The 144,179-nt window shown below is 42.3% G+C and overlaps 1 protein-coding gene across 3 annotated transcripts; it reads left to right on the forward strand.

Moving 5' to 3' along the window:
• The first annotated feature begins 3,124 nt into the window (after positions 1-3,124).
• Positions 3,125-120,255, forward strand: LOC115134976 (protein MTSS 2-like). Of its 3 annotated transcripts, none has more exons than XM_029669117.2 (14): positions 3,125-4,120; positions 23,653-23,714; positions 28,955-29,028; positions 59,228-59,312; positions 76,632-76,723; positions 76,834-76,908; positions 97,543-97,700; positions 100,782-100,889; positions 101,083-101,180; positions 106,999-107,095; positions 115,049-115,186; positions 116,507-116,639; positions 117,417-117,443; positions 118,560-120,255. In XM_029669117.2, the coding sequence occupies exons 1-14, from the start codon at positions 4,049-4,051 to the stop codon at positions 119,627-119,629; spliced, it is 2,289 nt and encodes a 762-aa protein (XP_029524977.1). In that variant the 5' UTR covers positions 3,125-4,048; the 3' UTR covers positions 119,630-120,255. The 3 variants fall into 3 exon arrangements, with proteins under 3 accessions (XP_029524977.1, XP_029525002.1, XP_029525012.1); XM_029669142.2 differs by having other exon boundaries at positions 115,061-115,186; XM_029669152.2 differs by lacking the exon at positions 117,417-117,443.
• Positions 120,256-144,179: the final 23,924 nt, after the last annotated feature.

A 144,179-nucleotide genomic window follows, 5' to 3' on the forward strand; every position in this document is an offset into this window, starting at 1 on the left:
TCGTGCTCTCTCTCATAGGGCGGGAGAGCGGGAAGTCTGCTGTTTTATGACGGTCGTAAATACCAAAACTCCCTTCCCTACTCTGCCAAGATGAACGTTAACAATCCCTTTGTAACCACAGAGAAAGACTTTGTATTACGGTACCTCAAAAGGTTTTCTAATGTAACGAATTTCTGTATTCCAACCAGTTGGAATGGTTCGTGGGAATTTAAACAATAATCATGGCCAACTTTTACTGTGTGGTGATATCATTAAATATGTTATAACGGAAACATTGTAATTTAAAGAGCTTTCACAATGTAATTATCAGATTTACATCTAAATGTTGTGGAACTACTTACAAATATGGCCTTCTAAACTAAATACTTGTTTAGATAAAAAGTTAACTGGTCAGTGGACACACCCTGTGAGTACAGACATTTACATTGGCGTCATGGAAACACCCTCTTTTCTACTCTAGTATAAAAGTTACTTCCACCAAAATGTACATTAGACCAGAAAATATGGAGCTTTCGCTACATGTTGAAATGGTTGGCAATACAAACTAGAGTCTAGATAACACCAGGACTAGGTCCCCACGTTGAAATGGCTAAGATATCTACAAACTAAAGAACAATTATTCAGGCTGCAGCTGTTTAAATACTTTAGTCTGGTAAACGCATCCGAACATTTCCGAATGCTACTCTGAAGTGTCCATTATAACAACTACGATGGACATTGATTTCTGGTGGACAGACCAGAGGCTTTCTGTTGTCTGACTACCCAGCAGACGGACTGGCAATTGCAGAGAGGGACAACCAAGACGTACACTCGTAAATATCTAAAATCCAAATGAGCGGTTGTTAGGGTGCTAAATGTCCATATTTATGATGAAGTATTCAACTGTATGTGGTGAATCCACTCTGAGTTTCCCGCTCTTGAGCTGTCCCACCCCTTTCCTTTGTCATATTGGCATAGCCCACTAGGGACTTTTCTATCATGTCAGTAACCAATGTATGACCATATGTGTTTATGTAAACTACCATTCAAAAGTTTAGGGTCACTTAGAAATGTCCTTGTTTTTTAAAGAAAAGCAAAAAAGTGTCCATTAAAATAACATTAAATCAGAATTACAGGGTAGACATTGTTAATGTTGTAAATTACTATTGTAGCTGGAAACAAAAAAAATACAAATGTATGGAACATCTATAGAGGCCCATTATCAGCAACCATCACTCCTGTGTTCAAATGGCATGTTAGCATATCTAAGTTGATAATTTTAAAAGTCTAATTGATCATTAGAAAACTATTTAGCAATTATGTTAGCACAGCTGAAAACTGTTGTACTGATTTAAAGAAGCAATAAAACTGGCCTTCTTTAGACTAGTTGAGTATCTGGAGCATCAGCATATGTGGGTTCGATTACAGGCTCAAAATAGCCAGAAACAAAGAACTTTCTTCTGAAACTCGTCAGTCTATTATTGTTCTGAGAAATGAAGGTTATTCCATGCGAGAAATTGCCAAGAAACTGAAGACCTCGTACAACGCTTCCTTCACATAACAGCGCAAACTGGCTCTAACCAGAATAGAAAGAGGAGTGGGAGGCCCCGGTGCACAACTGAGCAAGAGGACAAGTACATTAGTGTCTAGTTTGAGAAACAGATGCCTCACATGTCCTCAACTGACAGCTAAATAAGCTAAGGACCCTGGGATGAAACACATGCAACTGGATCCTATTCCACCTCAGGTGACTGAAAGATTTGGCATGGGTTCTCAAAGTTCAACACCTGCACCATCGAGAGCATCCTGACTGGTAGTGCTGGGCGGTATACCGTATTTTACTATATACCGGTATTTATGCAAGGCCCGGTTTGGGTTTTACTTTACCTTCTACAACGGTATTTAAATTTTTGGTTTGTTAAATGTGATGCACCTTGTAACATCCATTTTTATAGTTTACTCTGCTACTTGAGTCATCCCTCTCCGCTCTCCCTCTCTCCATGCCGCTTTCCACACAGACCTAATCCCACCCCATGTCACTCAAAGAGCACATTTGTTGTTGCTTGACCACGAGACACACATGGTCAATGCAACAATGTTGATGACAACGATATTTCCACTTTGATCTTAATATACATCCACAACAGTTCTATAATTACAATATTAGTTTGTGTTTCTTACATCTGCAAACAGCTAGTTTGTATTTTCTTAGCAAGTTGCCCTAAAACTTGTGAGACACTAATGCTAATTGCTAGTTAGCTGGCTTTGGTAAAAAAAAATCAGGCCTAGTATTTTTGCCCATTTTGTGGCAGTGTGGAAATTATCTCACATGAGTGCAGGAAATGCAGAGATTGATGGAATTGCAGGACATTTTTTTAGGTTGAAGTAGAATTGAAAAGGCTAAAACAATCCGAATGGAGAAAGACCCTTTGAAAGAATTTGGAATATATGTGTTGACACCCTAGGGTCACACACTACTCATTAAGCAAATTTAGAACTTTTATCAATCAAAAACATAAAACACCATCATACCGTCAAATTTGAAAAATAGCATATGATATTTTGGCCATATCGCCCAGCCCTACTGACTAGTTGCATCACTGCCTGGTATGGCAACTGCTAGGCCTCGACCGCAAGCCATATAAGACTCCTGAACAGCTAATCAAACGGCTACCTAGACTATTTGCATTTCTCCTCCTCCTTTTACACTGCCGCTGCTCTCTAGTGATTATCTATGCATAGTCACTTTAACTCTACCAACATATACATATTACCTCGACTAACCGGTACCCCTGTTTATAGCCTCACTACTGTTATTTTACTGCTGCTCTTACTATTTTTATTTCATGTTTTTTTACTTAACAATTATTTTTCTAAACTGCATTGTTGGTTAAGGGCTTGTAAAGTAAGCATGTCAGTGTAATGTCTGTATTCGGCACATGTGTCAAATACATTTGATTTGTTTTTCTCTCATTGACTTCTAACCCCAATTTCGCTAGCGTTCCCGGAGTCTCGCGAGGTTCGCCACTGGCTTTACAGACTGTGACGTCATCTTGTTCACCTTCATATAAGGACATTTAATTCATAGGTCATTTAAATGCATTTGTTTATTAGAATGTCATTGACCCCAACATTTCCCTACCTTTGCAGTTCATACGATGTCTGATAAACTCTGCATTGCGGTTAATTTTTTATTTTATTTCTTTGTAGAGAGATTAATGGCCTCATTGTGATGTTTTAATCACATTAGCATTTACATTGAATTAAAATAGCCATGTTCTTGTGATGCTTGTAAATCCGAATCATACTTGCTCCACCCAAGTACCAGGCGGATCTTGGGAAATATGTCATTTGGAGCGCGCACGGTGGTGGTAGCAACCTTCTTATTATAGCTCAATGGCAGAAACACACATCAGCAAACTCAAAGGATACGTGGATTCTCATTGAATAATTGTATGGCTCGTGGCTGGGTGAAAGCCCATGGTGACACACATTTACCAACAAACTGAAACCGCATAAGAGGACAGATGACTCGACACGAACATAATTATTTTCATGGGACACAGAGATATGCTTCTTTTTGTTTGTATTTGCTGACTACTGAATGAATCATTGATCACGGACTGCTAGTTAGCAGGTAGACATTCCGGAATTTCTGGCCAGCTGCATTGCCAAGGTCCTATAGGTATTTGGATTGGCTGTGGTTGTAACTATAACATACTAGGCTCGGATACAACAATCAGGTCAATTGGACGGATTCTCATTCTAGCTACATTCATCCATTCCATGTTTACTCGGAGGTGTATCAAATTGGCTGGCTAGTTAACGAGCTAGCTAGCCAAACACACCGAGTCGGGACGGGATTATAATATTCCACGTTGCTAGCTACTGTATTGTTTCCCTCCAGGAATTTGGATTTATTTTACTAGAACATTAACAGTACTTCGCTATAGATATCTTTGGGCCAATCCCTTTGAAACTTTACACCGAGATTTCCCTCAACAGCTATATTTATAAACGAATGAATTTAAAAGCTACTACAGCTAGCTAGTGTTGTTCGATTTGGAAAATGGATGCGGGTATTGAAAAGGAATGCAGCGCTCTGGGAGGGCTCTTCCAGATCACCATGAACGACATGAAGGTAAGATGCATTTACAATAAATACCTTTCTTAGTAGGTAGAACTCAACCCTTTCACATTTATCTTGTGAGAACCATCATTTATCAAGCATGCTATTAACGACGGTAACTAGAATTTGCCAAGTTGTCACGGCTCGTCTTCGTCACTATTTGGGTTGACAAAATGAATGGTGTACTTTGTAACAGGCTAACTATCTTTAGCACCTATGTGAAGCTAGCCACTAACGATTAGCCACAATAGTGGAATTTGCGGTTCGCATTTAAAATAAAAGTTCCCAATTTGAAAGGGAAGTAAACGGATACAAATAGTGTAATAGTGCCATATTTGGAGTAGATCATGTTAAACAAGTTTGTAACGTGATCTTTTAAAATGAAGACAATTGGTTAATTTGACACATTTTTAACTCGCACTGTGGATATATCGCACATATATATGGATTGTGGCTGAATGAAATAGGTTGGCTGAATGAAATAGGGTGTCAGTCTAATTTGACACCCTGTTAATGCTGAACAATTGGTGCTTTTACGATAGGTTCGTTTATTTAAAAAATAACGGATTTCGGTTTTGATGATATTGGAAGCTGTAACACAGAATAAAACAATTAGTAAAAGTACCGTGATAAGTCACTACCCATTAAAAAAGTGTCATGCACTTATTCAGAGCAATTTACAGGAACAATTGGGGTTAATTGCCTTGCTCAAGGGCACCGACTTACTTTTCACCTAGTCTGCTCAGGTATTAAAACCAGCGACCTTTGGTTACTGGCACAATGCTCGTAACCACTAGGCTACCTGCCTCCGGAAATATACTTGAAACGTTTCAATTGTATATATTGTATTTGTTTTATTTTATGACATTATTATTTAGAGCTGCTGTCTGACAATCACAATTTTAGTAGTTCTATAAAGTAAATAAGGTTTACTTTTTAATGACTTCTGAATACCAACTATCAATCGCTTAGATAATGTATTTTCAGCTAGAGATACAGTGGCAAGAAAGTATGTGAACCCTTTGGAATTACCTGGATTTCTGCTAACCCTTTTCATCTAGGAATTAAACTAATAACTGGATTTTTCTTGTCTATATTGAATACAAACAACCTGGTCATCAAATTTGATCTGATCTTCATCTGGTTTCACAACAATAGACCAAATTTCCATGCCTAAACTAATAACATTTTCACAAATTAAACTGAATGTATTTTTCTTTGTCTTTTAAAATTCCACCTAAACAAGTCTCTTGATTGCTATAGACCACCTTCTGCCCTCACTGATCATTGCCTTGATTGCCCCTCTTCAGATTTCATGCTGTTAGGTGACCTAAACTAATGGCCATCCGACAATCTAAGCTTGATGCCCTCAATCTCACACAAATGAAATAACCACCCATAGATATCATCTCATCACTGTCAAATGCTCACTGATCATTGCCTGCGTAAAAATAACCACCCAGCCAGCAGGCCTTTCTAATCGACCTGGCCCGGGTATCCTGGAAGGATATTGGCTATTCTTTGAAAGTGCTTTCCTCACCATCTTAAATAAGCATACCCCATTCAAAAATGTAGAACCAGGAACAGATATAGCCCTTGGTTCACTCCAGACCTGATTTACCCTTGACCAGCATAAAAACAACCCGTGGTGTACTGCATTAGCATCGAATACGCCCCGCGATAACGCTACCCCGGTCAACAACCCTGCACCCCCCCACAGCAACTTGCCCAAGCCTCCCTCATTTCTCCTTCACCCAAATCCAGATAGCTGATGTTTTGGAAGAGCTGCAAAATCTGGACCACTACAAATCATCTGGGCTAGACAATCTGGACCCTCTCTAAAATTATCAGCCGAAATTGTTGCATCCCCTATCACTAGCCTGTTCAACCTCTTTCGTATCGTCAGAGATCCCTAAAGATTGGAAAGCTGCCGCGGTCAACCCCCTCTTCAAAGGGGGAGACACTCTAGACCCAAACTGCTACATACCTATCTACCCTGCCTTTTTTAAGGTTTTCGAAAGCCAAGTTAACAAACAGATCACCGACCATCTCAAATCCCACCGTACCCTCTCCGCTATGCAATCTGGTTTCTGAGCTGGTCATGGCTGCATCTCGGCCACACTCAGGGTCCTAAATTATATCATAACCGCCATCGATAACAAACATTACTTTGCAGCCGTGTTCATCGACCTGGCCAAGGCTTTCGACCATGTCAATCACCTGGTTCACCAACTACTTCTTAGACACAGTTCAGTGTGTCAAATTGGAGGGTCTGTTGTCTGGACCTCTGACAGTCTCTATGGGGGTGCCACAGGGTTCAATCCTCAGGCCGACTCTTCTCTGTATACATCAATGATGTTGCACGTGCTGCTGGTTATTCTCTGATCCACCTCTATGCAGACGACACCATTCTGTATACTTCTGGCCCTTCTTTGGACAATGTGTCAACAACCCTCCAGACAAGCTTCAATGCCATACAACTCCTTCAGTGGCCTCCAACTGCTCTTAAATGCAAGTAATAAATAATAAATCCATGCTCTTCAACCGATCGCTGCCCGCTCGTCCAACATCACTACTCTGGATGGTTCTGACTTAAAATATGTGGACAACTACAAATACCTAGGTGTCTGGTTAGACTGTAAACTCTCCTTCCAGACTCACATTTAGCATCTCCAATCCAAATTGAAATCTAGAATCGGCTTCCTATTTCGCAACAAATCATCCTTCACTCATGCTGCCAAACATACCCTCGTAAAACTGACTATCCTGCCGGTCCTTGACTTCGGCGATGTCATTTACAAAATAGCCTCCAACACTCTAATCAGCAAATTGGATGCAGTCTATTACAGTGCCATCCATTTTGTCACCAAAGCCCCATATACCACACCACTGCGACCTGTATGTCCTCGTTGGCTGGCCCTCGCTTTATATTCATCGCCATGGCAACTGTGTCCTACATTTACATTTACATTTAAGTTATTTAGCAGACGCTCTTATCCAGAGCGACTTACAAATTGGTGCGTTCACCTTAAGACATCCAGTGGAACAGCCACTTCACAATAGTGCATCTAAATCTTTTAAGGGGGGTTAGAAGGATTACTTTATCCTATCCTAGGTATTCCTGAAAGAGGTGGGGTTTCAGGTGTCTCCGGAAGGTGGTGATTGACTCCGCTGTCCTGGCGTCGTGAGGGAGTTTGTTCCACCATTGGGGGGCCAGAGCAGCGAACAGTTTTGACTGGGCTGCGCGGGAACTGTACTTCCTCAGTGGTAGGGAGGCGAGCAGGCCAGAGGTGGATGAACGCAGTGCCCTTGTTTGGGTGTAGGGCCTGATCAGAGCCTGGAGGTACTGAGGTGCCGTTCCCCTCACAGTCCTGTTTGTGTTTGGTGGGACGTTGATGGAATGTTCTCCTAACCGTCAGAAAACTGGGCTCTAGGTCATCTAAGTTTTTGCTAGGTAAAGCCCCGCCTTATCTCAGCTCACTGGTCACCATAGCAGCACCCACCCGTAGCATGCGCTCCAGCAGGTATATTTCACTGGTCACCCCAAAGCCAATTCCTCCTTCGGCCGCCTTTCCTTCCAGTTCTCTGTTGCCAATGACTGGAACAAACTTCAAAAATCGCTGAAGCTGGAGACTCATATCTCCCTCACTAGCTTTAAGCACCAGCTGTCAGAGCAGCTCACAGATCACGGCACCTGTACATAGCCCGTCTGTAAATAGCCCAACTACCTCATCCCCATGCTGTTATTTTATTTATTTTGCTCCTTTGCACCCAAGTACAGTGGGGCAAAAAAGTATTTAGTCAGCCACCAATTGTGCAAGTTCTCCCACTTAAAAAGTTGAGAGGCCTGTAATTTTCATCATAGGTACACTTCAACTATGATGGACAAAATGAGGGAAAAAATCCAGAAAATCACATTGTAGGATTTTTTATGAATTTATTTGCAAATTATGGTGGAAAATAAACTTTTGTTTTTGACCAAATACTTATCTCAATACTTTGTTATATACCCTTTGTTGGCAATGACAGAGGTCAAACGTTTTCAGTAAGTCTTCACAAGGTTTTCACACACTGTTGCTGGTATTTTGGCCCATTCCTCCATGCAGATCTCTTCTAGAGCAGTGATGTTTTGGGGCTGTTGCTGGGCAACACAGACTTTCAACTCCCTCCAAAGATTTTCTATGGGGTTGAGATCTGGAGACTGGCTAGGCCACTCCAGGACCTTGAAATGCTTCTTACGGAGCCATTCCTTCGTTGCCCGGGTGGTGTGTTTGGGATCATTGTCATGCTGAAAGACCCAGCCACGTTTCATCTTCAATGCCCTTGCTGATGGAAGGAGGTTTTCACTCAAAATCTCACGATACATGGCCCCATTCATTCATTCCTTTACACGGATCAGTCGTCCTGGTCCCTTTGTAGAAAAACAGCCCCAAAGCATGATGTTTCTACCCCCATGCTTCACAGTAGGTATGGTGTTCTTTGGATGCGACTCAGCATTCTTTGTCCTCCAAACACGACGAGTTGAGTTTTTACCAAAAAGTTATATTTTGGTTTCATCTGACCATATGACATTCTCCCAATCTTCTTCTGGATCATTCAGATGCTCTCTAGCAAACTTCAGATGGGCCTGGACATGTACTGGCTTAAGCAGGGGGACACGTCTGACACTGCAGGATTTGAGTCCCTGACGGTGTAGTGTGTTACTGATGGTAGGCTTTGTTACTTTGGTCCCAGCTCTCTGCAAGTCATTCACTAGGTCCCACCGTGTGGTTCTGGGATTTTTGCTCACCGTTCTTGTGATCATTTTGACCCCACGGGGTGAGATCTTGCGTGGAGCCCCAGATCGAGGGAGATTATCAGTAGTCGTGTATGTCGTCCATTTCCTAATAATTGCTCCCACAGTTGATTTCTTCAAACCAAGCTGCTTACCTATTGCAGATTCAGTCTTCCCAGCCTTGCCCTATAAATAACACTCACAAAATTTGAGTTTGCTATTTACAAGAAGCATTGCCTGATGTGAACCAAAGTGCACATTTGTTGTTGTTTAACTGGGCAAATAACTCACTAGCAATACTTGCACATTTTTGGTCAGCAATGAAATGTAATGGTGTGTGCATCACCTGCGTGTGGGCCCTTGCTAGAGGAGAGACATTTGCGCACCAGGTAAAATAAACAGCCAATACAAAACATATTGGCTGGTTATCTAGCTAGTTAACAATTTAGCTGTTAGCATGCTTTAATGTCATGTCCAATGTCCTGAACTGCATTTTGGCAAATTACCCACACGCAGTTAATATGGTTGCACAGTTTGTAAAACCAATGCTGCATACTCGGGGTGGCAAGGTAGCCTAGTGGTTAGAGTGTTGGACTAGTAACCGGAAGGTTGCAAGTTCAAATCCCCGAGCTGACAAGGTACAAATCTGTCGTTCTGCCCCTGAACAGGAAGTTAACCCACTGTTCCTAGGCAGTCATTGAAAATAAGAATTTGTTCTTAAGTGACTTGCCTAGTTAAATAAAGGTAATATAAAACTCCAGTTGTAAAACCGTCTCTCAAGCGCTCAAAATTCTCTGCTCTTCAATACTGGCCTAATTGACAGTTACATTTTTTTTTTTTTTTTTTTTTAAATCTTAGACTAGTCTAATTGAAAAGTAACTCCTATACTGTCTAGATCTCCCCTGAACACTGAATATTTTTACAAATAGATATACATTATATAAACACCGTAGCCATTTGATCCCTAGTTCATTGAATGAGGGAATTATTTAATACACTTTTCCATGGCAAAAATTAAAACACGGGAGTGCTAGTGAGCAAGCCATGGGGTAGGTCACGTTTTTCTGAGCTCCTGCTGAAATTGCATTTATTTAATACTTTCTTTGCGCTTTCACCCGAAAACTAGGAATCACAGCCTTTGAATGACATGCTTTACTTTGTTAAACATTTGCAGGTATTGCACCATTTAAGCATTAAAATAAAAAGTTTAAGTTCAGCGGAGAACTGACAAAAGAGCACACTCTGCTCAAGTTCTTTAACAAGTGGAAGCAGCGGCTCCTCCCCTCTGCTCAGCGAAAAAATTAACACTGAGGATTTGCAGGCCGAGATTTTTGCTGCCCACAGAGTGGGCATTTCTTCTATGCTCAAGGAGGCGCTCAGTGACAACTTACATTTTATTAAGTCTGAGTTACAAGCAGTCAATGAACTCGCAAGCATCCAGCAATGTTTTGTACTGAACTGGATACAGTTAAGAAAACTGTCTCCGACATTGAACAAGGCTTGTCAACATGCTCAGACAACACGAACTACGCTTCAAACCACGGTTAAGAAGCTTGAAACTGAAGTATCTAGCCTTAAGGAACAATGCATATATTTACAAGGTTATATGTTATGATCCAATATCAGGATCATGGGGTAGTTGAGGACCCGGGCTCAAGTTCTCCTTCATCGGCCTCAAAGTTATTGAAGTTATTGAAGGAAGCGCTCAAATTGGATAAAGACGTCCTTGTGGACCGCTCACATCGGGGCTCTCATTGTGGCTAAACTACACTATCAGGATAGTATTGATATTCTTTGGCATGCAAGAGAATTTGGCCCACTTCGATGCAGCAGAACACATATGTTTATCTTCCAAGAATTTGCCCCCAGCGTTGCTCTTGACCGTGCCGCTATCAACGATGTCAAAGGTCTGCTCTGGACGGACCTCGGAATGGTGTTACTTTTCCTGCCCGGCTCCGTATAACACATCGGCACCGAGAAAGAGTTCCAAAACCCTCATAAGGCGATGGCCTTCATAAAGGCAAAGATTCTAGCGAGGTCGGATGAAATAAATGGCTGAATGTTCACCTATTTGACGATTAGGGTAATGGACAAATGTCTACCACTGCAGACTCACTTTTTTGTAGATACCACTGGTAATGCTATACAGTATCAGTTGATATTGTTAACATTAGTGCCTTAGATCTGGTGAGTCAAATTTCCTTTTGTTGTAACGTTTTATGTTATTACCATGAAGCTGCTTGTTTCTATTTAATGATGGTACCCGTATCCAGGGTATATGTAGCACAGTTCTATTATTAGTTTACCTAATTTCTTTAAAGACGTTGCTGTTAACTTAGTGGTATTGCTGTAAGGTGATTTATAAAATGTTTTATACTTTTAAAATGGCCTAGTTTTGGGTTGTAAATAAGTATTTATTATGCTCAACTTGTTTTATATACTTCACACTTTCAGCAGGGCTCTCTATTCGATACGTTTAGTGTTCCCTACTTCAAGCACATTGTTTGGATATCTTTGCGTGGGGATTATCGGTTACTTTGTTCTATTAGGTGACACAGGTGGGTTTTCTTTTTCATACCAGACTTGAGTATTGTTTCTATATTCTGCAACTTTTTTGTGTGCTATTTTTGGCATTTCTTTTAATTGATTAGTTATTGTAATCTGACATCTCCCTTTCCCACCTGACTTTATATGGCTAGGCCTAATATCATGAGAGGAACAGCTGGTTGCGCAGTCACTTTGCTAGCTGGAATGTTAAATCTTTAAGTCACACAGTAAAACGTAAAATGCTTCTTTCTCATTTAAATCACCTTAAAGTAGATATTGCCTTCAGGAGACACAGCTCCGCATTTTCGACCACTCTCGTTTAAAAGGATGTATCGGTCAATCATAATTTTAAAACTAGAGAAGCAGCCATTTCAATTAGTAAAAACATGTGTAGAGGCAGACTCAGCAGGCAGTTTCATTATTGTAGTAGGAAGACTGTTGGCTAACATTTATGCACCAAATTGGTTTCTGCAATCTCACAGCTAGGGTGTATTTCTTTTCTTTTTTTCCTTTTTTTTTCTTAACAGTTAAGACCTTCTCACGTATAGACTACTTTTTCCTAGACAATGGATTTCTGCCACTTCTCATGGAGTGTGATTTACCAAGCTATAGTAATTTAAGATCATTCTCCGCTTAAAATGAAACGGCTTATACCAAATACACAGCCTAATTATCGCCCTTGGTGGCACTACTCCTTTTTAGAAGAAACCTTTGCTTTTATCTCAAATTGAGCTATTTCTCGAGCTTAATCAAACCCCTGGAATGTCTCCTACAACAGTATGCGAACCAATGAAGGCTTATCTAAGGGGCCAAATTATTTTGTACAGCGCAAGATTAAGGAAGTGCGATATTCAGCGCCTAGGGGAACTTGCAAATAAAAATGTGGATATGGCATATTCATCCAAAGATTTACTAAAACAACTTTAGACACTAAAGACAGTTTGATCTTTCAAATCGACAAGCCAAAAATGTAATTAGTAAATCTCATTACAAAAATGATGAACATGGAGAGAAATCAGGGAAAATGCTAGCACACCAACTGCTTTAGACAACCGCAAATCAAATCATACCTGAGAACTGATGAGCTGGTTAACAAATGTATTGATCATTTAGACGTCAATTCATGATTTTATAACTTTTACTCAAAATTATACACTTTCAAATCCGCTGGTAATGCTACCTTACTTGACACCTTCTTTGATAACTTAGATATGACTACAGTTGAACCTGAGATTGCTGCTTAAATAGAAGAATAGTTCTTTGTTGAAGATATTGTGTTGGCAATTAAATGTATGCAGTGTGGTAAATCCCCTGGACTTGACGGATTTCCGACTTGACGGATTTGTTCAACTCTCTCTCCTTGCTTTCTGTATTTGAGAAATCATTCTCCTCAAACTCTACCCTCAACAATGAGACAAGCATGTATTTCACTTATTCTGAGAAAGGGGAAAAATCCTTGTGTGGTTCATATAGGCCAATTTCTTAACGGAGTTGCGACGTAAAGATACTTTCTAAGATGATTGCCTGCCATTTTGGGTCAGCCCTTCCCTCCATTATCTCTACAGATTTGAACTGGTTCCATTAAAAATTGTCATTTTTTTTTCAACATCAGACGTCTTTTTGTAATGTACTTCATAATCCCTCTTCATCTGACACTCCAGAGATATTATCACTTGATGCTGAGAAGGTGTTTGTTTGATCAGGTGGAGTGGGCTTATCTATTTTATACTCTAAAACATTTGGGATTCGGTCCCAATTTTATGTCCTGGATCAAAGTCCTTTATTCCTCCCCTATGGCTGCAGTGTGCACGCACACATAACCTTTCATCCTATTTCCAACTTCAACGTGGGACAAGACCGGGTATTCCTCTATCCCCTCAGCTGTTTTCCATTGCAATTTTACCTTTAGCCATGGCAATATGTAATAACACCACTATCAAAGGTATTCGAAGAGGGGGTTTAGAGCATAAAGTTTCACTCTATGCGGATGACATGCTATTATGTCTGACCCTTTAACTGGTCTTCAAAAGATCCAGGTTCTATTAAAGACATTTGGTAAAATATCTGGGTATAAGATTTATTTACAAAAAAGAGAATTGATGCTTATTAATCCTTGTGCAACCTTATTTTAGTCATGTGCCCTTCAGTGACTACACAAATATTTGGGTCCCTTTTATACTCCGTCTGAAACAGGATCTTGAACGCTGGGATTTACTTTCCCTTTCTTTGAGCGGAAGAATCAACACTTAATGTATGTATTACTTAAGTTTTTATACATTACAATGTATTCCTATCTTTCTGACAATCTTTTTTCTCATAGGTAAAAACAGATCTCCGTCTATCTGGGACAAGAAAAAGCCTCGGATAAATAAGAGCTTATTGCAGATATCTCGTCCCCAGGGTGGTCTAGCACTGCCGAACTTTCACTATTATTACTGGGCAGCTATTACTCATTCTATATTAGATGGCAGAAATCCCTGATGTTACAGGCCTGAAATGGTTGACCTTGGAGCTCTCATCCTGTGGCCCCACCTCCTTAGCTTCCTTGTTCAAGTCAACTTGCATTACCTGAGCCTTTTTCCAAATACACTAAAAACCCTATTGTAAAACACTCTAAAAATCTGGAAACAGTTTAGTCGATCGCTTGGTCTCGGTGAATTTAACTTCTGCCCCATTATTAGAGAACCATACCTTCTCTCCATCATTATTAGAACGGGCGTTTCATATCTGGTCTGGAAAAGGGATCTCCTCAATGAACGACTTGTACATTTTGATATGGATTTTGCATATTTTGAACGTTTCTTTAGTTACCTGCAATTGCGTAGTTTTGTATCTTCATACTCTAGTCACTTCCCATCACGCCTACGTACCTCCCTTCTAGATTCTATTTTTTTTTTTTTTACAGTGAACCCTTATATCAAATGGGGCATAAGCTTGATCTATACAAAAAATATATGCAACAATTTCAATGATTTTACTGACAAAGCTCATTATAAGGAAATTGGTCAATTTAAATTAAGTCATTAGGCCCAAATCTATGGATTGTACATGACTAGGAATACTTCCCTTTCCCACCTGGACATTTTATTTATTTATTTCACCTTTTATTTAACCAGGTAGGCAAGTTGAGAACAAGTTCTCATTTACAATTGCGACCTGGCCAAGATAAAGCAAAACAGTTCGACACATACAACAACACAGAGTTACACATGGAGTAAAACAAACATACAGTCAATAATACAGTAGAACCAAGTCTATGATGTGAGCAAATGAGGTGAGATAAGGGAGGTAAAGGGGAAAAAAGGCCATGGAGGCAAAGTAAATACAATATAGCAAGTAAAACACTGGAATGGTAGATTTGCAGTGGAAGAATGTGCAACGTAGAAATAAAAATAATGGGGTATAAAATAAATACAGTAAGGGAAAGAGGTAGTTTGGGCTAAATTATAGGTGGGCTGTGTACAGGTGCAGTAATCTGTGAGCTGATCTGACAGCTGGTGCTTAAAGCTAGTGAGGGAGATAAGTGTTTCCATTTTCAGAGATTTTTGTAGTTCGTTCCAGTCATTGGCAGCAGAGAACTGGAAGGAGAGGTGGCCAAAGAAAGAATTGGTTTTGGAGGTGACCAGAGATATACCTGCTGGAGCGCGTGCTACAGGTGGGTGATGCTATGGTGACCAGCGAGCTGAGATAAGGGAGGACTTTACCTTGTAGAGTCTTGTAGATGACATGGAGCCAGTGGGTTTGGCGACGAGTATGAAGCGAGGGCCAGCCAACGAGAGCGTACAGGTCGCAATGGTGGGTAGTAATATGGGGCTTTGGTGACAAAATGGATGGCACTGTGATAGACTGCATCCAATTTGTTGAGTAGGGTATTGGAGGCTATTTTGTAAATGACATCGCCGAAGTCGAGGATCGGTAGGATGGTCAGTTTTACAAGGGTATGTTTGGCAGCATGAGTGAAGGATGCTTTGTTGCGAAATAGGAAGCCAATTCTAGATTTAACTTTGGATTGGAGTTGTTTGATGTGGGTCTGGAAGGAGAGTTTACAGTCTAACCAGACACCTAGGTATTTGTAGTTGTCCACGTATTCTAAGTCAGAGCCGTCCAGAGTAGTGATGTTGGACAGGCGGGCAGGTGCAGGCAGCGATCGGTTGAAGAGCATGCATTTAGTTTTACTTGTATTTAAGAGCAATTGGAGACCACAGAAGGAGAGTTGTATGGCATTGAAGCTTGCCTGGAGGGTTGTCAACACAGTGTCCAAAGAAGGGCCAGACATAAGGAACACCTATATGTGAGTGCTGTTTGACTACAGCTGGTACCTACAGTACCAGACAAAAGTTTGGACAAGGGTTTTTCTTTTTACTATTTTCTGCATTGTAGAATAATAATATAGACAAACTATGAAATAACACATGGAGTAATGCATGTAGTAACCTGGTATATTTGTTTACCAATAGATGGCGGTACTGACTCAAGACGGGGGTTTGCGTTCCGCTAGCCGTTTCCTATGTCTGCCTATATAACTGTGATTTAAGAAAGCTTCAGGTAGCTTAAGCCAGGTACATTAGAGCTTGTTATTCTAAGTTCCAATTAAATAGTAAACCGTACTTGCCTGTCATGAGTCATCAATCTAAGTCTCTTAGGATACTACAATGTCGTGATCAAAAGTGTTAAACAAATCAATGTATTTGAGATTCTTCAAAGTAGCCTCCCTTTGCCTTGATAGCTTTGCACACTTTTGGGATTCTCTCAACCAGATTTATGCGCTAGTCACCTGGAATGCATTTAAATTAATAGGTGTACCTTAAGTTAATTTGTGGAATTTCTTTCCTTAATGTGTTTGAGTCAGTCAGTTTTGTGACAAGGTAGGGGTGGTATACAGAAGACAGCCCTATTTGGTAAAAGACCAAGTCCATATTATGGCAAGAACAGCTCAAATAATAAGAAGAGAAATGACAGCCCATTACTTTAAGACATGAAGGTCAGTCGATACGGACCCCCCCCCCCCTCTCTCTGCTACTCACTGTTCATTATCTATGCATAGTCCCTTTACCCCTACCTATATATACAAATTACCTCGACTAACCTGTACATGACTACCTGTTCCCCCTGTACATATCCCCTGTACTTTTTAAAAACTTTAGTTTATTTAGTAAATGTGTTTTCTTAACCAACAATGCAGTTGAAGGAAGAGTTGGGGGCTTGGAAGTAAGCATTTCAGGTGTTAGGTTCTGATTCTTAGTGTCAGTTTTTTTCATGAAAAAGCTATTTATGAAAGCTTAACCAAGTTTATTCATCCCAGAGGGTCAATACAGCTACATTAGACAAACACATTTAAACACAAGCACTGATATTTAACCCTTCCTCCTAGACTGAGTCTCCTCCTACACATCTGAACAAACATTGTATCTTTACAGGATAAACTTTTATGGTCTGTATCCCCTGACCTGATCTCAGCCCCCCCCCCCCATCACTAATCCAATGTGCTCTCCACTTATCAATGCCTGCCACATGATCGCTTCCCTGCACTCAATATTTCAATAGGACACCTGATATAATGTAAGCGTTATACATTACCCTCTCTCCCTCAGTGACATGAATAAGTATATTTCATATTCTCAGAAACCAACACAGGGTAAGTTGTATTTGGCGCATGTGACAAATGAAGTTAGACTTTGAATACAGATATGCATCGGTTGGTCACAGATGCCTTAAAAAAAAAGAAGAAAAAAAAGTAGGGTCGTGGATCAGAGAACCAGTCAGTATCTGGCATGACCACCATTTGCCTCATGCAGCGTGCCACAATCGATAACATGCAATGGCGTTTCTTTGTCTGCCCATACCATAACCCCACAGCCACCATGGGGCACTCTGTTCACAACGTTGACATCAGCAAACCACTCACCCACACAACGCCATACATGTGGTCTGCTGTTGTGAGGCTTATTGGATGTACTGACAAATTCTCTAAAATGACGCTGGAGGTGGGATATGGTATTGAAATTAACATTAAATTCTCTGGCAACGGACGGCTCTGGTGGACATTCCTGCAGTCAGCATGCCAATTTCACGCTCCCTCAACTTGAGATGTGTTGTGACAAAACTGCACATTTTAGTGGCATTTTATTGTTCCCAGCAAGAGGTTTACCTGAGTAATGATCATGCTGTTTAATCAGCTTCTTGATATGCCACACCTGTCAGGTGGATGGATTATCTTGGCAAAAAGTAAATGCTCACTAACAGGGATGTAAATACATTTGTGCACAATTTGAAATATGCCTTTTCTATGTATGGAACATTTCTGGGATCTTTTCGTTCAGCTCATGAAACACTTTACATGTTGAGATTTTTGTATAGTATAAATAAATACCTATAAATTACATGTATTGTCATTGTTTTCCAGCTGGCTAGCATGAGGCAGTTCAGTCTTCAGAGGCAATTATTTTGCTGGAGTCTGTGCAGTTTCTTACTTTCACTAGAGTAACACAGTTTTTCCATTTAAAAAAAGCTTGTCTTTCTGGTGCTCCTAAATTGTGTGCTGCTTACATTTTTTGTTTTTTTCCTCAAATTTAAGAAACAAGCTTCTGGCGTATCTTTTTTTGTAGGTCTGTTTTTAAGCGCAATCGATACAGATGTTATTTTTATTCCAGCTATTATAATAACAATAAATATCAACAGATATACACTGCTCAACAAAAATAAAGGGAACACTTAAACAACACAATGTAACTCCAAGTCAATCACACTTCTGTGAAATCAAACTGTCCACTTAGGAAGCAACACTGATTGACAATAAATTTCACATGCTGTTGTGCAAATGGAATAGACAACAGGTGGAAATTATAGGCAATTAGCAAGACACCCCCAATAAAGGAGTGGTTCTGCAGGTGGTGACTCCAGACCACTTCTCAGTTCCTATGCTTCCTGGCTGATGTTTTGGTCACTTTTGAATGCTGGTGGTGCTTTCACTCTAGTGGTAGCATGAGATGGAGTCTGCAACCCACACAAGTGGCTCAGGTAGTGCAGCTCATCCAGGATCGGACATCAATGCGAGCTGTGGCAAGAAGGTTTGCTGTGTCTGTCAGCATAGTGTCCAGAGCATGGAGGCGCTACCAGGAGACAGGCCAGTACATCAGGACGCTACCTCCGCCTTTGTGCAAGGATGAGCAGGAGGAGCACTGCCAGAGCCCTGCAAAATGACCTCCAGCAGGCCACAAATGTGCATGTGTCTGCTCAAACGGTCAAACAGACTCCATGAGGGTGGAATGAGGGCATGACGTCCACAGGTGGGGGTTGTGCTTACAGCCCAACACTGTGCAGGACGTTTGGCATTTGCCAGAGAACACCAAGATTGGCAAATTCGCCACTGGCTCTTCACAGATGAAAGCAGGTTCACACTGAGCACATGCGACAGTCTGGAGACGCCGTGGAGAACGTTCTGCTGCCTGCAACATCCTCCAGCATGACCGGTTTGGTGGTGGGTCAGTCATGGTGTGGGGTGGCATTTCTTTGGGGGGCCGCACAGCCCTCCATGTGCTCGTCAGAGGTAGCCTGACTGCCATTAGGTACCGAGATGAGATCCTCAGATCCTCCAGACCCCTTGTGAGACCATATGCTGGTGCGGTTGGCCTTTGGTTCCTCCTAATGCAAGACAATGCTAGACCTCATGTGGCTGGAGTGTCAGCAGTTCCTGCAAGAGGAAGGCATATAGTATTCTTATCGGCAGACTCAGTAGCCTCGGTTTTTCTGATGACTTCCTTGCCTGGTTCACCAACTACTTTGCAGACAGAGTTCACTGTGTCAAATCGGAGGGCATGCTGTCCGGTCCTCTGGCAGTCTCTATGGGGGTGCCACAGGGTTCAATTCTCGGGCCGACTCTTTTCTCTGTATATATCAATGATGTTGCTCTTGCTGCGGGCGATTCCCTGATCCACCTCTACGCAGACGACACCATACTTCCGGCCCGTCCTTGGACACTGTGCTATCTAACCTCCAAACGAGCTTCAATGCCATACAACACTCCTTCCGTGGCCTCCAACTGCTCTTAAACGCTAGTAAAACCAAATGCATGCTTTTCAACCATTCGCTCCCTGCACCCGCACGCCTGACTAGCATCACCACCCTGGATGGTTCCGACCTTGAATATGTGGAACTCTATAAGTACCTAGGTGTCTGGCTAGACTGTAAACTCTCCTTCCAGACTCATATCAAACATCTCCAATCGAAAATCAAATCTAGAGTTGGCTTTCTATTCCGCAACAAAGCCTCCTTCACTCACGCCGCCAAACTTACCCTAGTAAAACTGACTATCCTACCGATCCTCGACTTCAGCGATGTCATCTACAAAATTGCTTCCAACACTCTACTCAGCAAACTGGATGCAGTTTATCACAGTGCCATCCGTTTTGTCACTAAAGCACCTTATACCATCCACCACTGCGACCTGTATGCTCTAGTCGGCTGGCCCTCGCTACATATTCGTCGCCAGACCCACTGGCTCCAGGTCATCTACACGTCCATGCTAGGTAAAGCTCCGCCTTATGTCAGTTCACTTGTCACGATGGCAACACCCACCCGTAGCACGCGCTCCAGCAGGTGTATCTCACTGATCATCCCTAAAGCCAACACCTCATTTGGCCGCCTTTCGTTCCAGTTCTCTGCTGCCTGTGACTGGAACGAATTGCAAAAATCGCTGAAGTTGGAGACTGTCTCCCTCACCAACTTCAAACATATGCTATCTGAGCAGCTAACCGATCGCTGTACATAGTCTATCGGTAAATAGCCCACCCATTTTTACCTACCTCATCCCCATACTGTTTTTATTTATTTACTTTTCTGCTCTTTTGCACACTAATATCTCTACCTGTACATGACCATCTGATCCTTTATCACTCCAGTGTTAATCTGCAAAATTGTAATTATTCGCCTACCTCATGCCTTTTGCACACAATGTATATAGACTCTCTTTTTTTCTACTGTGTTATTGAATTGTTAATTGTTTACTCCATGTGTAACTCTGTGTTGTCTGTTCACACTGCTATGCTTTATCTTGGCCAGGTCGCAGTTGCAAATGAGAACTTGTTCTCAACTAGCCTACCTGGTTAAATAAAGGTGAAATAAAAAATATATATTTTTTTTTTTTGCTATGGACTGGCCCGTTCCCCAGACCTGAATCCAATTGAGCACATATGGGACATCATGTCTCGCTCCATCCACCAACAGACTGTCCAGGAGTTGGCGGATGCTTTAGTCCAGGTCAGGAGGAGATCCCTCAGGAGACCATCCGCCACCTCATCAGGAGCATGCCCAGGCGTTGTAGGGATGTCATACAGGCACGTGGCGGCCACACGCACTACTGAGCCTCATTTTGACTTGTTTTAAGGACATTACATCAAAGTTGGATCAGCCTGTAGTGTGGTTTTCCACTTTAATTTTGAGTGTGACTCCAAATCCAGACCTCCATGGGTTGATAAATTTGATTTCCATTGATAATTTTTGTGTGATTTTGTTATCAGCACATTCAACTATGTAAAGAAAAAAGTATTTAATAAGAATATTTCATTCATTCAGATCTAGGATGTGTTATTTTAGTGTTCCCTTTATTTTTTTGAGCACTGTATATCTGCCAGTGAATATTTCCACTCTAAAATCAGTATCGGATCCAAAAATGCCTTATCGTTCGGGCTCTACTAACGTTTGCTGCATAAACATATTCATTTTCCATTCTAAATAAAAAATCTGCAGCTGATGAAGCTCATGAGTTGGAGCTGACGTGTGATTGTGTAAATGATGTATAGGCATCAACCAACCCACTACCAGATTATGGGGGGCCAATGTTTCCTATGTTTTTGTTGTCCCCTCCGCATTGGTTATGAAATGACCATCACCCACTAATTGTAATCTTTGCAGATTTAAGTGTTTGAGCCAGTAATGTCTCAATATTTTTATAATTTACAAATCAGCTATGATATAACCAGTCGCGGACTTACCATTAGGTAAGGAGAGGCAATTGCCTCAGGCCTCTCACCAACAAGGGGCCTTGTGAGCAGGGCATAATTTACAAAAATAATACTAGGTATCATAAATATACCCCCTCCATCCACTGTGCGCCTGCGTTGCGTACACATTGTTGACAAAGGCATCCAAAAAAGTTAATTAATCCATACAGCCGACTACTATTCTAGAAAATATCATTTATTTTCATATTAATGTAATCAACGTTTTTCCTCATAATATTAACTGTCATTACTCACCCACAGACTGGTTCATAATAATGGTCCATTCCACCCTGACAGTTGGCATTCATTGTTTTTCACTCAACATGATTGGAAATGTGACTTTCATTTAAAATAAGCTGCAATAATGAGGTTTTTTCAGAGTGGGGCAGAGAAAATAAAGATTTAGTTGAACAAAGATGACCTATTTACTTTCCACACATACAGTTGAAGCCGGAGGTTTACATACACTTAGGTTGGAGTCATTAAAACTTGTTTTTCAACCACTCTACACATTTGTTGTTAAACTATAGTTTTGGCAAGTCAGTTAGGACATCTACTTTGTGCATGACATGTTTTCCAACAATTGTTTACAGACAGATTATTTCACTTATTCACTATCACAATTCCAGTGAGTCAGAAGTGTACATACACTAAGTTGACTGTGCCTTTAAACAACTTGGAAAATTCCAGAAAATGATTTCCATGGCTTTAGAAGCTTCTGATAGGCTAATTGACATAATTTGAGTCAATTGGAGGTGTACCTGTGGATGTATTTCAAGGCCTACATTCAAACTCGGTGCCGCTTTGCTTGACATTATGGAAAAATCAAAAGAAATCCGCCAAGACCTCTAAGAAAATTGTAGACCTCCAAGTCTGGTTCATCCTTGGGAGCAATTTCCAAACGCCTGAAGGTACCACGTTAATTTGTACAAACAATAGTACGCAAGTATAAACACCATGGGACCACGCAGCCGTCATACCGCTTAGGAAGAGGACGCATTCTGTCTCCTAGAGATGAATGTACTTTGGTGCAAAAAGTGCAAATCAATCCCCAGAACAACAGCAAAGGACTTTGTGAAGATGCTGGAGGAAACGGGTACAAAAGTATCTATATCCACAGTAAAATGAGTCCTATATCGACATCTGAAAGGCCGCTCAGCAAGGAAGATGCCACTGCTTCAAAACCGCCAGACTACGGTTTGCAACTGCACACGGGGACCAAGATCATACTTTTTAGAGAAATGTCCTCTGGTCTGATGAAACAAAAAAATAACTTTTTGGCCATAATGACCATTGTTATGTTTGAAGGAAAAGGGGGAGGCTTGCAAGCTGAAGAACACCATCCCAACCGTGAAGCACGGGTGCTTTGCTGCAGGAGGGACTGGTGCACTTCGCAAAATAGATGGCATCATAGGTAGGCAGATTATGTTGAAGCAACATCTCAAGACATCAGTCAGGAAGTTAAAGCTTGGTCGCAAATGGGTCTTCCAAATGGACAATGACCCCAAGCATACTTCCAAAGTTGTTGCAAAATGGCAACAACGTCAAGGTATTGGAGTGGCCATCACAAAGCCCTGACCTGAACATTTTCTATGTTTGGGCAGAATTGAAAAGCGTGTGAGAGCAAGGAGGCCTACTACAAACCTAACTCAGTTACACCAGCTCTGTCGGAAGGAAGGTGCCAAAATTCACCCAACTTGTGGAAGGCTACCCGAAATGTTTGACCCAAAGAATTTAAAGGCAATGCTACCAACTACTAATTGAGTGTATGTAAACGTCTGACCCATGGGGAATATGATGAAATAAATAAAAGCTAAAATAAATCACTCTTATTCTGACATTTCACATTCTTAAAATAAAGTGGTGATCCTAACTGACCTAAAACAGGGAATTTTTGCTAGGATTAAATGTCAGGAATTGTGAAACTGAGTTTATATGTATTTGGCTGAGGTATATGTAAACTTCCGACTTCAACTATAGGTGTCAAGCGTTCCACAGGGATGGAACAGGATGGAATACAGTAGTTGACTGCTCACTCTTTTTCCCAGTAACAGTCAATCTTCCCCACCTCCAATTAAAAATTACAGTAAATATGATTGATTTCAATAATCTAAGCAATTCTAATCTCATAGAATGTTATGGTTGCTATTTATATTACATGTTTTTTCTATTGATTCAATAATTTACTTAAGTAACCACCCGTTGTGTGTCTGTTTGCTTTGCAGGCTAGTTATCCAGCCTGGGAGGACTTTGTAACCAAAGGAGTTAAGCTGCAATCCCAGCTAAGGTAAGAGCTAACCCTGGCCTCTGCAACCCCTCTCAGTGAATATCCATTTATTAGCTAATAGGATCTGTGTGCATGTGTCAAATAAAAAGACAACAGAATAAGATTTTGAATTCTTCTTAGGCCTATATTATTTTAGTAAGGACTGATGAACACACACACCCAATTCATTTGAGTATTCGCCATAAACAAGTGTGTCAACGGCAGAGATGGGACCAAGTCACAATTTAGCAAGTCTTAAGTAATAATGGGCAAGTTCGAGAGGTCAAGTCAAAAGTTAAGTGTTTTATACCTATTTCAATGCAATTTTTAAATTCTGGTTATATTTTGGGTTTTCCTTGCAATTTGCCTACTAGTACAGTACATTGGCCTACATAATTAACTTTTTGAATCGTCATTACTAATAGAAAGGCCATGCAAATGATTTACAGCTAGTGTTTAGTGCAGCTACAGTTTGACTGACGTTGTGAAATCTCCAATTAGAATCAAGTGGTTTTTTTCTTCCCACCCTGCCTACTACATGCAGGTTGAGAGGTCTGTGGTTGGCTGAGAATAAACATGAATGGAAACACTTTCTCAGAGCACATATCTTAAAGCGACAAGCATTGAAAATATAGGACAATGCTCTATTTTTCCCCTTACCTTTCCGCACTTGCCGGTTCAGCGCCACTAGGCAGAACAGAATTTAACGGTAATTTCCTATATTACCCAATGTGATTTGCTGCTTTGAACAACAGCATTGTCATGAATCAAATCAAAGTTTATTGGTTGCATACACACATTTAACAGATGTTATTGCTGACGTAGCGAAATCCTTGTTCCTAGCTTGTGCAGTAATATCTAACAATAAACATCTAAAAGTAAAATAATGGAATTGGGATGTGTGTGTGATATAAACATGGTCAGTATGTGGATAGAATATTTAGTATATCTTTAGAATACTTAGGATAGTGTGTATATACAACACTTAAATAGGATGGCATTGACTAGAATACAGTATATACATATGGAATGAGTAAAACAGTATTTAAACATTAAAGTGAATGGTGTTCCTTTATTAGTGACCAGTAACTATGTACATAGGGTGCAGGGTTGAGTAACTGGGTGGTAGCCGGAGGGGGCTAAGAACCCTTGTTGTGGATCAGCATAGTAGAAGGGTTTTCTACATTCGCCACCTATGTGTGGCCCGTCAGGAAGTCCAGGACCCAGTTGCACAGGGCGGGGTTCAGACTCAGAGTCCTGAACTTAATGATGAGCTTGGAGGGTAATATGGTGTTGAAGGCTGAGCTGTAGTCAAGGAACAGCATTCTTACATAGCTATTCCTTGTGTCTAGATGGGATAGAGCAGTGTGATTGCATCATATGTGGATCTATTGGAATAGTATGCAAATTGAAATGGTTTGTCAGGTAAGGTGGAGGTGTTATGATCCTTAAATAGCCTCTCAAAGCACTTCATGATGACAGAAGTGAGTGCTACGGGGTGATAGTTATTTAGTTCAGTTACCTTTCGCTTTCTTGGGTAAAGGAGCAATGGTGGACATCTTGAAGCCAGGCTGTATTACATCCGGCCATGGTTGGGAGTCCCATAGGGTGGCACACAATAAGGCCCAGCATCGCCTGGGTTTGGCATATGTGGGAACTCCTTCAAGGCTTTTGGAAAAGCATTCCAGGTGAAGGCTAGTAATAGGGGTTTCAACCAAATGCATAGCTGGAGCCCTGAGCTGAGAATTGTATTTGGCACATCTTAGGTAACTTGTACTTTAGAAGATATTTTGCTGGCAAACATTAGTTGTGCTTTTCAAATGTGACTTGATCAACTCCCTTGTGTTGCTCAACTGTGGATAATCACATCCCATTTGCTCATTCTAAACAAACATATCACATGATTGGCTGGATATACAGTTGAAGTCGGAAGTTTACATACACCTTAGTCAAATGCATTTAAACTCAGTTTTTCACAATTCCTGACATTTAATCCTAGTACAAATTCCCTGTTAAGAATGTGAAATGTCAGAATAAGAGTGATTAATTTCAGCATTTATTTCTTTCCCAGTGGGTCAGAAGTTTACATACACTCAATTAGTATTTGGTAGTATTGCCTTTAAATTGTTTAACTTCTTGGTGACGGGGGCGGTAATTGAATAGCTTGGATAAATAAGGTGCCCAGAGTAAACTGCCTGCTACTCTGTCCCAGATGCTAATATATGCATAGTATTAGTAGTATTGGATAGACAACACTCTGAAGTTTCTAAAACTGTTTGAATGATGTCTGAGTATAACAGAACTCATATGGCAGGTGAAAACCTGAGACAAATCCAACCAGGAAGTGGGACATCTGAGGTTTTTAGTTTCATTTAAGTGATTGCCTATCCAATATGCTGTGTCTATGGGGCCAGATTTCACTTCTCAAGGCTTCCGGCAGATGTCAAGTCTTTAGAAAGTTGTTTGAGGCTTCTATTGTGGAAGGGTGTCGAATTTGAGCTGTTTCAACAAGTGGACTAGGCTGAGGCCAATCAGTTGTTTACTACGCGGTCGCGCTGTTCCTTTTTCCTCTAATGAATACGCTATTGTCCAGTTGGAATATTATTCAAATCAAATCAAATTTATTTATATAGCCCTTCGTACATCAGCTGATATCTCAAAGTGCTGTACAGAAACCCAGCCTAAAACCCCAAACAGCAAACAATGCAGGTGTAAAAGCACGGAAGATTTATTATAAAAAGACCCTAAGGATTGATTGTAAACATCGTTTGACATGTTTCTACAAACTGTAATGGAACTCTTTTGACTTATCGTCTGGATTTTGCGCTCGCACATTGTGCCTTTGGAATAGTGAACTAAACGCGTGAACAAAACTGAGGTATTTGGACATAAATATAGACGTAATCGAACAAAACAAACATTTCTTGTGGAAGTCCTGGGAGTGCATTCCGACGAAGATCAGCAAAGGTAAGTGAAGATTTATAATGCTATTTATGACTTTTGTTGACTCCACAATTTAGCGGGTAAATGGATGGCATGCTTTTGTGGCTGAACGCTGTTCTCAGATTATTGAATATTGTGCTTTTGCCGTAAAGCTTTTTTGAAATCTGACACAGCGGTTGCATTAAGAACAAGTTTCTTTAATTATATGTAAAACATGTATCTTTCATCAAAGTTTATGATGAGTATTTCTGTTATTTGATGTGGCTCTGCAATTTCTCTGGATCTTTTGGAGGCATTTCTGAGCATGGCGCCAATGTAAACTGAGGTTTTTGGATATAAATATGAACTTGATCGAACAAAACATACATGTATTGTTTAACATTGTGTCCTGGGAGTGTCATCTGATGAAGATCGTCAAAGGTTAGTGATTCATTTAATCTATATTTCTGCTTTTTGTGACACCACTCTCTGGTTGGAAAATGGCAGACCTAACATAATGATATGTTCTGCTTTCGCCTGTGGTTGGATTAACGAGAAGTGTATCTTTAAAATGGTGTAAAATACTTGTATGGTTGAGGAATTTGAATTATGAGATTTGTTGTTTTGAATTTGGCGCCCTGCAATTTCACTGGCTGTTGGCGAGGTGGGACGCTAGCTTCCCGAACGATCCCAGATAGGTTAACTTGGGTCAAATGTTTTGGGTAGCCTTCCACAAGCTTCCCACAATATGTTAGGTGAATTTTGGCCCATTCCTCCTGACAGAGCTGGTGTAACTGAGTCAGGTTTGTTGGCCTCCTTGTTCGCACATGCTTTTTCAGTTCTGCCCAAACATTTTCTATAAGATTGAGGTCAGGGCTTTGTGATGGCCACTCCAATACGTTGACTTTGTTGTCCTTAAGCCATTTTGCCACAGCTTTGGAAGTATGCTTGGGGTCATTGTCCTTTGGAAGACTCATTTTTGACCAAGCTTTAACTTCCTGACTGATGTCTTGATGTTGCTTCAATATATCCACATACTTTTCCTTTTTCATGTTGCCATCTATTTTGTGAAGTGCACCAGTCCCTCCTGCAGCAAAGCACCCCCACAACATGATGTGTATTTCTTGCTGATTTCTTGTCTATTGGACTTATTTTACTGTGGATAAAGATACTTTTGTACCTGTTTCCTCCAGCATCTTCACAAGGTCCTTTGCTGTTGTCCTGGGATTGATTTGACCTTTTTTGCACCAAAGTACGTTCATCTCTAGGAGACAAAGCGTCTCCTTCCTGAGTGGTATGACGGCTGCGTGGTCCCATGGTGTTTATACCTGCCTACTATTGTACAGATGAACATGGTACCTTCAGGCATTTGGAAATTGCTCCTAAGGATGAACCAGACTTGTGGAGGTTTACATTTATTTTTCTGATGTCTTGTCTGATTTCTTTTGATTTTCCCATGATGTCAAGCAAAGTAGCACTGACTTTGAAGGTAGGCCTTGAAATACATCCACAGGTACACCTCCAATTGACTCAAATGATGTCAATTAGCCTATTAGAAGCTTCTAAAGCCATGACATCATTTTCTGGAACTTTCCAAGGTGTTTAAAAGGCACAGTCAACTTAGTGTATGTACACTTCTGACCCACTGGAATTGTGGTATGGTGAATTATAAGTGAAATAATCTGTCTGTAAACAGTTGTTGGAAAAATGACTTGTGTCATGCACAAAGTAATGTCCTAACCGACTTGCCAAAACTGTAGTTTGTGAACAAGAAATTTGTGGAGTGGTTGAAAGATTTGTTTTAATGACTCCAACCTAAGTATGTAAACTTCTGACTTCAACTGTACTTTTTGCAAATATAAAATAATTGTACAGTATATTTAAAATGATACTGTTGGTATTTCAAAATATCCCAGTATACTGCCCAAGCAAACCCACGGGGAACACATCTCAGTTCAATGTCAATGTTATGAATGTCTAAATCCAGAAACTGAAATCTGAAGGGCAATAAGAAAATTCAGTAGGTCTAGGACATAGTCGTGTAGGTGTTTTCCTAAATGAGATTTGAGTCTTGTGATCGAAACGGTCACTGTCTCCCCAGTAGTGACAGACTTTCTTTGACTCTGTGATTTAGAAACAATATGCTTAAAAATGTTAGCTGGAATGATTGTAATCTGTATGCTCACGCAAACAGAGTGAACTGATTTCAAGCCTGATGATGCAATAACATATTCTTATCTGAAACCTGTCTAGGGTTTATTCTAAGGCTGGTTTTATTGTGTACACGAGTGGTTTAAATTGAATGTTTCTCCATTACTTTTTTTTGTTTTATCTTTCAGGGCAACCGTCATCGTCACGAGCTCTTTCCTGGATGCCTTTCAGAAGGTTGCAGATATGGCGACTGGAACAAGAGGTAAAGGCAAAGATGTGTATCTATTGTTCATCGCTTCTTTAAGCCACAGTAGGTGACATAGACAATTCTAGTTTGTGAAAGGGGAGTCAACTGTTGTCATGTGGCATGAATTGCTCTTTCAATATGGTGCAGAGTAGGTCAGTCGAATTGTATATATATTTTTTGCTCTATGGTACTTTAATAAGTATTTGTCTGCGGTTCTGTGTACATCTAAGAAGTACAACGGGGCTGTCGGATGAGCAACAGAGGATGGGCCCACACTTAAAACTGAGAACGCCCATAGGGCAGGAGATCTGAGGATTTGCAGGACTGTTTGGAATTTGTGTGTGCGCTTGTTTTCGGCTCATGTGCTTTCAGTTAAGAACATGGCTCTGAAGCACAATACAGTGTCGGTGTAGGTTATCTGTTGTGATACTGTGACCAAACTCCCCCCTCTCTCCCTAGCGATCAAGTGACACACAATCTATTATTAATGAAATTATCATTGCTGTTATACAACATGTGCAGAGCCCCCCCTCACATTTCACCATTGTTCTCTATGGATGGGGCCCAGGGATGCAAACTCGTAACCTTTCGGCGATATTCACCATTTTGATCTCAAAATAGGTCATCCACGTGAATCGTGGAAGGTATTCAGACCCCTTGACTTTTTCCACATTTTATGTTCCAGCCTTGTTCTAAAAAGGATTACAAGAAAAAAAATTATACATACTACATTAGGTTTTATACATTTTTGCAAACCTTATTTACTTAAGTATTGACAGGGGATGTGTGGGAAAGGGGGTGTGTGGGAAAGGGAGGGTGAGGTGGTGTGGGAGAGGGAGGAACAGAGGGAGTGTTTCATGTAGGCCTGGTGTGTTTTTACCTTACTGACACAATGGAAACACAGCTCATTATGCATTTCATATTCCTTACTACATTCCTCCTGCCCAATCACAGGTTGGATAAGAGGAAATAAATTTTAAAAATTCAGTAGCCTTTTCTATTATACAGTAATAAGCGTGAAATTAAATTCAATGTGTTGTATTGAGTACAGGTGTGAATACCAGGGACAGTTTTTTTTGTGCAGCACACGTGCAGAACATATAGAGAACAGAAGCAGGTGTCCTGGGGTGGGGAAAACCCTGTGGTATCACATCGTTAGTGACATTTGAGGCAACACAACTGAGCCAACGCATTAAGAAAAGACATTCCACAAATGAACTTTTAACAAGGCATTCCAGGTGAGAGAATTCCAAGAGTGTGCAAAGTTGTCATCAAGGTAAAGGGTGACTACTTTGAAGAATCTAAAATATACTGTATTTTGATACTTTTTTGGTTACTACAGGACTCCATATGTGTCGTTTCATAGTTCTGATGTATGTAAAAAATAAATAAACCCTTGAATGAGTAGGTGTGTCTGAACTTCTGACTGGTAGTGCATATACATTTAAAAACATATATTTTCCTTCCAACTGTTAGTTTCTTATTTTTCGAAGTAAATGACCTACGGGCTCTAGAGAAGCTTTAACCAAGTTGAATTCTTCCCGAAGGTTCTGTACAGCTGTAATCGGACAGCAAAACATTTCTCACTTCAGTTATATACATCCTATTTAAGACACTCCCCTTTCTCTCCAATCCTTAGTTTATGGCTGTACAGGAAGCTAATAAAGAGGGTAACAGGATAACAAACCTTTATTACTGCCTTAAGAGAACCTGTCCTGACCTCAACCCCTCCATCTAAACCATTGGGTTTTTCTTCAGAGAACCATTTCAACTTCTGACATAACCCAGTCTCTTTCATTTCCTATCTCAATGATCAAAGTTTAGCCGTTTCCAACACAACTCTAAAAATCCTATCAGTGACTTTTGGCTCCCTAAAATCTGTATCTGACCCATCCTATATCGGTTGGGGTCTACTACTGATTCCACTCAATCAACCGATATTGATCCTGCCTGACAAACGTAATAAAAGTGCAGTCGACTTTGGTATTTTGGACACACTAATTGCAGAATCCCCTCAGATAAAAATATCTCACACATGATATGTGTGAGAAACCTTGATGCATTTAATTTCTTGAGGATAACTGAATCAGTGCAGTCTCACGCATAAGCATTTTTGAAGACAACCTCAGATTGAATAAGCGTTTGAAGTTATAACACACAAACACCTGTTGTAATTTGTTGCCTCAAATAAATTAAACCTCTCACTCAGCCAATCTCTGATTTACATCATTTTCATTGTAAATTTTCATGTGACCTAGTTCCATGTGACCCAGTTCCCTTCATTTGTGAAGGTCTTCCCTCTGGGCAGAATGCCAGTCAGCCCAAAGGCCATTATTCATGTCTGTTACACAGCATGACAAACAGTGTGACGCCGAGACATCAACGCAACACTTTGATTTACCATGGAAATGCCTTTATCAGTCGGGCGGTGCACAATTGACCCAGCGTTGTCCGGGTTAGGGATTGGCTGGGGTAGGCTGTCAAGTAACTGACTTGCCTAGTTAAATAAATAAAAATCACTGGGCTGTTCTATAAAGGGAAAGCACTGCTCCGGTCACTTCGTTTCATGTACAATGGAAATCAAATGATTCAGGATAGCACTGTTATATTGAGTTCGGTATTTATGTAGATGCCTGCATAAAAGGTAAAACAAAGTCATGTGTAAAACTGTAACACAGGTAATGCAATGTGACAGTGTCTGGTATCACAGGTGTTGGTGGAGTCTGTTTTTAGTATGCATTTGTATTCTAAAGAGAGGAGTAGCTTAGTTAGTGTTATGCACTCGGTGGAAGCGGCACATTCCAAAGTGGGCGTGGGTGGAAGGGGAGAGTGGGGTTTCTTGTTGATGCACCTGTTTGGGAAGAGACTGGCCTGGCAGCTGACACCCCAGATCTTGCATCCCACTTCACTCACTCAGCTGTATAATGATGGATGGAGGGGGGGACCACAGATTATCTTCTCTGAGAGCCAGCTGTCCCCTCTGCCACAGCAGACACCACTGGACACTTTCCTGACTGTGTTTGAGTCGCTGTGTGTTTGTTTGCTGGTCGTGCTTGTGCGTGGTGACCCACAAAGCCTCACCTTCAGCTCTGACCCACTCCCCTGACCAATTTTTTTTGTCTGAATTTTTATATTCAGTACCAGTTTGGACACCTACTCATTCAAGGGTTTTTCTTTATTTTTAACTATTCTCTACATTTTAGAATAGTGAAGACATCAAAAATATGAAATAACACACATGGAGTCATGTAGTAACCAAAAAAGTGTTAAACAAATCTAATGTATTTTAGATTTTAGTAGCCACACTTTGCCTTGATGACTGCTTTGCACAAATAAATTAAACATTGGCATTCTCTCAACCAGCTTCACCTGGAATAATTTTCCAACAGTCTTGAATAAGTTCCCACATATGCTGAGCGCTTGTTGGCTGCTTTGCCTTCACTCTGCGGTCCAACTCATCCCAAACCATCTCAATTGGGTTGGGGGATTGAGGCCAGGTCTTCTGATGCAGCACTCCAATCTCCTTCTTGGTCAAATAACCCTTACACAACCTGGAGGTGTGTTGGGTCATTGTCCTGTTGAAAAACAAATGATAGTCCCACTAAGCAGAAACCAGATGGGATGATGTATTGCTGCAGAATGCTGTGGTAGCCATGCTGGTTAAGTGTGCCTTGAATTCTAAATAAATCACAGACAGTGTCACCAGCGAAGCACCCCCACACATTAACACCACCTTCTCCATGCTTCACGTTGGGAACCACACATGCGGAGATCATCCGTTCACCTACTCGGGGTCTCACAAAGACAATTTGGAGTCTTCTTATTGGTGTCCTTTTTAGTAGTGGTTTCATTGCAGCAAAGAGTTTTCACGCAGTCTCCTCTGAACAGTTGATTTTGAGATGTATGTTATTTGACCTGCAATTACTAAGGCTGGTAACTCTAGTGAAATAATCCTCTGTAGCAGACTCTGGGTCTTCCTTCCCTGTGGCATTCCTCCTGAGAGCCAGTTTCATCATAGCGCTTGATGGTTTTTGCAACTGCACTTGAATAAACTTTTCTTGAAACAAGTTCTTAAAATTTTTCGTATTGAATGACCTTCATGTCTTAAAGTAGTGAGGGACTGTTGTTTCTCTTTGCTTATTTGAACTGTTCTTGGCATAATATGGACTTGGTATTTTACCAAATAGGGATATCTTCTGTATACCATCCCTACCTTGTCACAACACAACTGATTGGCTCAAACACATTAAGAAATTCCAGAAATGAACTTTGAACAAGGCATATCTGTTAATTGAAATGCATTCCATGTCACTACTTCATGAAGCTGGTTGAGAGAATGCCAACAGTGTGCGAAGCTGTCAAGGCAAAGGGTGGCTACTTTGAAGATATAGTTTGATTTGTTAAACACTTTAATTTTGGTTACGACATGACTCCATGTGTGTTATTTCATAGTTTTGATGTCTTCACTTGTATTCCACAATGTAGAAAATAGTATAAAATGTAATCTTAACTGAGTTGCCTTAGTTAAATAAAGAACAAGTTCTTATTTACAATGACGGCCTACCCTGACCAAACCTGGACGACACTGGGCCAATTGTGCGCCGCCCTATGGGACTCCCAATGACGGCCAGATGTGATGCTGCCTGGATTCGAACCAGCGACTGCAGTGACACCTCTTGCACTGAGATGCAGTGCCATAGACCGCTGCGCCACTCGGAATGAGTAGGTGTGTCCAAACATTTGACTGGTACTGTACATGTTTTGATAGTGCAATCACTCTTTGTTTTTGTCTCTCGTTTAACCACATTGGTTACTCAAGCCTATGTACTTATGCATCATGACATTGATGATGTTTTCAATCTCACTTTGTGAAAGTACTGCATCACATTGTTACAATGTAGGCTTGTTTTTATCTATTTTTAAATTTTTTATTTAACCCATATTTTACCAGGTAAGTTGACTGAGAAAGCATTCTCATTTACAGCAACGACCCGGGGAATAGTTACAGGGGGGAGGGGGGATGAATGAGCCATTTGTAAGCTGGGGATGATTAGGTGGCATGAAGGTCAAATTGGGACTTTAGTCCGGACACCAGGGTTAACACCCCTACTCTTACGATAAGTGCCATACTATCTTTAGTGACCACAGTCAGGACACCTGTTTAACGTCCCATCCGAAATACAGCACCCTACACAGGGCAATGTCCCCAATCACTGCCCTGGGACTGACCAGGACCAACTTTGCTCAGCTTCAGAAGCAAGCCATCAGTGGTATGCAGGGTGGTATAACGTATACTCCCCAGTGCCTCATACGTTTAAAAACAATAAAAATGTGTCTGGAAAAAGGCAGTCCAACCTGTTATTCGCAACATGACTTGAGGACTAGGCTATATTTATCACTGGGAACATTTTGACTAAGTGTTTAGAGTTCCTGCGTCTGTTAAATATTCCTGTGGCACGTGTTTTTCTATAAGCAAACTTGCACTGCCACATGCCCCCTCCCCGCTCCCAGCATTGAGCTCATGGAAATCTGTTTAGAAAAGGGGAAATGTATACATTCTAAACAAAGGAAAGGAGAGAGGGGGAGATGTCTGTGTATCTGAATGGGAGGAGTGTGGTGGGAGCACAGACCTCTGTCTCCTTAGTGGTGATGACAGCACATGTCCAAACAGTTTTTGATTTCGCTGCACATTTCCCTCTTGAGAGCTACAGGGAAATTTGTTTTGGGTTATTAGGAATTCCCCAAGTTGCCAGTCCATTCCTCAGTACTACTCCATCAATAACTAGTATTTTGGCTTCCCCAAGTTTCTATGCTAGGTTTCGACAGTGCGGGCTTCTCGTCTTACCCTTGCGTGATCAGTTGACTAGTGACACACTAACAATGTAACAGTATTGCACTCAGGGGAAACACGTCTTATAAAAATTGAGCTGGCTGTATAAAATGTGCATTGCTCCTTTTTGACCTTATTCTGTGGTTGCAGAGTGTTTGTCTCAGAACATATAAATGTTTAGATTGCTCTATTTTTACCTGGTGGTTTAGAATCATTTGTGAAATCTGTTAATGTAAGAGGCTCAATATTATGCTGTTGTCAACAGCATGATCTGACTAATCTGTGGATCCTCATGACTGGTTACCATGAGGGTGTATTTTTTTTATTTTTTAAATGTGTTGTATGAGGCAGACTCTTTCTCCAGTGCATCAAAGAAACATCACAAGACTCGCAACAGCGATCCACAAGACAAGGGAGGTTCTGTCCGAGCTACTAATTCAAACCGAATCAGCTGAAAAATGTAGTGATCTACAGTTTTAGACTTGAAGCAGCATAGTATGATTTGAAGTTAATGAAAGAAGGAAAAGCTAAAACATGAAGAGCATTGTTGGATTGTTCTGACCCAAAATAAGTGTGTGAATAGAGTTAATAATTGTATGGAGGGCTGTCCCCCAGGATATATTCTACTTTTACCTTCGATGGAATCTTAACTAGTCAAAGCACTGAGACCTGTCTGGAACACAGCACAACACAGTCCAGTTGTCCACCGCCACAGCAGACCGCTGCGAGGAGGGGGCGTCTGAGTATACTGAGTAGGTGTGAACAGAGCCCCACTCTTGTGCTGAGAGACACTGAGTGCTTTTGTGCAGTGGTGAGATGTGGGCACCAGTTATTCTGGGATGTGTTTAAGAGCGAGACAGAACACTGCTTGGTTTGCCCACCAACCCACACAGAACACCAGTCATGTTGTTAATGTGTGAAAGTGCTGGTGAGAATTTGGTATTGGTTGGACAAGGAGGCTACTGGTGAACTACATGGCTTTTACCTTTATTTAACTAGGCAAGTCAGTTAAGAACAAAGTTATTTTCAATGATGGCCTAGGAACAAGGTGTTAACTGCCTTGTTCAGGGGCAGAACGACAGATTTTTACCTTGTCAGCTCGGGGATTCAATCTAGCAACCTTTCGGGTTTTAGTCCAGCGCTCTAACCACTAGGCTACCTGCCGCCCCAGTGTGCCACAAAGGTTATCAACAAATTGGGATTCATTTCGTAATACATTTTGTGACATTGTCCTCCCACGTTGGCTGTGCCAGTTTTATCTCCAGATTCAAAGGTGTCTAGCTAGGCAGCTACTTATGAACAGAGCAGAAGTTAATTACATGTGTTTTACAAGGTTTCCATTGAATAATGCTCTCCAGCTATACCGGCAGTTGCACCACCAGAGACTTATCAAACTGAAGATGGCTCACAGGGGTGGGGTGGAATAAATGAGGTCGGACCTGTTTTTTTTGTGAGTCTGGTCAATTTGAATTTGATCCATTTGAAACCACTTTGCATTGGAGTGGTCCAGGAAAAGTTGGGTCATGTTTCTGCAGGCATTGGCCCCATCTGGAGCATGAGCTCACAGCTTGTATCTACTATTGTGGCCTGTGCCTAAACAGCACTGCGTGACGCACGCAAGGAGTCCCTTTGGTACAAAAACAACCACAACCATCAAACACTCGTCCACCATCAGAGGAGGATTTTACAACTGCTCAAGCCTGGCCTCTCAGCGGTGTGCTGTTTTGGCGGGTTGCTGTATACCACATTTGCATGGAAGGCTCGATTTCACTGTTGGTGTCAAATAAAACCAATGACATTTTAAAAATAAAAGTATTCTTTAAAAAGGAACATTTTAAATGTATTCTGTTTATTATAACTTCATAAAACACTACAAACACAGGTGAATTGCAGGACTTAGTCTGTTAAATATGGAAGGAGTAAGTTGTTCCTATTAGGGGAAGTCGGGGTGACTATAATGAGGAAGTTGCATCACCTTTTCCAGAGGCCTATATTCAGCCTGATCTAGTTTTGCACACAGCAGGAGCTTCCACAGCCCCTCTAATCTGATGCCGACAGCTTATTTTTTAGCTTGCTAATGTGGTTGCAAAGGGTTATTTCCACCGTCCGACGCTTTTGCCCATTTACTGCTTATCACTTATTAACCATTTATTCACATGACTTTATAGGGCTGGTAATTGCCAGGGACCTCACTATACGATCTTACAATGCTTTGGTGCCTATATGTTTTGTGATTCTCACAATTATCATGATTCTATATGTATTGCGATTATATACTGCTTACAGAGGGACAAGAGAAATATGAGAAGTTTTAATCAGTCATGATAAGTGCTGAAAACAAATTGGCTCATTATTTAGAAATATGGAGAACAAGCTAGGAAGGGAAAATATTGGTACAAATAATATTGCGATATTGTAAAAACGATACATATCATCCAAAAATAATATCCCAATTTGCAACTTTTTTTTCATCACTTAGTTTACTTTAATACAATATTTCAGATGTTTCAGTTGAAGTCGGAAGTTTACATACACTTAGGTTAGTCATTAACTCGTTTTTCAACCACTCCACAAATTTCTTGTTAACAAACTATAGGTTTGGCAAGTCGTTTAGGACATTACTTTGCGCATGACACAAGTCATTTTTCCAACAATTGTTTACAGATTATTTCACTTATAATTCACCATATCACAATTCCAGTGGGTCAGAAGTGTACATACACTAAGTTGACTGCCTTTTTAAACAGCTTGGAAAATTCCAGAGAATTATGTCATGGCTTTAGAAGTTTCTGATAGGCTAATTGACATCATTTGAGTCAATTGGAGGTGTACCTGTGAATGTATTTCAAGGTCTACCTTCAAACTCAGTGCCTCTTGTAGACCTCCAAGTCTGGTTCCTCCTTGGGAGCAATTTCCAAGTGCCTGAAGGTATCACGTTCATCTGTACAAACAATAGTACGCACGTATAAACACCATGGGACCACGCAGCCGTCATACTGCTCAGGAAGAGACGCGTTCTGTCTTCTAGAGATGAACGTACTTTGGTGCAAAAAGGTCAAATCAATCACAGAACAACAACAAAGGAACTTGTGAAAATGCTGGAGGAAACGGGTACAAAAGTATTTATATCCACAGTAAAATGAGTCCTTTATCGACATAACCTGAAAGGCCGCTTTTTGGAGAAATGTCCTCTGATCTGATGAAACAAAAATAGAACTGTTTGGCTATAATGACTATCGTTAGGAGGAAAAAGGGGGAGGCTTGTAAGCCGAAGAACACCATCCTAACCGTGAAGCACGAGGGTGGCAGCATCATGTTGTGGGGGTGCTTTGCTGCAGGAGGGACTGGTGCACTTCACAAAATAGATGGCATCATGAGGTAGAAAAGTATGTGGATATATTGAAGCAACATCAAGACGTCAGTCAGGAAGTTAAAGCTTGGTCACAAATGGGTCTTCCAAATGGACAATGACCCCAAGCATACTTCCAAAGTTGTGGCAAAATGGTTTAACCAGTTGCGACGAGCAAACCCGTATCCGGGAGTGTAATCATAGCCTCAAGTGCATTAGCATAACGCAACTTTTCCTATTCATGAAAATCGCAAATGAAATGAAATAAATATATTCAAACACAAGCTTAGCCTTTTGTTAACACTGTCATTTCAGATTTGCAAAATATGCGTTACAGCCAACGCCAGACAAGCATTTGTGTAAGTTTATCATGGCATAATGCTTTGCTAGGCTCTGCTGGCAGCAGGCAACATTTTCACGAAAATAAGAAAAGCAACCAAATTAAATCATTTACCTTTGAAGAACTTTGGATGCTTTCATTCAGGAGACTCCCAGTTAGATAGCAAATGTTCCTTTTTTCCAAAAATATTATTTTTGTAGGCGCAAAAGCTCCCGTTTCTTCACCATGCTTGGCTGAGAAATCGACCGAAAAATGCTACAACTAAAACGCCAAACTTTTTTCAAAATTAGCTACATAATATCGACAAACACGGCAAACGTTGTTTAGGATCCATCCTCAAGGTGTTTTTAACAAATATATTCAATAATATATCCGTCGAGGCAGTTGGTTTCTCATAAGAAGCGATTGGAAAAATGGCTACCTCAGTATTTTACGCAACGTTTTCTGCGGGAGACACCATGTGACCACATGCCATATATGGTCCGTTACAGCCATTCTTCAAGGGAAATGCCTATAAAGATGTCACAATGCTGTAGACACCTTGGGGAAAACGTGGAAAACATAAGCTCATTCGTAGCTCATTCACAGCCATATATAAGGAGTCATTGGCATGAGGCAGTTTCAAAAAAATGCGGCACTTCCTGGTTGGATCTTTATCTGGGTTTCGCCTGTAACATCAGTTCTGTGGCACTCAGACAATATCTTTGCAGTTTTGGAAACGTCAGTGTGTCTTCTTTCCAAAGCTGTCAATTATATGCATAGTCAAGCATCTTTTCGTGACAAATTATCTTGTTTAAAACGGGAATGTTTTTCATCCAAAATCCATGTTTTTATATCCAGTACCTTCAGAAAGTATTCAAAACCCTTGAATTATTCCACATTTTGTTGTTACAGCCATCTACACACAATACCCCATATTGACAAAGTGAAAACCTGTTTTCAGACATTTTTGCACCTTTTATTGAAATACAGAAATATCTAATTGGTTAAGGATAACAAAGTCAAGATATTGGAGTGGCCATCACAAAGCCCTGACCTCAATCCCATAGAAAATTTGTGGCTGTGCTCGATTTTATACACCTGTCAGAAACGGGTGTGGCTGAAATGGACAAATCCACTCATTTGAATGGTTGTCCACATACTTCTGACTATGTAGTGTAGATGTGTACCCACGCAGGAGAAAATGCAATTCCACTTTAAAAAAATACAATTCGCTTTTTTTACCGACATGAATTTTGTATGAAAAAGAAAGGAACAGTTTGAGGGGAAAATACGGTTGGAGCTTTCCTTGGAATAAGTTGATTACTTGAACATACCCTGTTTTATTTGGAACCTTTCACATCTTACGTAAATGGGTGAGATGGTGCATTACGGCCAGGAGATTGTTCTCCTGAGTCATGTCCTAGACCACATGCACTCAAGTGACCTTACGTTTTTAAAAGAGGCAAAAAAATAATAATATCTACATAAAATGACTGCGGGAGACTTTTAGTGATTTCAAATGAAGGCACAAAAGGTCTCGATCGAAACAACATTAAAATAACTCAAGCAGAATTCTGCATGAATTTTGGCATATTTTCTTATGTTCTAGTGATTTTCAAATCCACTTTATCTTATTGTCCAGCAGCCAAAGGCATAATCGTTGTCCTGTTAGTAACCCATGCTAGTTTGTGTGTCTTTAAAATATCCTTTCAAAATAGAGGGAATATTTACTCTCTGTCACATTAAACCGCTCGCGCCTGCGGTGCGCTTTTGAGAATTGTTTTCCTGCTAATTGCATTTTGGAACATTCACACGTAGCCTACAGCCATGTGCCCATTGTTGAGTTTATAATGAAGAAATAAAACTATGAAAATGTTAAGCTGAATGGGCTCGTCTGTTGCATCAGCCTCATTTAGCTTTTTTACATTTTATTTATTTGCAGTGGTTGTCATCCCAGAACTGTCCCAGAGTCCGTTTTGAAACTCCCTTTATTTTCGAGCCCTGGAGGGAATTATTTTATATAGACAAGTATTTGGTTGTAATTGTAGTGCTGCAATATTTTATAGACTATTATTTTGAGACATGCTTGACTATGTAGGGAATAGGGAGGAGCCATTTGGGACTCACCTCTGTTTTTATCCCTCAATCCATATCAGCCCAGCCCCTTATCACTGTTAATACCTCAGGGAACAATTGAGATTTTTTTTAAATGGAGGACACGTCAAGCACAAAAGTCAGTAAAAACCTACTGTTCATTTTTGTCTGTATGACTTGAGTGTTATGGTTCAAAAACGGATTTTTACCATTTTTTTTTTAAGCCTGGCTGTGTTTTATATAACCACTCTAAAGTACCATAATTGTGTTTCCCAAACTAGGATTCAATATAGACAACCTTGGGAGTATTTGGTTTCGCTAATGCAAGTCTTTTTTTGTAACGTATTTGTGTTTAATATATTTATGTAATATAAACATTTTTAAATTCCATAGTGAGTTAAGCTATATTGGGATATTTTAACTGGCGGGAAACATTTGCATGCAATCCCTAATCACTGTGTGCATTTGTCAGAAATACAGTGAATTGTGACCCGAAGGTAATACATGTATATTAATGGTCTATGGAGAGGCTTATTTAAGAAATGTCAGGGCTATTAAATTTGACTCACAGAATATGCATCTGGGAGTGAATGAAGAATGACACAGAACCTGGCCCACGACTTCTTATTTGATCACAGTTCACACTGACTGGAACAAGAGGTGCCTCGCTCTTAAAGCTTGACTGGCAGATCTGAATAGAAAATTATTCATTTAATTGTCTAATTGCAGGACTGATAAAGGGTCTTGTATAACTATTTGCGTCTCAGTATTAAACCATTTTAAGAGTCCAATGTAGCTTTAAATACTGCTAAAAGTTACATGAACCCTTAACATTTCAAATGCAACACATCTCTCATTGCAGTATCTTTATTCTCCACCACCACTCTGAATTTAGACACAGGACCTGACATGTCTGGGCTGTGCTGCAGGTACCATTCCTATGCTATTGTGCAGCGTGACTCAGGTGTGAGTGGTGTAGCCTATCCCCTCCCCAACTGCTCCAAGTGCAGGGCTACACCCATCGTGCCCCAGGGCTTGTCTGACTGAGTAATGTTGATGTATGCCAGTTGGATGAAGTGCTTAGCTTCCCCCCCAATAACAAGGCTTGGCCATCCACCTCACTGCCTAGGTCCTAGGTGTTAGGACATGTGCAACCTTTATGAAGGGATCAGCGTCTCTTTCTCCATCTTTCCTCTCGTTAACTATGCACTCATCACCTGTTGCCAGGTTGCAGTCAAAGCATTACTTTACCAACCTGTTCCGTCCTGCGCTGTTTTCCTGCCCCCACAGTTGCAGACACACCCAAACCAGGCCTCCCCTAATCCAGCACCAAACCCTTGTGGTTTACACTCGACTCCTCCCCCTTTTGGAAGAGGGGGCTGGCTCCAATTTCACCCACCCTGTTGTGTTGTGGGGCTATTGTGAGAGAAACCTCCCGTTGCCAAGCTCTGTATCCCATACTGTGTATTTTTCCATGTGTTTTGCAGACAGTCGCAACATTGGGAATTAGTTAAGTTGTCACTTCAAATGCTTTCATACACCATCTGGAGGGCATTTCTTGGACATGTGCTCATTCCTTTCTCACTACAGCCCCAATGTTAAAGAAGGGTGTTGTCGACTTGGTGTCTGTCTGCCAACTTGCACTACACTAGAGCAAGTATGCCACAATGTACATTATGACAGAGTTTTCCCCATCGAACTCATCAGAGGCCCGCTACCAAGGACTGAAAGCATTTGGCCGATGTAAGATATTTAACCCTCGCAAGGCTGCTGGCTCAGACGGCATCCCTAGCCGTGTCCTCAGAGCATGCGCAGACCAGCTGGCTGTTGTGTTTATGGGCATATTCAATCTCTTTCTATCTGTCTGCTGTCCCTACATGCTTCAAGATGTCCACCTATGTTCCTGTATCCAAGAAAGCAAAGGTAACTGAACTAAATGACTCTCACTCACTCCCTTCTGTCATCATGAAGTGCTTTGAGAGACTCGTCAAGGATCATATCACCTCTACCTTACCTGACACCCTAGACCCACTCCAATTTGTTTTTTTATTTTACCTTTTATTTAACTAGGCAAGTCATTTAAGAACAAATTCTTATTTTCAATGACTGCCTAGGAACAGTGGGTTAACTGCCTGTTCAGGGGCAGAATGACAGATTTGTACCTTGTCAGCTCTGGGATTTGAACTTGCAACCTTCTGGTAACTAGTCCAACGCTCTAACCACTAGGCTACCCTGCCGCCCCAATAGAACCACCCCAATAGAACGCCATCTCAATGCACATTGTGCTATCCCATCTGGACAAGGGGAATACCTTTGTAAGAATGCTGTTCATTCCATAGCTCTGCAGTCACCACCATATTATCCCCCAAGCTCACCATAAGCTTGAGGCCCTGGGTCTGTACCCCAACCTGTGCAACTGGGTCCTGGACTTACTGACGGGCCACCCCAGGTGGTGAAGGTAGGGAAGAACACCTCCACTTCGCTAATCCTCGACCCTGGGGCCCCACAAGCGTGCGTGCCCAGCCCCCTCCTGTACTCCCTGTTCACCCATGACTGCATGGCCACGCACGCCTCCAACTCAATCATTAGATTACAGACACAAGTGGTAGGCTTGATTACCAACAATGATGTGAGGGCTCTGGGAGTGTGGTGCCAGGAAAATATCCTCAACGTCAACAAAACAGGAGATGATCGTGGACTTCAGGAAACAGCAGAGGGAGCAGCACCCCACTATCCACATCAACAGGACAGTAGTGTAGAATGTGGAAAGCTTCAAGTTCCTCGGCATACACATCATTGACAAACTGAAATGGTCCACCCACACAGTGTAGTGAAGGCGCAACAGCGCCTCTTCAACCTCAGGAGGCTGAAGATATTTAGCTTGTCACCTAAAACCCTCACACACTTTTACAGATGAGAGCATGCTGTCGGGCTGTATCACTGCCTGGTATTGCACCGCCTGCAACCGCAAGGCTCTCCAGAGGGTGGTGCGGTCTGCCCAACGCATCACCGGGGACAAACTACCTGACCTCCAGGACACCTACAGCACCCGGTGTCACAGGAAGGCCAAAAATATCAAGGACAACAACCACCGAGCCACTGCCTGTTCACCCCGTTATCATCCAGAAGGTGAGGTCAGTACAGGTGCATCAAAGCTGGGACCAAGAGACTGGAAAAACAGCTTCTATCTCAAAGCCATCAGACTGTTAATTAGCCATCACTAGCACAGAGAGGTTGCTGCCTATATACAGTTGAAGTCGGAAGTTTACATACACCTTAGCCAAATACATTGAAACTCAGTTTTTCACAATTCCTGACATTTAATCCTGGTAAAAAAAATACCCTGTTTTAGGTCTGTTGGGATCACCACTTTATTTTAAGAATGTAAAATGTCAGAATAATAGTAGAGTGATTTTATTTGAGCTTTTATTTCTTTCATCACATTCCCAGTGGGTCAGAAGTTTACATACACTCAATTAGTATTTGGTAGCATTGCCTTAAACAATTTAAACTTGGGTCAAATGTTTCAGGTAGCATTCCACAAGCTTCCCACAATGAATTGGGTGAATTTTAGCCAATTCCACCTGACAGAGCTGGTGTAACTGAGTCAGGTTTGTAGGCCTCCTTGGTCGCACATGCCTTCCAATACCTTGACTTTGTTGTCCTTAAGCCATTTTTCCACAACTTTGGAAGTATGCTTGGGGTCATTGTCCATTTGGAAGACCCATTTGCGGCCAAGCTTTAACTTCCTGACTGTTGCTTCAATATAGCCACATAATTGTCCTGTCCTGTTCTTCACGCTTGGGATGATGGTCTTTGGCTTGCAAGCCTCCCCCTTCGTCCTCCAAACATAACAATGGTCATTATGGCCAAACAGTTGTATTTTTGTTTCATCATACCAGAGGACATTTCTCCAAAAAGTATGATCTTTGTCCCCATGTGCAGTTGCAAACCGTAGTCTTTTATTTTTATGGGGGTTTTAGAGAAGTGGCTTATTCCTTGCTGAGCGGCCTTTCAGGTTATATCGATATTGGACTCGTTTTACTGTGGATATAGATACTTTTGTACCTGTTTCCTCAATCTTCACAAGGTCCTTTGCTGTTGTTCAGGGATTTATTTAACCTTTTCGTACCAAAATACAGAACACGTCTCTTTACTGAGCGGTATGGCGGCTGTCCCATGGTGTTTTTACTTGCGTACTATTGTTTGTACAGATAAACGTTGTACCTTCAGGCGTTTGGAAATTGCTCCCAAGGATGAACCAGACTTGTGGAGGTCTACAAAAAAAAAATTCTGAGGTCTTGGCAGATTTCTTTTCATTTTCCCATGATGTCAATTCAAGAGGCACTGAGTTTGAAGGTAGGCCTTGAAATACATCCACAGGTACACCTCCAATTGACTCAAATGTTGTCAACTAGCCTATGAGAAGCTTCTAAAGTCATGACATCATTTTCTGGAATTTTCCAAGCTGTTTAACCTCTCTGGTACAAGTGGGACGCTAGCATCCCACCTCGACAACAGCCAGTGAAATTGCAGGGCGCCAAATTCAAAACATCAGAAATCCCATAATTAAAATTCCTCAAACATACAGGTATTATCCACCATAGAGAAATAGAGAAAATGAATCACTAACCTTTGATCTTCATCAAATGGCACTCACATGTATTGTGTAACATGAATTCCTATGTTTTTTTTGATAAAGTTTATATTTCTATCCAAAAATCTCAGTTTACACTGGAGCGTTATGGTCAGAAATGCATCGTCTCAAACAAACAAAGTGCAGAGAGTCACATCAAATAACAGTAATACTCATCATAAACTTTGATAAACGATACAAGTGTTAAGCATGGAATTATAGATCAACTTCTCCTTAATGCAACCGCTGAGCCAGATTTCAAAAATGCTTTCCGGCGAAAGCACACTTTGCGATTGTTAGGTCAGCTCCTAGACACAGCAACCCATACAGCCATTTTCCAAGCAAGGAGAGGATTCAAAGTCAGAAATAGCATTAAAATGAATCACTTACCTTTGATCTTCATCTGGTGGCACTCCCAGGTCTCCATAATAGACAAGTGTTCGATAATGTCCCTCTTTATGACCAAAAAACTCCTTTTCGTTCGTGCGTTTTGTCCAGTAATCCGAATGTAGAAGGCGTGTGCACTAATTCCAGACAAAGTTTTTAAAAATAACTAAGTTAGTAGAAACATGCCAAACGATGTTTAAAATCAATCCTCCGGTTGTTTTTGTCATAAATAATCAATATTTCAACTGGACAAAAGCTTCGTCAATAGGAAAGGAGAAACAAAAAAGGCGTGTTCACAATCAGACTCATGGTGGAAATTTCCACAGGCCACTGATTGAGAGTGCTGTACCTCCCTCATTTTTCAGAGTAAAAGCCTGAAACAATGCCTAAAGACTGGTCACATGTTGAGGAAGCCATAGAGCTTGTGAACTCAGTCTTTGTATGGTGGATAGGCTTTCAATGGAAAAACGGCCTTTCAAAATAATAGTACTTCCTGGTTGGATTTTCCTCGGGTTTTCGCCTGCCATATCAGTTCTGTTATACTCAGACATTATTTTTAACTCCAAATCTATTAATTATATGCATATCCTATCTTCTGGGCCTGAGTAGCAGGCCGTTTTAATTTGGGCACGCTTTTCATCCAAAATTCTGAATGCTGTCCCCTACCCTAGTGAAGCTAAAGGCAGTCAACTCAGTGTATTTACACTTCTGACCAACTGGAATTATGATACAGTGAAATAATCTGTCTGTAAACAATTGTTTGAAAAATTCCTTGTCATGCACAAAGTAGATGTCCTAACCGACTTGCCAAAACTATAGTTTGTAACAAGAAATTTGTGGAGTGGTTGAAAAACGAGTTAATGACTAACCTAAGTGTATGTAAACTTTCAACTTCAACTATATGTAGACTTGAAATCACTGACCACTTTAATAAATGGAACACTAGTCACTGTAATAATGTTTACATATTTTGCATTACTCGTGTGTATATATTCTATTCTACAATGCCTCTCTGACATTGTTAGTCCATTATTTATGTTCTTAATTCCATTCCTTTACTTAGATTTGTGTCTATTGGGTATTTGTTGTGAAATTGTCAGATATTACTTGTTAGATATTATTGCACTGGCGGAGCTAGAAACACATATTTCACTACACCTGCAAAAACTGCTAAACACTTGTATGTGACCAATAAAATTTGATTTGAGAGGCTTTTCAAACAAAGCTCAAACAAAGGGATCAAACGGACAAAGTTACACAAATTAGTGTAAGGATGTGAATCATTTGTGTATAATAAACCTGATGAAATCCAATGTCACCGTTTTAGATAAGTCATGCATTGAGAATTTCCACATGATTCAAAAGCACATTTCGATGTTGAGCTAAAGGATGCTGATGGTATAAGAACATATGGTGTTGTACGGTCCCAACAGCAGGCTGTCTGTTTATCCATCGCTTTCTACGGGTAGGCCGATGCACCACTACATTAGAACTAAACTAGAGGAAGAAGGAAGAACATGAACTATTGGAATTGTCTGTTAGCACAAGATGTGTGCGACGATACACTGACTGATATTACTGACACTGTAGTACCTGAGTCTGCTACCTAGCTTAGTCAGTGTTTTAGTGTGCGCGTCACTCCCTACCCACCAGGCTAGCCTCTGCTCATCCTCAAACTTCAAACCCACACCAGGTGTATTTAACAATTAAGGCATTTTTAAGTGTCAAATTCAAATGTTTGTTTCTCAGTAGGTAATTTGCATCCTCTTATTCTCTAGTACTGCGGTCTGAGGACTGAGTGCTCCCACACAATTGAGTTGTACATCTGTGCGATAGACAAATCCTTATCACGATAAATTGACTGAATTATCACTAACAATAAATATATATGTTAATGTACACCTCCATTTACTTTGTAGTATTATCCTTAAAAGTACTAACTATTAATTGGAATGTCGTAGCTATCAATTGTCCTGTTAGAAATCGCCTATATTTGCAGATTTACATTTAAATTTCACATTTCTCTAGTGTAGGCTACTTATTGTAATTATCAAGATCTGTCAAATGTCCTCTATAAGTGGCTGGTTCTGTCTTCACAATCATTTCCGTTTTATCGGCTCAGCTCTAGTAACATGTTTCCGAGTGCAAAGCATTTCGGCCAAGTGCGAAATGAACCTGTGAACTGCACTGTCACATTCGCACATACTTAGTTAATGAATGGGACACTGTTCACCCCACCGGAAACACACACACATGGGCATTTAGAGACCGTAGACTTGATGTGCAGAGAATGGGATGAGGCATTTGTTGGCCTATCTGTGTTTTGTTCTTGTTTTGCACCCCTCACTGTTTTGGGTAAAATGTCAGCATCGAATGTAGGCAGTTTGAAGTCCAGTGGCATCTCTGTTTAGGTTATTGCAGAAGTCTGTCTGTTTCTGGTCTTCATTCAGTTGGTTCCTTAACCCTGAGTGAACTTTTTACCTCAGCACTGTCCTACCAGCCAAAACAAACAGACGTTTTGACTGCAGCACTGGTTTGTCAAAACGTCTGCTTCTCTCCTCAAACAAGTGTCTTTTGTCATGCACGTCCTCAGTTTGATGGTGCCGGATTACCTTGATGTGATTTCACAGAGCAAACTGTTTTCCCCAGCAATTAACTCGTTTGCTTATGTTGTGCCGATGCCCAGGTTCACTCACAGACTTCTGTAAGAAATCCAATGTGATCTCCCAGACTTGAATAAAACACACTGAAGACCAGGGAATACTTAAGTGACTGTAGCAATACTGTCTCCCTCTGCTGGTGTTGATTTCTCTCAGAGCACTGCTCCTTTTTTCCCCAGGAGAGTTTCACATTAAACAAACTATCAATGTCCTATAAAGTGCCACCTGTGGCAAACTGCTTTGCTATAATGCTATGGGTATTACCATTTGTCGACCAAAGCTGCAACGCATGGTCTTAGGAGGATTTGAATGATAAGTAGGCCTGGTCAAAAAAAAGCGTTCACATTTGCGCTTGTTACAGGTTTTGGTTTTTAGACCTGTGTTGGTTGCCATCTCATTCGTGGTAAGGTGTTTCACCTGTGCTGGCCCGGGTGCTATTTAAGTTGCTGGCCCAATGCTCCAGTTGTCTTGATAGATGAGGAGGGTTAAAACCTTTAGTTGGTGCTCCCTATTTTTAGTTCTAGACAAACAATCCTTTATGTGATTTTTGTTTTGCTCCAAGTTTTTGGTTTGCCTCCTGTCTTTAAGTTTGTTTTTCTTTTGTTTACCTCTTAGGGGCTCCCGAGAGACACTCATGGGTGTGTCAACTGAATGTCGACAAGCAACAACTACTAGAACGTAAAAAGACACCCCCATGATTGTATTTTTAGGTTCTAGTAGTTGTTGCTAGTCGACATTCAGTTGACACCCCCATGAGTGTATTTCGGGAGCCCCTCCTAAAACCCCACCTGGTTTGTTTGTTGGTCAGTGACTCTTTGTTAGTTCCCGCTTCTGTTTGAGCAACATTTTTGGTTTTCCTGCTGGGGAACGTAACACGCTACTTTATCATACTGTTTGTCTGACGTAACAAATATCTCACGTTCATGTGCACCCATTTTAACCTTTGCAACTGTTACCAGCCTGCCTTGTTGTGAAAGTTAGCGTGGGTAAACTAAACAGGGTCTGTGTGGTTCTCATAATCCATACCTCTCTGATGGGGGTGGCCAGTGGAGGCTGTGTGGAGGGCTACTAATTGCCTTAGTGAGCCAGCAAGAGGCCCAGGTGATCCAGCATTAGCAGGGATTAGTTGAGATGACTGGGACACATTCATACAGAGGACTATACACACCCCCAGGAAAAATTGCCCTTTTTTTTAATTGTTAAAAAAATATATTCTGACAAGACTACTTGTACTAAGATATTCTATGGCCATGTTTTGGAACGACGTAGAGTAAGACATTTGTGAATATTCTATAGCAATATAGAGTGGAAAAACTGCAGTGCGTTTGGAAAATGTAATGGACACTGCGCTAAATAAAACCTAATAAAAACACCGGTCTTGTCCTGGAGTCTACGCAGACTAGTACGCCATAGCTAATCAGAGCTACAGTAGGCCTATATGCAAATAAGACATTCGCCACACGGGCCTGCCATCATTCACTTTTTACTGGACTGTGTGTTTCCAGGCAGTAGCAACCGTGTGACTTTAGATCATTAGAATGCATCTGCCAAAAGCCACAAAATGCACCTGAATGGATTTATGTAAATACCACTGGAGTCCTCTTACATTTGGGAACTTCACAGTAGTGATGGGCATTCCGGCTCTTTTCAGTGAGCCGGCTCGTACGGCTCAGCTCACCAAAAAGAGACTGCTCTTTTGGCTCCCAAACGGCACTTAAAAAAAAATATTTGTATTGTATTTTTTTCAAGTCAAACAGTTTGCAATAGTTTGACTATGGTTTGATTTAACACCATTCTAATTAAATTATTAAATGAAATCATACTCTACCTTAACCACAATGTATTTAAAAATGCTTTGGTTTGTTATGAAAAATATTTGCATTTAAATATAACTTTTAAATGTATATAAACAAAGTGCATATAAATGTAACAATTCAAAACTAATACAATCTGAACAACATAATAGAATATTGCACCATATCAAAGAAAAATAAATAACAATGTGCAAAACTGTAGCATTCCACTTAAAACGTTAGACTGGTCCCTCTCTTCTCTCCTTCATTGCCACGTTATAACCAGCAGCACACAGCAATGCTGACCATATTTTGCTTTTATGAGAGATTTGCATTCAGAAATGCAAGCTGCCTCACTTTCGAGTGGCTGGTGCGGTTTCTTCTCTCAGTAATTATTTGTCCCGTTTTCGAGAAGACCCTCAGAGGGAACGGATGTGGCCACTATGCAGAGTCTCCCTGACATGACTTTAGTAAGCCGTGGGTAGACAGAGGCCTTGTTCTTCCACCAGCTCAGAGGAGCTGCAGATCTTTGGAGGGACTAATAGGATCGGACCTCCATTTATAGCATCTACTGAGGGATTCCTTCATGCTGCATCCCCAGTTGCTCTCTCTTCAAACAGCATCCAAACAGCAGATGTTTGTGGCACTACTGCTGGTGCTTCTACTCCATCTGATCCCTCTTCTTCCTGGTGCCTGAGCCAGCTGACTGCTGGGGCTGTCCCTCCCTGCCTCTGAGTTTATTCTTCAAGAGCCTCATCAATCGCTCTGGCATCACTGAAGGCTAACTTCTTAAACCTGGGGTCAAGTGCAGCGGTTTCTGATAGCACGTGATTATATTCCATTCTGTGTAACTTCCTGTCCGTTGATGAACATAGGGTGTCCAACTCTGTCACATATCCTGTGGTTACATTTGCTTCTCTCTTGTCGGCTGGCTATGATTCGCTGCAGACCCTTGCACATGAGTATCATTTTTGAGGCTGTCGCATAGCTGAAAAGAGAGAACAGTAACTTATTAGTTCATGTTTTGTCTACTGATACTTCATTCTCATCACTGCTCATATACATACATAATACTGGATTAAATAATGATGTAGTAATAACTGCTTACTGTACCTCTCTCCACTGATCTCCACAGTGACATGCTCAAAGGGTTCTAGAACTGCACACCTCCACCACCACCTCCCATTCCTCTTGGGTCAGAGCATCAACAGGTGCATTGACAATGGCCAGGGTAGAGATGATGGCATCCTTTTGACTCAAGAAACAGCTTCAACATATACAATTTTGAATTCCACCTTGTAGTGCAGTCTTGTTTAGGCCTCAGCTCAGGCATCCCCATCTGGCGTTGTGTAGACTTGAGTTTTTCAGCACCTACTTTGCTCCTTTGGAAGTATTCCACAGCTGCTTTAACATGATCAAGTTGATTGTGTGGGCAAGACATGGATTGTGGGTCCATTTTAAAATTTTCGTGGCTTTGATTGTTAGCTGCATTGTCGCTAACACAACAGACCACTTTTCCATCTACTTGCCACTCAACAGTTCCTCTGCCAAGTTCTCTGAGGTGTCTGTCACTGAGCTCAAAGCAGTCCAGAAGACACCTAGACATAGAAAAATCTTCAATTAAGTGACATGTAAGAGATTCTACACTGTGCTCTAACATTGTCTACATTATTAACCTCTTGGAACTACCCATCCTGGATCCGGGAGAATTGTCATCAACTACACTAATTAGCATAGCGCAACGGTCAAAAATATCTCTAGAAAATGTTCATATTCATGAAATCACAAGTGAAATATTTTGAAACACAGCTTAGCCTTTTGTTAATCACCCTGTCATCTCAGATTTTGAAATTATGCTTTACAGCCAAAGCAAGACAAGTGTTTGTGTAACTTTATCGATAGCCTGGCATAGCATTATGTCCAGCTAGCAGCAGGAAGCTTGGTCACGAAAATCAGAAAAGCAATCAAATTAACCGTTTACCTTTGAGCTTCGGATGTTTTCACTCACGAGACTCCCAGTTAGACAGCAAATGTTCCTTTTGTTCCATAAAGATAATTTTTATACCCAAAATACCTCCGTTTGTTGGTCACGTTATGTTCAGAAATCCACCGGAAATAGCGGTCACATATCCGTAAATATCGACAAACATGGCAAACGTTTTTTATAATCAATCCTCAAGGTGTTTTTTCAAATATCTATTCGATAATATATCAACCGGGACAATTGGCTTTTCAGTAGGAGCGAGAGGAAAAATGACTACCTCTGTATTTTACGCAAGAATCACTCACAGCCCTCAGCTGCCCACTTACGCAATGTAGTCGTTTACGCTCATTCTTCAACATAAAGGCTTGAAACTACGTCAAAATGCTGTAGACACCATAGGGAATACGTAGAAAAAGGAATCTGGTTGATATCCCTTTCAATGGCCAATAGGGGTGAATAGGAACACAATAGTTTCAAAATAAGAGGCACTTCCTGATTGGATTTTCCTCAGGGTTTCGCCTGCAATATCAGTTCTGTTATACTCAGACAATATTTTGACAGTTTTGGAAACTTTAGAGTTTTCTATCCTAAGCTGTCAATTATATGCATATTCTAGCATCTGATCCTGAGAAATAGGCGGTTTACTTTGGGAACATTATTTTTCCAAAAATAAAAATAGTGCCCCCTAGTTTCAAGATGTTAATATGCATCCAAATGCTACTGTTTTCACAGCTGTCCTTCCTCTCCTCGGCTGCTAAGTGTGTGACTGTGAGTGTGTTGGCTCGGCCCTCCCTCACGCATCTTTGGTTCATTGTTTCGTTAATTCTACTCGTTTAAATCTTTTGATTATTCATATCTTTATATATATTTTTTTTAAATAGATATGCGAGCCGGCTCCCAAAGTGCACCTACTCCACAGTCCTATTGATCAAACAAACTCTCTCTCTGTTGCCTATGCACATCAACAGCTAATGCTAGCCAGACGAGGTAAAATCTAACTAGGGGACATTAGATAAACTCCTCTAACTTGTTCAGTCCCAACCCACGTTTTGACAACTGAATGGGATCGTGCCTGCCCACCCATTTGATCGATGCCAAAACCATTTGATTGACATCTGAGATATGCTGACTGTTCAACACAGCTAGTTAACGAAGCATTTCAAATGTCTTGCTAGCTAACCAAATGAAACGTGCATCTGTAGCCAAAAACAAATGACATCCCGCGGCAGCTAGCTAACGTTCTGCCCTGTGTTTTTAGCTTGCTAAATATAGAGCTAGCAACATAGATACTCTAGCCCAGGAGTGTCATATTGAAAAAAAACACAAGGAATTCGCAGGCCAGACAGCCTTTGTTTTTACAAAAATATTTGTGACTGTGACCCAATCTGGCCATTGTTTTAGAAAAATGACTCTAATGTTCACTTCTGTACATAGGATGCTGTGTATGTAGCATTAAAATATTAAAACAAAATAGATCATATTTGTCCATCCTTTGCTGCTATGCTTTGCAGGTGTGCATAATATGCTGCAACCCTAATCAAAAAGTATCCAAATAATTAAAAAACATGTTTTTTGTTGCACTAAATGGGTCACCGGTGTGGTTGAATGCAGCATTGCTGTATGGTGCACTCAACGTGTTGTAGTTGAGTAGCCAGCCTAGGCTACTGAGCAAATATTGCTGCAATAGGCCTACATGTTTCTCCTTTGCATGATGTTTTGTTTTTGGGTTATTCCTTGTAAAGCTATAAAAACCAAAGCCAGACTGCAACGTTTTAGTAGCCTAACTAGCAGTGGCATGTCTGTCCACTTTCCTTCCGTTGCGCGCTGTAAACGGGACACACGAAAGCAGTGCAAGTTAACCTCTAGCTTCGAGCAATCCCGTATCCGGGAGCGTAATCATAGCCTCAAGCTCATTAGCATAACGCAACGTTAACTATTCATGAAAATCGCAAATGAAATGAAATAAATATATTGGCTCACAAGCTTAGCCTTTTGTTAACAACACTGTCATCTCAGATTTTCAAAATATGCTTTTCAACCATAGCTACACAAGCATTTGTGTAAGAGTATTGATAGCTAGCATAGCATTAAGCCTAGCATTCAGCAGGCAACATTTTCACAAAAACAAGAAAAGCATTCAAATAAAATCATTTACCTTTGAAGAACTTTGGATGTTTTCAATGAGGAGACTCAGTTAGATAGCAAATGTTCAGTTTTTCCAAAAATATTATTTGTGTAGGAGAAATCGCTCTGTTTTGTTCATCACGTTTGGCTAAGAAAACCCCCCGAAAATTCAGTCATTACAACGCTGAACTTTTTTCCAAATTAACTCCATAATATCGACAGAAACATGGCAAACGTTGTTTAGAATCAATCCTCAAGGTGTTTTTCAACATATCTATTCGATGATAAATCATTCCTGGCAGTTTGGTTTCTCCTCTGAACCAAATGGAAAAATGCACGCAGCTGGAGATTACGCAATAATTTCGACGGAGGACACCATGCGGGCACCTGGTAAATGTAGTCTCTTATGGTCAATCTTCCAATGATATGCCTACAAATACGTCACAATGCTGCAGACACCTTGGGGAAACGACAGAAAGTGTAGGCTCATTCCTTGCGCATTCACAGCCATATAAGGAGACATTGGAACACAGCGCATTCAAAATCTGGGGTACTTCCTGTATGAAATTTCATCTTGGTTTCGCCTGTAGCATTAGTTCTGTGGGAACGTCAGAGGGTTTTCTTTCCAAAGCTGTCAATTATATGCACAGTCGAGCATCTTTTCGTGACAAAATATCTTGTTTAAAACGGGAAAGTTTTTTTATCCAAAAATTAAAAGAGCGCCCCCTAATGCATAACTGGTTAAGTTGAATTCACTGATGTGTGTGCATCAGGCTGCAATTTCATAAAGTAGATGACTCAACTGTTGACTCATTATGTGTGTCCTATTCCTTGTTTGACACGTGTGCTTGCCTATTAGCCATGTGCTATGACAGACTTGTGATTATTGCCCTTGCTAGTTTCATTGTATTGACATTCCCAGACTTTAAATAGTTGTTTGTTTTTGTTAAAAACATTGAGTCATTGAAACTGAAACCGTGCCATCCCTATTGGGTGGAGGCAGCAATGAACCAGGCCAGCCGTAAATGACCTGATAGCAATATATTTTGGACTACCAAGAAAATGTATTGGTGAATTATATTAATCATGCATTGAACAGCATCCATCTATTCTGCCAACAATGCCTTACTATACATCATGGAATGTTGAGTCAAATAGAACCTATTTTTAAAACTTCTTATGAAGTTGGTTTTGAAGCACAAACAGGGATTTTGATATTTTTGACTGATATTATGTTTCTGTTTCTTTCATATCTGCAAAGTAGTTAAAATGCTGTCCGTTCCCCTTTTAAAAGCTAATTCCAAATGTTTTGCATGTCAGCAATCAAGTTTTCAAAATGTATAGCTTTCAAAGTTCTATTTCTATGGACACAGTCCTGCCCAGGGGGTAGGGTGGAGGGAGGAATATCACCACTCGGGATTGTGGAGAATCGCTGTCCTCTTGCCTTGTCCCTCATCTCACTCACTCACACACACTGTTTTCCTCTATCACAGAAAGGGGTATTATCTTCTCTTCCAGCTTGGTGAGCTGGGCCGTCTCATAGGAAGTGCTCTGTATTCAGTGACATGATGCTACAATGGCCTATTTGTTAGAGGCACAGGGCAAGGGCTCTGGGGTTTAGGGCTGGGCTGGATAAGCCACACTGGGTCCTGTGTGATTTCTCTCGCTCTATACATCACAACAGCCCCCTGCAGGAATGGATCTGGTGTTGTGAAATGTTTGATATGCCATTTTACCCAATGTATTTTAAGTGCTGCAGTGGCCCGCTTCCAGACTTATCTAGCCTGCAACAGTTGGGTTAGCAGGACCACATTTTATTTGCAGGATCCATTTGTCTGATTTCTTCAATGGATATCTTAGATAATGATGTCCAGAAAGTCTAAGCTTGATATGACAAGCAATTGAAGTGAAAGTCTGTCACTCACTCAAGCCTTTTCTTTTTCTTTTATGTAGCTGTCAAAAAAACATATGGTTGATGGAGCTAATAGCTGGAGTCTATAACCTCCTAATGAGTAGTCTAGAGGGGGACCTGATGCTGCTGCAATGAAAACTGACAACAGGGTTGCTTGCTTTCATCATTAAACTGGACTCATCCTAATGATGCAAGGAAGACATACTAGGTCATAATTTGATGTTCATTTTGCAGTGTGACCATCTACAGTGCCTTGCGAAAGTTTTCGGCCCCCTTGAACTTTGCGACCTTTTGCCACATTTCAGGCTTCAAACATAAAGATATAAAACTGTATTTTTTTGTGAAGAATCAACAACAAGTGGGACACAATCATGAAGTGGAACGACATTTATTGGATATTTCAAACTTTTTTAACAAATCAAAAACTGAAAAATTGGGCGTGCAAAATTATTCAGCCCCCTTAAGTTAATACTTTGTAGCGCCACCTTTTGCTGCGATTACAGCTGTAAGTCGCTTGGTATGTCTCTATCAGTTTTGCACATCGAGAGACTGAATTTTTTCCCCATTCCTCCTTGCAAAACAGCTCGAGCTCAGTGAGGTTGGATGGAGAGCATTTGTGAACAGCAGTTTTCAGTTCTTTCCACAGATTCTCGATTGGATTCAGGTCTGGACTTTGACTTGGCCATTCTAACACCTGGATATGTTTATTTTTGAACTATTCCATTGTAGATTTTGCTTTATGTTTTGGATCATTGTCTTGTTGGAAGACAAATCTCCGTCCCAGTCTCAGGTCTTTTGCAGACTCCATCAGGTTTTCTTCCAGAATGGTCCTTTATTTGGCTCCATCCATCTTCCCATCAATTTTAACCATCTTCCCTGTCCCTGCTGAAGAAAAGCAGGCCCAAACCATGATGCTGCCACCACCATGTTTGACAGTGGGGATGGTGTGTTCAGGGTGATGAGCTGTGTTGCTTTTACGCCAAACATAACGTTTTGCATTGTTGCCAAAAAGTTCAATTTTGGTTTCATCTGACCAGAGCACCTTCTTTCACATGTTTGGTGTGTCTCCCAGGTGGCTTGTGGCAAACTTTAAACAACACTTTTTATGGATATCTTTAAGAAATGGCTTTCTTCTTGCCACTCTTCCATAAAGGCCAGATTTGTGCAATATACGACTGATTGTTGTCCTATGGACAGTCTCCCACCTCAGCTGTAGATCTCTGCAGTTCATCCAGAGTGATCATGGGCCTCTTGGCTGCATCTCTGATCAGTCTTCTCCTTGTATGAGCTGAAAGTTTAGAGGGACGGCCAGGTCTTGGTAGATTTGCAGAGGTCTGATACTCCTTCCATTTCAATATTATCGCTTGCACAGTGCTCCTTGGGATGTTTAAAGCTTGGGAAATCTTTTTGTATCCAAATCCGGCTTTAAACTTCTTCACAACAGTATCTCGGACCTGCCTGGTGTGTTCCTTGTTCTTCATGATGCTCTCTGCGCTTTTAACGGACATCTGAGACTATCACAGTGCAGGTGCATTTATACGGAGACTTGATTACACACAGGTGGATTGTATTTATCATCATTAGTCATTTAGGTCAACATTGGATCATTCAGAGATCCTCACTGAACTGCTGGAGAGAGTTTGCTGCACTGAAAGTAAAGGGGTTGAATAATTTTGCACGCCCAATTTTTCAGTTTTTGATTTGTTAAAAAAGTTTGAAATATCCAATAAATGTTGTTCCACTTCATGATTGTGTCCCACTTGTTGTTGATTCTTCACAAAAAAATACAGTTTTATATCTTTATGTTTGAAGCCTGAAATGTGGCAAAAGGTCGCAAAGTTCAAGGGGGCCGAATACTTTCGCAAGGCACTGTATATCTTAGCAGTGGTTTAAGGAAATATATTTTTGTTTGTCCCATAGGGCAGAATATACACTGAACAAAAATATAAAAGGTAACATGTAAAGTGTCGGTCCCATGTTTAATGAGCTGAAATAGAAGATCCTAGAAATGTTCCATAAGCACTAAAAGCTTATTTTTCTCAAATGTTGTGCACAATTTAGTTTTTCCCTGTTTAGTGAGCATTTCTCCTTTGCCAGGACTATCCATTCACCTGATGGGTGTGGAATATCAAGAAGCTGATTTAATTGGCATGATTATTACACAGGTGCACCTTGTGCTGGGGACACTGTAAGGCCACTCTAAAATGTGTAGTTTTGTCACACAACACAATGCCACAGATGTCTCAAATTTTGAGGTAGTGTGCAATTGGCAGAGCTGTTGCCAGAGAATTGAATGTTAATTTCTCTGCCACGGTCATTTTAGAGAATTTGGCAGTACGTCCAATCGGCCTAATAATTGTAGACTATATTGAACCCCACCAGCCCAGGATCTCCATATCCAGCTTCTTCACCTGCAGGATTGTGTCATGCGCAAAGTAGATGGCCTTACCGACTTGCCAAAACTACAGTTTGTTAACAAGAAATGTGTGTGGTGGTTGAAAAACGAGTTTATTGACTCCAACCTACGTGTATGTAAACTTACGACTTCAACTGTGTGTGTATATTTAGACACATTTTCAAGTAAAATTGTAGCTCTTTAGAGCCCTGACATTAACAAAGTATTTTTATACTCCTGCTACCATTCACTTTTCAGCTCTGTTTACAGTTAGATCCTACTACCAGTCACTTATAAACCCACCTAAATGTATAAACCCACCTCAACCATTCTGGTACCCCTTCACATTGAATAAGGTACAGGCATTGACCTGTATATACTTTCATTCTCGTGTTTCGAAATCGCGTCGTAGTTCCTGTGTGGTTTTTATGTTTTATTATCACAGTATCTTTTATTTTGATTATCATCATTGCTGCCTTGTTGGGAAAGATCTCTCACTGTACAGTTTTACACCTGTTGTATCCTGTGCACGCTGCAAATAAACGTTTGAAGCTTTTGTAAGACCATGATGGCATAGAAAAAGCTGTGGATTCTTCTTAAATGGGTTTATGTCATTTGAGTCCATGCTTAGCTTTCCTTGCTTCAACACACTTGTGATATGGCATTGTTGTTGTCAAGGTTTGTTAATAATTGATAGGTTTGTTGTCTTTTGTTCCATTGTTTTCCAGGGGCGACAAAAGAGATTGGCTCAGCCTTGACGAGAATGTGCATGAGGCACAGAAGCATAGAGTCCAAACTGAAGCTCTTCACCACGTAAGTGATGGAACTGTGAATCATGGTTTCTGGAAGACATTGATTGGGTATTACAACAGTCTTGTGGCAAAGCAAACCACCTCCAATGTCATTGTTTCCTATTTGTTTGAGATCTTTCATATTCGGTTAGTGCGTAATACTGCCATCTTTAACATTTCAGACCAAATCAAATTTTATTTGTCACATGCTTCGTAGACAAACAGCTGCAGACTAACAGTGAAATACTTATTTAAGTGTCACAGAATTTGTCACATGATCTCAGTATAAACAGTTGAAGTCGGGAAGTTTGCATACACTTAGGTTGGAGTCATTAACTCGTTTTTCAACCACTTCACAAATGTCTTGTTAACAAACTATAGTTTTGGCAAATCGATTTAGTGCATGACACAAGTCATTTTTACAAAAATTGTTTACAGACAATTTCACTTATTCACTGTATCACAATTCCAGTGGGTCAGAAGTGTACATTCACAAAGTTGACTGACTTTAAACAGCTTGGAAAATTCCAGAAAATGATGTCATGGCTTTAGAAGCTTCTGATAGGCTCATTGACATCATTTGAGTGAATTGGAGGTGTACCTGTGGATATATTTTGAGGCCTACCTTCAAATTCAGTGCCTCTTTGCTTGACATCATGGGAAAATCAAAGCAAATCAGCCAAGACCTCAGAAAAAAAATTGTAGACCACAAGTCTGGTTCATCCTTTGGAGCAATTTCCAAGTGCCTGAAGGTACCATGTTCATCTGTACAAACAATAGTACGCAAGTATAAACACCATGGGACCACGCAGCTGTCATACCGCTCAGGAAGGAGACGCTTTCGGTCTCCTAGAGATGAACGTGCTTTGGTGCGAAAAGGTCAAATCAATCCCAGAACAGCAAAGGACCTTGTGAAGATGCTGGAGGAAACGGGTACAAAAGTATCTATATCCACAGTAAAACAAGTCCTATATCGACATAACCTGAAATGCCGCTTAGCAAGGAAGACGCCACTGCTCCAAAACCGCCATAAAAAAGCCAGACCACGGTTTGCAACTGCACATGGGGACAAAGATATTACTTTTTGGAGAAATGTCCTCTGGTCTGATTAAACAAAAATAGAACTATTTGGCCATAATGACCATTGTTATGTTTGGTAGTCTTGCAAGCTGAAGAACACCATCCCAACTGTGACGCACGGTGGTGGCATCATGTTGTGGGGTGCTTTGCTGCAGGAGGGACTGGTGCACTTCACAAAATAGATGGCGTCATGAGGAAGGAAGATTATGTTGAAGCAACATCTCAAGATGTCAGTCAGGAAATTAAAGCTTGGTTGCAAATGGGTCTTCCAAATGGACAATGACCCCAAGCATACTTCCAAAGTTGTGGCAAATGGCTTAAGGACAACAAAGTCAAGGTATTGGGAGTGGCCATCACAAAGCCCTGACCTCAATCCCATAGAAAATATGTTTGTGCAGAACTGAAAAATTGTGTGCGAGCAAGGAAGCCTACACAGCTGACTCATTACACCAGCTCTGTCAGGAGGAATGGGCCATAATTCCCCCAACTTATTGTGGGAAGCTTGTGGAAGGCTACCTGAAACGTTTGACCTAAGTTAAACAATTTAAAGGCAATGCTACCAAATACTAATTGAGTGTATGTAAACTTTTGACCCACTGGGAATGTGATGAAAGAAATAAAAGCTGAAATAAATCATTCTCTCTACTATTATTTTGACATATCACATTCTTAAAATTAAGTGGTGATCCTAACTGACCTAAAACAGGGAATTTTTACTTGGATTAAATGTCGGGAATTGTGAAAGTGAGTTTAAATGTATTTGGCTAAGGTGTATGTAAAATTCCAACTTCAACTGTATACACCTGTTCTGAAATACCCCAGAATCTGCAACACCACTAAGCAAGGGGCACCACCAAGCAAGCGGCACCATGAAGACCAAGGAGCTCTCCAGACTGGTCTGGGACAAGGTTGTGGAGAAGTACAGGTCAGGGTTGGGTTATGAAAAAATACCAGAATCTTTGAACATCCCACTGAGCAGCATTATATCCATTAATTAAAAATGAAATAATATGGCAACACAACAAATGTGTCAAGAGGGCCGCCCACCAAAACTCACAGACCAGGCAAGGAGGGCATTAATCAGAGATGCAACAAAGAGACCAAAGATAACCCTGAAGGAGCTGCAATGCTCCACATGTGGGAGACTACCCAACCGTATGGAAAAAGGTATTCTGGTCAGATGAGACAAATGTATATTTTTGGCCATCGAGGAAAACGTTATGTCTGGAGCAAACCCAACACCTCATCACCCTGAGAACACCTTTCATCGGCAGAGACTGGGAAACTGGTCGGAATGGTGGATGGCTAAATACAGGAAAATTCTTGAGGGAAGCCTGTTTCATTCTTCGAGATTTGAGACTGGGACGGAGGTTTACTTTCCAGCAGGACAGTGACCCTAAGCATACTGCTAAAGCAACACTCGGGTGGTTTAGGGGAAACATTTAAATGTCTTGGAATGGCCTCGTCAAATCCCAGACATCAATCAAATTGAGAATCTGTGGTATGACTTAAAAATGGCTGTACACCAGTTTAACCCATCCGACTCGCTGGAGCAGTTTTGCCTTGAAGAATGGGCAAAAATCCCAGTTGCAAGATGTGCCAAGCTTATAGAGACACCCCAAGAGACATGCAGCTGTAATTGCTGCGAAAGGTGACTCTACAAAGTATTGACTTTGGGGGGGGGAATAGTTATGCACGCTCAAGTTTTGTCTTGTTTCTTGTTTGTTTCACAATAAAAAACATTTTTGCATCTTCAAAGTGGTAGGCATGTTGTGTAAATCAAATTATACAACCCCCCCCCCCCCCCCCCCAAAAACAATCTATTTTAATTTAAGGTTGTAAGGCAACAAAATAGGAAAAATTTAGAATATTTTTGCAAACCACTGTAGAAATAACATTACTTTATACAGTGCGTTCAGGAAGTATACAGAACCCTTACATTTTCCCACATTTTTACATTACAGCCTTATTTTCAACTGGATTCAATATTTTGTTTTCCTCATCAGTCTACACACAATACCCCATAATGACAAAGCAAAAACTGTTTTTTAGACATTTTGGCAAATGTATTAAAAATAGAAAACTGAAATATCACACTTATATGCAGTAATGAAGCCTGTGACTGATGTTCAGTAGTGAAATGTTTAGACACACCTACCCATCCAGGGTTTTTATTTTATTTTTTACTGTTTTCTACATTGTCGAATAATAGTGAAGACATCAACTATGGAATAATTTAGTATCCAAAAAAGTGTTAAACAAATCAAAATATATTTGAGATTCTTCAAAGTAGCCAACCTTTGCCTTGATGACAGCTTTGTACACTGTTGGCATTCTCTCAACCAGCTTCATGAGATAGTCACCTGCAATGCTTTTCAATTAACAGGTGCGCCTTGTTAAAAGTTCATCTGCGGAATTTCTTTCCTTCTTAATGCATTTGAGCCAATCAGTTGTGTTGTGACAAGGTAGGGGTGGTACACAATATAGCCCTATTTGGTTAAAGTCCATATTATGGCAAGAACAGCTCAAATAAGCAAAGAGAAACGACAGGCCATCATTTCTTTAAGACATGAAGGTCAGTCAGTCCGGAAAATGTCAAGAACTTTGAATGTTTCTCAAAGTGCAGTCGCATAAGCCATCCAGCGCTATGATGAAACTGGTTCTCTTGAGGACCGCCACATGCAAGGAAGACCCAGAGTTACCTCTGCTGCAGAGGATACGTTCATTAGTTAACTGCACCTCAGATTGCAGCCCAAATAAATGCTTCACAAAGTTCAAGTAACAGACACATCAACATCAACTGTTCAGAGGAGAATGCGTGATTCAGGCCTTCATGGTCGATTTGCTGCAAAGAAAGCACTACACAACTTATTATTATACACCAATAATAAGAAGAGACTTGCTTGGGCCAAGAAACACAAGCAATGGACATTAGACAGGTGGAAATCTGCCCTTTTGGTCTGATTAGTCCAAATTTGAGGCTCCAACTGTAGTGTCTTTGTGAGACGCAGTGTATGACAACGGATGATCTCTGCATGTGTGGTTCCCACCATGAAGCATGGAGGAGGTGGTGTGATGGTCTGGGGCTGCTTTGCTGGTGACACAAAAAAAAAATGTTTGAATTCAAGGCATAATTAACCAGCATGGCTACCACAGCATTCTGCAGCGATATGCCATCCGATCTGGTTTGGGCTTAGTCCCACTATCATTTGTTTTTCAACAGGACAATGACCCAAAACACACTTCCAGGCTGTGTAAGGGCTATTTGACCAAGGAGAGTGATGGAGTGCTACATCAGATGACCTGGCCTTCACAATCACCCAACCTCAAGCCAATTGAGGTGGTTTGGGATGAGTTGAACTGCAGAGAGAAGGAAAAGCAGCCAACAAGTGCTCAGCATGTGCGCAAACTCCTTCAAGACAGTTGGAAAAGCATTCCAGGTGGAGCTGGTTGAGAGAATGCCAAGAGTTTCAAAGACGTCAAGGCAAAGGATAGCTACTTTGTAGAAAAACAAAACAAAAACTGTATATTTTTTAAAGACTTTTTTGCTTACTACATGATTCCATATGTGTTATTTCATAGTTTTGATGTATTCACTATTATTCTATTAAATGTAGAAAATAGTAAAAATAAAGAAAAACCCTTGAATGAGGTGTGTCCAGACTTTTGACTGGTACTGTAAGTATTCAGACCCTTTATTCACAAAGATCTTTTGGCAGTGATTATATCCTCGAGTCTTCTTGGGTTGACGCTGCAATTTTGGCACATGAGTTTCTCCCATTGTTCTCTGCAGATCCTCTCAAGCGCTGTCAGGTTGGAGGTGGAGTGCTGCTGCGCAGCTATTTTCAGGTCCCTCCAGAGATGTTAGATCGGCTTCAAGTCCGGGCTCTGGCTGGGCCACTCATGGACATTCAGAGACTTGTCCCGAAGCCACTCCTGCGTTGTCTTGGCTGTGTGCTTATGGTCATTGTCATGTTGGAAGGTGAACTTTTGCCCCAGTCTGAGGATCTCTTTGTGCTTTGTGCCATTCATCTTTGCCTTCATCCTGACTTGTCTCCCAGTCCCTATCCCTGAAAAAAATCCCCACTGTATGATGCTGCCACCATCATGCTTCACAATAGGGATGGTGCCAAGTTTCCTCCAGACGTGACACTATGCATTCAGGCCAAAGAGCTCCATCTTGGTTTCATCAGACCAGAGAATCTTGTTTTTCATGGTCTGAGGTCTTTAGGTGCCTTTTGGAGAACTCCAAGTGGGCTGCCATGTGCCTTTTTTTACTGAGGAGTGACTTCTGTCTGGCCACCATAAAGGCCTGATTTGGTGTAGTTCTGCAGAGATGGTTGCCCTTCTGGAAGGTTCTCCCATCTCCACAGAGGAACTCTAGAGCTCTGTCTGAGTGACCATCACGTTCTTTGTCACCTCCCTGACCAAGGCCCTTCTCCCCCGATTGCTCAGTTTGGCTGGGTGGCCAAACAGAGTGTTGGTGGTTCCAAACTTCTTCCATTTAAGAATGATGGAGGCCACTGTTCTTTGAGACCTTCAATGCTGCTGAAATGTTTTGGTACCCTTTCCCAAATTTGTGCCTCAACACAATCCTGTCTTGGAGCGCTATGGACTATTTATTTGACCTCATGGCTTGGTGTTTGCTCTGACATGCACTGTCAACTGTGGGGCCTTATATAGACAGGTGTCTGCTTTTCCAAATCATGTCCAATCAAATGAATTTAGCACAGGTGGATTCCAATCAAATTGTAGAAACATCAAGGATGATCAGTGTGAACAGGATACACCTGAGCTCAATTTTGAGTCTCATAGCAAATTGTCTTAATACTATGTAAATAAGGTATTTCAATACATTTGAAAAAATGTCAACTTTTTTCACTTTGTCATTATGGGGTAATGTGTGTACATTGAGGGCTTTTTATTTAGTCCATTTTAGGATAATGCTGTAAAGTAACAAATTGTTGACAATGTCAAGAGGTCTAAATTCTTTCCGAATACACTGTACAGGGAGTACCAGTACCGAGTCGATGTGCAGGGGTATGCGGTAATTGAGGTAGCTACATTATATATGTACAGAAGTCTGTGGACACCCCTTCAAATTTGTGGATTTGGCTATTTCAGCTATACCTGTTACTTGTAGGTGTATAAAATCAAGCACACTGCCATGCAATCGCCATAGACAAACATTGGCAGTGGAATGGCCTTATGAAGAGCTCAGTGACTTTCAATGTGACACCATCATAGTATACCACATTTCCAACAAGTCAGTTTGTTAACTTTAAGTGCGGTTAATGTGAAGTGGAAACATCTAGGAGCAACAACGGCTCAGCCATGACATTGTAGGCAACACAAGCTCACAGAATGGGACTACGAGTGTGGAAGAGCGTAGCGTGTAAAAATGGTCTGTCCTCGGTTGCAACACTCACTACAGAGTTACCAAACTGCTTCTGGAAGCAACGTCAGCACAATAACTGTTTGTCGGTAGCTTCATGATAGGGGTTTCCGTGGCTGAGCAGCCCTACACAGCCTATGAACGCCATGTGCAAAGCTTGCCGCCATTGGACTCTGGAACAGTTGAAACACGTTCTCTAGAGTGATGAATCACGCTTCACCATCTGGCTGTCCAACGGACAATCTGGTATGGCAGATGCCAGGATGATGCTACGTGTCTGAATGCTTAGTGCCAAATGTAAAGTTTGGTGGAGGAGGAATTAATGATCTGGGGTTGTTTTTGATTTGATTAGATTTTATCATGGTTGGGGTTAGGCCCACTAGTACAGCATACAATGCCATTCTAGACGTTTCTGTGCTTCCAACTTTGTGGCAACAGTTAGGGGAAGGCCCTTCCTGTTTCAGCTTGACAATGCCCCTGTGCACAAAGTTCAGTCCATACAGAAATTATTTGTCTAGATTAGTGTGGAAGAACTTGACTGGCCTGCACAGAGCCCTGACCTCAACCCCATCGAACACCTTTGGGATGAATTGGAATTGCGACCGAGAGCCAGGTCTAATCGCCCAACTAATGCTCTTGTGGCTTAATGGAAGAAAATACCTTCCAACATCTAGTGGAACGCCTTCCCAGAAGAGTGCAGGCTGTTATATCAGCAAAGGGGGGACCAACTCCATATTAATGCCTATGGTTTTGGAATGAGATGTTCATCGAGCTGGTGTCCACTGACTTCTGATTATGTAGTGTATGTAGGTAAGGGTAAAGTGACTAGCAGCAGCGTTTATGGCAAGTGAGAAAGTGTGGCGTCAGTATGTGTGAGTGTGTGCGTGTGGTGGGGTTATTGTAAGTGTGTGGGTATGGTCCAGTGTGCGTGCAAAGTTATTGCAAGAGTTTGTGCAAAAAAGTGTCAATAAGGGTAGTGCGTGTAGCCATTTGATTATCTATTTAACAGTTTTATTTAGTAGTCTTATGGCTTGGGGGTAGAGGATGTTCAGGGTCCTGTTGGTGCATTGGTACCGCTTGCTGTGCTGTAGCAGAGAGAACAGTCTGCGACTTGGTTGGCTGGAGTCTTTGACAATTTTGGGGGGGGGGCGTTTCTCTGACACCACCTGGTATCGAGGTCCCGGATGGCAGGGAGCTTAGCCCCAGTGATGTACTAGACCGTACTCACCACACTCTGTATCGTCTTGCGTTCGGATGCCAAGCAGTTGCCATATCAAGCAGTGATTCAGCCAGTCAAGATGCTCTCGGTGGGGCAGCTGTAGATCTTTTTGAGGTCCCATGCTAAATCTTTTCAGCCTCCTGAGGGGGAATAGGCGTTGTTGTTCCCTCTTCATGACTGTGTTGGTGTGTTTAGACTATGATAGATTTTTTGTGATGTGGACACCGAGGAACTTGAGGCTCTCGACCAGCTCCACTGTTTCCTGTAGTCCAAAATCACCTCCACACTGCCAGGTCTCTCATTGTCGTCGGGGATCAGGCCATGACCATTGTGTCATCGGCAAACTTAATGACCACCTGGGCCGGCCCGTCAAGAAGTCCAGGATCCAGTTGCAGAGTGAGGTGTTCAATCCCAGGAACCTTAGCTTAGTGATGAGCTTCTGAGCACTGTTGAATTCTGAGCTGTAGGCAATGAACAGCATTCTCACATTCCCTTTTGTCCAAGTGGGAAAGGGAAGTCTGGAGTGCAATAGAGATTGCATGATCTGTTGGGGTTGTATGTGATTTGGAGTGGGTCCAGGATGATGGTGTTGATGTGAGCCATGACCAGCCTTTCAAAGCTTTTCATGGCTACAGATGTGAGTGCTACAGGGTGTTAGTCATTTAGACAGGTAACCTTGGGGTTCTTGGGCACAGAGACTATGGTGGTCTAATTGAAACATATATATTGGTAATACAGACTGGGTCAGGGAGAAGTTGAACATGTCAGTGAAGACACTCGCCAGCACATGCTCTGAGTTCACATCGTGATAATCCATCTGGCCTTGTGAATGTTTACCTGTTAAGGGCTTTCTCACCTCATCTACGGACAGGGTGATCACACCGTCATCCGGAACAGCTGGTTTTCTCACTCATGGTTCAGTGTTGCCTGGCTTGATGCAAGCATAGAAGGCATTTAGCTGGTCTGGTAGGCTCGTATCATTGGGCAGCTCGTGGCTGGTTTTCCCTTTGCCATAACTATCCGTGATAGTTTGCAAGCTTTGCCATAACCAACAAGCGTCAGTGCCATTGTTGTAGAATTCGACCTTAGTCCTGTATTACATGAAGGTGACAAACCATTCTCTGATAATGTTATATCACAGAATAATACTGTATATTTTTAGAATAACTTTTGGCAGCGATTACAGCTGTGAGTCTTTCTGGGTATGTCTCTAAGAGCTCTCCACACCTGGATTGTGCAACATTTACCCATTTTTATTATTTAAACATTTCTTCAAGCTCTGTCAAATTGGTTGTTGATCATTGCTCGATAACCATGTTCAGATCTTGCCATAGACAAGTAGATGCCAAGTAGATTTGTCAAAACTGTCCACTCAGGAACATTCACAATCTTATTTGTAAGCAATTATAGTGTAGATTTGTCCTTGTGTTTTACGTTATTGTCCTGCTGAAAGGTAATTTCATCTCCCAGTGTCTAGTGGAAAGCAGACTGAACCAGGTATTTCTTGTAGGATATTACCTGTGCTTAGCTCTATTGCGTTTCTTTTTTTATCCTGAAAAACTTCCCAGTCCTTAATGATTACAAGCATACCCATAACATGATTCAGCTACAACTATGCTTGAAAATATGGAGAGTGGTAATATATTGGATTTGCCCCAAACATAATACTCTGTATCTCAGTGCTTTGTTGAAAATAGGATGCATGTTTTGGAAGAGGGCTTCCTTTTCACTCTGTAAATTAGGTTAGTGTTGTGGAATTACAACAATGTTGTTAATCCATACTCAGTTTTGTGCTGTCACAAGCATTACACTGTTAACTGTTTTAAAGTCACCATTGGCCTTCATGGTGAAATCCCTGAGTGTTTTTTGTATTTATTTACTATTCCCATTTAGCTGCTGCCAAGGCAGCGACTACTCTTCCTGGGGTCCAGCACATTAAGGCAGTTCTATACAATAACAAATCTTGCATTACTTTTCATAACACTGTTCACAATACACCCTCGAGACCACTACACTACTATCACATATCTACATTACAAAATCCATGTGTAGAGTGCGTGTGCCTGTGTGTCGCCACAATCCCGCTGTTCCATAAGGTGTCTTTTTTTATTTGTTGTACTGATTCTACTGCTTGCATCAGATACCTGGTGTGGAATAGAGTTCCATGTAGTCATGGCTCTATGTAGTAATATGCACCTCCCATAGTTTGTTCTGGACTTGGGGAAGAGACCTCTGGTGGCATGTCTTGTGGGGTATTCATGGGTGTTTGAGCTTTGTGCTAGTAGTTTAAACAGCCAGTTCGGTGCGTTCAGCATGTCAATACGTCTTACAAAAACAAGTAATGATGAAGTCAATCTCTTCTCCACTTTGAGCCATGAGAAATTAAAATGCATATCATTGTTAGATCTCTGTGTACATTTAAGGGCCAGCTGTGCTGCCCTGACCTAAGTCCCTCTTTGTGGCACATGATCACACGACTGGACAGAAGTCCAGGTGCGACAAAATTAGGGCCTCTAGGACCTGCCGTGTTGATAGTGTTGTTAAAAAAGCAGAGTAGCACTTTATTATGGACAGACTTCTTCCTATCTTAGCTAGTGTTGCATCAACATGTTTTGACCATGACAGTTTACGATCCAGGGTAACTCCAAGCAGTTTAGTCACCTCAACTTGCCATGTCCACATTATTCATTACAAGAGTTGGTTGAGGTTTAGGGTTTAGTGAATGGTTTGTCCCAAATACGATGCTTTTAATTTAAATATTTAGGACTAACTAATTTCTTGCCTTCCATTCTGAAACTGACTGCAGTTCTTTAAGTGTTGCAGTAATTTCACTCGCTGTAGTAGCTGACTTATAAAGTGTTGGGTCATCCACATACATACACACGGCCTTTTATTCAAAGGCATGTCGTTACTAAAGATTGAAAAAAGTAAGGGGCCTAGAAAGCTGCTCTGGGGAATTCCTGATTTTTACCTGGATTATGTTTGAGAGGCTTCCATTAAAGAACCCCCTTTGTGTTCTGTTAGACCGGCAACTCCTTATCCACAATATAGCAGGGGGTGTAAAGCCATAACATATGTTTTTCCAGGAGCAGACTTTGGTCGATAATGTCAAAAGCCACACTGAAGTTTAAGAGATCCCACAATCTTTTTATCATCAATTTATAATTTCTGTAAGGGCCGTCCGTCCATGTTGATTGTCCTTCCCTATAAGCGTGCTGAAAGTCTGTCAGTTTGTTTACTTTGGTTGGCTATTTATGCCAGTAAAGGGGACTTTACTATTATTGGGTAGCGGAAGGACTTTTGCTTCCTCCAGGCCTGAGGGCACCCACTTTCTTGTAGGCTTAGATGGAAGATATGGCAAATAGGAGTGGCAATATTGTCTGCTGTTATCCTCAGTAATTTTCCATCCAAGTTGTCAGACCCTGGTGACTTGTCATTGTTGATATACAACAATAATTGTGACCCGATTTTAGGAAACTAGGCTTAAGTCATAACTTCACAGGAGAGCCGTTTGAGCATAAAACATTTTTTTTTTTTATCAAAATGCGTTTTCTTTTGTTGGCTGAAATGCCTTCTCGACCATGTGAAGTTTCATGTGCCTTATTAACAAACTTGTATGCCATCTGTAAATACGAATAAAATTGTTAAATTACAAGTCTTGTTGGTTAAGCAACAGAAAAAGGGAGCAACCTTCCCTATAGCCATGATTGGCTGAGATAATGAGTGGTTTGGACATGCCGAGAGAGGAGTTCGGATGGGTCTAACATGTTGAAGGCTTATGTCTATTTGCCAGGTCAGTCTGTGTTGGTAATCTTGTCGAACACAGCTTTTTTTTAATGCATTGTGTAGTGGAGCTGCGTAAGTGTTGCTCTCCACTTTCTGGAGGAGCAAGTTTTGAAATCAGTGGGTTTAGAGTATGATAGCTAAAGAGATGGAGAAAACACCTGTCTCCGGATTACATCTTCAAACTAAGGGCAACCGTGGTATGGCATTCCTGATATGGAGACGTGTCCATCATACATGATGATAGTCCAGCGTTAGCTAGCTACATTTTCAGATACTACACATTTCTATTTTGACAAAGTGGTTTCATTTCAAGCTAACATGTACTGTTAGCGAGCTAGCTGATGTTATTCTTTTCCCAGAGCCATTCGTTAGCTAACGTTAGGTGACGTGTGTGTGTATGTGATCTTAAATGTTGTTTACCTAGCTAGGTTCATTGTTTACCTAGCTAGCAAGCTATATGCCTTAAGTTGGCTTGTACTGTTAGCTAGCTTTTCTAGTTAGAGCCTAATGTTAGCTAGCTAACATTGAATCTGGTTGGTTAGTTCCCAGCACTGTCATTGTTGGCTCTGTTCGTTGTTTAACTAGCTAATGTTAGCTGGCTGGCTTGTTAGCTAATATTATGTGACCTGTGTACAATACCTGTTGAGTATGGCCGGTGTCCGTAAAAGTCTACAAAAAAGCGTAATGAAATTGTTGCCAACAGAGCTGGGTAGGCTGTTTTCATGCTATCCAGAGGTAAACAAATCATCGGCCAGAGCGTTAAGTGCACTTTGATACCTAAACAAGATGGTTGGGGCTAAAGCTTAGGGTGAGGGTGTGAACGATGCTGAATGGGTGTAGACAAAGAAGAGCTCTCCAGTAGGTACCAAAACATTCAAAAGGCCATTTTCTCAAAAGTGAGGTTACAAGTTTATCGACTTTCAAATAATTACTTTCCCATTGTTCCTCAAAAATGCAGTGTCTGATATACCATTTTGTGTCTCTGAGTCTCTACTTTTATCCAATGTAAAAATTTAAAAAAACACAATTTCACATTTTGCTACATAAGACCAAATCCAGGTGGTGAGTGTCAATTATTTCACCTCTTTCACAATCACTTTTCAGAATTCAAAATTACAATGCTAGTCTTTCATAATTTGGTCAGTTGTACGTGGATGTGTAGTGTCAGCGTTTGTTGCTAGCATGTCATGCCTAAATTTGCTGACCTTTCCAATTTAAATGTGTTAAAAATCTGTGGATTTTATGATGATGAATGAGCAATGATTCAATGAATGATTGAGTTGAGTTTGCCTTTTTGCCCAAAATTTCATTTAAGGTGCTCTAATGCTTTTTACTATCAGTCTGTGTCATTTATCTTTGTTTATGGTTTAGTTTCTTCTTGTTTTTATTCAGTTTCGTCACAGGATTTCTCAATTTTAAGTACGTATGCAAATCGGTTGTGTAGCCAGACTTATTTACTGTTCCTCTCAAAACCATACCACTTTTTAAATTCTACATCAATCCATGGAAATAAGCAGTTTCATTAATGTTAAGTGCAGTGTCTAGTTGCTCCTCATTACATACAACAGACCAGCAAATAATCTTTACATCATCAACATAAGAATCGCTACAAAACCTTTTGCATGACCTCTTATACCTTATATTAGGCCCAGCCTTTGGAACTTTGGTTTTCCTAGATATGGCTATTATATTGTGATCACTGCATACTATGGATTTGGATACTGCTTTACAACAGATTTCTGCAGCATTAGTAAAGATGTGATCAATACATTTCAGTCATGTGCTGTTTGTAAATACCCTGGTCGGTTGACTGATAACCTGAACCAGGTTGCAGGCACTGGTTACATTTTGAAGCTTTTTCTTGAGTGGGCAGCTTGAGGAAAGCAAGTCAATATTAAGGTCACCCCGAAAATATTCCCCTCTGTTGATATCGCATACATTATAATGCATTTCTCACACATTGTACAGATTCTGACTGTTAGCACTTGGTCTATAGCAGCTTCCCAGACAGAATGGGCTTTAGGTGAGGCAGGTGAACCTGTAGCCAAATTACTTCAACACTATTTAACATATCCTCTCTAAGCTTAACAGGAATGTGGCTCTGAATATAGATCGCAACACCGCTTTCTGTAGATGTTATAACCATCTATTGCTACCACTGTATTATCTAAGTGAGTTTTGGAGAGAGCCAGAATATGAATGTCATCTGTTACTAGCAAGTTATTGATTTCATGCATCTTGTTCAATGTGGGCTATTTTTTGCACTTTTCTGCAATGCTTGATTGTTTTTATTGCCTTACTGGGAAGCTTATCAGAAGAAGACATGACAGTGTTATGTTTATATATTTGTTATTTATTTTTGAGTTGATAGTGCAGCGATAGCTGCACACAGTGGACTTTCTACTAGGGCACACCACCTCAGTGCTAACAGTATAAATCTGGTTCATAGGCACATGCTTGTTGTATACAATAGCTGTAGGAATGACAAAGGCATTCAGGGGAGTTAGAGGGACATAAATTAGGTTACTTACATTGTGACTGCCAACGCCCATGGGATAATATACATTTGCTACAGCAGTATGACAATGCAGTGACACAATGGTAGGGATTATCTAAACTGGGCTATCTAATTCAGGAGCCAAGATTATTTTGAAATACTCCGTTATTCCTGTAGAGCATTTTCTGTTTCCAGAAGGTGTCAAAGTTTCCCATAGAAGTTATTCAAAAAGTGCTACAGTAATATTTTAGTCAGGTGTAAAATGCCAGTAGCCTGCTGAATCCTTCACACCTGCGGCCCAACGATGGTACCGGACCTGAAATAATTGGCCACTTTCTGGAATCTTTTCAGAGTTGTTCCGAGCTAGCCCTCTTAATGTTGTTTGACCCCACATGGACTACGACAGCGTCAGCTCCCGGCAGCTGTCACAGAACAGTCGGAAGCATCCCTGTAATGTCTTGTAGTCTTGCTCTAGGATAGCACAGGGTTTTTGCCCCGGGAATCAAGATGTTTCTTACCCTAGAGCTGCTGGTGCAATTGCTGAGGAAGTCCCGCCGTTCTTTCGCCTCCAGGGGTTTCATAAACCCCTTGATGACTGAAGGGCGGTGGGGCCCAATGGACCTGAGACAGCTCTAGTATCCATTGTGGATGAGGAATGTGCCGGAGTCTTAAGACAGCCTCACTGTCCTAATGAGGGGGTGAGCTCTGAAGATCTGAGATCCCGAGGTAGAAGCCACCAGAGATGGAGACAGAATAGAGGACAAAAGTGCAGGTACCCCTGGATCCGATCTCAAATCGAAAGCCCCCAGGGAAGAAGGCTCCGGAACCTCTGGATCCAGTGCGGTGAAGCTGTTTCTCATCTGTGTCCGGGCTTACCTTCACCGAGGAGGCCCCAGCTGTGTTCGACGTCCATGGCGAGAGACATATCTCTGGCTAGTTTGTAGGACCGAGAGCAGGAACTTCGACCAAGTCATCCAGGACAGGAGCATCCTATTAACTCCATTCTTCAAGGAAGGGAGGGATCCCTGCAGAGGCACGGTGGTGACACTTCCATCAGGCCAGAGCGGCGTCTGGCTACTGGGGTAGAAGAGAAAGGAAAAAGTAGGCGGGCGTAAATTCCCAGTAACTTGTGTAAGTTCGCTACTTTTTTGCTAAGAGTAGCTACTTCGCCCCTATAGTCCTCTGAAAGCAAACAGTTGCTACATTGAAAGTTCAGGCTTTCCACATTGTCCCTGAATAAAGCAAAATGAACACAACTCCTGCAGCGTTGAAAATGTTTGTTAGCATCCTCCGTTTGAGGCTATAGGCTAGCTAGCCTAGCTAAGCTAGCTGGGCTTCCTTGTCTCTCAACTTAGCCATGTAATTCTCTCTTGGACATCTAAAATGTCAGGCGAATAAAGCACTTCCTCTGGCAACTGAGTTAGGAAGGACGCCTGTATCTTTGTAGTAACTGGGTGTATTGATGCATACCATCCAGTGTAATTAACTTCACTGTGCTCAGAGATATTTAATGCCTGCTTTTTATTTATGTGTACTTTTTATATATTTTTTTATCTACCAATGGATGCCCTTCTTTGCGAGGCATTGGGAAAAACTCCCTGGTCTTTGTGGTTGAATCTGTGTTAGAAATTCACTGCTCAACTGAAGGGCTTTACATGTGTGGGGTACAGAGATGAGGTAGTCATTCAAAAGTTATGTTAAACACTATTGCAGATTTTTACTCCTGAACTTATTTAGGCTTGCCATAAGAAAGGGGTTCAATACTTATTGACTCAAAACATTTAATAAAAAAACTACACAATTCCGCTTTGAACATATGAAGATAGTGTGTGTGTGTGAGGGCCAGTGACGACATCTCATTTAAATCAATTTTAAACTCTGGCTGTAACACATTAAATTGAAAAAATCAGGGAGTGTGAATACTTTCTGAAGGCACTATATTGGGCATTCCTCCAGAAACCACAGCGCGCTGTCCCTTTCTAGGATTATAACCCTGGCTAACTCTGCAATTAAAGCCCAAGTGGATAACAGCAGGCTCGTCTCATGCTCCCCTTCTATCCTGAACCCAATTTCCCCTACATACTTCAGCCCCAGCAAATCCATTCAGGCTCTGCTTAGGGTCCCTTCTGTTGCTCTCAGTGCACTGATGTGACAGACAAATTAACATTTTTTCCAGCTCTAAATCACCCTGAGAATTGATTGTACTCCAGCCAGTGCTCTCTCGAAGCCTGAGACATGGCTATAATGGTACTTCGGCTGTGGATGGATGAGAGATTGGATTGTTGCTCTGGTACCGTTTGCACGGTACTAAGCCGGGCCAAGCTCTGCTGAGCTGGCCTGGTTACACATTAACCATAGTTGCTGGAACCATGCCCAGAATTGACAATGTGAAAATAAAATATCAGAGCCAGCAGAGTATGGTTCGGGTCAAGATGGTACTGTCAAAAGGGTGTGCCTATACGCTAGCCCAGGCTGCAGCCTACTTTCCCCCTCTTCTGAGCTGCTACTTTAGGATAATTTGCTAGCTTTTCTTTTTCACTCTTCATTTTTATTTTTTATTTTAACAAGGCTCACTACACCTGAAGTGAAAGTTTTGAACACTGTTGCAGATTTAGGTTTTGGTGTAAGTCCTGGCAGTGTCTCGTTCCATATGTTCTTATTTCTCCCTCTAATTTCCATCAGACATGGTTCATTGTCTTTATTTGAATGGATTACACAATGTCAACTCATTGACCGCCCAGCCTCAGTTGAAATTAACAAGGACTGACACCAAAATCCCAATGATCCCATTGACCTTACTGTACATAGGCCCAACCCAGATAGGGGCTCAGCTCTGAATAGGCCGTTAGACAGTAGAGGGAAGGAAAACGAACAGACTTCTGATTTAACCTATAAGATTTATTACTAAGATTTCTTATCGTCATCAGCTTGGCCTAGTTTTCACCCTGTGTGTTGGACGCAGTGATATGAAAGTGTTAACAGTGCCATCTCACAAGTTTAAACACATTGTGTGCTAACCTGTCATGGCTGATCAGCTCAGGCATCATGACATGGAGCTATGTCGGGAATGTGAAGATAGGAGTTCACCGCCTACCTGAGACTATGCTCAGTCTAATTGCTTTGCTTCCCAAGCTATGGTGTTTAATTTTGATGACCTGGTTTATCTAGTTTATGACCACCCGCCTATCAATAACAATTACGTAGACGGATCGGTCATCGACCTGAAAAAAGCTCCGCTTTGTTTCCATTGATAATTCAGAATTTGATGAAGTTGAATCGTATCAACCAGTCTGTAGAAGATTCCAGGTGAACCACTGTATTTTTCACTATAATGTAACGGCTGGTCTATTGGCTTCCACTGTAGGGCACTAACAGATACCCTGATCAACCCCCTGGAGCTGAAGATTGAGGAGTGGAAGAAGGTGGCCAGTCAGTTGGACAAGGACCATGCCAAAGGTAGGAGACCGTACATACACAAATAGGCATACATACATACAATTATGACAAGTCTGAGTTATCCGACTCAGTTCACTGAGACATAATCTCCTCATTGCTTCCCAATGCAGAATACAAGAAGGCCAGAGCAGACATAAAGAAGAAATCCTCAGATACAATCAAGCTGCAGAAGAAGGTTAAGAAAGGTAAGGGTGTCTGTTTCTAACTCTCTAAGTAATGTGTGATGTGACACTCTCTCCCAGATAAGAGAGAACACCCTTGGCAATGTGGCCTAAGTGTTTGGGCGGGGTGGGGGGGGTATTACACCTAAATAGAAAGTATGATTCTCAGCAGTGAGCAGTGGAATAGTCATTACCGAGGTTCAGGTTACCTTAACACAGCTTTGTGAAAGGAGACAATGTGGTTTGTCCACACCCGCAGCTGTTACCGTGCCCCTCTTCGCCAATCCATCTCACCACACCTTCAATGTTCCTCTTCCGTACATGGTATCGTTTCAGCCAGGTTATGGTTGTGTTGCTCTAGCTGAGGTCTCCGTAGTGAGAGGCTGTAAAGTTAAATACATTTTTCCCAGATGTAAAATTCTACGACAATAACAACAATCTTACCTGGTTAGTTAGTTCATTCCTCAAGTGTTGCTCTACAAGACCACACCATGACAACTGAGAAAGTTATTGGTATCGCAAAGCAGTACTAGCATATGAATATATGGATACCCAGGGCTCCAGACTGCGACCATTTATTCACATTTTATTAACCGTGTGACTTGGCTGTGCGAGTAAAGTTTGTATTGTTTGCATAGATACGAGCTGCACATTCTACAAGCTAATCTCACTCCAAACTTCAAAATATTTTTGGCTACTAAAACCATGATTTGGTCAAACTGTATTCTGGGGCCTTAGTGTCAAAAAGTGATGAAACTGTTACGTAGTGTATTAAAGCATCACATTTTGTAGTGCTTCTCTTTGTAATGTATTAATTGATATTAGAAGAGGTGCCCAAAACTGGCACGCACTCATTTTGCTTTTTACATTCTCCAATATGGCCGCCGATACTGAATCCGATTTTGGAATGGTGATATTACTGTTGAATTTGTTGCCATATACAATACAAATCTTGTGTATTTGTGACTAATGGACCAGTATTTATCAATGTACCATTATATTCCATAAGTAAACCTGCATAAAGTAGCAAAAATGGCCTTACAACACCAAACATCTACATGTAAACCATTCAAAAACATGTTTTTAACTACTACATGAATCACCTTAACAAATGGATTTTGAAAGGTTAAAAATATGTTATCAAGCTTAAAAAAATTTAAAATGGCAAAAGACCCTAGATGTTAGTGCCTTCAAAAAGTATTCATACCACTTGACTTATTCCACATTTTGTTGTGTTAAGGCCTGAATTCAAAATTGATTAAATTGATCCATCCTCAGTTTTCTCCTATCATAGCCATTAAACTCTGACTGTTTTAAAGTCACCATTGGCCTCATGGTGAAATCCCAGAGCGGTTTCCTTCCTCTCCGGCAACTGATTTTGGAAGGATGCCTGTATCTTTGTATTGTCTTGATACACCATCCAAAGTGTAAATAATTACTTCACCAAACTCAAAGGGATACTCAATTTCTGCTTTTTTTTGCCAATCTACCAGTAGAAACCATTTTTTACGAGGCGTTGGAAAACCTCCCTGGTCTTTGTGATTGAATCTGTGTTTGAAATTCACTGCTCAACTGAAGGACCTTACAGATATGTGTGGTGTACAGAGATGAGGTAGTCATTCAAAAATCATGTTTAACACTATTGCATACAGAGTGAGTCCATACCACTTGTGGGACTTGCTAAGCACATTTTTACTCCTGAACTTATTTAGGCTTTCCATAAGAAAGGTGTTGAAGACTTATTGACTCTTTCAACGTTTCAAAAAAGATTACACTTTGATTACATTTTTAATGCAGGCTGTAACACAACAACATGTGAGGGTGTGAATAGTTTCTGAAGGCGCGCACGGTACATTATCTTAGCTAATTTATTGAGAACATTGGTAATTTACAGAATTACTTTTAACTGGAGATGGTCATTCTAATATAGGTTTTTACAATATGCTACAACAAATTCTAGAACATTGTTCTTGAATTTGACAGACTAACGATTTTTGTCTATTGAACAAAGAACTAGAGATTTTGGGCTGTGTTGAAACATTAGTCTTTGGCACCCTGGCACTGTAAATGCTTAACCTGAGCACCAGTTGAAAAAGCTTTGCTTCAAGTCCTTAGGAAACTGTGCAATGTTTTTTTATGTATTGTTTCATACATTGTTAGCCCAGAAAACCTTAAGTGTTATTACATACAGCCGGGAAGAACTATTGGATGTCAGCACTTAGCAGCACTACGACTTTTCCAAAGCGATGCATACAAGGCCCTCCCCCGCCCTTCTTTTGGCAAATCTGACTGTGGATTGATGGCAGCATTTGCGCAAAACTGAAAGCACGTACCACCGCATTCATGGCAAGGCGACCGGAAACATGGCTGAATACTAACTGTGTAGTTATTCCCTCCGCAAGGCAATCAAACAAGCAATGTGTCAGTATAGAGACAAAGTGGAGATGCAATTCAACGGCTCAAACACAAGACATTTGTGGCAGGGTCTACAGACAATCACGGATTACGAAAAGAAAACCAGCCCTGTCGTGGACATCGACATCTTGCTCCCAGATTGTGTTGGCTGCCGCCACTTGATCTTGGAGGTTCTGAAGAATGTCTCCAGCACCCCTCTATCTGTGCGTATAAACTTTGATGGTCTGTCACACACACATGATCCATGGGGTCTGAAGTGACCTTCTCCAGTAAGAACAGTCCTCTGTCAAATTTCTTGCAGCACAGACATTCCTCTTCTGTTGGCGTGGCTGTACAGAACCCGCATGCATAGGTGCTCACTACCAGTCGGCGTCTGACTGTGGCTCCCCAGGTTCAGGAGCGGCGGTTGTAGCGGCCGCTGCTTGCTGGTCTCACAATTCTTATTCTCACTGTCTCAACTCTTCTTCAGTGTATACTCTTCTTGGAAAAAGCAGCCACTGTAATTATTTAGTAATCTCAGACAGACATTGCACAGTAACATAGCTCCCGTGACCCTGTAAAAACTAGTACCGCCAGCGTTTTGAAAAGCCTAACTTTGAGGGGTGGAACACAATTGGACAAGGAAGTAGGGCTCCCGTCAGGCTGTAGTCTTTACAAAGCCGTGGAAAATGAGTCAACCCAGATAGCCTGTAATGTCATGGCAGATAGAGCCATTAGACTTGTCTTAACGATGTTCCTAATGAACAAGGGCAATCATATCTACTCGCTGCTAGCGTGATGGTGCAATCGGCAAAACACACATGCCACAATAATTGCTACAAAACATGACTCGGTTCATTTTTAGATTGGACAGCAGGTTCAATCAACCGATGGCGACATCGGTTTAATTCTGCACAAATATTTAAAATACCGCTATGGTGCATAATTATGTCTGAAATACCTCACTCACAATTTGGGAGACTTGATTTGATTATTAGGATCCCCATTAGCCGATGGCAATGGCGACAGCTTGTGTTACTGGGGTCCGAAACATAATGAAAAAGACAGACAAAAGACTTTACCATTTACATTTCAAAAACATTAACGTGTGAGCGTGCATCAGTTACACATAAATGTCAGTACATACACTGTAAATATACTTTTTGTTTTCTTTTTTCTATTGTTATTGACTGTTTTGTTTTACTCCATGTGTAACTCTGTGTTGTTGTATGTGTTGAACTGCTGTGCTTTATCTTGGCCAGGTTGCAGTTGCAAATGAGAACTTGTTCTCAACTTTTCTACCTGGTTAAATAAAGTTGAAATAAAATAAGTAAATACACACAACCAGTAGGTCACATGGTGTTGCTTTATTAGGTTTATTTGGTTTGCTGTTCACTTGCTCTATATGAGATCGAAGGGAGTTCTATACACTCATGGCTCTGTATAATACTGTATGTTTCTTTGAATTTGTTCTGGACCTGGTGACTGTGAAAAGACCCCTGGTGGCATGTCTGGTAGGTAAATGTGTGTGTGTCAGTACTGTGTCAGTTGACTACGCAAACAATTTGGAATTTCCAAGAAATGAATGTTTCTTATAAAAACAAGAAGTAATGTGGTCTTTACTCAACTTAGCTAAGCGAGACTGGCATGCATAGTATTAATATTAGCCATCTGATGACAATAAAGAGAAAGTTGTGCGCTCTGTTCTGGACCAGCTGCAGCCTAACTAGGTCTGTCTTTGCAACACTTGACCATATGACTGGACAATAATCAAGATAAGATAAAAGGAGAGCCTGCAGGACTTGCTTTGTGTAGTATCAAAAAAAAACTTTGGTAGTGGAATGACTTTGGCTTCCCTCCAGGCCTGAGGACAAAGCCTTTCCTCTTGGCAAAGATTAAAGATATGACAGGAGTGGCTATAAAGTCAGCTACCATCCTCAGTAGCTTTCCATCTAAGTTGTCAATGCCAGGTGTCATTATTGATCAATAACAATTATTTTTCCACCTCTCCCACACTAACAAAATTACAACTTAATGTTTTTCTTTCATTATTTAAATGTTTTATGCATGAGTACAATGGCTCACTGTTCGTTGTTGGCATTTCTTGCCTAAATTTGCCAATTAAGTAATCGTTAAAATAATTGGCAACATCAAATGGTTTTGTGATGAATCAGCCATCTGATTTGATGAAAAGATGGAGGTGAATTTTTCTTTCTGCCCATAATTTAATTTCAAGTGCTCTGTTTTTCCATCATTCTTTCCATCATTGAACTTGGCTTCATATACAGTTTTTTCTTTTTGTTGAGTTTAGTCCCATAAATTCTCAATTTGCAGTAAGACAGCCTGTCAGATGTGCAGCCAGACTTATTAGCCACACTTCCAACCATAAAATGTTTCAATTCCTCAGTAATCCATGGAGCCTTAATAATTTTAAGTTGGTTTCTTAACAGGTGAATGCTTATCAATAATTGGAAGAAGCAATTTCATAAATTCATTTAGGCTTGGGGATAGAAGCTGTTCAGGAGCCTGTTGGTGTCAAACTTGATGTACCGCTTGCTGTGTTGAATCTGAGACAAGTCTATGGCTTGGGTAGAAGGGAGCTCAGCCACAGTTAATCACAGGGCTGTCCGCACCACCCTCTGTAGTGCCATGCGATCCAGGGCTGAGCTGTTGCCATACCAGGCAGTGTTGCAGCCAGTCCTAGTGGTACAGCTGTATTATTTTTTTAGGATGTAGGGGCCCATGCCAAACCTTTTCAACCTCCTGAGGGGGAAGAGGCGCTATCACACCTCCACGACTGTGTGTGGGGACCATTTTAAATGATTTGGAAAACAAGGAACTTGAAGCTCTCGTCCTGCTCCACTGCAGCTCCACTTGTAACCAAAAGGTTGCAAAATCGAATGCCGAGCTGACAAGGTAAAAATCTGTCGTTCTGCCCCTGAACAAGGCAGTTAACCCACTGTTCCCAGGCCGTCATTGAAAATAATATTTTTTTCTTATCAGGGACAGAATGACAGATTTTTACCTTGTCAGCTCATGGATTTGATCTTGCAACCTTTCCAGTCCAACGCTCTAACCACTAGGCTACCTGCTGTCTAAATGGATGGAGGTTCTGTGCCTTACTCTTAGATCATCATCTCCCAAGGGAGTTTGACTGTGTTACCTATTTCCCTCGTTACAAAACAGCAAAAGCACCTAGCATCACACTCTGACTGTCTTTCTCACTTGTCTGCTTCTCTAGCTTTGTCCTGTAGACAGGGGTGATCTGGATAGCATTGTGGTCAGAGTTGGAGATCGGTGGTTTAATACGGGTGGTGTAGGAGTCTGATGTTGACATAGCACTTGCCCAAAATATTCCTCATCCTGGTGTTGCCTTCAACGATTTGGCAGAAGCCTGGCAAGCACTCAAGGCTACACTGGTTGAGGTCTCCTAGTATTATGACTGGTGTGTCTGGGTGTTTTTGCTGGCAAGCATGGTTGAGGTCTCCCAGTATCATGCTTGCCAGCAAAAACACCCAGATGCACCAGTCATAATACTGGGAGACCTCAACCAGTGTAGCATTGAGTGCTTGCCAGCTCCCTGTTCATACTGACGTTGAGGGAGTGGTTGTTGTCCCAACACCACACTGACCACCTCCCTGTGGCTGAAGTATCATCGCCGATGATCAGTCGTTGTTGCGTCGTCAGCAAACTTGATGTTGGAGTCGTATTTTGCCAATCAGTCGTGGGTGAACAGGGAGTACAGGAGGGAGACTAAGCACACACCCCTGTAGGGTCCCTGTGTTAAGGGTCAGTGTGGTATAGGGGATGTTGCCTATCCTCACCACCTCGGGTCGGCCCGTCAGGAAGTCCAGGATCCAGTTACATAGGGAGGGGTTCAGTCCCAGGGTCCTAAGCTTTGTGACGAGCTTGGAGAGGAAAATATTGTTTAATGTTGATATGTAGTCAATGAACAGCATTATCACAGGTATTCTTCTTATCTAGTTGGTTGAGGGCAGTGTGGACTGCAATTGAGATTGTGTCGTCTCATGAATCTGTTGGGGCGGTATGCAAATTGAATTGGGTCTGGGATATTCAAGTTGATGTGGCATAACCAGCCTTTCAAAGAACTTCATGATTACAGATGTGAGTGCTACAGGGCGGTAGTCATTGTGGCAGGAAGCCTTAGTGTTCATGGGAACAGGAATGATGGTGGTCAGTTTAAGACATGGAGATTACAGACTGGGACAAGGAGTGGTTGAAAATAACTAAATATGCCTGCCATCTGTTCTGCGCATGCTCTGATTACACTATACCGTCTGGCCCCGTTGCCTCTTGCACCCAACTTCCGTGTTTCTCTACACAGTGGAATGTTGGAAACCCATTCCCAGTGTCATTTTATTTTCAAAAGCTTGCACTCCGAAAAGCCCAGCTCTGCCTCCCAAATGGCACCCCATTCCCTATGTAGTGCACTACGGCTCTGGTCAAAAGTAGTGCACTTCTGTATATGTGACCGACCACAGTGATTCAGTCTTATGTAGCAAAATTTGAAATGGTGTTTTTTACATTGGAAAAAAGCAGAGACACAGCTACAAAATGGTATATCATACACTGAATTTTTGAGTAACAATGGGAAAGTAATTCTGCTTTCCCATTGTTGTAATCTCAATTTTGAGAAAATGGCCTTTGAATGTTTTGGTACCTACTGGACAGCTCTTCTTTGTCTACACCCAATTCAGCATTGTTCACCCTCTTAACCTGTTGCTTCTACTCGGGACGCTTGCGTCCCAACTAGAGCTCTGGAAATGCAAATGCGCTACGCTAAATGCTAATAGTATTAGTTAAAACTCAAAAGTTCATTAAAATACACATGCAGGGTATCGAATTAAAGCTACACTCGTTGTGAATCCAGGCAACAAGTCAGATTTTTAAAATGCTTTTCGGTGAAAGCATGAGAAGCTATTATCTGATAGCATGCAACACCCCCAAAAGACCCACAGGGGACGTAAACAAAATAATTAGCATTTCGGCGTTACACAAACCGCACAATAAAATAGAAAACATTCATTACCTTTCACCATCTTCTTTGTTGGCACTCCTAGATGTCCCATAAACACTATTTGGGTCTTTATTTCGATTAAATCGGTCCATATAAAGCCTAGATATTGTTATATGTAGACTGTGTGATAAACGAAAAAAACATTGTTTCAAAACGTAACGTCATTTTTTAAAATTCAAAAGTCGACGATAAACTTTCACAAAACACTTGAAATACGTTTGTAATGCAACTTTAGGTATTAGTAAACGTTAATAAGCGATAAAATTCATCAGGAGGCGATGTAAAGATCATTAGCTGTCCGTCTGGAAAAATGTCCGGCTAGAAACTCAACTTGAAAATATCCGGTCCTAGACCGGATTAGATACGGTGTCCTGTATGTGTTTGACCAAGAAAAAACTCGAAGGGAAATGACAAGACTCTAGACACCCTGTGGAAGCTGTAGGTACTGCAACCTCAGTCAATTAATTGTGGTTCACGTTTATCAATGGGTTCAAGTAGCGCATGGATATATTTTCCCCATTTTCAGTGATCAGTTTTTCCTGTGCTTTTCGATGTAAATGCCGTTCTGGTAAAGCCACAGCAGTGATTTAACCAGTTTTTTAAACGTCTGAGTGTTTTCTATCCACACAGACTAAGCAAATGCATATACTATATTCCTGGCATGAGTAGCAGGGCGCTGAAATGTTGCGCGATTTTTAACAGAATGTTCAAAAAAGTAGAGGGTCGACTGAAGAGGTTAAGCAAGCCTCACCCATCTCTTTAAGGATTCACATGTGCTTAACAGTGAGTATTGTAGTAAGACTAAAAGTAGTAGCCTACAATAAGGAAAAATTCCAGGTAAACAAAGTGTCTAGATAAAAAAATATGTTGCAAATATTAGATGACGCTTATCCAGACACACTTGTCTAAATTGATGGGTCATGTGAAAGAAATGCTATAAGCCCCAGCTACATCTTGTTAACTTCTCTAGGGTAGGGGGCAGCATTTGGAATTTTGGATGAAAGGCATGCCCAAATTAAACTGCCTTCTTCTCAGGCCCAGAAGATAGGATATGCATATAATTAGTAGATTTGGATAGAAAACACTAAAGTTTCCAAAACTGTTAAAATAATGTCTGTGAGTATAACAGAACTGATTTGGCAGGTAAAAACCTGAGAAATCCATTCAGGAAGTAGGAATGTTTTTTGTTTGTAGTTTTCTATTCAATGCCATTTCAGTATCCATTGACTTAGGACTCAAATTGCAGTTCATATGCCTTCCACTAGATGTCAACAGTCTTTAGAAATTGTTTCAGGCTTGTATTCTGAAAACTGAGGGAGTAAGAGCAGTTGGAATGAGTGGACCCTGCCGGGTCAGAGCTTTTTCATGCGCGCGACCAAGAGAGTGCCTTGTTTATCTTTTTATATTGACGACGTTATTGTCCGGTTGAAATATTATTGATTATTTAGGCTAAAAACAACCTGAAGATTGAATATAAACATTGTTTGACATGTTTCTATGAATTTTACGGATACAATTTGGATTCTTTGTCTGCTTGTTGTGACTGTGTTTGAGCCTGTGGATTACTGAAGAAAACGCGCAAACAAAATGGACGTTTTTGGATATAAAGAGACTTTATCAAACAAAAGGAACATTTATTGAATAAATTAATGTCTTCTGAGTGCAGTCATATTAAGATCATCAAAAGTAATTGATTAATTTTATCTCTGTTTCTGACTTGTGTAACTCTTCTACTGGTTACTGTTTGTAATGATTTGTCTGCTGGGCTATGTTCTCAAATAATTGTAAGGTATGCTTTCGCCGTAAAGCATTTTTTAAATCTGACACCGTGGTTGGATTCACAAGAAGTTCATCTTTAAACCTATGTAAAATAGTTGTATCCTTTCTGAATTTTTATCATTAGTATTTCTGTATTTGAATTTGGGGCTCTGCAATCTCACTGGATGTTGGTCAGGTGGGACGCTAGCGTCCCACATACCCTAGAGGGGTTAAGTGGATGGGTCTCTACAGAAGGTGTAAACAGTACAGCGAAATGGTTATTTGCATAGTAGAAATATCAGAAAGATAGTGTCAATATAAATAAAATATACAGTATGTACAAGAACAATATCAGTGCTAGATGGGGAAGTTATATGCATATAATCAGAGGCAATGTGGGTGAGCAGCGGCATAAAAAAAATTGTGTGTTAGGAGAGAGTCATTTGAATAAAGGCACTGCAGACAATGCTGATGACTGGTCCATCCAAACCACGCATGAACATGGGTAATCTGTATTCGGAGAGCCTGTTTCTGTCCTGCCCTTGACTTTGGTGCGATGTCCATAGCCTCTTTTTCGCAAAACTTCCTGATGATCTCAAGAAGATTGCGTTTTTCTAGCTGTGTCCATTCCAGGTGGTGCTTTTACAGGCAGACCATCTATGGGAGAAATGATGTCAGCGTTGTGCAGCAGCTGAAACCTGGTCCTGAGTCTGAACGCTCCTTGGCGACAACAGCTCCAGAGCATCAGTTGTTAAACAGGAAATAACAAACAAAAAATTAAGACATTACAACGTTGCACAACATCAATTCACCTCCCAAATTTAGATAAGAAGAATAACCTTGTACAATGAAAATGATATTCAGCTGAAGTGCTGGTACTGCTTGAACTGTGGCAGCAGTCTGAAGTACGGAGTCAGGTGTTGTTGCCAGCCATAGCTTTCCACCAGCACCGAACTATCCTCCACAAGCAATCTCAGTGCCAATCATGTTGGAGGTCAATTAAATAATCAAAACGTGTTGTTCTGCTTTTCTTACCAAGTGTTGTCATCGATTCCTTGTAGAGACACCACACTGATACTGCTTTTGTCACATGGGATGGCGGCAGCTTTCCACCAAGTGTTTGTGTCCTGGGTGGCGTCCTGGTAATACTATTGCACTATCCTCTGCGTAGTTGTTGAAGTTCACCACTTGCTGCAAGTCCTCATACTTCAGTTGTAACCTGTGTTTGCTTGGGCCAGCTCTCTTTTTATTTAACTAGGCAAGTAAGTTAAAAACAAATTCTTATTCGCAATGACGGCCTACCCCGGCCAAACCTGGATGAGGCTGGGCCAATTGTGCGCCGCCCTATGGAACTCCCAATCACAGTCGGATGTAATGCAGCCTGGATTTGAACCAGGGACTGCAGTGACCCTTCTAGACCGCTGCGCCACTCAGTAGCCCCCCCCCCCCTTTTGATGGGAGGCATTAGACCATTTTTCTTGTTTGACTGGTGGAGGAGAGTCGGGCGTGTTCTACTGATGCTGAAATTCCAGATACAAATATTTTAGCATTTATTATACAATACATAGCCGTAATCACTGTCAGATCGTCAGCTAGCTAACAGAAAGCTTTCACTTGGTCTTTTGTTTAGACATAGCTACAGTGCCTTGCGAAAGTATTCGGCCCCCTTGAACTTTGCGACCTTTTGCCACATTTCAGGCTTCAAACATAAAGATATAAAACTGTATTTTTTTTGTGAAGAATCAACAACAAGTGGGACACAATCATGAAGTGGAACGACATTTATTGGATATTTCAAACTTTTTTAACAAATCAAAAACTGAAAAATTGGGCGTGCAAAATTATTCAGCCCCTTTACTTTCAGTGCCGCAAACTCTCTCCAGAAGTTCAGTGAGGATCTCTGAATGATCCAATGTTGACCTAAATGACGAATGATGATAAATACAATCCACCTGTGTGTAATCAAGTCTCCGTATAAATGCACCTGCACTGTGATAGTCTCAGAGGTCCGTTAAAAGCGCAGAGAGCATCATGAAGAACAAGGAACACACCAGGCAGGTCCGAGATACTGTTGTGAAGAAGTTTAAAGCCGGATTTGGATACAAAAAGATTTCCCAAGCTTTAAACATCCCAAGGAGCACTGTGCAAGCGATAATATTGAAATGGAAGGAGTATCAGACCACTGCAAATCTACCAAGACCTGGTCGTCCCTCTAAACTTTCAGCTCATACAAGGAGAAGACTGAACAGAGATGCAGCCAAGAGGCCCATGATCACTCTGGATGAACTGCAGAGATCTACAGCTGAGGTGGGAGAGACTGTCCATAGGACAACAATCAGTCGTATATTGCACAAATCTGGCCTTTATGGAAGAGTGGCAAGAAGAAAGCCATTTCTTAAAGATATCCATAAAAAGTGTCGTTTAAAGTTTGCCACAAGCCACCTGGGAGACACACCAAACATGTGGAAGAAGGTGCTCTGGTCAGATGAAACCAAAATTGAACTTTTTGGCAACAATGCAAAACGTTATGTTTGGCGTAAAAGCAACACAGCTCATCACCCTGAACACACCATCCCCACTGTCAAACATGGTGGTGGCAGCATCATGGTTTGGGCCTGCTTTTCTTCAGCAGGGACAGGGAAGATGGTTAAAATTGAATGGAAGATGGATGGAGCCAAATACAGGACCATTCTGGAAGAAAACCTGATGGAGTCTGCAAAAGACCTGAGACTGGGACGGAGAGTTGTCTTCCAACCAGACAATGATCCAAAACATAAAGCAAAATCTACAATGGAATGGTTCAAAAATAAACATATCCAGGTGTTAGAATGGCCAAGTCAAAGTCCAGACCTGAATCCAATCGAGAATCTGTGGAAAGAACTGAAAACTGCTGTTCACAAATGCTCTCCATCCAACCTCACTGAGCTCGAGCTGTTTTGCAAGGAGGAATGGGAAAAAATGTCAGTCTCTCGATGTGCAAAACTGATAGAGACATACCCCAAGCGACTTACAGCTGTAATCGCAGCAAAAGGTGGCGCTACAAAGTATTAACTTAGGGGGCTGAATAATTTTGCACACCCAATTTTTCAGTTTTTGATTTGTTAAAAAAGTTTGAAATATCCAACAAATGTCGTTCCACTTCATGATTGTGTCCCACTTGTTGTTGATTCTTCACAAAAAAATACAGTTTTAGATCTTTATGTTTGAAGCCTGAAATGTGGCAAAAGGTCGCAAAGTTCAAGGGGGCCGAATACTTTCGCAAGGCACTGTAACTAGCAAAACAATGAACCATAATCTCAATCCATAGAGTACGAGCAATACAAACAAATGGTCATAGCTAGCTATAGTTAACCAAACAGGTTCAATGTTAGTTAGCTAGCTAACATTAGGCTATAACTAGCAATGCGAAATGGCATTCTGAGAACATTACTACACACAGATCATAAACATAATGTTAGCTAGCGAGCCAGCCATCTAACCTCAGCTAGCTAACTAACAGTTAGCTTTAACTTGCAATGAAAACAACTTTCTGACTAAATTAGAAACGTATAATATCTGTAGCTGGACTCTTACCAGTATACATGGATGAATGCTTCACGGCAGACTGCAAACACTTTCAATTAAATAAGACTTCCTCTGTCTCCATTTTGTTTGTACAGGTTGCTTTGCCCGTTGTCAAGTCATTCTGGTTCATATTGTGTGCAATGCCATAAGAATCATCTTAAGCTTTTGCCCCCACCCAAACTCTGACCATTTTCTCACTCTAGAAGAGCTGGTTAGGCTGTTTTCATGTTATCCAGTAACTGTGCTCCTGGCAACAATTTAATTATGCTTTTTTGCCGATGTTTACTGACACCGGCCATATTCAACTGGTGTTGAGCGTTTGTAAATTCATAAGTTATTCTGCGCTCTGGTACACTCAGACGAGAGTGCTCTGAAACAGTTGTTGCAGTGCCATTCTATTGAAATGGATTTTGTTAAGTTTTACTATGCGATACATTTAAAAAAAAGCAATGTTCGACAGGATTACCTACACATACTGACCAGCTCAAATAGACAGAGGCGTGCTATATGGCAGACCAATCCAAACTCATCCGTGCTTCTACACCTGCATTGCTTGCTGTACGAAGGGCTATATAAATCAATTTGATTTGATTTCTCGGGATGACCAGCCCACTCATTATCTCAGCCAATGATGACTAGCGGGAAGGTTGCTCGTTTTCTGTGGCTTCATAGGCTCGTAATTTAACAATGTTATTCATATTCACAGATGGCATACAAGTTTAAGTCACATGAAAGTTCACATGTTCAAGAAGGCATTTCTGCAAAAAAATGCATTTTGATTTTTAAAAAATAGTAAAAAAGTTTACATTGAAACGGCTCTCCTATGAAGTAGTGACCCGTGACATATGCCTAGTTTCCTGAAACGGGTCACATATAGGGAATAGGGGGCAGTTTGGGACGCAGACCAGGTATCTGCATCCGAAAGCCGTTTCTTATTTGAACAAAAGAGAAACAGGAGGAGAGATTCAGAATACTTTGTGTTTTGGATGGCGTGGCTGGAAAGTGGAGAGAGGAAGAGGTATTTTTTTCCCTTCCCTCTCTCAGAAGGCGCCGTCATATGATTGCCAAATCTCTCCTCACCTGACAACTGGTTGGCCCGAAGGTCCTTTTTAAAGTCTTAAATCAGATCAGAACCTGGATTTCTTCTGTGTTTGGCTAATAAGTGCTATCCTGCCTCCCTCGTGTTCATTATGCACCAAATGGAATAAAACAGATTTAAACGTGGAAGTGACTTACCTGGACTTGCCCAAAAAGAAAGGCACATTTTCACTTTCCGTTGTGAAACAGAAACGTATCAATGTTTTCTGCTCTATGCCCCAATGAACATGACCTAGCCGTTTGCGCTGCTCTGTTGGAGCTACGAAGTACAGAGAGGGTGTCGGGGACGTTAGGCGTGTGTTTCATTTTATAGCTGGAGGACTACTGATATCTCCAGGAGTGATAAGTATCATTTGTTGTCTATCTGTTGTCTAGTACTGTCTTTATGCTAGCTAGGGCCATCTACTTTGTGTGGCCTGTCTTCCCAGTAGCCTACTACTTGGTGTGTGAACTGCTGACTGCTCATCATTTGCAGATAGTTGTTGACACATCAACCAGGATCAAGGAGCAGGGCAATTTGTGACTTGTTTTGGTAATCAGTCGCTGTATTGGAGGTCGAGTGATTTCTCTACTCCAGGCAATTAGTACAGGGAGGTGTGCTCTCAACCTCTGCTAGGCAATTAGTGTTAATATTTCAGTATGGCCTGGTTTCTCAGCTGCAGCTGTAAGTGGCGGACGTGTCAGTGGAGGGCTCGTCGGCAAAACTAAGACCGTCACCGAAACAAAGACGATTCTGCAGAGTTATTTGAGGTAGGAAAGAGAGGAAGGCTCCCCACCACTCTCTCAATTGAGTATCTTACCTAGTTATTTGGCAAATGTGTGTTTTCTATACCTGTTTCGCCCTTCTCCCTGTAGGCTTTACAAACGCTCCCCACCCGTTAGCGGCAACCCTTCAAATTTAGTGTACCCTGCACGCACAACCCCTGTGGGATTATGGGTCTTTGGCAGCGTTTGGAACTGCTGATCTGCGGTAAATAAGGCTGAGTTTCTCAGCCTGTGTTTCCCTTCAGTCCCTTGACATTTTGGCCCTGACGGAGACATTGATCTCCCCAGAGAACACTGCTGCTCTCTCTTCATCTGGCTACATTTTCTCTCATAGTCCAAGGGCATCTGGTGGTTGTGATGGTGGCACAGGGTTCCTCATTTCTCCAAACTGGAGATTTTCTATTATCTCCCTTTCTCACCTGTCCATCTGCTCATTTGAATTCCATGCCCAGTGGGTCATGCGCAGTCACAATTCTCATCTCTATCTCTATCCTTCTCCTGATTCTGCCTATTTAACCCTACTCTCCTGTCTTTCCGCATCATATGACTCGCATTGTCACCTTTCCTCCAGCGGGCTCAGCCCTCCCCTCCTGCTCGGTGACTCTTTGCGAGCTTAAAGAACAGGGCTGCGGGGTAGCTAAGCGAAAATGGAGGAAAATTAAACTTCCGGAGGACCTATCGTCCTTTCACTCCCACCGCTCTACCTTCTCTTCCACTGTATCTGCTACTAAAGCCACTTTCTCTCACTCTAAATTTCAAGCTTCTGCCTCTAGCCCTAGGAAACTCTTCTCCCTCCTTAATCCTCCACCCCCTCTCCTCTCTCTCTGCGGATTATTTTGTCAACCACTTTGAAAAGAAGGTTGACATCCGCTCCTCATTCTCTCAGCCTATTGAGTCCACTAGTCTCACTCACACAGAACTACCCTACTCCTTGACCTTTTTTTTTTTCTCCAGAAGAAATTCTGCGACTCAACCCCATCCCATCCTCCACCCTTCTCCAGACCATCTCTGGAGACCTCCCATTCCTCACTTCCCTTATCAACTCATCCCAGACCATTGGCTGTGTCCCCTCGGACTTCAAAATGGCCCGAGTCGCTCCGCTCCCCAAGAAACCAACACTCTGCGGATTTGACGTCAAAAACTATAAACCTGTATCCCTTTCTTTTCTTCCCTAAACACTTAAGAGTGCTGCCTCAGAACAATCTTCTTGACCCTAACCAGTTAGTCTTCAAGAGTTCACTCAACCATGACTGCTCTATTCTGTATTACAGAGGCTCTCTGCGCTGCCAAAGTTGAGTCTTTCTCCTCTCTTCTCATCCTCCTAGACCCATCCACTGCCTTTGATACCGTGAACCTTCAGGCCCTCCTCTCCACCCTCTCGGGGCTGTGCACACTCTTGGATTGCATCCTACCCGGTAGGCCGCTCCATATAAGGTGCCGTGGAGAGGATCTGTCTACACCACATATTCTCGCTAGAGGTGTCACCCAGGGCTCGGTTCTAGGCACCAAGTCACTCATCTCCATCATATCCTATCATTGCATGTGGATGACACTCAACCTTTTCTCCTTCCCCCTTCTGACATCCAGGTGGTGACATGCATCTCTCCATGTCTGGCAGATGTCTCAGCTTGAATGCTGGTCAACCATCTCAAGCTCAACCTTGACAAGACAGAGCTGCTCTTCCTCCTAGGGAAGGCCTGCCCGCTCAAAGACCTCTCCATCACGGTTTTGAGAGTGCAAAGAACCTTGGATTCACGCTGGACAACACCCTGTCATTCAGGGCAACTTCAAAGCAGTGACTCGCTCCTGCAGGTTCATGCTCTACAACATCTGTATAGTACGACTCTACCTCACACAGGAAGCGGTGCAGGTCCTAATCCAGGCACTTGTCATCTCCGGTCTGGACTACTGCAACTTGCTGTTGGCTGGGCTCCCTGCTTGTGCCATCAAATCCCTGCAACTAATCCAGAATACTGCAGCCCGTTTTCAACCGTAGTAAATTCTCCCATGTCACCCCGCTCCTCCGGATACTCCACTGGCTTTCAGTCAAAGCTCGCATCCACTACAAGACCATGGGGCTTGCCTACAGAGCAGCAAGAGGAACTGCCCCGACCCTACCTTCAGGCTATGCTCAAACCCTACACTCCAACTCAAGCACTCCGTTCTGCCATCTCTGGTCTCTTGGCCCTCCAACCCCAGCTCCCATTCAGCCCAGTCCAAGCTCTCCTCTGTTCTGACACCCTGGTGGAACCAGCTTCCCCCTGAATTTAGGACCACAGATTTGCAACCCATCTTCCCGAAAGCACCTGAAACCCTATCTCCTTTTTAGAGTATCCTAAATAATCCCTTCTCACCTCAATCCCTCTCCCCACTTTCTAGCTCTGACTTTGCTGAAAGCTACTTTATTGAGGAAAAGTGTACTTACTATGCCTGTGATATGTGGTTGTCCACCGAGCCATCTTAAGATGAATGCACTAACTGTAATTTGTTCTGAATAAGAGCATCTGCAAAATGACTCAAATGTAAAATGGAGGTGTCTTTTATTCCGTTAACTCTCAAAAACATATCTGATCTGACCTTGCACCTTCACCCTTGCCTATTTTACCAGTCTATCTGTGAAAATTTCAGTGACGACAACCAAGATTTAGAAAGAAGTGTGTGTTTTGGAAACGTTAGATCCAGCGCATTTGCGTTTTTATATTTGGAACCCATTTTCTTGGTCTTTGAGAGGATTATTGGAGGGTGTGGGGCTTGTGAGCTGTCTGCTTTGGGTACTATAGCACATAATAGGAAATCAGGGATCATGATGGTGGTCAAAGTTGTGCACTATATAGGGACTTAGGATCCCTCTTTCCAACAGCTTTTGTATTTCTTTCTGAGCCCAGTTAAACATGTGATAATGAATTCAGTTAGCCTAGTGTGTGTGTGTGTGTGTGTGTGTGTGTGTGTTATGTAATTGGTAAGTGCGTGCATGCATGCATAAGGAAGGTATGTTTTGAGGTGCATGTGTCAGAGAGCGAGAGCCCCCTTCCCTTTCTTCCTGACAGCCAATTGTATGTGGACTCTGTTGTCATAGCAGCTGGACACAAATGAGTAGGCAGTCATGCGCCCTCTAGAGTCTCTTTATAGACCCCTGCATACCACACACACATCCGTTTTGCTGCTCGCCATTGGCCTTCACTCCGGTTCATCTCCTGCTCTCGACAGGCCTGCAGCATGCATCTTCCCAGAGAGCACACTGACACAACAGTTGAAGAGGAGAGGAGTGGTATCTTATGTAGTATCCTCTTACATAGGTGCTCCACCCCTATTGGTGTTGGGGCATGGACTCTACAAGGTGTTGAACGTGTTCCACAGGCATGTTGGTCAATGTTGACTCCAATGCTTCCCACAGTTGTGTCAAGTTGGCTGGATGTCTTTTGGGTGGTGGACCAGACTTGAATCACACTGTAAACTGTTGAGTGTGAAAAACCCAGCAGCGTTGCAGTTTTTGACTAGAACTGGTGCACCTAGCAACTACTACCATACTCCATTCAAATGGCACTTAAATATTTTGTCTTAGCCCATTCACCCTCTGAATGGCCCACATGCACAATCCATGTCTCCATTGTCTCCAGGCTTACAAATCCTTATTTAACCTGTCTCCTCCCCTTCATCTACACTGATTTGAAGTGGATTTAACAAGTGACATCAATAAGGGATCATTGCTTTCACTTGGTAGGTCTGTCATGGAAAGTGCAGGTGTTCTCAATGTGTTGTATGCTCAGTGTATAGAAAACACAGGATATTCAAAACAAAGTGATTTTCAAGGTTATACTGCTTTCTTGTGGCAAAAGTATGCAATAGCAGGTACTATGCTTTGGCTATCTCAAGCTATGTATTTTTAGTTTCTCAATCACGGTCTGAATTTCTCTTCAAAGGTTTTGGGATAAATAGCAGACACCTCTGACCAGCAATTAGAATGGGATACTAAGAGGAAAGTTGATCTCAAAATATTTGTACATTATTCATTAAATTGATAGATTATACAATGGGTGGGCCTGGTTAAAACCGCATTCCAGCTGGTGTCTATTCCACAAGTTACCACTGGCTAAAGCGATGATGTTGAAATGCCTGTTTACTCTGTCCCATCTCACTGCACAGTCCACTGTCTCATCAGCCCAGCCAGACAATTCATAAACTTGATATCCACCGATCAAGACATAGGAGATGATTATGGACTACAGGAAAAGGAGGACCGAGCACGCCCCCATTCTCATCGACGGGGCTGTAGTGGAGCAGGTTGAGAGCTTCAAGTTTCTTGGTGTCCACATCAACAAACTGTCATGGTCCAAGCACACCAAGACAGTTGTGAAGAATGCACAATAGAACCTATTCCCCATCAGGAGACTGAAAAGATTTGGCAAAGTTCTCAAAGTTCTACAGCGGCACCATCGAGAGCATGGTTGCAGCACTGCCTGGTATGGCAACTGCTCGGCCTCCGACCGCAAGGCACTACAGTATGCACTACAGAGAGTAGTGCTTACGGCCCAGTACTTCACTGGGGCCAAGCTTCCTACCATCCAGGACCTCTACCAGGCGGTGTCAGAGGATGCCCCTACAAATTGTCACTCCAGGCACTCTAGTCATAGACTGTTCTTTCTGCTACCACACAGCAAGTGGTACAGGAGTTCCAAGTCTAGGTCCAAGAGGCTCCTGAACAGCTAATCAATTGGCAACCCAGACTATTTGCATTGCCCCCCTCTTTTAAACTGCTGCTATTCTGTTTATAATCTATGCATAGTCACTTTAACTCAACCTACTGTACATGTACATATCATCTCAACTAACCGGTGCCGGCTGACTCTACCAGTACCAGTAAATAAAATGTGATTTAATTTGAAAAAGCATCTAGACATGATCTCCCTTTTTTTAGACTAGCAGTTGGTTTTCAATAGCAGAGACTTGTATAAACCTTGCTGTCTGTCTCCGTTTCAATACAGAATTATATCTCCAGCTGTTCCATAGTAATGAAAGTGTAGGAGTCTGAACGAGACAGGCAGGCAGCTTTTCTCTGCCAGTCGAAATCCTGAATAGGCCACATTTTTATGGATACCATGTCAAACGGAAAACGAAATGCTGCTAGTTTGGAGTCTTTCCAGCTTCAGTTTGAAGTGATTGTGTTAACTGTGTTGTTGGCTAGTTCCTCTGAACAACAGTGTCCTGACCAGAGAGCACATTTTCTATGCCAGGTGAAATCGCGCATCATTAGCTCATTGTTAAATGTCACTAGAAAACAGTTTAAACTAATGCAAATGCAGCTACTATGCCGTTATTCTGGCTGCACTGTTTGACATGACCGTAAATTAGCCGTAGTTGGCTAGCTAGCAAGCGATGAGAACGTTGCCTAACAGAATGGCAGTAGAACATTTAGAACGAACGACTGAGTCGCGTCCATAGATACAGAACAAAAAGACTGAAAGACTGGGTCGTGTCCATAGATACAGAACAAAAAGACTGAAAGACTGGGTCGTGTCCATAGATACAGAACAAAAAGACTGAAAGACTGGGTCGTGTCCATAGATACAGAACAAAAAGACTGGGTCGCGTCTCTGGAAACGGACCCAATTGAACGAACGACCAGCAACCCTAGATTTGTGTCGGGACTATATCTCTTGGAAGGATGAAATCGGATTAATAAATTCATCAAAGTAACTTTTTTAATTAAAATGTGAATCATATCATTATTTGGATAATATTGGTAACCAGTTGTATAAAAGTGATAATGCCCTTGAAGCTGTTGTTTGGAGGATATATTGGCACGGTTTCCCTGCCCTCGACATGGTTTCTGGCCTAGCAACACCCGTGCCAGGATATCCTCCAAACACTGTCTTCTCGTGCATTATCACTTAAATGCACACCCCTCAACAAACGTGTTTTGGGCATCGTTTTTGTACCCTGAGTTTTGTTAACTTGCTATAGCAGCCCGCTGGCTTTGTTTGCCTGTTATTTTGCCAGTCTGCTCTGCCTGTCAACTTTGGTTCCCCCCTGTGTTTCCCTAGGAAAGGACGAGGTGCGTGGGCAGCTGGACAGCGCCCTGCAGGAGGTGAACGTACGCTATGCTGTGCTGGAGGAGACTGAGAAGAGGGCCGTGTGCCGGGCGCTCATCGAAGAGAGGGGCCGTTACTGTGCCTTTGTCAGCATGCTCAAACCTGTGCTGGTGAGTAGGTTATAATAATATTATCATTATCATCTGATCTACAATCAGTCTATGTTCATGACAAATATGTGTTCATGAGTTAGTTATAGTCTTATCTGATCCGGAATCAGTCAGTATTCACATCAAACCTGTGCTGGGGTTATCCTCTCATCTAGAATCAGTGTCCATGCCAAATATGTATTTTTGGTGTGGATATTATTATAATTATAATCCAGAATCAGTCTTTATGATTCATGCGAAAACTGTGTGTATGAGGGCTTTATACTCTCATCTGACCCAGACATCTAATTGGAACGCTCAGCTGCTGAAGTTGATCCATTTTCATATAAAAAGTCTCTGGCTTCTGTTTAAGTGATTGGAACAGGTTGGAGGCCCCAGAACCCCATGATGTAACACCATGCAAGTTCAACGCTGTTTACGCTGTTGACATGAGAGAGAGTCTATTTTGAGTGAATCTGGCAATGTTTGATGGTGATTGGACGGTCAGTGCCTCAAGGCCTCAGTTCCACATAGGGCTCTCGTCAAGTAGTGTGCTATGTAGGGAATAGGGTTCCATTTGTGACGTAGACAGTATTTTAAGTTTTGTCATATGCACAAGTACATTGAAATGCTTAACTTGCAAGTCCTTCCCAACATCAAAATAGAAAAATAAGAGAGAGAAAAAAAACATGAGTGTAAGCTGTCTTAGTGGGTAGACTGGGGATAGACTGTGGGAGAGCAGTAGCTGTTAGCCATTTAACAGTCTTATGGCCAGGGGATAGAAACTGTTTAGGAGTCTGTTGTTCTGAGCCTTGATACACTGGTACCGCCTGCCGAGAGCATGGAGTCTGGCAATTTCTCAGGTGGCTGGAGCCCGGCAATATTTGGTGGACTTTCTCCGACACCGCCTGCCATGTACATCCTGGGAACTTACCCCCAGTGATGTGTTGGGCTGCCCGCGACACACTCTGTAGGGCCTTCCGGTCGAGGGCAGTGTAGTTACCAGACAGTGATACAACCAACATGCTCTCGATGGTGCATCTGTAAAAGTTCTGAGGGGCCATGCCAAATCTTTTCAACCTCCTGAGGGAGAATGGGTGCTACAATTGAAAGAAATTACACCAATATCTCTAAATTATATGGATCACGTCATCTCATTATTCGCTGACGATATCTTACTTTATCTAGACAATGTATCTCAATCTCTCCCGAATGCTTTGAAGATTATAGACAAATTCAGCTCCATTTCACGTTTTAAAATACATCTGACCTACTCCCCCTTAAGAACCCAGCACAGGACCCCATCTCTTCTTATGTAATCCCAATCATTTCCCATTTTAAAAATGTAGGAATCAATATATTTATTTTAGATAAAACCATTGCCCAAAACTTAAACAGATCGCTCAAATCAATTCAATCAGACCACAGTAGATGGCTTAACATTCCAGTCGCTCTAACCGGCAGAATTTCTATTGTGAAAGTTAATATATTGCCTTCGTTAAATTTTGTGAGCTCAATGCTTCCTATGTCTCCCCCTTCCGGCTATTGGGATAAACTCCACAGTGAATGTTCATAATGTAAATAGAAAGGTAAGAGATCCCAGAATAAATTAACACATTTACACAGAGGGAAAGATGCTGGAGGGCTATCCGTTCCAAACTCTTAATTATATTTCCAAGCTTTATAATTTCGCCGAATGTATAAATTGGTTTAGACACAACTCTTCCGCTCCCTGGCTGAGAATCGAGAAATATGGTGGCTCCCATTGCCCTGGAAGAAGTGATGTTCATTGATCTATGTAAACTACGCTTTGGCCCTATTATTGCTCTCACAATATCTGTTTGGCATAAAATGTAAAAACTATGCAACTGGGAAACTTAATCGCACGCCCAGACTCCAATATTTAACAATGATGCCTTGCGATCTGGAGGACTGCCTTTCACGTCGCCCCAATGGTCCAAATGTGGAATCCATGCCCTTGGCGATGTAATGGCAGCCCAGTCAAAACTGTTCGCTGCTCTGGCCCCCCAATGGTGGAACAAACTCCCTCACGACGCCAGGACAGCGGAGTCAATCACCACCTTCCGGAGACACCTGAAACCCCACCTCTTTCAGGAATACCTAGGATAGGATAAAGTAATCCTTCTCACCCCCCTTAAAAGATTTAGATGCACTATTGTAAAGTGGCTGTTCCACTGGATGTCTTAAGGTGAACGCACCAATTTGTAAGTCGCTCTGGATAAGAGCGTCTGCTAAATGACTTAAATGTAAATGTAATGGTATAAGGACATTCCAGGAACTATAAGAAGCATTTATATCACCAGGTAACTCTTTTTTCATCTTCAGCTTAGGTCAGCTATGCTGGCCTATGGAGTTCCATGGGAAAAAACAGCTGTAGAACCGTCTAATGATACAATTTGTAAACAGATTACCTGGTCTCCCGAATGGACTAGGGCAGATGAAGATGAGGGAGGAGAAATGTGATGGCCATGCATAATTTTTGTCAAGCAGACCTTGCTTTTTCATTGTAAGCTCATTTACTTGTGTGGCTGCCAGTGAAATAGCTTTTGCACTTCTGTTGTCATCTGATGAAAATTAAGATATTTTCAGCAGAATGTGTTGCAGTGATGTACGTTCTGTGAAGGAAAAGTATAGTTGCACCTCCCTGATCACTCTATTGAAGCAAAAAAAGTAATTTTCAATATAAAATGTCACCCGTGTCAATACGCAGCTGGACTCACCTGCTCCCGCTTTGTCTCCTTGTCTTATTTACAAATATGTGACTGGCTCAACTGTTCTGGGGAACTAAGTAAGCTTCAAAATGACAAAATAACGTGATCTGCTTTATCTCCTAACGTATTGCACAAGTTAACTGCTGGTATTTACTAAATAAATAGCTACAAATATACACATGTATTGGAAAAACTTGAAAGTAATAGTTTTGACGGTATTGAAAAACCAATTCCCCTGATATACCGCCCAAGCCTTGTTACTAGGGGCTATTTGTAACTGATAGTTGTGTCTAGGATCTGTGGTTATGGGCAGCGCTATGGTTTTTGGTGATTGGTTGTGTGTGTCTGATCTGTGGTTATGTGTGTACAGGATCATGAGATTAGCATGCTGGGAGAAGTGACCCACCTGCAGACCATCCTAGAAGACCTGAGCAGCCTGACGGCCGAGCCCAGCAAACTGCCCCTCGCCAGCGAACAGGTAAGCTGGATGACACACACACACACACACACACACACACACTTGTTCGCACCACACACAGAGACATCAATATACCTTCCCAAATACACTTAACCACATACTCGCACACATACACACACACACACAGTGTTAGATATTCCCACTGTTCCATGTACTCATTCTCACACATGATTTTTTTCTCCCCACTCAACAGGTGATCTTGGATCTGAAGGGATCTGAATACAGCTACAGTTACCAGACGCCCCCTGCCTCCCCCAGCAACACGCTGTCTCGCAAGAGCAGCATCAGCAGGTAGCTAAACACACACACACGCAAAAACACAAATCACACACACGTACTCACACATTCTTACTCATACACAAACTTACCAACACTTGTGTACACACACACTACACTAAGTACTCAGGTACTAAGAATGGGCACACATACGCACACTGCTTCACACCAAAGTCCTTGCCTTTGACACTGCATGGGGGCCGTCTTGATATTTAGAGAGCTTACCAAATTGGGGTGGTGCAGGAAGAGAAACTGGATCAAATGGATAGTAGGAGCAGCTAAGTGAAGTTCAGTGTGTCTGTGCTATCACAGTTCCACTGACTGGAGCTAGCTCAGGAAGTGTGCTCCCGTAATAGGGTTTAGTTAAACATTTGATCCCTAAATGGCACCCTATTCCCTAAATACTGCACTACTTTTGGCCAGAGCCAAGTCAAAAGTAGTGCAGTGTGTAGGTAATAGTGTGCCATTTGGAACACAGTCTTGGAGAGGGATGTAGGGGAGGGATGATAAAGAGAGCAGGTGACTGAGTAAAGTTCCGAGGGGACATGTGAAGTGGAGCCAAGGGAAGAATAGTGGGGCGTGGCGGCTGCAGACAGTCTGTCACCCATGTGTCCCGTCTGCTTACCATGGAATGGCCTGGGATGACACACACACACGCATGCATGGAGCACACACACACTTGGCTTCATCTCACTCAGAATGTCTGCAGCAAGCCTCTACTGTGTGCAGACTCAAACACATGTTCCGGATTTCATCTCACTGTGTATAAGAGGGGAATGTGTGTGTATCCCATGGTGGGGGAGGGGTATACTGGTCGTCCATGCCACAGCCAAAACGCACGTCCCCCAGGAGCTGATTGGGGTAGGGAGGGTGGGTGGATGACTTCCTCCATCATAGAGAGGGTAGAAGGGTGAGCAGGCAAGTGGGAGAATGACTAGGCTTAGATCTCCAGTCTTCATGGGGTACTCTCCAAATAAAACTTCAAAGTGTACCTCATCCGAACCCTTGTCCAAAGCACCTAAACACAGCTAAGTACGAGTAGAAGTTTATTTGAATGTGATTATATGTATTGCTATTGTAATTGATGATGTATGACATTCATTACGCTCTTTGGTTAGCTAAAAGTGTCAACAAGACCTCTAATATACAGTAAATATCAAACTACAGTATAACAAATTGCAACAGTTTGAGGTTGAGTTGGCTTAGTGGGTTTCCTGTCAACTTGGCTTTGCAGTCCTCTCTTTGGAACTCATACAAGCACGCACACACCACAGCCCTCATTGGTCCAGCCTGTTTGGGATAGTCATTTAGAGCTGTAGTTTCCACTACAGTCTGTTCTGACAACTCTCCACTGGCAGAGCTCAGTTTCCACTTAAGCAGTCAAACGTTTCTCAAAACTACTACTATGCTCAAGACCTGCAGTGTGTTGATGTAGCAGACCATTTACACATTCAAACCAGGCCTTCTACTTTTAGCTATTTGCATGGCCAGTACACCAAAGTTCATGATTGGATTCACACAGTTTGATTTAGTATGTGTCCCAAATGGCACCCTTCTACCTACATAGTGCAGTATTTTTTACCAGAGCCCCATGGGCCGAAAGTAGTGTACTATATAGGGAATAGGGTGCCATTTGGAACATTACCTAACTGCAAAACTACACCTAACTGCAAAACATGACGAGAGCATGATTGCATACCTCTGTCAACATGGTATTCAGGGTGCTGCCTTGGGAGCTACAAAAGAAGAAGAGGCTTTATTAATGAGGCTTGCTAGAGTCCCCACTTTTATATCTTAATCATACTTCTGACTTATGCACTGAGCAAAATATTAACTCAACATGTAAAGTGTTGGTCCCATGTTTCATGAGCTCAAATAAAAGATCCCAGAAATGTACATCCCTGTTAGTGCGCATTTCTCCTTGCCAAGATAATCCTTCGACCTGATAGGTGTGGCATATCAAGAAGCTGATTAAACAGCATGATAATTATACAGGTGCACCTTGTGCTGGGGGACAATAAAAGGCCTCTCTAAAATGTGCAGGTTTGTCACACAACACAATGACACAGATGTCTCAAGTTTTGAGGGAGCTTACAATTGGCATGCTGACTGAAGGCATGTCCACCAGAGCTGTTACCAGATAATTGAATGTTCATTTCTCTACCATAAGCCGCCTTCAATGTCATTTTTGAGAATCTGGCAGTCCGTCCAACCGGAAGCTTATCTGTGTGCTCGTTGTCCTCAACTGGATCTTGACCTGACTGCAGTTAGGTGTCGTTACCGACTTCAGTGGGCAAATGCTCACCTTTGATTGCCACTGGCACACTAGAGAAGTGTGCTCTTCACGGATGAATCCCGGTTTCTACTGTACAGGGCAGATGGCAGACAGTGTTGTATAGCATTGTGTGGGAGAGTGGTTTCCTGATGTCAACGTGTGCCCCATTGTGGGGTTATGGTATGGGCAGGCATAGCTACAGAGAACGAACACAATTGCATTTTATCTATGGCCATTTGAATGGACAGATACTGTGATTCATCTGCTGCAATCACCTCGTGTTTTAGCATGCTAATGCACGGCCCATGTTGCAAGGATCTGAACACAATTCTTGGAAGCTGAAAATGTCCCAGTTCTTCCATGGCCTGCATACTCACTAGACATGTCACCCATTGAGCATGTTTGAGATGCTCTGGATCGATGAAGATGTGTCGTGCTGCGTCGCCCTGCATGAGGCAAATGCAGGCCATTTAACCAGAAACCGTGGATTGATGGCAACATTGGCGCAAAACTGAAAGCGCGAACCACCGCTTTTAATCATGGCAAGGCGACCGGAAACATGACCAAATACAAACAGTGCAGCTATTCCCTCCGCAAGGCAATCACACAAGCAAAGCATCAGTATAGAGACAAAGTAGAGTCGCAATTCAAAAGCTCAGACATGAGACATATGTGTCAGGGTCTACAGTCAATCACAGATTACAAAAAGAAAACCAGCCCCGTCGAGGACATCGTCTTGCTTCCAGACAAACTAAATAACTTCTTTGCGCACTTTGAAGACAATGCAGTGCCACTGACACAGCCCGCTACCAAAGCCTGTGGGCTCTCCTCCTCCGTGGCCAACGTGAATAAAACATTTAAAACTTGTTAACCCTCGCAAGGCTACCGGCCCAGACGGCATCCCTAGCCACGTCCTCAGAGCATGCACAGACCAGCTGGCTGGTGTGTTTACGGACATATTTAACCATCCCTAGCCCAGTCTGTTGTCCCTGCATGCTTCAAGATGTTCCTGTTCCCAAGAAAGCTAAGGTAACTGAACTAAATAACTATCGCCCTGTAGCACTCACTTCTGTCATCATGAAATGCTTTGAGAGACGAGTCAAGGATCATATCACCTCCACCCTACCTGATACCCTAGACCCCCTCCAATTTGCTTACCGCGCCCACAACCGCAGGGCTCTCCAGAAGGTAGCACAACACATCCCCGGGGGCAAACTACCTGCCCTCCGGGACACCTACAGCACCCGATGTCACAGGAAGGAAAAAAGATCACCAAGGACAACAACCACCCGAGCCACAGCCTGTTCACCGCGCTATCATCCAGAAGGCGATGTCAGTACAGTTGCGTCAAAGCTGGGACCAAGAGACGGAAAAACAGCTTCTATCTCAAGGCCATCAGACTGTTAAACAGCCATCACTAACATAGTGATGGCTGTTCAACATCACTAACCAGTTTCCCACTAACATAGCTGCTGCCAACATAGACTCAAATCTCTGGCCACTTAAATAAATAGACTTGATAAAGGTATCACTAGTCACTTTAAATAACGTCACTTTATATAATGTTTACATATCCTACACTACTCATGTGTATATACTGTATTCTACACCATCTACTGCATCTGAATGTTATGACTAGACAACCTAACGTACAAAAATACATTAACCAGAAAACGTACAATGTAGTAAGACACATCAAAATGTGCAGCTCTTTATATCAGATAAAAGGACCACGGTGTCCGTGTGCAGTTTCCAATACATCAGTTATCCACCGACTCAATAGGTTAATTTCAGAAGGAATTGTTCATTACATGTCAGAGGATGGTATTTTATTAGGATCCCCATTAGCTGTTGCAAAAGCAGCAGCTACTCTTCCTTAACATGAAACATAATACAGAACAGCTCAAGGACAGAACTACAGTGCCTTGCAAAAGTATTCACTACCCTTGGCATTATTCCTATTTTGTTGCCTTACAAACCCCCAACAATTCCAGGTTGTATCATTTGATTTACACAACATGCCTACCACTTTGAAGATGCAAAATATGTTTTCTTGTTAAACAAGAAATAAGACAAAAAAAATAACTTGAGTGTGCATAACTATTCACCCCCCCCAAACTCAATACTTTATAGAACCACCTTTTGCAGCTATTACAGCTGGAAGTCTCTTGGGGTATGTCTCTATAAGCTTGGCACATTTAGACACTGGGATTTTTGCCCATTCTTCAAGGCAACTGCTCCAGCTCCTTCGAGTCGGATGGGTTCCACTGGTGTACAGCAATCACAGATTCTCAATTGGATTGAGGTCTGGGCTTTAACTAGGCCATTCCAAGACCATTTAAATGTTTCCCCTAAACCACTTGTGTTGCTTTAGCAGTATGCTTCTGGTCATTGTCCTGCTGGAAGGTGAACCTCTATCCCGGTCTCAAATCTCTGGAAGAGTGGAACAGGTTTCCCTCAAGAATTTCATAGTATTTAGCGCTGTCCATCATTCCTTCAATTCTGACCAGTTTCCCAGTCCCTGCCGATGGGAAAAACATCCCCACAGCATGATGCTTGGGAGGGTGTTCTCGGGTGAAGAGAGGTGTTGGATTTGCACCAGACATAGCGTTTTCCTTGATTTCCAAAAAGCTCAATTTTAGTCACATCTGACCAGAGTACCTTCTTCCATATGTTTGGGGAGCCTCCCGCATACCTTTTGGCAAATGTGTTCGCTTATTGTGTTCTTTAAGCAATGGCTTTTTTCTGGTCACTCTTCCATAAAGCCAGCCTTGTGGAGTGTATGGCTTAAAGTGGTCCTATGGACAGATACTCCAATCTCTGCTGTGGAGCTTTGATGTGCAGCTCCTTCAGGGTTAACTTTTTCACTCGGGGCCCCACTTTCTCTTGTCATGTTAGTCATTGCATACCTTAGCTATTTATAACTCTTTATAACTCCAGATCAACTAGCCCATGTCAGTTAATGATTCAAAAAATAAATCTGTCCATAGTTATTGTTGTAAATTGTATCACTCAAATATCACATGAATACACATTAGACATGGCAAAATGTATAGATTTGCAAGAAATAAGTTTTAACCCTGCAAAATTCTCTCCACCAACGAGAGGTGAACAATTTGTCATGAACAGTGCTTGTGCACATAGAAATAGAAGTCGCGCGTTCGGGAACGGCGGGGTGGTCCCCAATGCTGGGGTGGGGGGTGAAAAGGTTTGGGAACCCCTGCTCTAAGGTATGCAATGACTGACATGACGAGGAAAACTGATGATGCACTACATTTGATGATGCACTACATTTCGAGATTGAACCTTGTGCATTCTACTATTACAACTTTCAAGAGTAAGTTGAAAGCCGGACTGAGTTCCTTAAAAAAAAATTGTTTACATTTTTTTCTGAAGTTTGTTCACACACTGTCTGTCGCTTGGCTCCATTTCAGATGTAATGGTGCCAGGTTTGTATGCCTTGTTGTCTTTCTCTCCTTTTTTATTTCTCTTATTTCCTTTTTCATTAATATGATTTATTTCTCTTCCACAAACTTTCTCGCTCTCTCACTCTCTCAGTAACTACAACTCTATTAGGTACGTCCCCTCTCTGGACTCCATCGCTACCTCGGTGGACAGCATTCACCTTTGCCTGCCCTCCATGGACCCAACACAGGTAAGACTGACTGACTTTCTCCATTTTGAAATGCTCCTATGTGCCCTTTATTCTTTTGGCTGCTGAATTTTTCAAATGCATCAATCATAATCACACCCCATTGCTGCACTTTCGCACAGGGGGCTTGATTTCAACAAATTTGAAAGAAAACTTCAGTCTACTGCAGCATAGTATATTAAATCATTGATTCTTACATTCAAAGTTCAAACTATTGCCCTTAACTTGAGTACTGTTTTATCTAAACCCCAGTAAACAGTATAAAAGAAAGACGTTGCTCTGTCTGGCCCCCTCCCTCAACCTGAGTTACGCAGTACCCTTTACAACTTCCGCTGCTTGAAACACAAACCATTTTCTCTCTATCCCTCCTCCCGTCGTCCCTTCATGGGTAGCGCCGCTCGCCCAGTCCGTTGGCACGCTTTGAGGGCTGGGACGGTACCGCGCGCTCCCTCAGCGAGGGCAACTCGCCAACCATCTCCTCCCGCTCTGGTGCCCACCGCACCCATGTCCGCTCTGCCAGCCAAACCAGCCACAGAGACACCACTGTGAGAACACACACCCCCTTACTGGCCCCCTGTATACCCACTGTGGCGTAAACCCCCACTCATGGCCCCCATGTAAACGTGTGTGTGCATAATGTGTGTTGTCTGTATTTGTCCAGTTGTGTCAAATGAATGTATCCAGTGTCTGTCTGTTACTTTGTGGGTATGTGAGAGTACTGTATCTGTGTGAGAGGGAGATAAACAGCTTTGGATAATTTACTATTAGCCCTTACTTTGACCTGCTGCCCACTGGAAAACTAAAATGATCAACTTGAAGTTCTCTATAACCCTACTAGCTGCCTGCTAAAGGTCTAAAAGCCATTGCTCCTAGAACAGTAGCAGTTGACTGTATAATAGCTACTGTGCTAATATAGTAATTCTATGTGTGTGTGTGTTTATATACAGTTGAAGTCGGAAGTTTACATACACTCCAATACCTTGACTTTGTTGTCCTTAAGCCATTTTTCCACAACTTTGGAAGTATGCTTGGGGTCATTGTCCGTTTGGAAGACCCATTTGCGACCAAGCTTTAACTTCCTGACTGATGTCTTGAGATGTTGCTTCAACATATCCACATAAGTTTCCTCCTCATGGTGCCATCTATTTTGTGAAATGCACCATTCCCTCCTGCAGCAAAGCACCCCCACAACATGATGCTGCCACCCCCGTGCTTCACTGTTGGGATGGTGTTCTTTGGCTTGCAAGCCTCCCACTTTTTCCTCCAAATTTAATGATGGTCATTATGGCCAAACAGTTATATTTCTGTTTCATCAAACCAGAGGACATTTCTCCAAAACTACGATCTTTGTCCACGTGTGCAGTTGCAAACCGTAGTCTGGCTTTTTTTATGGCTGTTTTGGAGCAGTGGCTTCTTCCTTGCTGAGCAGCCTTTCAGGTTATGTCGATATAGGATTTTTGTTACTGTGTATATATATACTTTTGTACCTGTTTCCTCCTGCATCTTCACAAGGTCCTTTGCTGTTGTTCTGGGATTGATCTGCACTTATTGCACCAAAGTACGTTCATCTCTAGGAGACAGAATGCGTCTCCTTCCTGAGCGGTATGACGGTTGCGTGGTCCCATGGTGTTTATACTTGCGTACTATTGTTTGTACAGATGAACGTGGTACCTTCAGGCGTTTGAAAATTGCTCCCAAAGATGAACCAGACTTGTAGAGGTCCAATTTTTTTATTGGCTGATTTCTTTTGATTTTCTCATGATGTCAAGCAAAGAGGCACTGAGTTTGAAGGTAGGCCTTGAGGCTAGTCAACTTAGTGTATGTAAACTTCTGACCCACTGGAATTGTGATACAGTGAATTATAAGTGAAATAATCTGTCTGTAAACAATTGTTGGAAAAATGACTTGTCATGCACAAGGTAGTTGTCCTAACCGACTTGCCAAAACTATAGTTTGTTAACAAGACATTTGTGGAGTGTTTGAAAAACGAGTTATAATGACTCCAATCTAAGTGTATGTAAACTTCAGACTTCAACTGTATATGTGTATATTTGTGTGTGTATGTGTACAGTACCAGTCAAAAGACACACCTACTCATTCAAGGGTTTTTCTTTATTTTTTCTATTTCTACATTGTAGAATAATAGTGAAGACATCAACTCTGTAATAACACATATGGAATCATGTAGTAACCCAAGAAGTGTTAAACATATCAAAATATATTTGAGATTTGAGATTCTTCAAATAGCCACCCTTTGCCTTGATGACAGCTTTGCACACTCTTGGCATTTTCTCAACCAGCTTCATAAGGTAGTCATGGGAATGCATTTAAATTAACAGGTGTGCCTTGTTCAAAGTCAATTTGTGGAATTTATTTCCTTCCTTAATGCAGTTGGACCAATCAGTTGTATTGTGACAAGGTAGGGGTGGTATACAGAAGATAGCCCTATTTTTTTTAAAGATCAAATCCATATTATGGCAAGAACAGCTCAAATAAGCAAAGAGAAACGCCATACCATCATTACTTTAAGACATGAAGGTCAGTCATTTCTAGAACTTTGAAAGTTTCTTCAAGTGCAGTCGCAAAAACCATCAAGCTCTATGATGAAACTGGCTCATGAGAAACGCCACAGGAAAATCTGCTTGACAGAGTTCAAATAACAGACACATCTCAACATCAACTGTTCAGAGGAGAATGCGTGAATCAGGCCTTCATTGCCGAATTGCTGCAATGAAACCACTACTAAAGGGCACAAATAATAAGAAGAGACATGCTTGGGCCAAGATACACGAGCAATGGACATTAAACCAGTGGAAATCTGTCCTTTGGTCTGATGAGTCCAAATTTAAGATTTTTGGTTTCAACTGCCGTGTCTTTGTGAGACGCAGAGTAAGTGAACAATGATCTCCGCATGTGTGGTTCCCACCGTGACGCATGGAGGAGGATGTGTGATTGTGTGGGACACTAATGTTGGGGGATTTGGCCTGGCTCGCAGTCTGCGTTCCAATTCATCCCAAAGGTGTTTGATGGAGTTGAGGTCAGGGCTCTGTGCAGGACAGTCAAGTTCTTCATTACCAATCTCGACAAACTATTTCTGTATGGACCTCGCTTTGCGTACATGGGCGTTGTCATGCTATAACAGGAAAGGGCTTTACCAAACTGTTTCCACAAAGTTGGAAGCACATAATCGTCTAGAATGCCATTGTATGTTGTAGCTTTAAGATGTCCCTTCACTGGAACTAAGGGCCCCAGCCGTAACCATGAAATCCAGCCCCAGACCATTATTCCTCTTCCACCAAACTTTACAGTTGGCACTATACATTGAGGCTGGTAGCGTTCTTCTGGCATCCGCCAAACCCAGATTTGTCTGTTGGACTGCCAGATGGTGAAGCATGATTTGTCACTCCAGAGAATGCGTTTCCACTGCTCCAGAGTCCAATGGCTTTGAGCTTTACACCACTCCACCCGACGTGTAGCATTGCCCATGGTGATCTTAGGCTTGTGTGCAGCTGCTCGGCCATGGAAACCTATTTCATGAAGCTCACGACTAATAATTATTGTGCTGACATTGCTTCCAGAGGCAGTTTGGAACTTGGTAGTGAGTGTTTCAACCGAGGACAGACCATTTTTACCCGCATCAGCACTCAGCGGTCCCGTTCTGTGAGCTTGTGTAGCCTACCATTTCGCGGCTGAGCTGTTGTTGCTCCTAGATATTTCCACTTCACAATAACAGCACTCAATTGTATACGCCTGTTAGCAACGGGGGTGGCTGAAATAGCCAATTCGACTCATTTGAAGGGGTGTCCACATAACTTTGTGTATATAGTGCTATGTATATATAGTATTTAGTGCCTCTAACTTCCTCCAGTCCCTGTGATAGTCTCGCTGCCCTTCCCAGTGCTCTTCCTTGTCTACATCCTGTTCATTCAGTGTTAAGTGGCCCTGCCGGCCTGCCCGGATATGTTCACCTCTGTTCCATATTATTTATTGTCAAAATGACTTTCACTTCTGTCACATCAAACAGGCCACTGCTTGTTTTGTTTTTGCATGAGCTGTCTTAAATGTGTATGTATTTATAATAGAATGTGGCTTTTGGGAAGATCTTGACATTGGCAAGTTGTTAATCGGACTACTGTCATCACCACTAAAGATGGCAAACAAATTGAGCAATATTTGTATATAGCCATCTAGTTTATCCCCTGAAAGTTAACTTGTTTTCTAGCAGTATTGAAGGGATCTGTTATTTGCTAGCTAGCCAATTTGATTTGGTCCATCAGTTAATGTAGCCTATCATGTCTGTCAGCAGCAATCATGGTTAAACCAACGTAGGCTAGGTAAAACTATGTTGGTTGAAGAAAACAGTAGAATTCGGTTAACTTTCCAATATGTTTAGCCAACTGTACAAAGTTTCTACCGGTAGCTTGCAAAATAAACATCAGCTAACAGTAGATCAGCAAATGCACAGAGCCTACAAAGGATGGGAAATTAACCTAAACCACTCATACTTGTCAGGTATAGTTGACTTTTATTTCATAACACTCAAATGTGACCAACCGGCTCAAATCGGTTGAATGTAGCAAAATTTGAAATGGTGTTTTTCACATTAGATAAAAGTAGAGCAACAAAAGGGTATAGCACACACTGCATTTTTTGAGGAGCAATGGGAAAGTAATTCTGCTTTGAAAGTTGAAAAATGCGTAAACTCACTTTTGAGAAAATTGCCTTTTTTGAATGTTTTGGTACCTAGTGAAGAGCTAATCTTTGTCTACATCCAGCATCGTTCACACCCTCTTAAAGCTTTAGCCCCACCCATCTCGTTTCGCTCTCTGGCGAAAAACAGCCTAACCAGCTCAGCTGGCAACAATTTCATTACGTTTTTTTCCAACTTTTACTGACACCGGCCATATTCAACGGGTGTTGTGCGTTTGTAAATTCTTCAGTTATTCTGCACTCTGGCATACTCAGACTGAATTTACGAATGCACCCAAAATTGCATAGTGGAGTCTTGTTAAGATATGTAGCTAGCTTGCAAGGTAACTAGGTAAACAACGTGTAAGATCATACAGCAAGCCAGCTAATGTTAGCTAGCTACAACAATGAACATAGTGCCAAATCATGTTGTTTTACTACCCTGCATGAATCTGCTGGGTGCTAACCAATCAGGTTCAATGTTAGCTAGCTGACATTAGTCTCTAACTAGCCAAGCAAGCGGATCTGGGATATGAATAATATCATGCTCGTCAAATTATCTAACAAGCCAGCCAGCTAACGTTAGCTAGGGAGCTATCCAGCTATTGTTCGCTAGCTAACAGTACACTTTAGCTTAAGACATATAGCTAGCTGGCTAGCTAGGAAAGAATGAACCTAGCTAGGTAAACAATGTGTAAGATCATAGACGTAACGTTAGCTAGCGAGCCAGCCAGCTAACATTAGCTAGTTAAACAACAATGAACATAGTGCCAACTCATAACGTTACCACGCCCTGCATGAATCTGCTGGGAGCTAACCAACCAGGTTCAATGTTAGCTAGCTAACATTAGCCTCTAACTAGCCAAGCAAACATCTCTGGGATTAGCTAGGGAGCCAGCCAGCTAACGTTAGCTGGCTGTACACTTTAGCTTGAAATTAAATCACTTATGTGTATAATCTAGAAATGTAGCTAGCTAGACTATTTTACCCATATGTATACATCATCATGCATGGTGGACAATTCTCCCTGTCATGAATTCCATGCCATGGTTGCCATAATCTGTTCATACAAATATCTACACATGTTAATTTTGCTGAATATTAACACAGTTGACAGTGAGAGAATGTTACTTTTTTGCTGAGTTTATATAACATTGTTGCAAGAAGTTTGTATAATTTAAAAATTAAAAGTTTTGAATTGTTAGGGTTGCGTAAATTCAAATCTGGTATCAGGATAAATATAACAATGAGTCACCGATTTTATACTTTTTTTTATTTTTATTAGCTAAGTAATAAATGGCAAATGCAACTTTCGTATATACGGGCTCACTGTAATACCACACAGGGCAGAACAGAGAACTACAAGACGTATGTAAAACAGTATTCTTTATACTGTGATAGGCCAACAGACGGGTTGGAACTATGTCTATCACAGTAGAGACTGGGCGTGGTTTAAACTTGCTCAGCCTATTGCAGGCACTCAGGCGGGTCCCCACCTCTTGGCGCGTCTTTGATAGATGTAACTTGCTTGTGAAGAACATCCAGGCTCTCATGCTCCATACCGTTATCTCGCACCTGGCACCTGTTATCTAACAAAATACCGCTTGTTCTCGCAACACCCCGCTCTGAATGTGCCCAACTCCCAACAGTTCCTGTCTTCATGCTACTTTTCCATCATGAGAAAGGCCCATGGCCTTGAAACTTTTAACAATGTTTCAAGTCAGCTATGTTGCATAACACATACATACATCCACACAAGCCAACAGCAGATAATATTCAATCATATATATATAATGTAATGGCTATGATGTAAAATACAGGATCCAACAGAATCCGGTGACGTTTTGCATAACAGTTCATAAACCATGTGCCATGGAATCGGTAGGTCGAAAATCTCTTCCTAACTATTTTGCAATCTATATGGCACAGCTGTAAATTTTGGGGTCCTTAAATGAAACTGGTATACTTTCTTGTTTATCACAATTTTCTTTAACCAATTATGGTCTTTAATAGAGGGCTGACAGACAAGTTCCCTACTTTTTCCCCCTTCCACTTTCCTCTTCCATTTTTGCGGTAATGCTGCAATTAGTTGGTTGTAATTTTGGGTAGAGCAGACATTTCCATATAGTTGTTAGCTGCATGTGTGACAACTACACCAGTCCTATTTAAGGTATACATTTTTTTCTTCTATTAGTATATTTGAGTTCAACCACAATATTTGTTGTATTCTTTGTTCTGTTTTTTTCTGGTGGATTAAATTGAAATTGCAATCAACTTTCCATGGCTTGTTTTAAAAAAATAAATATATTTTGGAGATTTTCTTTCCTTTGAATAAAGGGAAGAAGGCCATTCTTGAACATAGGGTGAGACATTCTTATTCATTTGCTAGAGAACCCGTTAGGATTTAAGTATAGCTTTTGTATGACTGAAGCCTTTAGTGACCAGTCTAATGCTTTAATATTTAATCATTTCTGCCCTCTGAATTTATAGTCATTATAAATAGGCCCATTTCATTTTGTCTGGCATGCCGTTCCAAATAAATTTAATTTAAATAACTGTTTTCTAGGTGTAGGCAAGACCATAAGCAAATAGGTAAACTGGGATATGACTAAATAGTTCATCCGGGTGATTTTCCACAAATAAAGGTATTTACATGGCAGCAAGATCATATCTATTTTTGCTAACTTTCTATAAAAATGTATTGGAGTGAGATCATTTATTTATTTTGGGATGTGTATACCGAGTATGTCCACATCATAATGTAAAAGTTTTTTAATATTTTATATATATACATACATACATACATACATACATACATATAGTGGGGCAAGAAAGTATTTAGCCAGCCACCAATTGTGCAAGTTCTCCCACTTAAAAAGATGAGAGGCCTGTAATTTTCATCATAGGTACACTTCAACTATGCCAGACAAAATGAGAAAAAAAATCCAGAAAATCACATTGTAGGATTTTTTATGAATTTATTTGCAAATTATGGAGCAGGCATGGTGCACTGCACTCGCGCTATAGGGGACATCGGCTGCTCTGATAGACTTGATCTGTCAGACACATTTCACAGAAGTACCGAAAGTAACTAAAATGTTCTAGTTTTGAAAAAGTACCGAACTTTCGGTATACCGTGTAACAGTGTCTATATCTAATTGTCCAACAGTGATTATAGAATGTGTTTTGTACTTAATGGTGTATCTATATATAGAATATGTATAGAATATATCATCTGTGGGCAGTGGCACAATGTGATATTGTTAGTATTTGTTTCAGGAGTTGAGCGGGCCGTGGTCGGGGCAGATCGGGCCGGGCACAGAGAATGGCACGGCCATGCCCCCTCCACACAACGCCTACACACAGCACGGAGAGAGAGCGCGCACCATGTCCACATCCGGAAAGGTAGCACATACACACAAACGGACACACACACACACAGAGAATGCTTATCAGTTTGTACTTTGATATGTGGTCAATGATTAATTCAAATAAGCACCGGTGCAGTATGTTCCACCGTTTCTGAATCATTGACAAACAAACCAACCTTTTTGTAATCCATTAATAATTAGTTGATTGTACGATAACTTAAGAAATATTTCCACATGGAAATGATGGCAACACTTTGCATTACATAGGCATTACTCCAGGCTAAATATACAGCAAAAAGTTATATAACATTAAATATAGGCAGTAACATTTAGTAGGCCATCATTGGAAATAAGAATTTGTTCTTAATGACTTGCCTGGTTAAATAAATAAAATAAATGACCTAATTTTGTTTTCCAAGAAAATACAAAATTGGTAGAGCTTAAATAAGTGGTAACAGCATAATTGCATGTACCGGTTTTTACTATGATGTTACATTTTCTTGTATCTATCTACTGAACAAAAATATAAACTCAGCATGTAAAGTGTTGGTACCATGTTTCATGAGATGAAATAAAATATCCCAAAAATGTCCATCCCTGTTAGTGAGCATTTCTTTTTTTCCAAGATAATCCATCCACCTGACAGATGTGGCATGTCAAGAAGCTGATTAAACATCATCATTACACAGGTGCACATTGTGCTGGGGGCATTAAAAGGCCACTCTAAAATGTGCAGTTTTAACACACAACACAATGCCACAGAGGTCTCAAGTTTTGAGGGAGAGTGCAATTACCATGCTGACTGCAGGAATGTCCACCAGAGCTGTTGCCAGATAATTTTATGTTAATTTCTCTCCCATAAGCCGCCTCCAACGTCATTTTATAGAATTTGGCAGTACTCACAACCGGCCTCACAACCGCAGACCATGTGTAACCACGCCAGCCCAGTACCTCCACATCCGGCTGGTTGGCTGGGCCTGGCTCCCCAGTGGGTGGGCCTATGCCCTTCCAGGCCCACATATGGCTGCGCCCCTGCCCAGTCATGTGAAATCCATAAATTAGGGCCTAATTCATTTATTTCCTTCTATGAAATGTAACTCAGTATAATCATTTAAATTCCTTCATGTTGCATTTATATTTTCGATCAGTATAGTTCGAGAGCTATTTCAGGGTGTATTCTTAGTGTTCAGCTGACAGGGGGCAGCAGAGGCCAAGAGCTTGAGGAAGGATTCTCTTCCGCTATAAACATCTCCACCCCCCCATCAACAAATATCTCTCCCTCCCACCTTCCCCTCACGCTGTTTCATTCTCTCCCTTCTGCACTCCACCCTCTCCGTTACACTCCCTTTCATAGCTGGCCCTGACCCTGGGCGGTGGGCTCAACTCAGAGGCCCCCCACACCAGTCGCGACTCCCTCCACTGCTCTAGTGGCTACAGCACGCAGACCACCACGCCCTCCTGTTCCGAGGACACCATTCCCTCTCACGGTTAGTAGTGACTTCCACACACCACACCTCCCGCCACACCCCTCCTAGGTTGCGACCAAATTGTCACCCTATTAGCTACCTAGTGCACTACCTTTGAACAGGCACTGTAGGGAAGGATGCCATTTGGGACGCAAACCTACTATCCCCCCATGGTCACAGCACTGTCTGCTTTTCTAGCTATGTGTCTGTTTCTTTGGCTCAGCCAGCTCTGTTTTTTAGTGTGTCTCTGTGTCAGGGATCTTATACAGCATGCTTGTCTTATTGGTTGTGTGTCATGATTTGTGCTTTTGGGTCTGTTTGCTTGGATCTGTCTGTGTGTCTGTACATCTGTGATTGTCTTGCAGTATGCGGCATGCATCCATCAGTTATTTCACTATCACAACAGAATGACGTCTACACTTCTGCCCAATCCATATGCCTGTTTCAACAGCATTATCACAACACCAGTTTGTGCAAGTAGCCTATGGTAGGATAATGTGCTTTTTTCTGCAGTGCTACCTGAAAACCAAGTCTGAATTTGACCTCTCTCCACACATCACCTCACCCCACCTGTTTGTGGGATCAAAAGCCTGTATGCCGAGATGTAAAGCCATACATAGCATATCAGCCTGCAACCCGAGAAGGTTGTTCTACTCCAGTTTGGTCCCTCTCAAAGCATTGTGGTGCTGGACTGTCACTTTGTGAAGCACCTCCCCACTCTACATCATGTTTAGATCAAAGAAAATGTGCTCTTTTTATTTGTATACAAGTTAAACGCAATCCTATATTCTTTTTCAGCTGTAAAGAAAGAACCGACTCTTTATGGTAGGTTTCTTATCCGTTACTGTTTTAGATTTTCCCCCCTCTGTTCCTCACAAGTCAAATTAGAGACCTTCACAGTGATTTAGTGTGACATCTTTGCTGCGTGAATTCCCATCACATCAATGGCCTTTTTGCTAGTAAAAGGAGAGCATTAGCGAAGAGTGTTTTGTTGTGTGTGCGTGGGTGTGAGAACCTTGATGTAATCGGAGGGGCGGATTCTTGCGTTATTATGAGATCAATTGAGTGCGTGTGTGAGTGATTGGGTATACAAGCACACGCTCCTTTGTCTTTGTTTGTGTATGTGCAACCGGCAGGTAATTGCGTGTTTACCATCATCAGCTGATAACAGGTCACCACTCCGTGCTGACTCACTCCATTACCACCCACACCCTAATCATTTCTTCCTCCTCAGATAAGTCTGTTTTTTTCTCGACTGGGCAGTGATTCAGCATTGAGACACAGCCTGTGTACCAAATGTCACCCTATTCCCTACATAGTGCCCTACTTTTGACCAGAGCCCGGGAAATAGAGTGCCATTTGGGACACAGACATAGTTAGGTTATTATGTTAGTTTGTTTTTTTTACTAGGCAAATCAGTTAAGAACAAATTCTTATTTTCAATGACGGCCTAGGAACAGTGGGTTAACTGCCTGTTCAGGGGCAGAACGACAGATTTGTACCTTGTCAGCTCGGGGGTTTGAACTTGCAACCTTACAGTTACTAGTCCAACGCTCTAACCACTAGGCTACCCTGCCGCCCCACGTCGCCCTACTATGTTTGGGGCAAATCTGGAGTCTTAGTTTCTGGGGTTCTCTGATACATTTTCCATGTCTGATTCTCACCGACTACACCAAGTATTCAATGCTGTCTGACATGTTAAAAAGATAAACTTTAGTATAGAGAAACTTTGTGCCACGGAACATTCTTGCTTTTGGTTTTAATGGAATGCATCAGGTCAGATTTTCCACCCCAGGCAAAGCTTCTGCTTTCCTACCATGTTTTATTTCAGTTAGGAAAGAAATGTGTTGTGTGTTCCTCAGCTCTAAGTAACCACAGTCTTACTCTTGTCCCTCACCCCTCCTTTATCCATCCCTCTCTCCCTCCTTCTCCACCCACCAGACTACGACTACATCTCCCTGCACGGGGGCGAGGAGTTGCACCACAGCCCGCCCGACTTCGACAAGTCCTCCACCATCCCGCGCAACAGCGACCTCAGCCTGCAGTACCGCAAGATGTTTCAGAGCAAGCGGCCCGCCTCAACCGTCAGCCTGCTCGCTGAGCCCGAGCCGCTGGGCCTGCGCCAGATGCACACTGCCACCATCCGCCGCAAGCCCTCATCCAAGCCCACCTACCGCCGTGGCACCATCAGTGGCGGCGTACCTATCCCTATCTGCACCCCCCAGGTTCCCTTCAAAGCCTTGGGGGGAGGTGTAGGTGGAGGCAACGGTGGTGGAGGGGGGAAGAGCGGGAGCGACGAGAATGTGGGGCCTCCAGAGAGCAGTGTGGGGAAGGGCGTGATTGGCATGAGCAGAACGGTGGACCACGAGTTGGTCCTCGCCAAGCATAGTCTGTGCACTTCCACCCAGAGCCTGAGCACCATGCCCTCGCATCACTCATCATCCACGTCGCCCTACTACTCTCTGATCCCGGGCCAGGCGCCAGTGCCCGTGGGCAGCTCAGAGCAGCTGTACCAGCTGAGCAAGCAGCAGCAGTACGCCCTGCACCAGCAGCAGCAGAAGCAGTACCAGCACCTACAGTACAACCAGCAGCAGCAGTTCCAGCCACCCCAGACACAACAGTTGCAACCAGCAGCCCAGACACAACAGCAGTTTCAACTACAGCAACAACAACTACAGCAGCAGCAACAGTTACAACAACAGCAGTACCAGCAGACACCACAACCGCAACAGCAGAAGCTCCAATATCAAAAGCAGCAGCAGCAACAGTTTCAGCGCCAGTCTCATCTCCCACAACAGTACAACGCATCTGGGCCTGGCAACCAGCTGGTGGAAAGCGGCCACTGCCCTCCCCCCCAGCAGCCCCCTGCCGCCCCAGACACACAGGACACAGATGAGCCCTCGGGTGGTGGAGGTCACATGGTCACCATGATCCGGGGAGTAAAACTGCGTCGGACTCTGACCAACGACCGCTCTGCCCCCTTCATCCTCCTGCCCAACCAATTCAAATGAGCCCTTCCCTACCAGTGTAGGTTGTCGGACTCTGACCAACGACCGCTCTGCCCCCTTCATCCTCCTGCCCAACCAATTCAAATGAGCCCTTCCCTACCAGTGTAGGTTGTCATCGTTTTGTTTTACGGTTCTTGCTTTTCTTTTAGCCCCGTTTTGATTACATTTCTCCTGAGAAAATAAAGGATGTTTCCTTTTTGGACGTTTTGTCTCGTGTAAAAGGGTTCCCTCTCTTCAATCAAATGTCCAGTAGCACTGTGTTTTAAACAGATTGTTATAATATCCCTCAGAGGGACTCGTAGGTGAATGTGGCCTCTTTATCGCTCTGTAATTTAAGATTTTTATACATACTGTACAAGGATGCGTGTTGGCTATATACAAGAATTTGAGCGCATAAATGATAAGTTTTATGTTTCTATATTGTTGAGGGGAAAATGCCTTGCTTACGTATTAGTCTTATCACCTGTATGGTTGGAACCAATAAAAACCCACACATATGTATATATTAGCGTGTTATACGGAAATCTTTATTATTTTTTTATTATTATCAGTGTCAATGACAGACTGAAACAGTGGATGTGTAATGAATGACCCCTAGAGGAAATTAAAGACTCATAACTAGACCTATATACCGTTCTAGTCTGCATCTCATTCAAGATGTGATCAAGTAAGCTCAATCACTCTCCATATAGTGTAGGTCCACCGTGGCTTTAAATGCTTTGAGCTTGACTTTGCTATTTACAAACACACATGCTTCACCTTTGTGGCGAAGGTGACAGGCTTCTCATGATGGAGGCTGACTGTACCAGTGTTTGAGCCAATCAGAAGCTTGCACCGAAGGGCAGAGAGGGGTCACAGGGTCAACGAAAGGCTTTGTGGGGCTTTTGATAGCAGGGGTCAGGACCACTGAACCGTAACCTTGAGCTGGAAAGTAAAGCCACTTTTGTGTGTGGGGGGGGGGGCAAGGAGGACTGCAATGCTCTTAATCCCTGCTATAATGTGTCTTAACACTTTCTTCACATTGCCAAGCACATTGATTTCGTGATGTATGTGGGGTAGTTTTTCAACAGATCACCCTGTTCCCCATAAGTGATAGATATCCTCCCTACCTTCTTGAGGTTGGAGTTCTGGTTAATGTTCAAGTTTTTATGCATTATTTCAGGGAAATCTGCTCTATTATTATGAACATATGGTGCTATTGTGACATACCAATCCCAGCCTGCACTGCCTCCTCGCCCCCCGACTTACTGCACATACACATGATGCACTCACTGGCCATATTAGGGATTTTATAATAACTGTTACTGACCATGCAAGACCATAGAAGTCGTGAGGAGACTCGCCGTTTCTGCAGTGGCAATAGTTTTGCGGCTGCAGGCTAGGTGCTGTGGGTTAGTGGTTTTGGGATCCTTCTGGAATGTGAGCCCCATATCAATTATTATTGAACCTTTATTTAACCAGGCAAGTCAGTTAAGAACAAATTGTTATTTACAATGACAGCGTACCCCAGCCAAACCCTAAACCGGACCACACTGGGCCAGTTGTGCACCGCCCTATGGAACTCCCAATCACGGCCGGTTGGGATACATCCTGGAATCGAACCAGGGTCTGTACTGACATCTCTTGCTTTGAGATGTAGTGCCTTAGACCGCTTTGCGCCCTGTTAATCACAGCATTTTGAGGGGTGGGGTTGTGAAATAATTTGATAAAAGGCAAATGAGTGAAATGGCACTGTATTGTACTGTGGAGTTGACAACTCCATTGTGTCCTCCTCCCAGAGCGCTAAGAACCTTGGCGTGATCCTGGACAACACCCTGTCGTTCTCAACTAACATCAAGGCGGTGGCCCGTTCTTGTAGGTTCATGCTCTACAACATCCGCAGAGTACGACCCTGCCTCACACAGGAAGCAGCGCAGGTCCTAATCCAGGCACTTGTCATCTCCCGTCTGGATTACTGCAACTCGCTGTTGGCTGGGCTCCCTGCCTGTGCCATTAAACCCCTACAACTCATCCAGAACGCCGCAGCCCGTCTGGTGTTCAACCTTCCCAAGTTCTCTCACGTCACCCCGCTCCTCCGCTCTCTCCACTGGCTTCCAGTTGAAGCTCGCATCCGCTACAAGACCATGGTGCTTGCCTACGGAGCTGTGAGGGGAACGGCACCTCAGTACCTCCAGGCTCTGATCAGGCCCTACACCCAAACAAGGGCACTGCGTTCATCCACCTCTGGCCTACTCGCCTCCCTACCACTGAGGAAGTACAGTTCCCATGCAGCCCAGTCAAAACTGTTCGCTGCTCTGGCCCCCCAATGGTGGAACAAACTCCCTCACGACGCCAGGACAGCGGAGTCAATCACCACCTTCCGGAGACACCTGAAACCCCACCTCTTTCAGGAATACCTAGGATAGGATAAAGTAATCCTTCTCACCCCCTTAAAATATTTAGATGCACTATTGTAAAGTGGCTGTTCCACTGGATGTCTTAAGGTGAACGCACCAATTTGTAAGTCGCTCTGGATAAGAGCGTCTGCTAAATGACTTAAATGTAAATGTAAATGTATTTAGAACTTGTTTACCATTGTCTTTTTCTTAACTGAACCACTTTAAATGTGTGGGGTTTTGGGCCTTCTAGCCATTACACATAGCTACTCGTTCTTAAAAATATCCCCTTAGTCGTACTGTATAGAGAGGGCGATGAAACCAGAGAAGCTACTTTGAGTAGCGACGACGCCGCTAAGTGCATATGCCTCTTCCCCGATATTAAACGGGACTCCGCACCCAGCTGGACTGGGTTATTCTCTCCTCTGTCTCACATTCCCTCCCGGTTTGTGTAGGAGGCCCATTTACCTGACACCACTCATCACGCATCGAATGACCCCATTGGCCGGTTTAGCCATTGTGCGCACTCCCACCTCTTCTCTGGCCTCTTCATGTTGCCGGGGGTAACCCCCGTCCCCCAGAGAAACTACAATGGCCTCTGTAATCGAGGACTTTGTTACAGGATAGGCTTGTACAACAACAAAACTTCTGACTCAAACAAATTTGAAGCAATATCAGGCTACATTTGAGCCACAGCTTTAAGTTCAAGGTTCCAAATGGTAATTACAGTACAGCGTGCATATCTCCCTAACCCCAAAGTAGGTCTGGGATAGTCAAATTATGGGGCAGCTGAACTGACTGTTCCCTTTCTCTGTTGGGTTAATTGTATGTAATCCGATGAGATTTGTGTTCCACTAGAAGAACTCAGAGATTTATTTTGTTTGTTTGAGTGAAATAAATTATCCAAGTTATGTTTATATAGACTACGGAGATTAAATGAAGTTATACGTTTTCTCAAACACTGCTGCAGTCCCACTCCAAACCCTGCCAATCAGCAAGAGTGAAGGGCAGTATCCTGTTCTAAAAAGCAGTTTCCAATTCCTTTCTTTGACCTTGGCTTCAGCCACACTATGTCTGAGTCCCAAATGGCACACTATTCCCTATTTTGTGCACTACCATGGGCCCTGGTCAAAACTAGTGCACTATATCGGGAATAGGGTTCCATTTGGGACATAGACTGTTGGCCACTCACCGGAAGTGTGTGAGAGACTGAGACTTGGTGAGTGTTGACTAGAAGCTTTGACCCCCCACCTTGACCCCAAACTGCCCCATAAGAGCTCCAACTGACCAACCCTCCTGTCCATTCTGTTCTGTAAAGGGAGTTGATCTCTTATTGTAAAAGCGTACAATGTAAATCGCCAAATGTCACAATTGCATCTGTGTAATGATGCTGAAGCCTTAAATTTAAATAAATGTGGGTTTTAAAATACAAATGCATTCAAAAAGTTGCTCATTGGCTTGTTTGTTTATCTCAAAAGTGGAAGAACTTATGTTTTACAGAAGTGGTATGTACAGTAAACAAAGCTGTGTGATGGCTTTCTTAAGATCTGAGAAAGAGAAAAAAAATGGATCTGCTTATACTGCATATACAGAACACTAGGTGTGAGAGTGTGGATTTATTTAGATATCGTTTTTTATACATTTACATTACATTTAAGTCATTTAGCAGACGCTCTTATCCAGAGCGACTTACAAATTGGTGCATTCACCTTATGACATCCAGTGGAGCAGCCACTTTACAATAGTGCATCTAAATCTTTTAAGGGGGGTGAGAAGGATTACTTTATCCTATCCTAGGTATTCCTTAAAGAGGTGGGGTTTCAGGTGTCTCCGGAAGGTGGTGATTAACTCCGCTGTCCTGGCGTCGTGAGGGAGTTTGTTCCACCATTGGGGGCCAGAGCGCGAACAGTTTTGACTGGGCTGAGCGGGAACTGTACTTCCTCAGTGGTAGGGAGGCGAGCAGGCCAGAGGTGGATGAACGCAGTGCCCTTGTTTGGGTGTAGGGCCTGATCAGAGCCTGGAGGTACTGAGGTGCCGTTCCCCTCACAGCTCCGTAGGCAAGCACCATGGTCTTGTAGCGGATGCGAGCTTCAACTGGAAGCCAGTGGAGAGAGCGGAGGAGCGGGGTGACGTGAGAGAACTTGGGAAGGTTGAACACCAGACGGGCTGCGGCGTTCTGGATGAGTTGTAGGGGTTTAATGGCACAGGCAGGGAGCCCAGCCAACAGCGAGTTGCAGTAATCCAGACGGGAGATGACAAGTGCCTGGATTAGGACCTGCGCCCCTTCCTGTGTGAGGCAGGGTCGTACTCTGCGGATGTTGTAGAGCATGAACCTACAGGAACGGGCCACTGCCTTGATGTTAGTTGAGAACGACAGGGTGTTGTCCAGGATCACGCCAAGGTTCTTAGCGCTCTGGGAGGAGGACACAGTGGAGTTGTCAACCGTGATGGCGAGATCATGGAACGGGCAGTCCTTCCCCGGGAGGAAGAGCAGCTCTGTCTTGCCGAGGTTCAGCTTGAGGTGGTGATCCGTCATCCACACTGATATGTCTTCCAGACATGCAGAGATGCGATTCGCCACCTGGTAATCAGAAGGGGGAAAGGAGAAGATTAATTGTGTGTCGTCTGCATAGCAATGATAGGAGAGACCATGTGAGGTTATGACAGAGCCAAGTGACTTGGTGTATAGCGAGAATAGGAGAGGGCCTAGAACAGAGCCTTGGGGGACACCAGTGGTGAGAGCACGTGGTAAGGAGACGGATTCTCGCCACGCCACCTGGTAGGAGCGACCTGTCAGGTAGGACGCAATCCAAGCGTGGGCCGCGCCGGAGATGCCCAACTCGGAGAGGGTGGAGAGGAGGATCTGATGGTTCACAGTATCGAAGGCAGCCGATAGGTCTAGAAGGATGAGAGCAGAGGAGAGAGAGTTAGCTTTAGCAGTGCGGAGCGCCTCCGTGATACAGAGAAGAGCAGTCTCAGTTGAATGACTAGTCTTGAAACCTGACTGATTTGGATCAAGAAGGTCATTCTGAGAGAGATAGCGGGAGAGCTGGCCAAGGACGGCACGTTCAAGGGTTTTGGAGAGAAAAGAAAGAAGGGATACTGGTCTGTAGTTGTTGACATCGGAGGGATCGAGTGTAGGTTTTTTCAGAAGGGGTGCAACTCTCGCTCTCTTGAAGACGGAAGGGACGTAGCCAGCGGTCAGGGATGAATTGATGAGCGAGGTGAGGTAAGGGAGAAGGTCTCCGGAAATGGTCTGGAGAAGAGAGGAGGGGATAGGGTCAAGCGGCCAGGTTGTTGGGCGGCCGGCCGTCACAAGACGCGAGATTTCATCTGGAGAGAGAGGGGAGAAAGAGGTCAGAGCACAGGGTAGGGCAGTGTGAGCAGAACCAGCGGTGTCGTTTGACTTAGCAAAACGAGGATCGGATGTCGTCGACCTTCTTTTCAAAATGGTTGACGAAGTCATCTGCAGAGGGGGAGGAGGATTCAGGAGGGAGGAGAAGGTGACAAAGGGCTTCCTAGGGTTAGAGGCAGATGCTTGGAATTTAGAGTGGTAGAAAGTGGCTTTAGCAGCAGAGACAGAAGAGGAAAATGTAGAGAGGAGGGAGTGAAAGGATGCCAGGTCCGCAGGGAGGCGAGTTTTCCTCCATTTCCGCTCGGCTGCCCGGAGCCCTGTTCTGTGAGCTCGCAATGAGTCGTTGAGCCACGGAGCGGGAGGGGAGGACCGAGCCGGCCTGGAGGATAGGGGACATAGAGAGTCAAAGGATGCAGAAAGGGAGGAGAGGAGGGTTGAGGAGGCAGAATCAGGAGATAGGTTGGAGAAGGTTTAGAGCAGAGGGAAGAGATGATAGGATGGAAGAGGAGAGAGTAGCGGGGAGAGAGAGCGAAGGTTGGGACGGCGCGATACCATCCGAGTAGGGGCAGTGTGGGAAGTGTTGGATGAGAGGGAAAAGGATACAAGGTAGTGGTCGGAGACTTGGAGGGGAGTTGCAATGAGGTTAGTGGAAGAACAGCATCTAGTAAAGATGAGGTCGAGCGTATTGCCTGCCTTGTGAGTAGGGGGAAGGTGAGAGGGTGAGGTCAAAAGCGGAGAGGAGGGAAAGAAGGAGGCAGAGAGGAATGAGTCAAAGGTAGACGTGGGGAGGTTAAAGTCGCCCAGAACTGTGAGAGGTGAGCCGTCCTCAGGAAAGGAGCTTATCAAGGCATCAAGCTCATTGATGAACTCTCCGAGGGAACCTGGAGGGCGATAAATGATAAGGATGTTAAGCTTGAAAGGGCTGGTAACTGTGACAGCATGGAATTCAAAGGAGGCGATAGACAGATGGGTAAGGGGAGAAAGAGAATGACCACTTGGGAGAGATGAGGATCCCGGTGCCACCACCCCGCTGACCAGAAGCTCTCGGGGTGTGCGAGAACACGTGGGCGGACGAAGAGAGAGCAGTAGGAGTAGCAGTGTTATCTGTGGTGATCCATGTTTCCGTCAGTGCCAAGAAGTCGAGGGACTGGAGGGAGGCATAGGCTGAGATGAACTCTGCCTTGTTGGCCGCAGATCGGCAGTTCCAGAGGCTACCGGAGACCTGGAACTCCACGTGGGTCGTGCGCGCTGGGACCACCAGATTAGGGTGGCCGCGGCCACGCGGTGTGGAGCGTTTGTATGGTCTGTGCAGAGAGGAGAGAACAGGGATAGACAGACACATAGTTGACAGGCTACAGAAGAGGCTACGCTAATGCAAGGAGATTGGAATGACAAGTGGACTACACGTCTCGAATGTTCAGAAAGTTGAGCTTACGTAGCAAGAATCTTATTGACTAAAATGATTAAAAATGATACAGTACTGCTGAAGTAGGCTAGCTGGCAGTGGCTGCGTTGTTGACTTTGTAGGCTAGCTGGCAGTGGCTGCGTTGTTGATTCGGGGGCTAGCTGGCTAGCTAGCAGTGTTGATTACGTTACGTTGCGTTAAAGGAACGACAATAGCTGGCTAGGTAACCTAGAAAATCGCTCTAGACTACACAATTATCTTTGATACAGAGACGGCTATGTAGCTAGCTATGTAGCTAGCTACGATCAAACAAATCAAACCGTTGTACTGTAATGAAATGAAATGAAAATGTGATACTACCTGTGGAGCGAGACGGAATGCGACCGGGTTGTTGAGTTCTAATCGGTAGACGTTGGCTAGCTGTTGGCTAGCTAGCAGTGTCTCCTACGTTAAGGACGACAAATAGCTGGCTGCGTTGTTGATTCAGGGGCTAGCTAGCTAGCAGTGTTGATTACGTTACGTTGCGTTAAAAGAACGACAATAGCTGGCTAGGTAACCTAGAAAATCGCTCTAGACTACTTATATTCATATATTGGTCCGGACAATCTATACACCAAAAATTAAGATGTGAATATGTTTAAGATCTGAGAAAGCGGGAAAATGCTCTAAAATGACTCTGTCCAGTCTCCATTAGATTTGCTTATACTCCATGTGATCTAGGGGTGTGTGTGGATTTATTTAGATATTGTTTAAATATATACACTTATATATACACGATACAAAACATTAACAACACCTGCTCTTTCAATGACAGACTGACCAGGTGCAAGATATGATCCCTTATTGATGTCACTTGTTAAATCCTCTTCAATCAGTGTAGATGAAGGGGAGGAGACAGGTTAAAGAAGGGTTTTTAAGCCTTGAGACATGGATTGTGCATGTGGGCCATTCAGAGCGTGAGTGGGCTAGACTAAATATTTAAGTGCCTTTTGAACGGGGTATGGTAGTAGGTGCCAGGCTCTCCAGTTTGTGTCAAGAACTGCAATGCGGCTGGGTTTTTCAAACTCAACAGTTTCCCGTGTGTATCAAGAACGGTCCACCACCCGAAGGACATCCAGCCAACTTGACACAACTGTGGGAAGCATTGGAGTCAACATGCCTGTGGAACGCTTTCAACATCCTTGGGGTGGAGGTGTTTCTAATGTTGGGTGTACTCAGGGTATATATTGGTCTGGACAATTTACAGTATATACCAACATTTTATTAAGATCTGGTCATGTATTCACAGGACTTGACTCATGAAATGTGTAAAAGACATTGTAGACAAACAATTTAAAACATTTATTCAAATTTGTCCATTAAGCGCAGAGAACAAGTGTACTAACGTAAATTATACATTGAATGGGTTAAGGTAATGAATCATCCCCGTCACACACTCATTGATTCATACACACCGACTCACTCTTATCCACTCTCACACACACATTCTCACACACTAGATAATAATAGTGACTAAGCAGAAGGCACTGCACAGTGACTGCAGGTAATAAGAGTGGGATTGCACAGCTATTGCAGGATTGCATGGCTATTGCACTGCTGCATGACTCATGAGTATTCTTACTCTGGCCACTGGGAGGCACCACACCACCATTGGCAAACATGTAAACTAGCACAGTATGTGGAATTACTTTCGTGCTATTAATATTAAGCAAAATTTCTGAAGTCGAGAAAAACAGTACTCCGAACAAAAATAATGATTTTAAAGCAAAACATAAATACAAAAGTAATACATGTAAAAGGAAATAATTCTGAAATGTGATACATGAATGTAAATTAAAGCAAAAAATAGCTAGTTAGCTAGACTAAGAGCTGTCGGTGCCCTATTCGTTGGTACTGTGTAGCTCAGTTGGTGGAGCATGACGCTTGCAACGCCAGGGTTGTGGGTTTGATTCCCACATGGGACCAGTACAAAAAAATGTATCCACTCACTACAGTCGTGGCCAAAAGTTTTGAGAATATGACAAATATAAATTTTCACAAAGTCTGCATATACTCCAGAATGTTATGAAGAGTGATCAGAGGAATTGCAATTAATTTCAAAGCCCCTCTTTACCATGCAAATGAACTGAATCCCCCAAAAAACATTTCCACTGCATTTCAGCCCTGCCACCAAAGGACCAGCTGACATCATGTCAGTGATTTTCTCGTTAACACAGGTGTGAGTGTTGACGAGGACAAGGCTGGAGATCACTCTGTCATGCTGATTGAGTTTGAATAACAGACTGGAAGCTTCAAAAGGAGGGTGGTGCTTGGAATCATTGTTCTTCCTCTGTCAACCATGGTTACCTGCAAGGAAACACGTGCCGTCATCATTGCTTTGCACAGAAATGGCTTCACAGGCAAGAATATTGCTGCCAGTAAGATTGCACCTAAATAAACTTTTTATCGGATCATCAAGAACTTCAAGGAGAGCGGTTAAATTGTTGTGAAGAAGGCTTCAGGGCACCCAAGAAAGTTCAGCATGCGCCAGGACCGTCTTCTAAAATTGATTCAGCTGCGGGATCGGGGCACCACCAGTACAGAGCTTGCTCAGGAATGGCAGCGCGTCTGCACGCACAGTTAGGCGAAGACTTTTGGAGGATGGCCTGGTGTCAAGAAGGGCAGCAAAGAAGCCACTTCTCCCCAGGAAAAACATCAGGGATGCAAAAGGTACAGGGATTGTACTGCTGAGGACTGGGGTAAAGTCATTTTCTCTGAATCCCCTTTCCGATTGTTTGGGGCATCCTGAAAAAAGCTTGTCCTGAGAAGACAAGGTGAGCGCCACCATCAGTCCTGTGTCATGCCAACAATAAAGCATCCTGAGACCATTCATGTGTGGGGTTTCTTCTCAGCCAAGGGAGTGGGTTCACTCACAATTTTGCCTAAGAACACAGCCATGAATAAAAAATGGTACCAACACATCCTCCGAGAGCAACTTCTCCCAACCATCCAGGAACAGTTTGGTGACGAACAATGCCTTTTCCAGCATGATGGAGCACCTTGCCATAAGGAAAAAGTGATAACTAAGTGGCTCGGGGAACAAAACATAAATATTTTGGGTCTATGGCGAGGAAACTCCCAGGACCTTAATCCCATTTAGAACTTGTGGTTAATCCTCAAGAGGAGGGTGGACCAAAAAAAACACAAATTCTGATCAACTCCAAGCATTGATTCCGCAAGAATGGGCTGCCATCAGTCAGGATGTGGCCCAGAAGTTTATTGACAGCATGCCAGGGCGGATTGCAGAGGTCTTGAAAAAGAAGGGTCAACACTGCAAATATTGACTCTTTGCATCAACTTCATGTAATTGTCAATAAAAGCCTTTGACACTTGAAATGCTTGTAATTATACTTCAGTATTCCATAGTAACATCTGACAAAAATATGTAAAGACACTGAAGCAGCAAACTTTGTGGATATTATTATTTGTGTCATTCTCAACTTTTGGCCAAGATTGTCTTCTGTCGTCTGATAAGAACGTCTGCTATATTATCAAAATGTAAATGTCAAATGTTTATCAATTCCCACACCCAATTCGTGAATATATATACTGAAGAAAAATCTAAAAGCGGCATGCACAGTGTTGGTCCCATGTTTCATAAGCTGAAAAATATATATATAATTTCCTTAAGCACAAAAAGCGTATTTCTCTCAAGTTTTGTGTACAAATGTTACATCCCTGTTAGTGAGCATTTCTCCTTTGCAAAAATAATCAATCCACGTTTAAGGTGTGACATATCAAGAAGCGGATTAAACAGCACGATCATTACACAGGTGCACCTTGTGCTGGGGACAAAACAAGGCCACTAAAATGTGCAGTTTTCACACAACACAATGCCACAGGTGTGCAATTGGCATGCTGACTGCAGGAATGTCCACCAGAGCTGTTGCTAGAGAATTGAATGTTCATTTCTCTACCGTAAGCCGCCTCCAACGTCATTTTATAGAATTTGGCAGTACATCCAACTGGCCTTACAACCACAGATCACGTGTAATCATGCCAGCCCAGGAACTCCACATCCAGCTTCTTCATCTCCGGGATCGTCTGAGACAAGTCACCCAGACAGTTGATGAAACTGTGAGTTTGCACAACCGAAGAATTTTTACACAAACTGTCTCAGGGAAGCTCATCTGCATGCTTGTTGGCCTCACCAAGGTCTTGACCTGACTGCTGTTCGGTGTCTTAACCAACTTCAGTGTGCAAATGCTCAACTTCGATGACCACTGGCAGGCTGGAGAAGTGTGCTCTTCGGATGAATCCCGATTTAATCCGTACCGGGCAGATGGCAGACAGCATTGGGGAACATCTCGCGCTCCCCATCTATTTCTATGGGCACAAGCACTGTTCATAACACAAACTGTTCACACCCCTCTTGTTGGCGGAGAGAACATTTTGCAGGTTTGATCCCAACAGTTTATGGAACCACTGTTTTAAAGGGTATCAATTTGTCAAATCACTGCAGATCGTTCCCTTCCTCTCCCTCCACCCACTCTGAAGTCAGTTTCTGTTTGATGATAACTGATCGCTTGCCAGGTACATTCCTCCCTTTCCCTGCAGTGTAAAAGTGGGGATGAAGTGCTCTCACTGCCTGCTACTCTTGGAGCTGCTTAAGAACTTGTTATGGCTGCAATCCCGATATCGGGATAAGTGTCATCAACAACCGCTGAATAGCGTAGCGCTACATACAATAAATATTACTATAAATATTTATATTCATGAAATCACAAGTGCAATATAGGAAACCACAGTTTAGCCTTTTGTTAATCCACCTGTCGTGTCAGATTTTGAAATTATGCTTTACAGCGAAAGCAATCCAAGCGTTTGTGTAAGTTTATCGATCGCACTATAAAACATTAAGTACACTTAGTATCAGGTAGCTCGGTCACGAAAATCAGAAAAGCAATCAAATTAATCGTTTACCTTTGATGATCTTCGGATGTTTTCACTCACGAGACTCCCAGTTACACAACAAATGTTCCTTTTGTTCCATAAATATTATTTTTAGATCCAAAATACCTCTGTTTGTTTGTCGCGTTATGTTCAGAAATCCACAGGAAAGAGCGGTCACGACAACGCAGACAAATTCCAAATAGTTTCCATATTGTCCACAGAAACATGTCTAACGTTTTTTATAATCAACCCTCAGGTTGTTTTTAAAATATATAATCGATAATATATCAACCTCAAATGTCTTTCACAGTAGGAGAGGGAAAAGCAATACCTATCCAAACTCGGTTGCGCATGCAAAACTGACCACTTGACGCGATGTTATCGTTCTGGCTCCTTTTTCAAAATAAAAGCCTGAAACTATGTCTGAAGACTGTTGACATCTTGAGGAAGCGATAGGAAAAGGAATCTGGTTCATATCCCTTTAAATGGAGCAAAGGGAGGCTATGGAACATGGAGTTTTCAAAATAGAAGCCACTTCCTGCTTTGATTTTCCTCAGGGTTTCGCCTGCAATATCAGTTCTGTTATACTCACAGACAATATTTTGACAGTTTTGGAAATTTTAGAGTGTTTCCTATCCAATACTAATATTAATATGCATATATTAGCAACTGAGACGGAGGATCTGGCCATTTACAATGGGCACCTTTTCATCCAAGCTACTCAATACTGCCCCTGCAGCCATAAAAAGTTAATAACAGAGGTGACTCAGTGTGTGGTCACTCCCTTGTTGTGGGCCTGTGTATGTCAACTCCGGCCTAGAGTGAGTCAACTCTGACATCCTTGGTTTCTGATCTATACTCTCTCCCCAGTCCCTCTGCTGTCCTAACCACAGGCACGCAGAGAAAGCTACAGGCTCTGAACTTTCCTCCAGATCCCCACCAGAACCGGGAAGGCAACGCATTTTCCTTCCTTCTCTCTCTCAAACTCACTCCTGTAATGCTACTGACGCAAACTCCGATTTGTGTTACTCCAACAACATTAGTCCTTATTTGTTTGACTCATGATTCAGCTCTCTCTGAGCACCAGTCAATGGCACTGTATTATGCTATGACTAAATGTGGTGTGTGTGTGTCATTGTATTGTCAGTGGGTAGTGTTGTATTGGCAGCATATTGAGTTTGATTTACTCAACATTATTGTACAGTATGTTTCCCATCTCTCAATCAAGTATGTGATGCTCCATACCATAACAAATTAGCCAATGGAAAGCCTCGCAATGATTTTTTTCAGCTAACCTGTTCTTGGCTATACTTTCTTCGTTCTCGATTAGGTAAAGTTTGAGTTTATTTTATTTTTACAGGGACGTTGCACATTAATCAATGTTTCAGTAAAAGTGCCGGCTAATTTTCAACCGCAGTCACTGGGCAGGTTATTAAAAACAATTACAATATAGACAATCATTGAGCAGTGAGCACATGCAGAGCAACATAGGACAAAAAGCAGCAAGAGAAAATTCTTAAAAGCAACAGAGTGTTTCCACACCTCACAAGCTACAGACAACATGGAAAGTGGCAATACACAGCTATGGATTATGTTCACAAATCTGATTGTCATGTCTTCATGCATTTTGTGAAAGTGTGATATGTGGTGCAGTTATGTGTCTGATGGCAGTGTATTCCAGATATGAGAAGCTCTCACAGAGAAAACGGATTTACTAAAGGTGTTTTTCCTTAAGGGAACTATAGTCACCTCTCATGGCAGACCTTGTGGATCTGCTGCCATATGTTTGTGTTTTCTGTTTAACAAAAATCCTGAGTGGAGGGGGAGCCAGGCCATTTAGGATCTTGAATAGTGTATCTTAGAAATGTCTTGTGTCCAGTTGCAGGTGGGTCTCCAAAAACCATAGAATATTCAGAAATATATTAAACATTTACATTTACATTTAAGTCATTTAGCAGACGCTCTTATCCAGAGCGACTTACAAATTGGTGCATTCACCTTATGACCTCCAGTGGAACAGTAGTGCATCTAAATCTTTTCAGGGGAGGGGGTGAGAGGGATTACTTTATCCTATCCTAGGTATTCCTTAAAGAGGTGGGGTTTCAGGTGTCTCCGGAAGGTGGTGATTGACTCCGCTGTCCTGGCGTCGTGAGGGAGTTTGTTCCACCATTGGGGGGCCAGAGCAGCGAACAGTTTTGACTGGGCTGAGCGGGAACTGTACTTCCTCAGTGGTAGGGAGGCGAGCAGGCCAGAGGTGGATGAACGCAGTGCCCTTGTTTGGGTGTAGGGCCTGATCAGAGCCTGGAGGTACTGAGGTGCCGTTCCCCTCACAGCTCCGTAGGCAAGCACCATGGTCTTGTAGCGGATGCGAGCTTCAACTGGAAGCCAGTGGAGGGAGCGGAGGAGCGGGGTGACGTGAGAGAACTTGGGAAGGTTGAACACCAGACGGGCTGCGGCGTTCTGGATGAGTTGTAGGGGTTTAATGGCACAGGCAGGGAGCCCAGCCAACAGCGAGTTGCAGTAATCCAGACGGGAGATGACAAGTGCCTGGATTAGGACCTGCGCCGCTTCCTGTGTGAGGCTGTGTGAGGCATTAAATCCACATTTTTTATCGAGTGAGAAAGGGCTCTTATATGTGTGTGGATCGTTGTTTTGGCTGCACTGTGTGATGCGCTGTCATCTACTTCTACACTCATCGAAACTACTAGTTCCTGCTAAGATGTTGGGAAATGCAAAATGTCTGGCAGCTAAAATGTGGAGGGAACTCCTCAGTGCAAAATGTGGATTTAATGTATTTCTGAATATTCTATGGTTTTTGGAAAGATTATCTGGATTGCAGAATGACCATACGACCGTGTAATCTGAGGTCAGAATAAATATCATAATTTCTGTCACAGCTGAACATAACTTCATTATGACTGGAGGTGTCAAAGTTCCCACCTAAAAGCCTTTATGGTTTTTAAAGGACACAATATAGTCTCATATCAGGAAATGTGATTCTCTGAAAGAGCTTTGCATAATGTCAGGCAAAACCCTCTGCACTCTGTTTTCAAAATGGCAATTGGATCTTGACAGTGAGACCATATACAGTGGGGCAAAAAAGTATTTAGTCAGCCACCAATTGTGCAAGTTCTCCTACTTAAAAAGATGAGAGGCCTGTAATTTTCATCATAGGTACACTTCAACTATGACAGACAAAATTAGAAAGAAAATCACATTGTAGGATTTTTAATCAATTTATTTGCAAATTATGGTGGAAAATAAGTATTTGGTCACCTAAAAACAAGCAAGATTTCTCTCACAGACCTGTAACTTCTTCTTTAAGAGGCTCCTCTGTCCTCCACTCGTTACCTGTATTAATGGCACCTGTTTGAACTTGTTATCAGTATAAAAGACACCTATCCACAACCTCAAACAGTCACACTCCAAACTCCACTATGGCCAAGACCAAAGAGCTGTCAAAGGACACCAGAAACAAAATTGTAGACCTGCACCAGGCTGGGAAGACTGAATCTGCAATAGGTAAGCAGCTTGGTTTGAAGAAATCAACTGTGGGAGCAATTATTAGGAAATGGAAGACATACAAGACCACTGATAATCTCCCTCGATCTGGGGCTCCACGCAAGATCTCACCCCGTGGGGTCAAAATGATCACAAGAACGGTGAGCAAAAATCCCAGAACCACACGCGGGGGGACCTAGTGAATGACCTGGAAAGAGCTGCAAAATCTGGATCCCTACAAATAAACTGGGCTAGACAATCTGGACCCTCTCTAAACTTTTCAGCCGATATTGTTGCAACCCCTATTACTAGCCTGTTCAGCCTCTCTTTCGAATCATCTGAGATCCCCAAAGATTGTAAAGCTGCCGCGGTCACCCCCCTCTTCTAAGGGGGAGACACTCTAGACCCAAACTGTTATAGACCTATATCCATCCTGCACTGCCTTTCTAAAATTTTTGAAAGCCAAGTTAACAAACAGTTCGTCGACAATTTTGAATCGCACCGTACCTTCTCCACCATGCAATCTGATTTCCGAGCTGGTCATGGGTGCACCTCAGCTACGCTCAAAGACCTAAACGATATCATAACCGCCATCGATAAAAGACAGTATTGTGCAGTCGTCTTCATCGACCTGGCCAAGGCTTTCAGCTCTGTCAATCACCGAATTCTTATCGGCAGACTCAATAGCCTTGGTTTCTCAAATGACTGCCTCGCCTGGTTCACCAACTACCTCTTAGATAGTATTCCGTGTGTCAAATCGGAGGGCCTGTTGCACAGACCTCTGGCAGTCTCTATGGGGGTGCCACAGGGTGCAATTCTTGGGCTGACTCTTCTCTGTATACATCAATGATGTCGCTCTTGCTGATGGTGATTCTGCTGTTGACGCAGACGACACCATTCTGTATACTTCTGACCCTTCTTTGGACACTGTGTTAACAAACCTCCAGACGAGCTTCAATGCCATACAACACTCCTTCTGTGGCCTCCAACTGCTCTTAAATGCAAATAAGACTAAATGCATGCTCTTCAATTGATTGCTGCCCGCTCCCGCCCCCCGACTAGCATCACTACTCTGGACGGTTCGACGTAGAATATGTGGACAACTACAAATCCCTAGGTGTCTGGTTAGACTGTAAACTCTCCTTCCAGACTCACATTAATCTCCAATCCAAAATTAAATCTAGAATCGGCTTCCTATTTTGCAAACAAAGCCTCCTTCACTCTTGCTGCCAAACATACCCTCGTAAAACTGACGATCCTACCTATCCTTGACTTCGGCGATGTCATTTACAAAATAGCCTCCAACACTCTACTCAGCAAACTGGATGTAGTCTATCACAGTGCCATCCGTTTTGTCACCAAAGCCCCATATACTACCCACCACTGTGACCTGTATGCTCTCGTTGGCTGGCCCTCGCTACAGATTCGTCGCCATGGACACTGTGTCCTGTTTGTGTTTGGTGGGATGTTGATGGAATATTCTCCTAACCGTCAGAAAACTGGACACATAAGGGTTCTTGCAACGTCCAATAAAATGTCTTAAATTCTGAGAACATGGCAACCACATTCTGGGTAAGTTCTATTTGACATTAACGGAACGGTCTCTTGGAAACATCCTTGCGCATCACAGGAACATTCCTATAAAAACGTTAATTACCTAATGAGACCCTTAATGGAACATTCTCTAAAGTTGTCAGAACATTTGTTGTTAGCTGGGTCGGGAGGTGAAACGCTCTCACAAGGGCACAAGCCCCCCCCCCCCCTCCTCTGTGTGTGATGAGTCAGATAGGCAGGGTCTGAAAACCACAGTCATCAAATTCTTCTGTTGTGACTCTTTATTGTCCAAATGACCCCCCCCCCCACCTCCCCTTATTACTCTGTGTAGACCTGTCTGTGATATCAACTCATGTTTTATTGTGAGTATATTCCAGTAGATTTTAAAGTCCATGTTTATTTTACTTCTGAATAAACTTAACTGGGACAGGGAAGCAACAGACGAGGCTATTTTGGCTTCTGTTGTCATCCTTGTCTTTGTCATGGCACAGTCACTAGCAACCTCAGATCGGATGGAACAGATGAGCAAGCTAACCCTCTTACTGGAAGAAGCCTTGGCAGCGATACACACTGTGAGCCATAATTGATGATAGAGTGACTGTGGCCCAGATTGGATCAGTTAAGATGTTGGGAAAGGAAGGGCAGGGATATCAGATCCCAAGAATCTGAACTTATGTTAGCTAGAAATGTTGCCTCCAATTTACTATGCAGTAGAATTCAGCAGCCCGTTTGTCTCCAACAGTGGTTTGTCATCATTTTACCTGAGGGTTAGTTGGTATTTTAAGTCAATGAAAAGATCTCTGACAATTCTGACTGTTCAACATTTATGTTCTCAAAGTGTTTACAACACTTATCAGGATCTGATTGCATTGGAGTCGGCCCAAAGCACATATAATTTGCCTTATTTCTTTTGAGTACCCTGCTGTTTGTTTTCGCTGTAAGCACATTTCCCATTTGTAAAATGTTTTGTTCTGATATATGTGAGTCAGTCTTGATATGTTTGACTGATAGGGAGTTAGTCTGTCTTGGACTTTATCCAGTGTGACAAAGGAGGAGTTCATGAAGTTTGCTTGTCAATGTATTTCTCTCTAAGTTTGCGTAGGCCCGCAAGATAAAACAAGATGAACCATTTCAAGAGTCATTCACTTCGTGACTCACAATGGCGCAATAAAACATTTTTCACAAGCGCTATAATGACACTCAAGGCTTAATAAAAGGGATTTATGCTAAAAAATTATTGAGGCGGGCCACGTCTCCTCAACCAGATAAAACGGTGTTATGTTCAGTGGACTGAACAAACCAGGACGGAAACCGTTCTGGGCTCCTCCAGTCCAAAAACAAAGTAAACAAAGGCAACACTTTGTGCTGGCACGTTCCCGCCAAATCTCTGCCAGCCTGTTCACCCTCTCACCATGGTAACTGGCCACCTTGTGTTGCTCCAAGCCATCTGAGGGGTTTTCCTCTTGAAACAGAGCTGAAAATATGCTCTGCCATGTCCCCTGCATAAAATAGCTCCAATGTGTGCCCATTGAAATATCTGTTTTCTTAGATTTTAGGGAGACTCTAAAAAGAGTGGACAACACAGTAAAAGTCTGTTTATAAAGGAATGTGTGGTTTTGGTGTCATGTCTTGTCTTAACCACTAGATGCCGTCAATGTTAGTCTGGGGGTGTTTTGTAATTCTGTCTGCGTTACTTTGTGGAACAAGTCACTGATATACAGCCGGAGAATTTGCATAGCCTAAAGAGCTGTCAGCTTGCTACTGGGGCTGTCCAGCTTGAAAAGTGACCATTTCAGGCTGCTAATCTGATCACAGATCATGCTGTACCTGCTTTTCTCTGACTGTCAAACACGTCCATGTCTCAACCGTGGCAGTTATAGCCCTTATGACTCTTATTAATGTGGACCAAAATGCAAAAAGAGACAGAATTTGTTAAAAACAAAGAATTGGCCATTGAAAGGACTCTATATGCTGCCAGCCTTTGAATAAATTCCAGACTGGGTATATCTTTGTTTTTCTTTGTTTCTGTCCCAGTGCTTGCGTAATCTTGCAAGGGTTTTCAACTGTAACAGAGCGTTTACACTATACAAACGGCACTCGCCTAGCCACGTTAGCCTATCCCTCATGTGGGTGCTAAAGAGTTGACACTACATATCAACAGCGATTGTCAGCAAATCCAGTAGGGGCTGGAAGCTATGGTAAGCTTTGATTGGTCAATCGCCGTTGCGATATCGCAGAGGATTTGCATAAAGCTCAGCCTTCCCCAACTTTCGTCCCAGCCTGTTGATCTCCCTCGTCCATGCTCGCATTGATCGACGGTCCCCTGCCCACTCTACTTGTTTCACTTTTCTTCCATTGAAAGTGAATGGTTTACAATGTTTCACTGCGCGATGCTGCTTCCTATTGTATATGCACTGCAAGATTGAGAAGGGTTGCAGTGGCCTTAGTGACCTTTTTGTACTTTACTGTGCCAGTCTTGTCCAGGAGAAAGCCCGCGAAGACATAGCCAATAGGAGGCCAGCGCTGGGGGGGAACTAGCAGCTGGGCAAGAATTCCTGCATGCCGTACAGTTCTGACAAAGGGAGGGACTGTTTCCCGCCAGCTTTATGCAAATCCCTGGAGCGCTGCCAGAGACATTCTTCCAAGCAGCTCCCTCTTCCTCCAAACCGGGAGGGGGGAAGAAAAAAAGGAGCCGGAAGCCCAAAGCCATTTTAGTAATTTAGCAGACACTCTTATCCAAAGTGATTTACAATCTGATTATAAAAGACTATAGTTCATTGTATTCATGACACTTTATTAACGGTTTTCCACATTGTTCTGTATCATTGATGATTCAACACCGCCATTAGTTTTACAGTGCATTCGGAAAGTTTTCAGACCCCTCGACTTTTTCCACATTTTTTTTCAATTCAAACTTTATTCTGAAATTGATTAAACATTTTTTTTCCCCTCATCAATATACACACGATACCCCATAATGACAAAGCAAAAACATGTTTGCATTAAAAATAAAAAACTGATATCACATTTACATAAGTAATCAGACCCTTTTCAGTTCTTTGTTGAAGCGCCTTTGGCAGCGATTACAGCTTCGAGTCTTCTTGGGTATGATGCTCCAAGCTTGGCACACCTGTATTTGGGGAGTTTCTCCCATTCTTTTCTACATATCCTCTCAAGCTCTGTCAGGTTGGATGGGGAGCTTCGCTGCACAGCTATTTTCAGTTCTCTCCAGACATGTTCGATGGGTTTAAGTCTGGGCAATTACTGACAACTGATCAATTATAATTGGCAATTGTCAAGGCCTGAATTGAATTCCGATCAATTTACTGGAGTTTAAATAGAATTGACCACATCCCTGGCTCTCTATGTTTACATAAGACTGAAATCTTTCTGGTTGTGATTTCACCACTGTACTGGCTCTGGATAGAGTTAAAGTGAAGAAAGATTTGTCAGATGTTTTTATACCTTTAAAAGTAGTATTCTGTTGAGATGATAAATCCATGCACCAACCCATCTGTTTTGTAGACCCAGCTACTATATATGCCACAATCCACAATAAATGGTAAAGATAAGCACCATGTCATTTCCAGATTTGCTGTGCTTATCTTCTCAATTAATTTGGGGTTGAGATCTAAAACAACTGATGACTCATCTTGACTTAAGACTACTTTGGAGATCTGAAAACGATCGTTCCATAGACTCATATAGCCGCTCTCCTCTTTTCAACTCTTTTTCTCTACGCTCCTCTCCTTCCGCTCTGCCTCCCTATCGCTACATGGATACGGTTATAATCTTGTTTCTGTTAAGGGTTAAAAAGACACAAGCTAAATGGCTCTGGGCAGGGCAGCCCTTTACCAGGAACTGGAAACCTCAGTCACCCTCCAGGACTCCGCTGGCGCTATACCGAGTGGAGGAAGAGGGGGGAGCCAGGCAGAACGGCCCCGTCATTACACACTACTTCCTGTGCTCTGCTTTCCCTGCTCCAGAGGAGTGGCGGAGGTTGAACACATGGAGACACTCACACATACTGTACAAGCAGAATGTACACGCAAGCAGGCACCCCAACACACACACACACACACACACAGGAGTTTAAAGAGAACCAGTACAGGGAAGGCGGAAGCTTTTTGTCTTCCTTTTGAGTGCCTTTAACTCATGCTGACGCTGTGTTTGAACTCTCTGTCATAATGCCAACATAAGGCTGTCATGAGATTAAGTTTACACATGTCCTTAGGGGTCGTAACAGACTTGCCTTTCATTAGAGAAATAATTATATCCAGCAATGTTGGTTTGTGCAGCTCATCCTGAGGTAATTTTGACGTCTAATCTAATTCGGCAGAACCCATTTGATCCTTTCCACTGAGCTCAAACCCCAACGCAGTGCTGAGTCACATTATGGCAAGGTCAAACATGACGTCGCAATGGATCAGAGAAAGCAAACAGAATGATTGACTAACTATCTCGCTGATGTCATGTCAGAGTGGCCAGTGAATCACCCATGTGTCTCTGACCACTTGGCGCTTGCTCTGCCACTCCAGTTAGACGCTGTACCCAGGAACCCCAGGGAAGGTGAACAGACAATGTTTGTTCACCCCCATGATGCCAGCTAACAGAGCTCTCTAATCTCTATTCACAACCTCTGGCATTCCCCCTTTTCAGTGGAACCAGAGGAGCTGATAGTGTTTGAAGTGTGATAAGGTGGATTTAAACAAGGGTTAATCATTAACGCTTCTTCAGAGGACCGCAGGTTCCAACGTGTTCAAACCAGTGTGGTTGGTCGACCCACTCGACCCCCACCCCCTCATTCCACTTAGCCTTGGAGTAGCTTCTTGATCCAACTGCACATTTTGGCTGTTGGTGACAAAGTTATCTTTTACTAATCTGGTCAACCAGGTAGACGGCTGTGCTCACCATTGTTTCACTTCAAGTCTTGAATTGTTAGTCTGGTTGAAAAGTTTTTATGGGTTTTCTTTAGCTATTTAAAATTAAATTTAAAAAAGTATCTGCTCCTCTTATCGACACTGGTTCTAGGTTAGGTATGCAGGGCCCAGCCGGTGAGCAAGGTGTGGGATAAACGTGACAATCAGGTTGCAGGATTTTACATAGCAAACCATCCATCCTCTAGCACTTTTTTTGGTTATCAAGTTCAAACAGTTCAGTTTAAACAGCATCTTAATGGCACAACCCATTGGATGGCAGAACTAATTACAATTATGTAGTAACGAGAATTTTTTATGGCCCTGAATATTGTCATTTTGTCCAGAATATCAAGCGGAATGTGATGAATGTCTGCCACCTAAATGAGTCTGAGAGACTGTAATAATCACTCAGCCCCATGGCAAACTACCAGATAAACATCGCTACATTTCCTAACTTGTGTCTATGAGCGTTCTGGAAATGTTCTGCATACCAGATGTCATTAAAGGCGACCTCTGTGGGCACAAATGATCATGTACACTACCGTTCAAAAGTTTGGGGTCACTTAGAAATGTCCTTGTTCTTGAAAGAAAAGCAAACATTTTTGTCCATTAAAATTACATAAAATTGATCGGAAATACAGTGTAGACGTTGTTAATGTTGTAAATGACTATTGTGGCAGGAAACTGCAGATTCTTTATGGAATATCTACATAGGCCCATTATCAGCAACCAGCACTCGTGTTCCAATGGCACGTTGTGTTAGCTAATGCAAGTTTAACATTTTAAAAGGCTAGTTGATCATTAGAAAACCCTTATGCAATTGTGTTAGTACAGCTGAAAACTGTTGTGCTGATTTAAAGAAGCAATTAAACTGGCCTTCTTTAGACCAGTTGAGTATCTGGAGCATCAGCATTTGTGGGTTCGATTACAGGTTCAAAATGGCTAGAAAGATCTTTCTTCTGAAACTCGTCAGTCTATTCTTTTTCTGAGAAATGAAGGCTATTCCATGTGAGAAATTGCCAAGAAACTGAAGATCTCATACACCGCTGTGTACTACTCCCTCCACAGAACAGCACAAACTGGCTCTAACCATAATAGAAAGCGGAGTGGGAGGCCCCGGTGCACAACTGAGCAAGAGGACAAGTACATTAGTGTCTAGTTCCAGAAACGGACACCTCACATGTCCTCATCTTCAAATTTGTTATTTTTTTAAAACATTTTCATGTAGACTTGATTGTGTGTTTTGTATCATTGTCTTGCTGCATGACTCAGCTGCGCTTCAGCTCACAGATGGATGGCCTGACATTCTCCTGTAAAATTCTCTGATACAGAGCAGAATTCATTCCTTCTATTAAGGCAAGTCATCCAGGTCCTGAGGCAGCAAAACATCCCCAATCCATCACCATGCTTGACTGTTGGTATGAGTTTCTTACTGTGGAATGCAGTGTTTGGTTTTCACCAGACATAATAGGACCCATCTTGTCCAAAAAGTCAACTCAAGTTTGACAAAAAGCACCTGGAAGCACCTGGATGGTCATAAAGACTCTTGGAATAATGTTCTATGGACAGATGACTCAAAGTATAATTTTAGGACATGGGTCCCATATGTATGTATATTTATACAACAGGTTGGTCCAATCCTGAATGCTGATTGGTTAAAACCGCATTCCAGCCGGTGTCTATTCCACAAGTTACCACCGGCTAAATCTGACATTAAATAGCCTATTTACTCTGTTCTATCTGACTAAGCAATCCACTGTCTAATCAGCCCAGCCAGGAAATTTAGAAACTTGATTTTCACTATAAAAAGTATCAATATATTATCTCACATTATTTTTATAAACCTCTCTGTCTGTCACTCTGACATTGGCAACATTGTTTCAATGTTGCCCTGAATCTGGAGGAAACCTGGCACCATCCTTATGGTGAAGCATGGTGGTGGCAGCATCATGCTGTGGGGATGTTTTTCAGCGGCAGGGACTGGGAGACTAGTCAGGATTGAGGAAAAGATGAACGGAGCAAAGTACAGAGAGATCCTTGATGAAAACCTGTTCTAGAGCGCTCAGGACCTTCCAACAGGACAATGACCCTAAGCACACAGCCAAGACAAGGCAGGAGTGGCATGAGGACAAGTCTCTGAATGTCCTTGAGTGGCCCAACCAGAGCCCGGACTTTAACCCGATCTAATATCTATCGCTGTAGAGACCTGAAAATAGCTGTGCAGTGACATTACCCATCAACCTGACAGAGCTTGAGAGGATCTGCAGGCAACAATGGGAGAAACTCCCCAAATACAGGTGTGCCAAGCTTGTAGCATCATACCCAAGAAGACTCGAGAATGTAATTACTTGCAAAAGTGCTTCATCAATGTAAAGGGAATGAATACTTACAGGACCAGTCAAATGTTAGAACACACCTTCTCGTTAAAGTGTTTTTCGTTATTTTTACGAATTTCTACATTGTAGAATAATAGTGAAGACCTCAACTATGAAATAACACATATGGAAACATGTAG

The sequence above is a fragment of the Oncorhynchus nerka genome, linkage group LG2 (genome assembly GCF_034236695.1).
Source record: "Oncorhynchus nerka isolate Pitt River linkage group LG2, Oner_Uvic_2.0, whole genome shotgun sequence".
In the NCBI taxonomy this organism is placed as follows: Eukaryota; Metazoa; Chordata; class Actinopteri; order Salmoniformes; family Salmonidae; genus Oncorhynchus; species Oncorhynchus nerka.

What these genes read in the sequence shown, in the direction of transcription:
- LOC115134976 (XM_029669117.2), top strand. Translation starts at nt 4,049, where the DNA reads ATGGATGCGGGTATTGAAAAGGAATGCAGCGCTCTGGGAGGGCTCTTC. An exon ending in AAGCTGCAATCCCAGCTAAG is followed by an intron (nt 23,715 to 28,954) that starts GTAAGAGCTAAC and finishes TTTATCTTTCAG; the next exon opens with GGCAACCGTCATCGTCACGA. An exon ending in CCATGTCCACATCCGGAAAG is followed by an intron (nt 115,187 to 116,506) that starts GTAGCACATACA and finishes TCCCTTTCATAG; the next exon opens with CTGGCCCTGACCCTGGGCGG.